General features: G+C 32.0%; 2 protein-coding genes across 2 annotated transcripts; both read right to left on the bottom strand.

The window, feature by feature from the left end:
* Positions 1-5,346: 5,346 nt before the first annotated feature.
* Positions 5,347-20,488, bottom strand: LOC142332253 (uncharacterized). The gene is made up of 3 exons (XM_075378568.1): positions 20,023-20,488; positions 11,851-12,078; positions 5,347-9,845 (listed from the first exon to the last, which is right to left on the bottom strand). The coding sequence occupies exons 1-3, from the start codon at positions 20,176-20,178 to the stop codon at positions 9,708-9,710; spliced, it is 522 nt and encodes a 173-aa protein (XP_075234683.1). The 5' UTR covers positions 20,179-20,488; the 3' UTR covers positions 5,347-9,707.
* A 14,609-nt stretch (positions 20,489-35,097) lies between these two features.
* bmm (brummer) lies at positions 35,098-92,659 on the bottom strand. The gene is made up of 12 exons (XM_075379105.1): positions 92,192-92,659; positions 72,422-72,534; positions 70,810-70,929; positions 68,110-68,298; positions 63,331-63,414; positions 61,014-61,190; positions 58,155-58,330; positions 46,642-46,799; positions 42,775-42,868; positions 42,202-42,403; positions 40,271-40,400; positions 35,098-37,934 (listed from the first exon to the last, which is right to left on the bottom strand). The coding sequence occupies exons 1-12, from the start codon at positions 92,349-92,351 to the stop codon at positions 37,720-37,722; spliced, it is 1,818 nt and encodes a 605-aa protein (XP_075235220.1). The 5' UTR covers positions 92,352-92,659; the 3' UTR covers positions 35,098-37,719.
* Positions 92,660-134,039: the final 41,380 nt, after the last annotated feature.

The following is a 134,039-nucleotide window of genomic DNA, read 5'->3' as shown; positions in this document are numbered from 1 at the left end:
AAACAAGGAGCGTTTCTTCTGTATACGCCAGTGAATGGCGGAAAGGAATATTTTTATTAATCCCTTAAAAACTGCGTGCCGAACACTTACAAAGTCGAAACGAAAAATGTCGATCTCAAAATATTTATGCAGTCCTGATATTACTAAAACTAAACGAAATTATTTTAACTTCTAATGTTTAGAGGAATCTTAACACGACATAAATTATCGGTAACAAAAACCGATGTTCAAAAAATAAAGAAATTCTTTCGCTTTTTGCCATCTGTTTCTTTAATTATTAAATAACCCTCGCACAAAAGTACGTACATAGTAATTTAAGAAGAAGCCTTTATTGCCCATGAACACCAAATTCCTTTCAGTTAAACATCCATCAAATTAGGCACTACTGTTTCCCGACCGCATTTGATAAAAATTAACTCTGTGATTTTATTTATAGATTTATACTTAATTTGAGTACAAGGTGAAAAGATAAAGATGATACGATTTGCTGATGATATAGTAACTCTAGCTGAGAGTAAAAAGGATTTAGAAGAAACAATGAACGGCATGGAAGAAGTTCTATGCAAGATCTACCGCATGAAAGTAAACAAGAACAAAAAGAAAGTAATGAAATGTAGTAGAAATAACGAAGATGGACCACTGAATGTGAAAATAGGAAGAGAAAAGATTATGGAGGTAGAAGAAGTTTGTTATTTGGGAAGTAGAATTACTAAAGATGGACGAAGCAGGAGCGATGTAAAATGCCGAATAGCACAGGCGAAACGAGCCTTCGGTAAGCAATATATATTGTTTACATTAAAAATTAATTTAAACGTTAAGAAAAGATTTTTGAAAGTATATGTTTGGAGCATAGCTTTATATGGAAGTGAAACTTAGATCTTAGTAGATCTAAGTAATAGTAGTACACCTAAGTGTACTACTATTTAATGAACTCAAAACAAAACACATCTTACAGAGTCTTAAGTAAGACTGAAAGGAGTTAACTAAACAAAGGAACTGAACTACCTACTTGTAGATGGTACGAGTTCAACACGAAACATAAAAATATTACACGGAACAATAACAGCAAATTAACATTGAAACAAAGTAAAACAAAGGACAAAAACAACATTTTGATAGGATCGTAAATATGAATTATATTACCTTCTTAAAATGGTAAAAATGACTTTGTAAAATATTAAGTTAGTATTTGTTGAAAATGTATAGCGGCCGGTCAGGAATAATTCGTTTTTTCATGCGGCACATTATTAACTAGGTGGGACTCGAAACGGTATCCCATGGCAGACAAGTAGTTAAACTCCTGTAATTTTGGTAACTGCAGAAGGAAGCGTATCTAAATATTTGAATTTCGTTTATTCAATGAAACATTTACGTTTCTCTGTCACTCTTTATATTTGTGTTTTATCATTGAATCCAGTATCGTAAATTATTACTTATAAAATATTTTACAATAAGTTAATCGGTTACTAAAAGTAAACTTAAAATATAAAATACTTAAAAGGTTAATTGAAATTATTTATAAATCTCTTATATTAAATTATCTATAACGATTAAAAAATTATATACACACAGCTACTTTTTTCAACAAAAGCCAAAATTATTTTTAATATTGGAAGTACTGTGTCGGTTAGTATACCTATAAAATATCAATTGTACAGCGTTCTGCAGTCTTTATGTTTCCTGTTAACTTGTGTACGATAAAACAGTCACTTGTCAAAATACAATAAGTAAAATGCATAATCGTATTTCAATAGAGGATTAATACATAAAATAATTATTAGACGCATTTTTTTTCAATCAACTTTTTTGCTTTCATCGGTTTGACTTTCAATGTGCCACATTTCTAGCAAGATGTACTACTGAAGTGTGCGAGGCTATAGAAATTGAAAGAATCACCGCATAATAAGCATACGAACGTATCTGGAGAGGATTGTATGTCATATATGAATAAGATATATATACATAGATATCATATACATTTGATATCATATATATTCGATATCATATACATAGATATCAAAGAGGTGCAGCTAAAATCCATCTGCAAAAATAAAAATACAAAATGTTTCTTTAATGTACATTGAAGTAACATTTATGAAAGAATAATTATTGCAAATTAATATACGGAAGGAAAAAATTTAGAGACCAAGAAGCACAATGTCAAACGCTCAGGTAATGTTGAAAAAGACAGTGGACATATTCATTTTTTTTGCATGGATGCTGCACGATAACCTACAAGCAGTGTAAATAGTGGATGTGCAGACCTGAATCAAACTGACGAGTCATTAGAAGTGTAAAATTAACCTACAAAAAGATCTCGCTTGGAATTCATCACATCCAATCTCAGTGTTCTTTATTCTGTTAAGTTCAGCCAAGCACAACTTAATTTTACTTTCATTTGGTGTATTTCTTATTAGGAAATCAATCTGGTAAGTATTTAGAATTAAATTAAATGAAAATCCTTGGCTTCAACTTCCGCTAAAAGACCAATTACCACCTGGAAATAGTTATAAAACAGTTTATGTAATCCAGTCAAAACAACTCCAACTTCTGAATTTCAAACTTAGCCGTTTTATATAAGAGAACTAATATGAAAGAAGAAATGGGTGTTCTCTCATGGCCCAGCAAACAACGCAAATTACAAGTGGTGCTATTTTGACACTTGGCACCACCTTTTAGAAATTAATATTTAAAACATAATCTTTGATTTCAGTTTCTAGCTTTTTCGATATTCAAATAGTACAATAAATTTAATAAAAAAAATCTATAAATAGTTCAATAATATCACGGTTTTATTATGTTTCAGAAATTATTTAACCTCCTCCAAAATATTTTCTGTAGCTGGACAATCATTGCTGAAGTCGACGGTTTTTAAATTTCAATAAATAATATATTAAACGTAAACGAAACCATTTTTACTGTTAAATAAGGCAAAAGGGGATTAGAAAACAGTATTGCACTTTTTGAAGTACAATTTAAGAAAAAATTCTAAGGTCTCAAGAATGAACAAAAATTTGATGAACTGAAAAAAACTAAAATCAAATTTATCAGTAGATCTCTTATTTCTCGGTTCCAGAGATCATGAAAAACACAAATGAAATAGTGTTGTATGTGAAAAATTCACATTACTTATTTAAAACACAAACACATGAAATAATACTAAGGTAAATAATGAAAATATTATATAAATATTAGCTATAACATAGTTCACAATTAGAAAGTATTAATACAACTTATTTAAATATACACATATCGAATGAGATACAGGTTTTTATTTTACTATTAAATCTAAGAAGAGTAATAAAATTGTTAATGTAAACAAAATTTTTAATTGCATTTTAAACCGATCGTGGGAATATATTTTAAACGGTTAAGTAATTTATTAAAAATGGTAACTGATGTGTAATAAGGTCTTTCCTCATAAACCAAAGTGGAGTGTAATTGTATGAAAACAGTCGAGTTGTCTGTTTGATAGAGGTGGCTACTGTTATTTTTTTAAAAGTAATTGACTATTCTTTTTCGGCAAAGTTTGTACATTCATAGATATAAATACAAAGATAAGTTAACATTTTCAATTTTATAAGCTTGAAGCTTACATGAGGAAATATGAAATGGAAATTTTGTAGCATATGAAATGTCGCGCTCGACCGGGATTGGACTGGAACCAAAGGGTGATATCATTTACAATAATTACAGAAAAGTTAGATTTGTCTGAAGATAAGTTCCTTCATTGTAAATTCATCTCATCATGAAAAATATGATCATTAAATATCTCTATGGGAGGTCAAGAAAATTTGCTCAGCCATTTGTAAAGAGAAGGAAGAACAAGGATTTCAAAAAAAAAAACTTGCGGTACAAAAGATTTACCAAAAAAGAAATCACAACAAATCTTTAAAACACTATTTGTAATTCAACATATTATATGCAACCAATTTATTAAAAACTGAACCGATTATAAGCTATAATATTATACCACACGTTTAACATTTACATAAGTGTATTGACTGATCGATTGAGTCAAAAGCTCTGCTTAAGTTGCATAACAAAGTAAAAACCAGCTCTTCAATCGACTGCCACAACAATTTGATTTGAAAGATTTGTATTCATAGTGAAGCAGTAAAAACTGACAGTCGGTTATTAAATAATAAGATTCTTAAATAATAAATTATCACTAATTTTTTCCAAAATTAGTGATAATTATTTTTATTACTCTGAAATACTCAGTGTATTTCCAACCAAGCAATAATCACTACATTTCAAATACAGATAAAAAAGACAATTTTTCATCAAAATTATAATTTTGATGATTAATTTTGTAATTATTTTACATAAAAAAGAAAATTTGCATAGAACATGATTGAGAAAGAAAAGAGAAGATATAGAAGAATCCTTTTCTTTTGTAGAAAGCCATCATGTTTGCATGTCAATTCAAAGGCAGTACTATGATAAAACAATTATCAATAGCCAGGATAATACTTATCAGAATAATTTTTGAAACGATTATGTTTTTTTAGTTTTCATCTTAAAAAGGATTGATCCTTTACAGGATTATTCAAATGAATTGAGTAGCTTGAATAAAAAAAAAGAAGCATTAAACAGAGACAATTCATTTACATTTCTCTCTTTTAACAGGTACTAGGTATGCTAGAGATTCCAAGTACTGACATATCAGCGACAAGGAAATAAGATACTTTTAAATCAATTGCCTACGAAACTCAAGATCACGATCGTGGCTTTTCAGGACCAAGATTATGGTCATAGAAGCAGTTACAAAATTACAATCTAAGTACACAGAGAAGCTATCTGAAAAAAACACATATAACTTTATTTTCTGACATCTATGGAGGCCAGAACAGAAAATTTAAATATATTCTGTTTTTAAATGCACAATCCAGGCGTTAACTATTAAAATTATAAAGCAAAAATTTTTGAATGCAGCCACTCTTTTGTGTAAGTAGACTCCATGAAAAAAAAGAGGTAGATTAAAAGAGGTAACAAAAAGCCGTCAAATCACAAATGTAAACATAAGTTTAATGATTTCATTTATTTAAAGAATCTGTCAGAGCATTTAATAAAAAATATCAATGAAGATGAAAAATTGATTGGCTTAAAGTATAATAATTCAAATGCAATTCAGTGTGCTTATCTGTTTGTCATTTGGTACAAATATTAAGATGATCACGAGCATATAAATACTTACAGAAACATGGCTATTGACTGAAACACATAAAAATAGAAAAACACCGGAACAAAATTAGAATAAAAAATTTTACACAAACCCAAGTATTAGCATTCAGAAGAAAGGGGATTGAACTCTGTAGCAGAGCTGTACCAGAAATGATTCAACTTATGATTCTCTACACATAACTGATGATGTAAATGATACATAACCAGTTTCAGAGACAAGAGACAGTGAGGAAAAACCATAAATAGTAATTTGACACAGTTTTTATTTTTAAATCATTTGCTCATTTTAATAATGAAGGTATTAATTTCTTACAAAATGTTACATTATTCTCATAATTATTAACTAAACTATTACTGTCTATCAGAATGTTTTAGTTTTGAAATTATTATTATTTTTTTCAATAATATTTGATTTTTTTTTCAGTAATAATAGTTTTTTTCAATAGCAGTTGATGTTAAAAATATTTTTATTTATAGGTTAGTGTGTGTGTATTTTGTAAATTTACAAATTTTGCAAAATTTGTCATACATGTTGTTACAAATCTGTACCAAATTATCTTTTTACTATTATACAAAATTATTCTAAAAAGTAATAAAATAGTAATAAATAAAAAAATGAAATTCATAATCAAAGTAGTAGTCAAACTAAAAATAAAGTTAAGTTTTTTGAACATTACACTGTTGGTAAAATAACTATTATTCATAATTTTAACAGCAGCTTACCAAAATTCTGTTTGACTTCCTTAAGCACTTTTGACAATTCTGCCATCTTCAGGAGGAATTTATAATTAAAATATATAAAAATGTAAAATTCACATAATAAAATTAAACAATTGTGATTTGTGATACTCTTATAAAACAAATGTAGTTACTATAACTTATGATTTTAACATTACAAAATGACGATCAGTTATGTAATTAATTTTTTAATTATAAATTTCTCCTGTAGATGGCAGAGTAGCTGAAAACAGTTGAGGAAGTTAAATGAAATTTTGGTAAGCTGTTCTTAAAATTATGTATAATAAAAATAGTGTAAGTAGCAATAAGAAAAATGTAACAAAAATATGAATTTTTTTAGTTTTTATTTTTGTAAAAAATTAAGAAAATTTTCCATTAATTGTCCCACCATAAAATCTTCTCCTACACAAGCTACGATGGTTAAAAATTGATTGATTTATTTATATTTCATTATTACAACGGTTACAAAAAAAGTTTGAATTACTCAGATGCATGAAATTATTTAGGAGACCAATATTAGGCAAGTAATGAATGTTTTATATTTACTCTATAAAATAACAAGATTTTCCAATTGTTTAACAAAAACAACAAATTTATAAGGCCTACTTTATTCAGTAAGTAAATTACATACTGTCCATAAGAGTTGTAATTTCATAGTTAATTAACAAGTATGGTAATGGATTTGCCATCAACTCTGTGATTAATGCTGTGACAATACCGATGCGATTGAATATCTGATGACATACACAAACCATAGAAAAATTGTAAAAGTCAGAGATATTATTTTTCATTTTGCACCACAAGTAAGAATCTAAGACAAGAGGAGGGGAGTACCAGGATCGATGACCCTGAGTCCCTCACAGAGACAAAAGCAGGGTAGCAAAGAAGATAAAGTAAATCTGAAAATTAAATCAAAGAACATAGAAGACAGATGGATAGAACGGGATGATGTATAAACCCAAAGAGAAAGATCCCTCTCACATGCATCAACCAGTCCTGCTCCAGGGATCTGATCGAGAATTCTGTCTCCTATATGTCAATGTCTGCCGATTGTTAAAGTTTGAGGAAGACCTCTGAAGCACTCTCATAGTGAGTCAGGTAAAGATGTTGTTAAGCCCACTGTAGCAAGGTTGGACACAAATGCCAGGTTTCCTCCAGGAGACAATCACAGTTGTTATGGTAAAAGATGCCACTCTGCACATTAGTTTAATTGCATTGATCAAAGACGAGTTATTGGTGTAGTAATTTCTCTTATCTGCATGGCTCCTTTCAGTCGATCTGGCTCCAGAGACAATCTGGACATCATGATAGTAGCCGACCTGCCCTTAGATGCCACAATGTCAGGTTTACAGAGACCCTCTTCTGTGTTGAAATGATGTTCACGGCTAACTCGGTAGTTAAGTTTTAATAAAGCATTTTATTAAGGTGCCTGACTATCACAGTAGAGATGGAGATCAGATGGAGTCTGATGGCTGACCAACACCCCCTTTCTAGTGGACGAAAACAGTTTTGCTACCCAGCATAGACACTGGGAAGCTACCAAGTAAAAGAATGAGTTTAAAGAGCGAGGTACTCAAAAATGTAGGGGTAACTCACCAAAGGAATGAGGTCACACTGTCAGGGCCAGGAGCCAAGCTAAGCAAAACACACTCAGCCACAACCTCCTCACACACGACAAGGCCCCACACACTTAACTTGACGTGAGAAAAGGATGCACCAGGAAACGGCACTTCCTATGCAGGGGCTAGGAAGAAGTGGAAGAACACTTCCACTTGGAGTGGAAGAAGCTAGGAAGAACATCTCATCGATGAGTGAACTGGAACATTGGCCAAATGGGAAGTCCTAGCAAGAATACTCCAAGCACATCTCAACATATTTGACCTGAACAGTCACTGCGTGTCGGTGTACTCCCATCGCCTATCCTGCTGTTGAGTCAGGTTATGTGGAGGCCTTGGTCTTGCAGGGCAAATAGAAGAAACTGGGTCAGGAAAGCCAGTGGAAAACCAGTCTACCACTGACATTAGGACTGGTGAGTCTGAGCAACAACCAAAACAGAATGGGCTATGACTACTCATACAAATTCTTGGGACTACCATCTACAAATATTAGAAACAATGGAAAAAAGGAAGCAAATGGCAGCCGAAATAAGACTCATGGAGCGACTGCCATTCAGTAGAAGAAAACAAAAAAGGACAAGAAGGTCTGAAGGCATGCAGAGAGACTAGCTATTGTGTGTTCAGTCAGTTGAAGAGCAGGTGTAGTAATTCCATTTGACTGAAGAGCAGGTGTAGAGACGGGAATCCGAATATAAGGAGAGGCACCACCAGCAGAAGTGCAGGATGGAACAGAACTCACTGCAGCTGATGTTGGAGAGCCTGGGGGACTATCAGATACATCAGAATCAGCAAAGCTGCCAAGCGACACATTCAGGTTAGGGATTGCTGCCTGTACAAATTGGCAATAATCTAGCCTTCTACATACCCCTTTTAACAGATTCCAGGGTACATCCAGGAACAAGCCCCAGCAGATGCTGGTTCATAAACCTGACATCACCTCTTGTTTTCCATAAGTTGCAATTCCTCTAGTAACCATCTTACTTTAACAGATGGAATGTCAATCTCAGTATCATGCTGGACAAGATGGGCACAGACAGCATTTATGTACCCCCAGGCCAGTGGCTGCAGGGAATGACCGCTGGCAACATGGGCATATATGCTGCCGAGGGGCAGAATGAGAAGAAGTGACAGAGTTAGAAGGTGCAGAAGAAAGAGCACGTTGGACAGTCGATGCAGACTAACCTTGTTCATCCAAGGCTATTTATGTTGAAACCAACTCTGGTACAACCTGTTGGGGCTGGCAACCACAACAGGAGTGTGAAGGCCTGAAGGCTCCCAAAGAAGCGCCCAGGTCTGGTTCACTAGTCCCACATACATCCTGCAAAGAACACTTGATGAGGCTGGGTAATAACAGTGTCACTAAGGTAAGGCACCTGAACCGCATATATGATGAATTTTTAACACAAACATAACCAAGCACAACAAATGCCAGGTCGGGTGTTGCTTATTCTCAACATCAAATCATCTGATCAAACTTTATACGATATTAGCAATTATTGCCACTCTCATTGACAGGTAAGATTACTCCTTTTTCAAAATTAAACTTGTTATGACCTGAAGAATAAAGATTTCATAGGAGGGGGGTCAATTAATAGAAAAATTCCAGAATGGATTATTTTGATGCCGATTCATTACTAAACATTTTTTTGGAAAAAATGTCTGATTTATTTATATTTTGTTATTATGGTGGTTACAATAAATGTTTTGATTACTTAGATGCAAGAAATTATATAGGGGACTGATATCAGACAAGTAATGAATGCTTTCGGTTTTAGTTAAGTTTTATTTTTCTTTATTAAAACGTTTTGCAGTTTATTAAATTTTCCAATACAAACATTAAAAAAATAAATAACATAACTTAAAATGTAACAGCTTCTTCTGTGGGCACTTAGATATGAGTTTTTTGCCAAAAAGAAAGCAGCACTAAATAATTATTTACTTTGTTGCTTTAATTTAAGTTTTATGATGTTTAAAGAGTATTTTTATATTATTGAAAAGTGGGTTAATCTTAAAAATATTAAAGGTAACCAAAAAATGATTAACATCATGGAATGTTTTCAGAGTGTTTTGTTTAAACTTTCAAAACTTAATTTTCAAAACTAGCATTTCTAATTTAACATGTGTTTCTTAGAAGCCATAAATTTGATTTTATGATTAACCTCTAATTTAGGAATCAAATTTTGTTTTAAGCAAATCAACGTAAGCCACAGATATAAGTTGTCCGCTATTTACACTAAGTTTTTCCATTAATTCATTTGCTATTTTTTGGCCATCTTCAATTGTTTGAGTTTTTGATAAAACAACCTGCAACATTAAAGAAATAGATTAATAATTTATGTTAGGTACTAAATTAGTTTTATGTGCATCAATCAGGTTGTAAGTGTGTATGCATATAACATTTAAAGAGAAAGTAACACACAGGGACATTATCAACCTGCCGAGTTGCTCTAGTAGTAAAACCTGATTTCAAAGTTACGAGTTCTCGGGTTTGAATCCTAATAGAAGTAGTTGCTTTATTCGGATTTGAATACTAGATTGTGAATACCAGTGTTCTTTAGTGAACACTGTTTTCAATTAACACACATCTCGGGTATGGTCACCCTGAGTCTGTATAAGACTTGCTTACACATCACAAACAAGGACGCAGCTGCTCATGCACCCTAAATCCAGAAAGCTGCATGGGATATCTGGAGACTTCTGGAGATTCATATGAGAACAATAATAATATTACTGTATGAGAACAAATTACAATGGGATTTTGTTTGTTGCATATCTTTTATTATCATTTTTAGCAACCACTGACTAATTTGTCCAAATTTTCTATAAAAAAATTAAAAAATCATGTCCCACTTCTGTGTATTCATTAGTGTTTGTATATAACATTACGGCTGTCTCAAAGCAATTTAAACACACTTTCATACACCTACCGAACAGACAGTTATATGCAAGCCTTGACCTGTCCCTTTTGTAGGTGAGAAGACCTTTAAACTGTTATATGATATGTATCTTTATTTTGCCAACCACTTGTCTATTTACAGTTTTATTTATAAACATTCTCCACTTAAAATTTACAGATTTATTTTTGAGTTTCAACAAGACATGTCTACAAAGTCATTGTTGCATTTCTGTAGGGATATATTTTGTCTTTATATTCTTTAATTACTTTTATTTTCTAGGTCCATAACTATCATTCTGGGTTGAAATTAGCTAGGAGTATGAGAGGAAAGCCTTGCCATGTAAAGCTGAAAACACATATATCAGCTGGAAAAGTCCTCAGAACTGTCTTTTGGGACTGCAATAGTATATTGCTCATTTTTCTCCACAAACGTTGTATTGTGAATACTGCATACTACTGCCAGCTCTTGGACAAAGTGAAAGCTGCCTACAGGAACAAAAGGTGCAATCAGCTGATTACAGATGTGATTCTCCTTCACACCAGGCTTCACACAGCTGCAAGAAAAATTGTACAAAATTTACTGAGAAACCTTAGAACAAGTCCTTTTTGGTTCAAATCTATCCCTCTTCCCTCTGCAATTACTTTTAGTTTCAGCTGTTGAAAGAGGGACTGGGAGGACATCCAGTCCAGAGAAACAACAAAGTAGCAGAGTTTGTGCTCAATTGGATTGTAACATATCCTCAAATTTTGTATACAGAAGCAAGCTTCTCACATGTTAGGAAGCTGCATAGAATTTCAGGGAGACTTCTTAGAAAAGCAATAAATATGTTTTGTGTTTTTATTCTATACTAATAGATTAAATACAAAAGTCCAGTTTATATTTGACTGACTCTTACATTACTGTCCACATCAATCGCACAAATTTATTTTTATCGTTATACATGTATCTCTGAAGTAAATTAAATTGTCCTGTTTATTATGCGCTGTAATAGTTAATGTATTAATGCGATATTCCCTATTATTTACTCAGGTTTAACATTAATTTAAATTGCATAACAAAATTTGAAATGTGAAACCAGCATACAAGCTACTGACTTCAATTAATTATCTTTTTCTTTATTCTTATTTTATCGTTATCTTCTTAATCTTGATTAACCACCATTTCTCCAAATTATAAAATATCTTTTCTGTTCTTTTCTTTTAAACAAAATACCCAACATTTCATAGACAAAACAAAAATCATCATCAAAAACTCTCAGTTGATACCATTTTCACCTTAAAAAAAAAAAGATACAAAATAAATGTTAGCAAATCACAAAAAAATTTTCAAAAATTTTTGAATCTGACCGACTAATTCTATTAAGTTTTACTGACCGACCGATCCTTATTTTATGGCTATAAACATGAAATTACCTCCAATTCCATAAATGAACCCAATCCAGTCACTTGATCAACATGTATTCTTGTTTGGCCGATTAGAAAAAGATGTCTAGTTTTCTTTACAACACCACACACACCAAGAGCTCTTGAAAGAACTTTATTGAGTTCATCGCTGTTATGAACATCACATTTATCGTATTCACTTAATTTCGGTTTATCATCATCCGGTCTTACATATGATATTAATTCTGACTTCCTACCCTATTTCATAAAACAAAAAAAAAGATAACGAAAAATAATAGCAAGTTAAAAAATAAATGAATCACTAGTACGCAGGTACACTAGTGAAAAAACAATACTACCGAAACAAGATAAAATATTGTGTACATGTAAAAAGTAACATCCTAACTGTGACCTGATATAAAGTTACAAATTACTCCCAGAAATGACAGCCATCCTTAAAAATAGTAAGCATCCTATAACAGTATTACCAGAGAAAGAGAGGAATCAAGCAGTTACCTATTGCCTACTTCATTGAGTCAAAAGTACACTAGAGTATCATTATGCCTTACTTATTGAAATGTAGCTAACTTAGCACTGACCCCATAGGAAGACACCCTCCATGTGACTGTTTTGGTTGCCACCCCACCCCTTCATACCTAGGCCTTATGGGCTTTACCAAGGTCATCTTCAGTACCTCGACAATGACATCTTTCAGTCAAGCCTCAGCCAGGATGCCACCGATGTGAATGCCACAAGCGACCATCGATGTATTACTAACATAAACTCCAAACAAAATACATCTAGCCAAGTCACAAACAAGACTGAATGACTTTCTAAGAATGAAGGAACTAAATTCTACCTACCGAAAGGTAAAAATGAGTTTGACACGCAACAAATCATAAAACAACACAGAAACACTAACAAAAGATAACAATAAATAATGTAACATAAAACATAACTAACAAAAAACCAAAAAAAATCTATAACCAAACAGAAACAAAAACAGCAACAAAATAAAAATAAAACCAAACATAAACACAAAGAAGGAAAGTCCAAGCGAACATCACACCCCTTCTGTGATCCTTTCTTTCGCCAAATATGCAATAAAACTTTCAAAAATCACCTATTCGGCCCAGCTTTTCCAATTAGAGATCAAGTGTTGACCTGATAATATCAAGCCGACAAATCTCTGTGCGCATTAGATCATATATCACATGATAAGCATCGTCCAAAATCTGCATTGCAGACACCAGAGTCTGCCAGGCCAAATTTCTGTAGTCTGACCTGAAAAGTGCCATGACTTGAAAAAAATTGTGTCACATACTTGTTCGGGTGTACCCAAGAGGTGTCCTGCAAAACAACATTAGAAAAAAGATCATACGTAAAACGCTCACACTCTGTCTCATCCCATCTGGCCTGCCACAGGGCAACACCATGCTGTTCTATCTCCTTTATTTTATCCAAAGTCAATTCACCTGACTTCTTAGTAACATAATGCTGTTCCCTCTCAGATGTAATCAAGTCTATCAGTTTCATGCCAGCAATCACCAAGATCACCTCCCATGAAACTGTATGGTAACCATCCGTTACCATTAGCAATATAAGGCAGGTGTTGAGCCCGTAATAAAATATTCCAATAGCTTTTAAATTTTAAACTATCCACCCAAACAGGCACTGCATATAGCATAATTGTCTCGCAGATGATCTTATACAAGATACTCATAGTCTTAAAATAAAGAACCCAATCAGGATTGACCAGCTGTCGAATTCCAAAGAAGGCATTATAGGCCTTCCCCATGACATATTAAAGGTGTTTCTTAACTTGCAATTTCTCATCAAGAAACACCCCAAGGTACTTTTGAACCTGAACATATCTAATACATTGCCCTGACACAGATATGTGGACTCGCCGCCTCACAGCCAAACGACCCTTGAGGAGCATCATTATGCTCTTCTCCGGGCTAAACATCATCTTATGTTGATAATCCCATAGCTCGAGTATTCTGCATGCTTGAGTGGCTTGGATTCAACCCTTCTTTGACCACCAGGAACCCATTGTCAGCATAAGCCACCATGTGGCATCCGCTGGGCAACCTCAGCCGCAGAAGTGAATCAATCTCCACCAACCACAATGAGGGACCCAACACACTGTCCTGTGAACAACCCTTGGACAGCGTCTTCCCCATTTCATGGCTGACCTCGTGGAGCACCACATCACGACGACTGAAGTAAATTTGCATAACCTGCAACTCACTCACAGTGCAATCTCTCTTCTGTAATTGGTATATAGCAGAAGGCCACACTACAGGTTATTAAATGCCCCAGAAATGTCCAGGAAAATTTCCAGGACATATTCCTTCTGACTGTAAGTTACTACACTCTTCACACGAAGTATGGCATCCTCAGTACCATTTCTGGGACGAAACCCGTACGAGGTCAACCTTTCACTTATATGACGGTTCAGAACGTTTTCAAAGATCTTACCAATAAATGGCATTAACATCAAGGGCCTATATGACGAACTAATAGTGGGATCCTTGCCGCCACTTTTAAACAATAATTTTGCAATCCCCTTCTTCCACCACACTGGGAAGTATCCTACAAACAAGAATTTATTAAAAACTCAAGTGATAATTCTCACATTTACCCCTACCGAGCGAACAAGGAGCATTATCCCATCAAAGCCAGGAATCTTACCTTTACCTACATTACAGATAGCTTGAGGCACCTCGACCTCAGTAATCTCCAAGAAGACTACACCCCCACAAAACTAAGCAACCTCATGCCTCACCTGCTGATGGTATGTGGTCTCATCAACTTCAGTATTATCAGGCAGTAAATCGTCAAGTAGTCTGTGAAAAATTTCAGACATATCTGAAATTACAGCGAGCCGGGTCAAGAGAGTGAACAGAAGAACGTCCTTTTGTCGTTTGTGTCCCAAGACCCTGTACACAATTCCCCAGAGATCCATGTTCCCCTGTTCATGCACAAAGTAATGCCAGGAATTTCTCTTCGCTGTCCGAACTTTGTAAAAATATCTAAGATCTGTATATTTGCCAACAAGGATTGCTCACCATTCCGGATAACTCTCACGTTGAGATGCCCTCTGTGAACGACAGACAGCCTGTTTTATAACGGTCAATACCCTGCTCCACCATACAGTGAGCCTCTCTCAACTGGAACTATGAAGAACTAAACACTCGAAGGTGTCAATGAAAGACACCGACAAACCTTCTGCCAGGTCTTCCAAGTCCAGAACACCAGACACTGATCCAAAATATCAATTCTGGCTAAAAGAAAATAACAAACGTTTTCCAGTCCACATGCCTGTGCAGGAAACGATACTGCTGAACCGGAACGTTACATCGGTAGCACTGACTCAAACCACCAGCAATCTCATACACAATCCATCGATGATCACTTGAGCTATCATCAACCACCTTCCAGTTATAAACAATGGCAGGAATAAACTACCAATGGTAACATCGATGTTCGTTCCACCAAAAAGCTGTTGGCCATCTACATTACCTGCATAGGTGGGCAACTCACCTGGTACATTATTTACCTGCAGACCATATTGGGCTAAAAAGTCCTCAATTAATTCACCGCCATCATCAGTAAAGCCAATATGCCACAAAAGTGACACCGTTCACATCTGCACTAATAAGGATTGACTGATACCAGAGAATCGTAGGATTTTATCCAACCTCAAGATGATGATCAGCAGGATCTCTATATTGAAAATACAAACTTGCAACATACAGATACAAGTTTTGAACATCTACATGGACAACAACATGATAATTGTAGAGAGTTGTCGAATGTAGACACAAATTCCCTTCTGCATAGTATATAGACATGCTATCAGTACCAAAATAAAATTTTTTCCAACAAGAAAAACTTGGCAGTTCACTGGACACAACATACAGATTCTGCAACAAGACAACATCCAACCTGCTATATATGGCAATCTCGCCAAGTTCAATTTGTACAATTTAAGCACCATGTGCATTTTATTGCCCAATTTTAACCATCTGATGTCATTGAACTGTATTACATTGTGACACTCTGACTTCTTAGGACACTTCTCTCGTTTGTGTCCTTCATCCCCGTAGTGGGAGCACATTATCACCAGATGTATAAATAACACCTTTACTCTGTTTACCAAAGGCATGTCTATATAATGAATGTCATTACTTTCAGTGAAAGCAACTCTGATTAGTGCCATTTATACGAATGTTTTACATTTTGCAGTTATAATTATATTGTAAAACAAAACATTATTATAAACATTTACTGTGGGAAAACACCCATTATACACAATGTTACCAATCAACATGGGAAGATTAATTAAAAACACAATGAAAACTATAACATATTTTTTATTTCAAATAATCAAACAGCAGTCACCTAATTCTGAGCAATTCTTAATCACCTTATGTTTCTTTCATTCTTCAATATACCATAGTAGATATGCTTAGAATCAGGGAAATAGAACGTTTAAATGTCAGAAAGCAGGTGGCCCGTGCAAGATCAAAGTCTGCACCATGTTACCAGTAATCTAGTCAATAAGCAATCAGTTTTGTGGCTTATGGTGAGCTGTTCAGATGCTAATCTGTTCTTTAGAGAGGGGTTAAAGTTCTGTGCAGAGAGGTTAGGGTTAAAGTTAAATTTAGAGTTTAGTGAAGAGGGGAATAAACTGTAAAATAACTTTAACAGTCATCAAAGTCAGACTTGTAGTCAGCCATTGAAGATCACTGGCAGCGCTTTTTGTAAGGTGATTATAAACTGTACAATGACTAAGAGATGAAACGATGTAGTCTCTCTCTCTCTGAGGCGACTAAATTTCTCTTTAAACATAAATTTGGTCAAGTGTCCTACAAGATGGTGTTAAGTATTGCCATACCTTGGTAATTTATTCCAAACCTCTCCACAAAAATATAACCTTAATTCTAACTATAACCTAAACCCTCTTCTCACAGAACAAATTATCATCTGATAAGACTAGAACTACAATGCAGATGAGCACAGACTTTGACCTTGCTTGGGTCACCTGCAGTCCAAACCTTCTTTCTGACATTTTAACAAATTTTTAAAAATTTTTTATTTTTATCAACTACATATTTATACCTTCTAGTCAAAACCTAGATTTACTTTTAAAAAACCTTTTATTATGACCAATATATAAATAATACTTTATTTACGAGTACATCGTATCATGAATGGGTAAATATGCTGCTCCACAAGATAAAAGCAACTGCCCCAGCATTCATCTCAACAGATCAATGAAAATCATGGTAAAATCTTGATCTCAGAGGATCGCAAAATATTTAATTAATCAAAAAATAAAAGAAATAGATGCATTTAAACCCACATAAATTATCTAAAATATAAACAAGTGAAATAATTTTAAGTAAATAGAATATGCCAAATATTAAAAAAAATAATAAAATAATTCGCAATTCAGAAGGCATTAATGAAATTATTTGAAAATTTATTTATTTTTATTAAGAAAATCATTTATTTTTACTTTTTAAATAAATTTGATATTTTTGATTAATGGTTCTGTCATTTATAAAAATGCCAATAGAAGCAAAGTCCTTCCTTGTAATTTCAATTGTTACACGAAAGCAGTTCAGCTGATTGGTTTGGTAAAAATATACACTGTTGTTTATAAATAAATAAATATACATACACTCAATTCACTTTAACAACTATCATGTTGTGAACAAACCATATATCATTATAATGACCGTCTCGAAAGTCACACTTACAAATTATATGTTTGTTTATGTTTTCATTAGATGTTCATTTGGTACCAACTGACTCAAGTTATTTATGAATTACTTACATGGCAGCTATATTTAAAATGATATCACTGTTGAAAAAACATGATAGATGATAAAAGTATTATATAAATACTGATGGGGACTAAAAGACTGAGTCACCCACCAGTACATTAATGCACTAACACAATCACACATGCTGCAGTAACAACAGCAAGGAGAGCTCTTACATTGAACACAGTATAATATGACTATTATTAAAGATTTATAAACATAAATATAAGGATAAGTTGACATTTTTAATTTCCTAAATATTGGTCTACACTACTCAACATTATGGGCACCAAACAATGATTTGACAGCCCGTTTCTGTACTGTGAAAAGTTTTTCTGATTTTTTGAGGGAGCTCCAAAATATGACATAATTTAGATGGGTATATATGTAAGCATAGTAAGTATTTAATAATGATAACAAGTTTAGAATTTTATTAAGTTGTGAAAAGCTTTATTATTAATATATTTTAGTAAATTACTATAAATACATTTCATATTATTCCAGAAGGAAATTAATTAAAAGCTAAAAATTCAGACATTAAAAGAAGTTAGTAAAACATAACTATTTTGTTGAAAATTTTTTAGGTTTCTTACTCCATTCACATATGTGTATGTAGTTTTCATTTTTTGATATTTATTAGTAAAATGTTTATGTCACTATAGATATTTATACTTCTGTAACTGGCTTCAATAAAGTGGTATGCAAAAATTAATTCCATGATGCTGTAAGATGCTCTTATATGTTCTATGTATTGTGAAAAGCTACACCTTGTTTGACCTGTGGAACTAATTACAATTAACAGTCAAGCCCGAAGACCTCAAATGATCAACAATATACATTAATTTTTTTGAACCCAAGGTAAACCAGATTTGTTTGACTAACTCTAAATCTTTGTCAAACAAATCCTATTTGTTTTATTAGTGATTCTTTACAAGATGTATTAAGTTTATTGGTATTCGCGGGCAAATTTTTTGGAGTGATTATTAAATGTAAGTGAGCAAAATTAGTTTTGTACTGAATATGTGAAAGAATTAATCTTATCGAATGCATTAGTATTAGCTGAGTTTTTTATTCTATTCAATTTGTCCTAATAATCTTTTTATGATGATGAAATATTGTCGTTTATATAATATGATCTGATTTTTAAAGTTTACATTGTACATAATTTGAGAAGGTATGTGGGTGAATTACAGTAGATTTTCTTACATTTTTTGCGATTATAAGATCTAAGAACTCCTGCCTTTTTCATATGTAGCAGTGAAGATTACATTTATGAGGTTTCTGAAGATATCCTAAGGAATTGTTTATGTTTTTCTGTAAGTTCCTTTTTAAAGAATATTATCATAGCATCTACATATTGTGTCGACAAACTCCCACATTTTGTAGGAATGTGTACTGTAAAAACAGATTTTTGTTCTTTAGGGGGGCTATAAAAATATTTTGACTAATAGGCCTGGTGATCAGATGAAGCCACGGGTTCTTACTCAAGCTAGGTATTCTCATATGCCTTGAATTTGTAGCAGAAAGTGAAGTAATTCTATTTAATGATTTTTTCGACAGTGTCTTTGGGTTATTACCTCTTTGGTTGGGTTATTTTACTGGCTATTTCAGAAATGGGAATGTTTTATACAAGGTTTCTTATAATGTCCATTAGTCTCTTTTTCGGCAAAAAAAAAATGTTTTAAGATTATTTTGGAATGTTATAAAATAAAAATTGTTCTAAAATTAAATTATCTTAGATTCCATCTGCAGAATTTCATCTACGTCTGATGAGTCAAGAAAATCAAGGTCCAAATGCAGAGTTGTTCAAACAAATCCTAATTTAATACTGTTAAATAATAGTGTAAGACATATTGAAAAGAATGTCATAGTACAATATACTTCTAACAAGCTTCTCATATGGTGTGTTTCAATATTCTGCTGGCTAACAGTTTTATTTTAATTTTACAGAACTATTCCTGTAATCCTCAAAGGGTCTGTAAACCATGTTGATTCTTGGCAAAGAATTTAACTAGACAGAAATATTTATAGATCTAGCAGCTATAGCCCAGATAACTGTCTCCTTTTTTTGATGATGAAATATGAATTTTAAGCTTGTGAAAATGCAAAGCCAGTTTAGGACTCGGTCCAAAATTTTTTAAAGAGAAGAGGCAAGAAATGCTAAAACTCTCCAGAAAGGTCAGCACCTTTATGTAAAGACTGATTTTACCTTTATTATAAAAATTATGTAAATGAATAACATTCACATATTGTTTATTTATAACAATAACATTATATGAAAATTAGTCATTAATTCTGTTGATATTTAAAAATAATAGTATATTGATACTTTTTTTTATCAATAAAACTAATTTTAACTAACCTCAATGTTTCTAAGTTTCAATCGACCATTTGATGAATTATAGAAATAATCTTCTTGCTTTATTATTTCACCTACAGACTGACTTAATTCTTCACATTTTACTAAAAATTCATTAAAGTTGTCAATTTTAGCTTTCACTTCAACATTTCTTGACATTTTCCCTGCAATAATTTACTGTTTTATTAATGAAATGCAAAAGTATTGTTTTTTTTTGTTGTAAAATCCAAAATATCGTTTTTTGTATTACAAAAATATTATTATTACTGGTAAGGAATTCAACATAAGAAAATAGTTATTAAACCAAACTTAATAAAACCTGAATAACAGGCACTTCCCGGTTACTCAATTGAAAACCAATCAAACGAACGCATTTCCAACGGTACCTTACGTTTTTTAGATTCAAAGTACACGTTTATCCCAACTATGTTTTGGCCACATATAAATTCAGCCCAAAAAGTGTTGAAAGCAAGAACTGTTCTATTATTGAACAAACACGAAGTGAGCAGCGAATCGAAGCTATTAAACGATCAGTACTCATTTCTTTGTCAGTTGATTCATAAATTGCTCGATCAAATTTAATCTTTTTATTATATTCATTTTTTCGCATCACATTTTTTTCATGTAATTATTATTTTTAGGTAGTAATATGAATTTTAACTTCTGTTTTATTTATTAATTTTGTGATGTTGATCTGATAAATTCTTTCTAGACAATGATGGAAAAGTTCCTTTTTATTATCCGCGAAATAGGATATCTACTATCGCTGAAGCGATCTGTAAAACTGCACATTTCGAACGATCAAAATAAAAGCTTAATTTCAAGAGGCAGACGGTCGCTGACAGCACTATCCTACTCTTTTCTCGTAACATTAGGCTCATTCAGAAACCGAGTATTCTGCAATACTATTTTCATAAACAGCAGAAATGCTTTCCACAAGTATTGCACAACTACTATTAGAAAAACAAGGCCATCAGGTTCTGCGACTTCCACCTTCCCATCCTGATTAAAATCTGATCGAGATGGTACGGTCGGCTCTGAAAAGATATGTTGGTAGTAACACAATATTTTTAATGTCACATATAGAAAAAATAGCTGAGGAAAGATTGAATAAAATGAATAAGGATCGTTGGAAACCATATTGCGAACATGTAAAAAAAGCTGAAACTGAATATAAGAAGATGGAATCACTAATCTGTGACTTACTTAGACGAGATTGTTAGTGAAACGGCATCGCAAGGCGTCATCGCATGTTGTTGATTGCATGTTGTATGATTGAACATGAGGAGGGATGGAGAATTAATATCCTCTTCTTCTCATGTCCTTACTTTTAATAATCCATCGTTGCCTGAAAAAATCAGAATCCATCGGTTGGATGTGCTCACTTATATCCCACCGCCGATGAGATGTTTCAAATGGCAACGTTTAGGTAATATCCCCGACAGATGCAACCATAAGGAGGTTTGTGCATGTGGCCAAGAAATCCATGAAGATGAACCCTGTAAGGAAATTCCTTTATGAGTTAATTGCAAAGAACAACATTCAGCAAGATCTAGAAATTGCCCTGCTTTCAAAAAATAAATCGCGATTCAAGTGACTAAAGTTCTCAGAAAACTTAGTTATCTTGAAGCAAAGAAAATAGTTAACACATGGATATGATGTAATACGTACAAATGTTGAACCTGATCAGTTAGCAAGTGGTGGTGTTGCCACTCTTGTACGTTCGCATCTGACTTTTCAACAAATACAACTAAATATTGTGTTACAAGCTGTCGCTATACGTTTATTATCTCCAGTTGAAGTCTCCGGAGAACTGGAACATTGATGATCTGCAAAACTTACATGACCAAATACCCTGGACCAATAATTCTGGTGGGAGATTTCAATGTACATAACCCACTTTGGGGTTCACAATGATTGGAACGCAGAGGGCACAACGTCAAAGAATTTATATTGAACATCGAGCTAATCCTGCTAAACAAAGGTACAGGAACGTTTTTCAACATATGAAACTGTGAAACTTCGGCAATAGATTTGTCATTCTGCAGTCCAGCATTGTCGATTTTCTTGGATTAGAACGTTGACGAACACCTTCGTGGAAGCGACCACTTTCCAATTATAATTACAAACAAATGTATGACAAAAAGCACTAAATTTTATTCGGCAATTGTGTCTTAAATGTGCTGATTGGACTGGCTACACAAACAATGTCGTTGCGACGAGTTATACTGGAAACATTGATGAAGACATAAAAGTAGCAATGCGGGCAATATTAAATTCAGCGGAGGAAAACATTCCTAAAACCACTGCAACTTCAACAAAACCCAGTCTACCATGGTGGAGCGTCAAAATAAATATAGCAATTAGTGAGAAAAAGAAAGCATTCAATTTATTCAAGAAACATCCTACCCCAGAGAATTTAATATCTTTTAAAAAACATCGTGCCTACACCAGACACAGATATTACCTGTGAAAAAAGTATCCTGGGAGGCATATGTATCCTTCATTGATAGCAAAACACCTGCTACGCAAGTATGGAAAATGGTTAAAGCTATAGAAACTTCACACAGGAACTAAAACGCCAACTAAATACTCAAAACACAAACTTCACATAGAAACTAAAACTTTACACATGAACTAAAGACCCTAATAAATTGACTAGGTCAATGTGCAACTCATTCAGTACATGTACTTTAAAATAAATATGTATAAAGGTAACTGAGTAAACTTTAAATAGGAGCAGAAGGCCAAACCAAGTTATTAACTTTAGTTGACTTTGCATAGGAACTAACTAAATGATAATATAAACTAACAGCTTGACATCCACTAAAAATTAAAGGATCAAAATAAACTCTCTTTTTGATAACAACACTTAAGAAGAAAACACAAATAATTTGAATTTAGGATAAGGCAAAAATCAGAAATATATTTTTTTGACACTGGAATACATTCAGTGTTCACTTAATGAATCTTTTAATTCAAACTTTTGAATTTTTAAGCCGATTGCCTCTTCTTCAATCTGCTGTTTAATTCTAGACACATTTCTTTCCTCTTGTAATTTTTTCAGCTGAATCCTCATCTTTTATTTATTAGGGACATTAGGGATCCTCTTCTTTGGTCTTTACCTTTATTTCGATCATCCCTCTGACAGCAGTCAATATTTTCCTAACTATTTTAACTCTCTTGGAACCTCCATAAAATTTCAGAGCATCATAAACAATCCTATGGTTCACAATAGTTTGTTATTTTTGGTTTTCAGAAAGTAGAGATTTGTTCACAGAAAATCCTGACTCCACACTAGCACTACCATATTTCTAGCTCCCCCGACGGGGAGTCTTATTCTTTAAGACTTTGGGGGTTGGCGTCCCCACGGGCCTAGCCTCCGCAGCTTTCCTTCCCACTATACAATGAGCTGCGGAACACTTTACATTATACACATATACTACACCAAGAACACTACATAAATTACAACATACACAATTACACAACAACAACCTACACTGATATTTCTTACATTTACACTCGGTGGTGTTGCGACATCTTACGAAACGCAACCGTAACCCAAGGTGGGAACAAATCGTGCCGATGGGTGAATGGCTCTACGTAGTGAGTCTCGAACGATGTCCTCTGGGCACCAGGGCGAACCCAGTTGTACTTAGCTCTAGCTCCAGTACGCGTGCGCTCTGCTGGAGTGGTCCATTTTTCGCCGGTACTCGTGGGACCAAAATTTCAGTTCCAACAATAAACACAATGATGGTTGGTGGTCCATCTGAAAAAACCACCAAATACAGTCTTGTGAAGAGACCTCGGTCAGCATTGTCTGACGAGGATAAAAGTCCTACTGAAGAGAACCACAACTTGTTAGAATCGAAATATAAAAATATTAGATTCGTTGTTCTCAGAAATGGTCAGGAAGGTGGCTCCCTACAAAAGGTTTCACCTTTCTTAATTAACAAAACGATAACAGGTGCAAGTGGCTCCCCGAAGAATATCAGGAAATTACGCGACGGATCGATTCTGGTTGAAACATTCAACGATGAACAGAGTTGATCTATCTTACGTCTCCGTAATATGGGTGGTATAAATATAAGTGCAGAATGCCACAAAACGTTAAATACGAGCCGGGGTGTAATTTTTTGTAGAGACCTTCTAGATATAGATATCTCGGAAATAGTTGACGAGCTTTGCCACCAAGACGTTGTTGAAGTGAAACGTATAATGAAACGGCAGAACGGAACAGAAGAACCGTCACCGTCTCTTATATTAACATTCAATCTCCCTGTTCCACCAGAAAAGATTAAAGTGGGTTACCTCTCGGTTCGGGTACGATCATTCATACCCAACCCACGGCGATGTTTCAGATGCCAAGGTTTTGGTCACACTACAACATCTTGCACGAAAACTGAGATCTGTGCTCGATGTGGTAAAGAAGGTCACAACGACACTAACTGCGAAGAAAGTGAAAAATGTGCAAACTGCAGTGGTCTACATACAGCCCACTCCCGAGATTGCCCAACTTTTAAAGAAGAAAAGGGAATTCTCAAAATCTGTACGGAGCAAAAACTATCTTTTCCGGCTGCACGTAGAGAATTATAAAAAGATAAACAATTCACGGAACCTCGTTAAACCAGACGTATCTTTTGCCACCGCTACATCTAAACAAATTCCTACAAATGTTAATAATCAGCAGTGCGGATCCTGCAATGAGCTTAAAGAACTTATTCAGATGCTATCTGATCAAGTAGCTTCACTTACAGCCACTATCTCAGAGCTGACAAAAATGAATAAAAAGCCCTCCGTTGCAGTTAGTGAATCAAACAGTATGATACATACGAAAGTTCCTATTCCCAAAGTCGTACCGGCACGAATAGCGACTATCACAGCTGGCAGTAAGCCACCTAATAAGCTCTCCATAAAGGGAACCCACATAATTATCTCCTCTGGGATGTCAACTACAGCATCCCAATGAAATAAATCTCCTCCACCATCACCTCATATACTGGAGGATATGGTTGAAGAACCACCCGACCCTAGGGCATCGGAGTTCTTTAAAATAAAAAATACAAAAAAGAAAAACCGAATCACGTACAACTAATTTTTATATAATTTCCGAAATTTATTTTTTTATTTATTTTTTACACTTATGAACATTATTCAGTGGAATGTTACAGGTATTCGGTCCCGCATTGAAGATATTAGAGTACTAGCGCACACACATGATCCACTAATCATGTGTTTCCAAGAAACTCACCTTCTACAACATGACCGAATTACACTCAGAGGATACTTCTGTGAGAGATACGACTGCCTAGTAGACAGTAGGGAGAGTGGTGGAGTAGCGATTTTCATGAAGAATGGGGTGTCAGCTACAAGAATTCAACTAACCACTGTCATTCCTGCTATTGCAGTAAAGGTCTCTATTCCCTTCAAATTGCATATCTGCAATCTGTATCTCTCACCGAACACTGAGTTCAGTGCTTTAGATGTCTCAAATCTCTTCACGCAAATACCATCTCCATCGTTAATAGTAGGAGACTTCAATGCCCATCATATTTCCTGGGGCTCAACCTTCTGCTCCACTCAAGAAATATGATAAACAGATTGAGACAAGATTTTGACCTTTGCCTACTGAATAATGGATCACACACATTCATGTCCTTATCAACTGGTACTGTATCTAACCTTGATCTTTCCATATGCTCACCGAATGTGCTCCCTCATTTTAATTGGTCTGTTTGTGATGACTTTCACGGCAGTGATCATAGACCAATTATTATTGGTTTCGGTGTAGACTGCGAGATTAAAAGAAGGCCACGGAGATGGATTGTTGAAAAGGCAGATTGGAACGGATACCATAAAGCATTCCAATCTCAGTATGACGATGGAGCGAACATCCTCGACCAATATTCTTCTTTTACGTCCATGATACTTGAGAATGCCAACAGATATATCCCACAAACATCGGGTAATCCTAGACGCCCTTTCGTTCCATGGTGGAACGATGATTGCAAAAATGCTATTAGGAATCGACGACAAGCACTACGTAAATTTAATCGTAGGCCTACAACAGAACATCTAAATTTATACCGCAAGACTAGAGCGGTGTGCCGTCGAGTATTCTTGGACGCGAAGAGGAATTCATGGACGAAATACGTGAGCACTATCTCACGCACTACTCCCACGTCTACTGTATGGACGAAAATTCGTGCAATTTTCGGATCACCGAAACAATCTATTCTCGGTCTTATTGATGAAGGAGAACTCCTTTCATCATCCTCGGAAGTGGCAAATAGTCTAGCAAAATCTTTCCGCTCGGTGTCTCTCACCTCATCATATAATAACGATTTTCAACGGTACAAGATACAAATAGAAGTATTATCGTTAAACATTGGTGATTCGGTTGGTGAATTAAACACTCCATTCGTATTTAAAGAATTGTTACATGCACTTAAAAATTCACGGGACACTTCCCCTGGACCGGACAATATTCGCCTTTCCATGCTTTCACACCTTCCTAATTCGGCACTACAACAACTTTTGAATATTTTCAACGGTTTATTCTCCGAACAAGTCTTCCCACCCGGCTGGTCAGAAGCATTTATTATACCAGCACTAAAACCTGGTAAAGACCAAACGAACCCCTCAAGCTACCGCCCTATTTCATTAACAAGCGTTTTGTGTAAAAAAATGGAGACAATAGTAAACCGCAGACTTGCATGGTACTTGGAGAAACATGGCTTTCTATCTCCAGAACAGTGTGGTTTTCGACAAGGACGATCTTCTATTGACCATTTAATGTCACTAGAAACAGCCATACAAAACGCTTTCCTAAATCGGCAGCACCTCGTCGCTATCTTCTTCGATATAAAAAAGGCGTATGACACAGCCTAGCGACGTGGTATTCTTAACACTCTCAAAGAATGGGGAATCAAGGGCAATATGCTTGCTTTTATCCGGGGATTCTTAAATCACCGAACGGCTCGTGTTCGTGTGGATGATTCGCTCTCAGATAGTGTCATCTTGGAGAATGGAGTGCCCCAAGGTAGTGTATTAAGTGCCACCTTATTTTCTGTAGCCATAAACGATATTACCAAATGTGTGCAGGCTCCTGTCTCATGCTTTCTATTTGCTGACGACTTTGCTATCTACATTGCAAGCCGTTCAGCACCTACAGCAGAGAGACTACTGCAGAACACTATATCTCACCTTGAAGCTTGGTCCAGGATTACTGGTTTCACATTTTCATCCGAAAAAACAAAATGTGTAGTTTTTTCTCGGCTACGAAACCAATCTATTCCGCAAATATTTCTGAACGGAGAGACTATTACTATCTCTACTTACGTCAAGTTTTTAGGTTTATTTTTTGATAGCCGTCTTACTTGGGTCAAACATTTAAAAGAATTGAAAACAAAATGTTCCAAACTTCTAGATATGATGCGAGTCCTTACTAACACCAACTGGGGAGCCGATAGATCATGTATGAACGTTTTTACTATTCCTTTGTTCGCTCCCGTTTAGATTATGGTTGTGTCGCCTACTCTTCAGCTCGTCAAACCGTGCTTAAAATGCTGGATAGTGTACATCATGCTTCCCTTCGGCTTGCCACAGGCGCGTTTAGATCAAGTCCTGTCGCAAGCTTACTTGTAGACTGTGGTGAACCATCACTTTGGGATAGACGAGACCAGCTCTTATTATTTTATTTTGCTCGTCTCAGAGGACAGCCAAATCACCCGGTTCTTGAGTCAGTCTTTAGAAATCCTAATCTAGGAAAGTATGAGGACCATCCACGTCGTACTGCACCTGTAGGTGTCCGTACCTGGCGTCTGCTGCAGCATATAAATGTTGACACACCGTCATTCTTTCCTATGTACCCTTGCTCATATCCTCCATGGAGAATAAACCTCATAAATTTTAATTTTGACCTGACTACATACAATAAACAATCAACACCATCTATTGTCTTTCAACAAATGTTTCAGTGTGTTCTCTCCAAGATGAAACCAGACGCGGTTGTATACACTGATGGATCGAAACAAAACGATACAGTTGGGTGTGCATTTGTTGTCAATGAGAGAACTTATATGTTTGGTCTCCCCGGTATTACGAGTGTGTTTACCGCTGAACTATACGCTATAAATAAGGCTCTAAACATCATTAACCCTAAATATAGAAAAATCCTTATTTGCAGTGACTCGTGTAGTGCTCTCCATGCCTTAAAAAACTTTTATTCTAAACATCCTATCGTCATTGAAATTTATAACGCAATCGCTGAGTTGAATAATCGCAACACAGAATTAAGTTTTTGCTGGGTCCTTAGCCACGTAGGGATTCCAGGTAATGCATCATGCAGATTCCGCTGCCAAAGAAGCATGTAACCAGCCTCCTTTCACCACCCGAGTTGCTACTTCTGATTTCATAAACTATGTAAAATAATTATTAAGAGCAAGGTGGCAAGGTGATTGGACGGCTACCATTGATAATAAACTCCGTCAGATTAAAGATTCTGTGTTACCATGGGACTCCTCATACAGAAAACCCCGGCGTGAGGAAGTAGTTCTCTGTCGATTGCGGATAGGACACACGAGTACCTGTTTACAAGAGGACAACCACCTCTATGCACACGATGCAACTGCCGCGTGACTGTGCACCACATACTCGTGGACTGCGTATGTTATGCGGCATTACGTCGTAAATTTAAACTACCCAGTAACATCCGTGGTATCTTGCGTAATGATAAAGAGGTTTTAAACCGGATGTTTCTGTTTTTACGTAGTATAGGGTTAATACAAAAAATTTAATTAGTATGTATTGTTTTGTAATTGTATGTATTGTCCTATGTATTGTTTTTGTTATCCGAGTAGCGAGCCTTTTACACTCCCTATCGGAATTTTGTTTTTTTTTCTTTTTAAACATATATATATATATATTCATATTTTTTTGTTTTTTAAATTCGTCTGTGATATTAGTTGTAAGATTTTTGTGATATTAGTTGTAAGACTTTAAACATAATAGTTAAGTTTTATTTCTTTTTAGTTTTAAGTTTTATTTATTTTTAATATGATAGTTTTTAACGTAGTTTTAAGTTACATGTTAGTGTTTTTGTTATCCGAGAATGGGCCTTTTACACCCATTCCGGATTTTGTTTCCTGTGATAGTAGTTTTAAGTTTTAATTTTATGTAACAATTTTAATTACTTTTATTTATTTTCCGGGCGATGATAACGTCCAACCGTTTTTCGCCCTAAAAAAAAAAAAAAAAAAAAAAAAAATATTTCTAGTTAGTTTCACAACTCAGAATATTTTTTGTTCTTATCTCCAACATGGAAACATAAAAATCATCTAGTCTTATATCTTCTTTCTCTGCACCATGAAGAGCATCTAAAAAAGTATTAAAATCTCCTTTGAGACCATTATTTGCCTCATTACAGAGGTAGTCATATTGAGTTTTAGTTTTTTCAGCTGCATCTTCTGAGATTCTATTTTTTTCATAGAAAACTTCAAGAAGATTGTTCATTTGTTGATTTCCAATCAGGTGTGAAATAATCACTTCAGAGTTTAAAGAAGACAGTCCAGCAACAGCTTTGAACTTCAGTGGGCTTTTCTGTTGAAGTTTTTGGATTGTCTTTACTAGAAAAATCTTGCACTGCTTTTTAAAGTTTAATAATCCCAACTCAGAGACATGTTTCACATTTTTTAGTATTTACTATTTGTTTAATCTGGACAATAATAATTCTTTATTACTCTTTTTATAATTTGTACAGTTTTTATAATTCTCTATCCAATTTTTTTCTGTCTTTCTTTATATTCATTGTGAAATTATGTACATGTGCCATACGATAAATGAATACATAGGTGTTTTACAGTTTGGAAACCAACAACATTTATAAGTAAGTTTTCACTATTTTCTAGGTTGATAGCCATTAGCTTGCTTCCAGAACTTGCAGATTTCAATCACATCTGGTTTCACACAGTGAGCAAAACCAAACTTAAACCAAAACATTAAACTTTTCATCAGATCCAACAAGCTAGTGTGAAGATAAAGTGAGAGAGGAGAATAGTTTTACAAGACTCACATTTCAGCAAATCCTAAAAAAAGGACAACTTGCACTTCAGAAACTTATCCGCACAATGGTTTTGTAATGACTTGTATGATTTACTATATACAGGTTTTGATTTGTTTATAAACTTTATTACGTCATCCAGTATTTCTAGAGCTCTATCAATATGAATGGCATTTTCAAGCCAAGTATCAGGCATTGTTTAACACCTTCAAAAGTGATCTGTAATAATAAATAACAACACTGGACACGATGGAGAGACATGCCACATTCTCTGTCTGCAGGAAGCTGCTATTTTTTTATCACACCACTTACTGTAGCTGTAACCACTTTGCATTCAAGATGCAATATTTGTGGAAAGTTATTTCAAAATAATTAAAACTTTAAAAAGTATTACTTACCTCAGTTCCATATAACATTTGATGATATCTGTGATTTTTAACAATTTACAGATGATATCGCAACATACCAACTTCTATGAATATTATCATGCTCTAAAGGGGTTTTATCAAAGTTTTCTGTGACTTTTCACAATTTTTTTGACCTTTCCCCCTGACTTTTGCCCTATTTTCAAAAACTTACCTGACTTTCCAGGTTTGTGGGACCCTGTTATAGGTTACCTATACTGCACTATGTATTTAAAACAAATTACCCATAAACCTAAGAGGAATTAATTAGCAATCTGTATCGATTTAAAAATGAGGTAAAAATTTGGTTATCATCTTGCAATGACATTAGTTTACTTTTCACTACAATAACATAATTATGCAACAAAATTTTTTTTTCGATCGTAGTTCGCAAGTATTCAATTATTTGAAAATTTTTTTGGGTTGTTAATTAGTTGGAGGCATAAATACGATAAATGCAACTGTTTACACATAATGAAAATATAATTTGAAAATTTGTTTTGTGAGATGCTCTTGCGCATTGATTCAAAAATTCAGAAAGGTAAACCCTAAACTGGTATGTCTTTGGGTTACTAAATTTTGTCACCAAATTTTTATTATTTTTATTTAAGTTTTTAAAATTATATAATTTTATTTTTATTTATACATTGTAGTAAAATTTCCTGTCATTTCTTCTTTGTTCTGGTGATGAAATAAATTTAATTTGATTTTTGAATTCTACAATTTTCATTTCGTGAAATTTTTTTATTAAAATACTAATAAGTCCTAAATGTTAAGTTAAGAAAATTTTATTAATAAAGGAACAAGATTAATTTTTTTTTTTACTTTATCCTAAAGCGCATCTTGAGTGTAAATTAAAAAAAAAATTAACTGTTTACCCAGAGAGCACAGCACTACTAAATATTTTAAGTTAACAAATAATAAATATTACGATTTCAATAGTCTAAATTTCTGTATCTAGTTAAACTAAGTTCATTTTTCAAGTTTTTAAAGGAGGATGTCATCTTGTAAAAACAGGATAGTAGAACAATCACGAATCTAAATAATGGACGTAAAAAAATGTAAGTCACAGAATCCTTTATAGCGAGTGGTGACCGTATACCATATATGTAAATAAAATGACATCTGAGAATAATTAAATTGTTAAGATAGGTTTTATTTTCATGTTACCTTATTTCTAATTTAATAAAAGATATATATCTGAATTCAGATTGGAGAAGAAAAAAGCTTGTAATGTGAGCTGTTTATAACAAAACCGACCATACAAAAGTAATTGATTACTTCAACACAGTAAGCATTTTACAACATCAATTTTACAAACGGTATAAACTCGCAAGCAAATTCAGTAAAGAAAAGAAGATTATATTATTCTGTTACAGAGAAAAAAATTAACTTTCAAATGGATGCAACATAAATGTTTTATATATACATTGTTACATACAAAGTATAAATAAACAGACTATGACAATCTTTGCATAACTTTTCAATCATTAAACGTAGAAAAATTAAATTTAGAGAATGCTCCTGCTTTGAGATCACCACCCTAAGCACCTAGTAGGCCTCTAGAGGATAAATTATTTTTAATCGAAACGGTAGGGTTGTGACATAATTTTAAACAGTGTAGAAAAAATATTTTCACATAAAAACATCCAGCTACAACTCTAACCAAAATGGCATTCATTTTGTATTTTTCACAGCTAATTTCAAGAAATGATTTACCGAGTAATGGTCTTATGTCGAAAAAAAAAAAAATAAATACATTGTTTTGAGGCAGGATAGATCATTTGCTAAATTATATTTTCTTAGTATTTCAGAGTCAAACTGTTATTAAGCAATAGCATAGACCTCCTTTGGAACTAGCTGTGAAAAAAATTAAATGGTGCTCTTGGCTATTGAAACTCAATGGTTTTTATGTGAAAAATTTGTTTGTTTTTTTCAATGTCATTTAAAATGATGTGTCACAACCCTACAATTTCCACCTATAGGTTTTTGTTTTTCTCCACATGTAGTAGCCTAATAACAAAAAGTAGGTAATTTCAAGGTATTAACATCTCCTAAATTCCATTTTTTTATGTTTAACTGTGAAAAGAAGTTAATTTAACACTTGTATATTTCAATGTCAATAATTTAATGGCTCTTTTAAAATGAATAGTCATTAATTATTTAAAATCTTTTTAAATAATAACATATAATTTGTACATTAAAAATATAAAATAAACGATGTTCTATTTATAAAACGATCTGCACAATAGGACTTATATTTAAAATACCTGATACAATGTATTTTTATCACTGGAATTTTTTAATTAAAATGTTACTAACTTTTGTATAAACTTATAAATTCTATTTCACAATATTTTAAGAAACAAAACATAAAAGTGGTATAATGCATTTGTTTTAATAATTTCTGAATCGTTTGTGTAGTAATACTTGCAGCACCTAAGGAAATCAAAACATTCTTAAAAAAATCTAACAGCAATTACGATTACAAACTGATGTAGGAAAAACGTTATTCTCTCATACATCCTAGTGGTATTAATAGAACAAATGCATTTGATACTAACTTTTACTATTAATGTTGGAAATTACAAATCTCAAACTATGGGGTGTATCAATAAAATTTCTAACAGAAAGTGATAACCAAAATTAATTTTAAACCAAACAATTTCTGTTATCTACTATTTAAAAAATCAGTTAATTTTCATAATTCAGTGAACGAGTTTAAATTCTATTTATAATATATGGTTGAAGAATTATTCAAAAGTTAGCTTGTTAGCAGATGCCTAAAACTTAAGCGATACCTAATAGCAAAATCAAATCATTCTGAATTAGTAAGCGATAAGTAATAAATTTTAATGCTTCTTCAGATCATTATTCATTTACTTTACAACATGCTGACTCTTTACAACTACAAACGAATAACAATGAATGTTTATAGTGTGTAAAAAATGACCATGCCTGAATGGCACTCAAACCTACAACCTCTGGGCGGTAGGCAATGATGTTACCAGCCTTCCATGGAGATCGGTAATGTTACAATAATAAATGTTTTTTTAAGATGTTAATTTTTTGTTTTTCTGTATAATAAAATAAAACTGTCCAATTATAATTTTGTTAAATATAATCAATTCAGTTGGCAACTCTGTGTCCATTACAAGTATAGGTAATTACATCATGAAATACTAATTCGCAGATCGATATTCTTCACATTCAATTTGTGTTTTATGTAAAAGAGGCAGCTGAGAAAAGTATCAAGCGATCATTATTTTAAAAATCTGATCAATACAGGCTTTCGCATCAAAATATCACCCTTTACACAGGAAGTCAAGAGCAACCATCTGTGCCCCGCTCAGATACCAATAATCATTTAATGAAATAAAGGTATTTTAACATAAATTTTTGTAGAAGAGTTGCTTACAATCAGGTAAGTCATACCTCACTGACCCTAAACAGATTGTTGAAATTTCATTTTTGATAACACATTAGGTCCTTACTTCAAGATGTCAGATGCAGAATGTCAAAGGGAAGTGTTCTAAGTCCCTTTTGCATTTTTTTTTTTGTTTATTAATGACCTACCTCAACCTCTTGAGCCATCGCAAACTACACAAATGTATCTATATCTGAAGATAATTATTTAAAAGAAACTGAAAAGTCTACACTAGCGACTCAAAAAATTATTCACCGGATGTATTGCAACCATCTTTAAATATGGATAAAACCAGTTATCAAACAGATTGAGTTTCTGTTAATGATAATATTCTGTTGCCCAAAAAGTTAAATTTCGGAATAATTTATTTGATAAGTTCTGGTGGGATGGTCAAATCTATTTCACTTGTAATAAAATCAAACCTTGTTGCTATGAAGGATCTTAATATGAAATGCTAACCTTTTTATTATTATTAAATATTCATTACACCTGTGTATATTCCCGTGTGAAATAAATCATACCATGGGCTCTCTCAAAAATACAGAATGAGTTTTTAAAATATAAAAATGAGCTGTCAAAATTATCTTGCACCCATCAATATGAATTGTGTAAACTGATATTTAGAAAATTAAATATGTTAACTTATCCTTGCGTATACATTTTTGAATGTACAATCTTTGCTAAAAATAATAAATTATTTACGATAATAACAATATTCACCTCTATCAAACCAGACAATGGAACATGTTTGTATAACTCCATACAATACTTCAGTTTACAAGAAAGGGCCTTATTACGTGTGAATTATTACTAATGTCGCCTTCTAAACTGTGAATTATTTTGTACTAATTTTTTATTTTTAACATATTAAATGATTAATCTGGATTTTAATTACAACTATTTTTTTATCTATGTATTTATATTTACAATTTATCTTGTAACTTACCTTTATAACGTATTATTATGTACCAATTACAATATAAGATAAATTTATTTATAGGAAAATTAACTTACTACAAAGGTACTAAAAATCTGTTCAGTGATTTAGCTAGCTAATGAATAATTAGTTTGAAAAAAAAAACAGTTTTATTGATTAGTAATGGTTATTTTTGATATTAGTTTTAAATGTCTTTAACATTAGACTTTGGATGATCATGTGATATTAATGAAAGAAAATGACAAATAAATATTATAAAAACTTTTATTTATCAAACACGGTATAAATAAATAAACAATAATAAATAAATTCGTTTGCTAATTTATACATGTATAAACCATATAGTGATTAAATAAATAATATTATATTATGAATTATGATTTTATAAAATTAAGATTAAAAAATAACTAAAACACTAAATAAATGATTTTTAATAATAACAACATAAAAATAAATAACAATAAAAGATGTGTCATCTTATTACTATTATTATTATCTTGTATTATTTTTAATTTATTAAAATAAATGTTAATGTTCTTTACACAAATTTTACTTAATTTAAAAATAATACAATAATTAATTTAAATGAAGCTGAACTGACAGACCTCATTTATTTATAACAAAATCACTTATTTTAAATTATCACAAAGCGCAAACAACATAACTAAATTAATAACATCAGTAAATATACCTAGAGTTTATTAAAGAAAATAGAAAAAGGAAAATACTGATTATGTCAGTATATTTTATTGATATTAACTGATTATTCTTAAAATAAATGGTAACTCCATGTTTTGACAAAGGTTTTTTTTATATAATTTCATGCGGCCTTTAATTAGTGAATACAATCTTGATAAATCTGATGTATAGTTATTAAATAGTTGTTGTCATAATACATAATTAAGTTATATGATATGTTAGATAAGTAACCCTACAAAAAAACTTTTCATTAAGTGCAAAGAAGTAATTTAATTTAAAAAAAAATTACTTAGGTCAACCAAAAATACAAGTACCGTATTAATAATAATGAAATAATGTGCAAGTATATTACAGGTAATTTAAATATATAAATCAAGCAAAGAGACCTGAAGAACCCGAAACAAATCTATATTATTTAAGCTCGACTTGGGTTTTTTGAATTTTTTAATGTTATTATTTAAACATTTTTTTTACTAACTCGATCCATTTTTAACCCGATGAGAAAATCAAGCGTACCTGAAGACTTCAGCACTCCTCTAAAGAGCCAGGGAAATGAAGTCTACTAACCCGTAAACCCAAATTAGACGAAGAAAGAAAATCTGTGACTTAAGAATCGGCTTAAAAATTAATAATGACATATTAAAGACTAAGTTCGGAAAGATAAAAGTCATGGACTACTTCTAATACCTAGGAGAGAAATAGATAAATAGAAGCAGGATAGAAATAGATAAAAAATCAACTAAAGATAGAACATCAAAACCACAGAAGCTTTGATTTATTACCAAAGATATCTACAATAAGAAGAATCTCTCAAAGGCTGCGAAACTGAGAGATTATACAACTGTATTAAGACCAGTAATCCTGATGGGACTGAAACATTACACCTAACCAATCTTGAAAAATTGCTCAGGATTGAAAGAAACATATTAAGATGTATCCATGGACCGAGAGTAACAGAGGAAGGATACAGACAAATCCTAACAAGGAGATCTACCAAAATCAAGAAGACAGAAACAGCGGTAAGGAAGAGAAGGTAAAATTTCTTTGGACAAATGATCAGGATGAATCCAGACTAACTAAATAGACAAATTTTGACAAGCTGTAGAACATGAAAAGACCTTAAACGGATGAAAGAGGGTCTTCTAAGGATCGGCTTGAGAGAAGAGGACTGTTACGATAGAAATAACTTCTGAAGAATAATTTACAACGCAAAGGTTCTTGGAACAGGAAAAAGGAAAACGGGAAGAAAGCAGACAAATAAACAAAGGCAAAGCCATGCCGAAAAAATGAGAAATGCATAGAAAAAAAGAAAAGAGGCTAGAAAAGTGATATTTGCACAGTCCTAAGTTGGCCTATTCGCAAAATAAATAAAGTTATGTTCGGAAAATGAAAGGGGAAATTCATTTTATGTATAACTTTAATGATTTAGAAATATTACATTAAAATTTTATTTAATTTTAAGATAGATTTAAATCACTGTTGACAAACAAACATTTTTTAAAAGAATTATTTTGCTCTTTTCAAAACTAACATTAAATTAAAAGTTTAAGTATTTAAAAATGTAGTTTAAATAAAAAGTTGTTTTTCTAGAATCCAAAATTTTCCTGTAACCAAAACATGTCTCATATGCACTATTTATACTGTATATTTTTATCGATAAAACCAACAATACGATTATTAGTAAATAACGATTTTTACTTTACTTATTTTTTACATATCTTAAATCATAATGCATATATAAATAAATCGATATATAAACATACTGTAAACACGGTTTAACAAAATTTTAAATCATTAAAGACAGAAAAAAATCAAGATATATATAATTTTTTCAAGGGCAATTAATAAAAAAAATAACAATATGGAATGAAAGTATGACTTCTTTAACCGACTTATTAAAGTATGTGATGACTGATTTTTCATAATATTTAAATTCTATAATACTCTTACCAGTTATAACGGTCTGAATTGAACGGCAGTAACACTCGTTTCACATTTAAAACATCAATAAATAGAATGCAGATTAGTATTAATTTATAAAAAAATTATAATAAATATAACTTTATTATTGTAGATGTATGTAAAATTTTTTGGTTTCTAAACAATAACAATCAACCACACTCTCATTACAAAAAAAAGTCTGTCGGTACAGAAATATTTTTTGAATAAAAGATTACTGGCACCTCGACAAAGATGAATGACTTTGATCAGATTCGGGTCGACAGTCTATCGGTAAATTTAAATTTGTTTCATCATTACAACATAACGTGTTCGATTTCGACTCCGGCATCCATTCAGATTCGGGATCAGAGAATAGAGCCGTATTTTCCAAACAGTCGGATCTATCCGATAAACTTTTGTCATCTTCTGCGTCGTACACGTCCAAATCTGTAACAAAAAAATGAAAATGAGAAATTTGTTGAAACGCAATACATTTTTGACGAAAAAATGTTTAAATATTTTTCTGCTCATTAATAATAATAAAAAAGAAAATATAATCAAAGTAACCAGAAACACGACCGCTACTTTAATTTTTAGTAAATATACAACCGGCATTGCCAGTCTTCGAACTGCATATCTACAGGTAGATCGATCTTGTCGATACAAAATATCAGTAATGATATAACCGCCGCTTTCGATATTCTTTTTTTGTCAAAAAAAACTTTACTTGTACAATTTATTATTTTGACATTCATATATTTTACGAACTGTAAAATAAAAAAAATTGTTAAGCGATAAAATCGTTCAATATATATCGTGCAAAATTATGTCCTCTGGGACGAACGAAAAAGTTATCATTTATCGTGACAGTAAACTAAGATACAAGAACTATTCGCGCAAATTAAAATAAAGACCTAATTCAAATTTAAATTTTATTGTTAAAAGATCATAAGTTACAATGGAAATACTAAAAATACAAAATTTCGTTTACCGTGTAATTTTATCACCTTTTAACTTATCTCCAATATATTTTCCATTTATTTTCTTATGTTATATAGGCTATTTCCATAGCGTCTGCAAATAACGATGATTTAACGGTCGAAACGACCGTATAGTTCCATCGCTCGAATTGAAATTCTACCGCGACAAGTCGAGCGATTCCTCATACAAAGTCCCGAACATTTTAATTAAAACTTTTAAGGTAAACCATCTCGCTCTCTATATGCGGTCTCACTGTTGTTTTTTTTATACCAATCATGACGAAGAACGCATACATGTCACTTAAAACAAAACTATTTTAGAAAGAGAACATCGTGACAAACGATAGCCGAATCCCGTTCGTTAACGACTTTCATTAATATTTTGATGAAAAGGAAGATTACGCTTTAAGCATGTCGAGCGACAAGGATTATAATTTGAAAGAGGTAAGAGTCAGAATCAAATAAGCAAGATATTTTCGTTTCGATGCTCGGCCAAATACTTTTTAAACGTAACTCGTAGAACATTAAAACATTAATTTCTGAAAAATATCTTCGTAGGACTAACAAAACCAACAAGCGTCGTTTAAAGTACATCAGAATATCACTACTATTTATAGAACTACGATCGACGGCCGACGCGACGTGCAACTTACCAACAAAAAGCTTACCCGTGTATAAACATTGACGATCGTCAAACCTAAAGTACTAAATCGACAAATTCGATAAGTTAGTCTTTTTTAAGGACCAAGGTAGCCGATTCCGTAAATACAGCGGGATGCCGGTCGTCCAAACATCGATTTTCCAGATATCGGACTATCTGTACCGCTTACATCCACACTAGGAAAAACAAGTAGCGTTAATAAAAAATCTATACTATTAAAAAATACCGCAGTACTATTACTATAGTACTGAACTGTTACTGTATAGTACTATAAAACGTATAATATTCAAATAAAGTTTTTGCTTCGGTAGAAAATATTTTTTTGGTAATTTGTTTTTAGCGGGGCTTAAAAGTGATATTTTTCAATTCATACGGCACAAAAAATAACTTGTTTTAGACTATTATAAATGACAATTATAATTACAATTATAAATGACTTAGTGACTTGTTTTTAGACGGCTTGTTTTATACTAATTGTAAAATTAACCTCTGAAAGATCGATCGAAACCCGTTAATCGGTCGAGCATTAACTGTGATGTTTAATGACTTGAATCCGGCGCCGTCACGCGAAAAAAGTCATCGAATGTAATTCTACAAGGATTCTCTGCTTAAAACGACTACAAGATCAACAATAAAGCGAGTATTACAAATTTTTTTAAGAAAAAAATGTACGTTCTGATTAGCGACTGTCGCTAAGTTTTACGCTGCTACACGATTTATATTTTTTATAACGCGTAATAACATACCTCAATTTCTGTTAAATATATTTTTTGTTAATTTTTTATACAGCAAGGTAGTAAATTTTAATTCGTTTCAGATAATTTTTGTAAATCCAGGCTCTTTTAGTAGAAAAATTTATACTCGATGGATTATTTGTCGCATATTATTGTATCATTTTTTTTTTTTAATACATTGTACATATGTTCTGAATATCTTTTAAATTTTACTGAAATACATTTTATATTTTCTTCATTTTATTAAACGCGATACCTGTTAAAAATCAGAATGAACATTAGAATTTTTAATTTTCCAATTAACCAGATTTCTGATTATCCGGTCGCAAAAGTCGATCCAGATAAACGGTGTTCCGATGTAAAACGTTTACCTTTATATAAACTAAAATAATAAAAAATAACAATCACCTTTATCGCTACTGGACGTCTCCCAGCAGTTATCGTTGCCCCAATATCTACTTTTTTGATCGCTTTTACAATCGTTAACCATCTTTTTAACTTCTTCTTCAGTTATATCAAATATCTCAGTCACTTTAACCTGAAACAAATTTTAAATTTGGTTATAACAAAATATCATTCACATGTAAAAATAAAAAAGTAACGATATCTCATCGGTTTATATTCTACAATTTAAATTTTACAGAAATTCTAGTAAATCTTCATATATCAAATTAGTTTCACTAGCTCTGAATATAATGCCGTTTGTATATCGCTTCCTAATATGGAAAAACCAGATAATTTAGCAAACGAACAGCTATTAAAAATGGGTAAAAGACGTGATAATTAATCGAGATAAAAGTTCAGAGGTCTGATATACTTGTAGGGCAGATCACCCGTTTAAAGACCGTGTAACAGTAATGAAATGAATGTTAACTCGACAGGAACTATTATCTCCATCTATTTTCAGACGATCTTGGATTTCTCGGGGGGTAATGTTTGGAGGTACGATCTCGAGTCGAAAAGAAAATGAGGATGCTGCTAAAATACGTTTAGAAGCATATTTTAACGATAAAAGTATTATTTAAAAAATAAAATGAAGCCCTCCAAACAAACGGATTCGGCATATTGCACTGAAATCGGTCACTTGTAAGGCGCGTAATTAATTTTTTGAATTTTGAAGACGCCTTCAAAATTCACGTAAACCTCACAAACCCCACGAAACACATTACAAGTGAGAAAACCGTCCAACTCCTAGTAAGATATATAAATTCTTTATTTTACCTAGAAAAAAAAACAATTTTTCGAAATTTTTTAAAAAGTTATTCATCTTTTTTTTATTATAAACCGGCTAAAATGATTTCTATTAATTCTACAGTTATAAGAAAACAGCACTATCTTATAACTTTAAAATACCGTAAACCTTTGGAAATAGAATTTAATAATCGTGTAGATATATATAGGCTATACAAAATGTTATAGGACCGAGGCTACAAAAAAAAAGTAAAAAAATTTAATCGTATTTAAGCTTGCATACCACACGATATAATGTTAATAATTAGTCAAAAGCCGAGAAGTCCTCTATCGGAATCCCATTAAGAATGTTTGTAACATTTTTTAATACATCTATCTATCGACTCCTACATCTCCCCCTTGATCCGTATCTTGACTTCAGGAAATAAAAAAACAGTATGGAGAGCTACATCCGATGAGTATATCCGATGAGGTCTGAAGGGGAATCACGCCGGGAGCACCACGCTCAAAAAGCTTAATCTCACACGGTCAGACCCAGTAATAAATTGAAAATGCTGGTCTAGGCGGATGAGAACGCAAATCACCAAATACGTCCATAAATAAAACTTAAAACATATAACCGACATTAAAAGAAAACCCTTGAAACACGCCCGATTACAGGAGCAAGGGACATTGTCCAGGCTCTGCGATTCGTAGGGAGAAATGGTGATACTCCCGCCACTTTTACGCTCCGCTCCGCGTCTCGTTTTATATTTCAAACGTTCCCGTTGCACTTTTTCCGAGTAAAAATGAAATTTTTACGTTTGCATGTCGTTAAAACTCTGACCTTAGGCGTAAAATTACCTTCACAAAAACGGATATACAACACGATGCGTTAACTCAAACCGTTTATGAACTTCGGTTATGTCGTTCAGAAGGCTTCTCTCGACAAGTTACAACCTAGCGCGCTAGATCTGTTTTTAAAGCATCGGCCCTGGAACCATTTGTACAGAATGTGTAGTTAATAATGTACTCTTGTCTGAAAAGTTTGTCGATCCCCGAAAACCATGATGAGCAAAGTAAACAACAAAACACTTAGATCTAATTAAAAATAGCTACATTCAATCCGGGTTGTATTAATAAACAGCTATCTTAAGTTTCAGAAATACCTTGTTGTTATCATCCATGTAGTAAAAAGCCATTAACGCTTCGTGCCGAGAGGTTACTTGTAATATGTTTTCGAAGGTATCATCATCTAAGGTTTCAGGTTCTTTGATGATCGACTGCGGTTGCTGCTGGTGTTGTAAAACATAACTGGACCTCCTCGACAGCACTTTGTTTGCCGATAATTTGCCGCTTTTGTCTATATCGCTGAAAACAAACAAAATAAAATAGTTTTATTATCTACCGGCAGAGCAAACATTTAGATTTACAATATTAAAATGTTTTAATTAGTTTCATAAAAAAAATCTATTTTGAAGATGTACAAATCTCTGTAAAAGGACTGAACCGATTCAGGTACCTAAAAGATACCATCCTGCTCTTTCAAAATTTCAGAACCAATGACAGGAATCGTGAATACAAAAGTAATCAATAAGAACTTACTAATCATAATATATGTTGTTTTTCAATTTTAACATAAAAAGCTATCCAGAGTGCTTCCGTTAGAATATTACTAACTGGTTAATCTTAGTTGTGTAAAAGTATAACATTAGTCATAATAGAAAATTAAGTTATCTTACCTGTCCTCTAAGTTTAACGTGAAATTGAAATTCATTTTATTTTTAAGATGAACTGGTTTTGTTTGCTTCACATTCATATTGTCCTCATCACCGACTACAAATAAAAACAAACAATCAAATAAAACTTTTATTCTGATTGGTACATAATAATACATTATATTATGGCAGGAACAAGAAAATCCCATGAAAAAAGGAACTGCCCCAACATTTCCCTGGATGGGTCGGCGGAGACTATCATAAAACTTAAATCACAGCATCATCACAAAATACACAATTAATTGTAAAATAAATAATAAATTTATAAAAATCCATATAAATTATTTAAAATGTAAACATGCTAAATAATGTTAAGGTAGATGTGCTAAATATAAAATAAAACTACAGAATAAATCACAGTTGAGAAAATGCGTTAATGAAAATTATTCCAAACACATTTTAAAAATATTTAAAAAATTTATTGACTAATATTATTTCAATAAAAGAAAATTTTTTAAATGTATCGTAAATAATTTAATGGGAAGAATCTTTTTAGACAATTTGGTAATTTATTAAAAATAGCAGTAGAAGCATAAAAAGGTCCTTTATTGTAAGCTTAAGTACTGTGTTAATTACACGAAAACAATCCTGTTGTACACTACAATCAAGGAAAATATTTTTATTAAATTATTTATTTTTTATTTTTTAATTTAAGTAACTATTTTTTTTTAACAAAGATAACACATCCATAATATAAACATATGAATAAGTTAAAATTTAGTCTTCTAAATATTTGGCTATACAATTCAACAAATTTATGTTTGTCAAACAACTTGTTAACCGATTTTCGTATATTGAAAACTTGTTTCGACTTTTTGAGGGAGCTCAAAGAGATGATACCACATTTCAGACACCAAATAACACTAATAGACAAAAAAAAAATTTTAATGTTTCTCTAAATGTGATATCATTTCTTGAATTGATTTTTTGGGTACATTACAGATGTGTGAATACAATTTTTCTATCACCCTTGTTTTAAGTAAATTACGCTTCAAAAAAAATTAAGGAAAAATATAGTTAAAATCTGTAAAATTTATCATTTGTATAGCCATATCTATGTTAGAATGATTTCACTGATGCTTTTCTTTTATAAATAGTCTCAGACACATCACAAATTAATTTCCAACAGTAATCGGCTAGCATGTAAGTATTCCATTTCCCTTTATAGGGGCTTTCCATCATTGGTAGAAACACAGTTTCCACCAAGCGGCATTCACTGTATTTGTCACTTATGTCTCCGAGGTTGTCTGTGAAAAAATCCAGATGTGGATTTTTGTAAAATTTTTGAGAAATGTATTTTCAAAGACATATCCCACAGCTCTGTATATAGTAAGAAGTTGATTAACAATATCGTGGTAATTGTAAAATAGTAAAAATATTTTTTTGGGTTCAACTAAGAGCTCATGAATAATATTTTTCCCATTTGGAGTTAAGTTGTCTTGTTTCTTCCACTCTGGAAACATGATGTTTATCCCTAGCGGCTGTCCTGTTCGCAAAGAAAGCACATGTACGTAGTATAGCCTAACTGCATGCCTAACAAAATAGCTATAACTTTCAAATCACCATATATGTTACAGCTATGTTTTTTATAATTTATTTTTTCTAAAACTTCTTTCATCACATTGTATGTCTATTTCAAATTAATACCATAAGTGATTGGTATTGAAGGATATTTGTTACCGTTGTGTAGTAGAAACACTTTAAATTATACTTGGACAATTCTATGAAAAGGTGCCAGTCCTCAGGTTTTTGAACTTGTCCTAAGTGCAACATAAATTCATCATTATTTGTACAGTAAACCAAATTATTTTCATCAATAAAGTACTAAGAAAGTTCTTTTTGTTGGCTTCAAAAGCCTGCAATTTTTGTATTTTTTTAAAGTAAATTCCACCCTTGCAGTCTTGATCCTAACAATTCAGCTTGATTTTTTTAATAAATTTAAATCCCTAACCATGTCCTTTAATTCACCTCGTAATATAAGATGCGACTTATTGGAAGATAATTCAAAATCAAAATCATTGTTGTCTTCTTCAATACTGCCTGATTCTTCATCACTGCTTTCGAAAAATACATTCACAGGTGGCTCAGGAACTGAAACAATTTCACTGTGAGGTACAAACCTGATTGCAGATTGCAATAAAGAATATTTTACAGTATGTTTAAATTTTTTAGAAATTCCAAACACACTTGTTAAACAAAAGTATCAATCGGTTACATGATCCTTTGGTTCTCGCCAAACCATAGGTACACCAAATGTCAAAGCCTTCCGTGTGCCTTTTAGCCATCCTCTCAAATACACAGAACAATTAGTGCATACTATATGAGGAACAACGTCTTATCCTGATCACCAATTTTACACTGGAAGTACAAATGATATGTTTTTTCTATTTGATTTTACGATAAACTCACCACATACATAACAAGGCATCCATATAATTTACACAATTTTGAAGCATTATGATACTCCACTGTCAACAAACTTAAGACAGCAATAAGACTGAACAAAATTAATTCATTCCTAAATCCAGTGCTTAATATAAACAACACAGCTCTGTTTTCAACTACATGTCTTGAGCTGCACAGACATGATTAATCTTGTCCATGAAGGCATACTCTTCAGCATTAGATATGATGTCATAATATGTGACTATATTATTTAATTCTTTGTCTAATATTGTTTATTTATAGCTTACAAATTATGTTCACAAAGTTAAACAATAAAAAATGAGCTAACAAAATACCATATACAAAATACAATATAGGAGCTTAAAATGCTAACCATATGTTGAAAAATGAAAAAAATCCTTTAATTAAAATGTAATAATTTAATTAGAAATGGTGGGTGATAGAAAGATTCTGAGTTCATATTCGTTTTCAGCATCAAAAAACATATTAAAATCATGTACTGCATGTTAGGAAACAAAAATTATGTTTATCAGTGTAATTAATAAACCTGAAATTGAAACTAATAGTAATAAAAACTTTGGATATTATACTTATTTTATAAAGTAATGGACTGACCTGTTATACTTTTATCATTAATAATATCATACATAACAAGACCGGTATACATAACAGGACCTGAATAATGGATTCACTTTTTGATATTAACAGTCTTCCAAAGCGTGAATCAACCGCTCTGGAAAATGCTTTAAACCACCTAAAAACTTGGCTCACGACAGAGCGTCATCTACATATGCCCATTTCAATTTTTTAAACAGTTTTAGTAGCATTCTCACTGTGTTTTAACACAAAACTTGATTGTACAACGTTGCTCATAATTAGTATCACTCATTTTGTAACACACAACAAAAACTTGTTTTATGAAAAGTTTTTTTACGTCTCACGTGGCAACAATAGACTAAAAATATTAATATCTAATATAAATCATCTGTTCATATAACCATATGTTTACTAGTAACTTTACAGTGTTGCCATTTTGGCTGCCAAAAAAAAAAAAAATAGTCTCATTACTTTATTTGCAGACCTAGTATATATATGAATTCTTTAATAGGTTTCCTCACATTGAATTCCTGAATTTTGTTTTGAATTCAGAGCGAGGATCTCCAAATTCTCAAAGATTTGCAAGCTTCATCACTAGCTACAAGATATCATCATGTTTGAGAAAGGAATGATTAATATTACCTATGAATAAAACAAGTTAATTGAAGAAAACTTATTACTAGTACAAAGAAGCTAAGACTGTATTTCAAAATGTCCAGCTCAACACTAATAATAAATATCTTACAATAAAGCCATGCAGACTTTAAACAAACAATACAAATAAAAAAAAAGAGAGAGTATAATACTATATGTTGTTTTATTACTCACTGTTTGCGTAATTTGTAACAGCTAACTGGCAAGTAACATTAGCGGCTAGCTGTTGTCGTTTATTGTTCCATCTACTCAATAATCTATTCAACTGTGACATTAAGAATTTGCACATTATTACAAGATTATGTCCTACATGAGGTGCTAGTACCAGGAACCTACAACAAAATGCATATTAATTTAAACAAAATAATAACAATAACCGACAATTAACTAAATTCTATAGATCATAATTTAACATATAATAAACTATTTGTCTTTTGATCCAAGATACACACAAAATGAATTTTTATTTAATAGAAATTAGAATTAATAGAACAGTTTTTCTTAAGTCTTTTCTACACCTTTATTTTTTTAAATAAATGACTATGTTGTATATTTCCCAATCAATAACTTTTTAAAAGTTTAAATAAGAACAACTTTAAAAATACTTAATAAAATATTCTTCAAAAGAAACTGATAACGTAGGCATTTAGTAAAAATGAATTCACATATGAAGGAATGTTGTACAGAATATAGTAAATATATTACTGTGATTAGATGAGGTAATAATGTCACAGAGATTAGTTTTTAAATAGAGAATATTGTCTATTTAAAAATAATTAAAAGTTCATGAGGAATTAAATATTAAAGCTATTTTATTTAATCTGTGAAAAAAAATGATTTTTCTCTACTTAAAGTGTATTATAAAACTTTCTTTAAAGAGCTTCCTTCCTATCTATATAATATTTTTAAATTTATGAATAATGAGTTAATTCGTTAAATTAATTAGTGAAAAACTAAAACCTTTAATGGAAAAACCAAAATCCCCTTTTTACAAAGCCATTTTAAATAAAATGGAAAACTTGAAAGCATAGTTTCACTGAATCACTTCTTGATTATATAAGCCTTTAATAAGGTAGAAACAGTAACAAAATGTAAGTAGAATGCTTTTTTACTGTTACTTAACCAAACTGGATATAATAGAAAATAGTTATCACATAATTTTACAGAATAGTGAAATTGTATGTTATGAGGGTTGCTGGTTAAAATGTAATGCACACTGGAATGTATGGGAGAACAAAATATCACACAAAGCAATAGGTGCTGGCATTTGTAATTTCATTCCCCAACAACTAACATTCCAAAATTCGCAGACTCACATCCTCTCATTTTCTGTCATTCACAATTGTTATGGAGTAGAGTACGTCTGCTCTGTCTATGCTTCTAAAACAAAATGTGCAATGATTGAATATTTAATAGTGGAAAAAGTGAACACCAGTAACATTCACCATCACCTAACAGCCATTTATGATGATGAAACTGTTGTTCAAAGAACTGTGAATAGGTGAGCAATAAAATTTTGTGAATCAGAAACTGGTAAAGCAAATATGAGGATAAACCCCGTGATGGCCGACCAGTTTCTGTGACTAATAAGAAGCACCAAAAGAAAGTGGATGAATCGAATCAAAATGACCATTGCATCACACAACAATGCATTGCCACCCGAATAGGCATGTTAAAAGAACCAATAAGGACATATTACTGCTTGACCGGGCTGCTGTAAAATGTATTCAGAATGCTATGCAAACTCACAGAAAAGAACAAACAATAACAAAGTAGTGTTGTGAACAGCTTCTGAGATGTTATCATGATGAGGGATATGACTTCATTTTCAATATTATGACAGGAGACAAAAATAAGGTATATCATTAGTGCTGGAATACCATCACTATGATTCATCACAATAAAAAATTTCAAAACACAATCTTCTGTTGTAAAATAAAATTTTCTTAAATTAAAATTTTCTTTCATGGATTCCAAACTCATTTCGTGACTGACCACCTAGAAGGCGAGTCATCAGTAAATTCTGTGCGATACATAAACATTAAAAATATCTTACAGAGACATGCGTATTGTGTTCAATATCTATATGGCTGATACTTCTTCAACATGATAATGCTCCACATGTCATGTGCAACCTTTGTTTATTGATGGAATCAGAAAACTGCTTCAGAAATGTCGCAGCTGTTAACATGTAGGAGAAATGTTAAATGTTAACATGTTCGGTTGTAAATGATGATTGTGTGTAAAAATAAATATAAGTTTTAGTAACAAATAAAATATACTTTCATGCCAAATTTGAAAGGCATTTTAATCACTTAATTATCTCTTTTAATTTGCAAGTTAAGATCAACTGTGCATTACATTTCAGCCACCCATGTACATTGATTGACTGGCAATAATTCTTTCACAGCCACATTAAACTCAACTTGATGACAGTTCATTGAGGACTTAATTTCAGAACTGTGTGTATTCTATAAAAGGGTGTTTGAGAATATATAATGCTGTATGCCGCACCTATCTGGGCTCAACGAACGAGATACAAATGTTATAGCAATATTTTGTTGAAAATCTCAGTGTTTCCTATTGTTATCTATGATTGGTGTCTATAGGACTGTCTGGAGAGAGGTGATTCTTGTTAATTCTAGTATTAAGCCCATTGATATCCTTGTGACTTTGCACCAATTAGACTGTGATGCTGAGAAGGTAAGCCAACTTACCTCCTTACATGCCTGGTATTTTTCCTGAAATGAGAAGTATGCAGGTAGTTAAGTGGATATCCTTCAATTGGCATATTACACAGTTTCTTTCTGGACATGGTGCTTTTCAAAACAGGCTGGGCAGATTTGATTTGATTAATTAAGGCATATGTCCGGAGTGTAGGGCCATTAATAATGTGCACCATGTCTTATATGTCTACCCCAGGTATGAAGTTGAATGTACCAAAGTAGCTAGAGAGCTTGTGAGGATCAATTGTGATTTTGATCAGCAAGTTAATTGGAAAACCAAAAAGGAATGGAACATAGTTGCTGGCTTCCTTAGATTCTTAGCCCTGCAAAGGATGGCTGAAGGCGGTCTGATGCGTTTATAGATGTATATAGAATAGCAACCCGACTAGCTAGGGGTCCAGCTGGGTGCACATTTCACCAGGATAAGACATTTTGGCACCGAGTCCCAGTTAACTGAGATATTCACTATTAGGATGAGATGGATGTGTGGAGAACTCTGGGATGGAGCTGCAGTGTGAAAAGTGTAGGCATTGACCTTGCTCCCAAAACTGAACCAGAGCAGAGAGATAGGGTATGCATTGATTAGAGGCTTATTAAATTTGTGAATCCGTTTCTTGAGTAAATCAAAATGGCTTTGAGTAAATTTAATTATAGGACAAAATTGTCATTGTGATCAACACTTGTTTTATTGGTATGAGAGTAGTATTTTTGCTGATTAAGACTGAATCAAGTAATGATCTGAGTGCATAGTCTAATTGAAGTTAAATATAGGAAGAAGTTTTGTGTGAAACCTTCAGTGTTGGAGGAAGGTGCGGGAATTGAGCTTCCATTAACTGGTCAATTTGATGGTTAAAGGTTATAAGTTACAATTCTTATGTGGTCATGGTTAGAAGAGGCAAGAGGAAAGTGATGATAGTAGGTTGTGTAAATACACCGATGGAAATGTCTGCCAAAGCATTTACATCAGTGGCATGCTGACAAAGGCCAAACTGATGACTGTACTGTTATCAAGTTTAGAGGGTTTAAAAGACGACTCCAGTAAAGCCCATCAGGGCTAGGAACAGAGGGGGTGGTATGGTGACCGGGATTGTCACAATGCGCATATCCTCCCCTACAAAGGTCAGGATGGATACACAATTATAACAGTAGAAAGTAAGTTATTCCCAGCCTATAACCTGTTACTGAAATGTCCATAAAAGTAAATAATGTGATAGAATCTTTTGGAAAGAGATGAAACTCATAATAAATTAAAATGCACCCATATTATAAATAAAATGCAATGTTTTTAATAATGTTCCTTTAGTAATCTATTGTTGGTGAATGTAGTTTTATGTTAGTGTGCAAATTCTGCTGATTTAAAAAAAAAAAATTAATACTATATTTAACAATAGATTATTCTAAAATACTTTATATCTTATTTAGATTCTACTACAACTACTTAATTAAATATGTTATTGCTCACAATTTGTAGAAGTGGTGAACTTTTTAGGGATTCATTAAATAAAAAATGTTTTTATATTATCTTAACATAATGGTTTTGTTTATTACATTTTATTTTTAGTATTTTGGTTTTTCATTTCCAATTAAATTCCTGGAAATAAGTATAAAATATTAACCATTAGTGTTAAGTAATATTACAAAATTACATTAAATATAAATTAAAAATTTAGTAATAAAATATCATTGTAGTTTGATAAATGCAAACATACAAGTAATAAAATATAACGATACAATAATTTGTGAACAGTTGAATGGAATACCACAAAAAATAAACATGATTTGTAATAATTATGCAATTAACTATACTATTTAGGAGTTGTTTATAAGAATATAAGTGAAAAGAGCACCTACTTCAGGACCAACGTTCAAGCATATGCTCTAAAAGTGATCAGAATGGAGAGAGGTAACGAAGATCTTGAAAGTATCAAATTACTGTATGAAATGCTTAAAAAACATGTTATCTGAAATCAAGTTTGTCATGAGGCCTGTAATACTAGTGCAATGACTATGATAGAATGGATGAGAAAATAATCATTATCATTTCATAAAATAATTATTTCTATTTATTAATATGAACTAACTTTACAGAATCATAACATGAAGTGATCAACCAAATTTGAAAGAAGTAGCTGAAAAACAGGCTTGCAGATCTCCTTTTCAAAGACAGAAATGATAAATGTCAGTAAATATCCAAAAAAGACAGTAGAAACAAATTGTGACAAAATTAAGATCACAGACCATTTTAAATATTTTGGAGAAATAATAAGTAGAAATGTCACAGATACACCAGCGATCGAGACAAAATATTAGAATGACTAAACTTTTACACAAAAAATATTTACAATAAAAAAGAATCTTTCTATAAATGCATGATTAAGGCATTACTACATAGTTGTAAGACCAACCATCTTGAATTGCATGGAAATTACAACTATAATATGAGCAGAAAATCTACTCAAGATAAAGAGAAGAATTTTAAGTAAGATTTATGTCCAAGAACAACAAAAGAAGCCGAAAAAAACAGCATCAAAAAGCTGATGTAAAAATGCAAGAAGCACGTGAATATGGATAACAACTGTGCACAGATGTAATGAAAATATCCAGGTAATCTGTGTGTATAATAAATTTTAATTTTTTATTAATTATGAGTTTTCATATCAGTCTTGTATAAAGCACAGTTAAACTTACGAATCTCTTTAAAAGTTACAATAAAACAAGAAAATACGATTAATATAGGGTAAACAGATAGAATTTTTACAATGAGGTCTATTTCTATCCAGCTGGATTAAGAAAGTGATTTAACAAATCTACCACTACATAGTATACCTACTAGTAGATCCACAGACATAAGCTCTCTCTCACTCTCTCTCTGTACTTTGTGCGTGTGTGCGAGCTAATTACAATTTATCGGGGAGACATACATATTACATCAATAACGCCAAAGAATTATGTTAATTATACCCACAAACTAAAACCCTAACAATTATTACAACAGTAAAAAGTTATCTTTTTAGATAACTGCCCAAAAAAGAGGGTAATGTATTTACGGTGTATGTTTGTTCCACTATAACAGCTCAATGGCTGAACCGATTTAGTTGTATGACCCCATGTCGGAATCCTTACATTACCAGGACTGTCAGAGACTGTATAAATATGTATATATATAAATATATATATATGTAGTAGTGGAGATTTGCTGGTCGAAGCACCAACTTCACTGAATTGTGAGACTCTATCACTATGTTAGTCGGGTTTGAACTCAATGATTCAAATCAATTAAATGAATAATATAATTAAATTTATATTAAATAATATTAAATAAACATTAAATAAACATTAAATAATATTATAGATAATAAGTAAATAATATTAAATATTAAAAAATGTCTGTTTACTTTTTAATAATAATGGACTTCCCATGGAGGACTGTGTGGTGTGAGGTAAAACGGTGTGATGATGCGAGGTTAGACCGATCATCACCATCAACTAGTAAAAAATGCAGTGTCCCTGGGATGCTGTTTTGGGAGGTTCAATGGTGTGCTCTTATAATGTCTCTGCAAACAATCGTCTGATTTTCAAAATTCAAACGGAGTATTTGCTAGTTGGTTGAAGGATAACTTTTGCATGTATCTGGTGCACTCTCAAGCTAACAGACCACGAATATTCGAAAACATTATATCACCGCAACTGACCTTCTGATTTTCAAAATTTTAACGGTGTATTTTCTAGTATAATACAAAATCACAATGGAACCGAACCGAAACAAAAAGACCAATGACTGTCAGCAATGTTTTTTTTTTCAGTAGTCATGTTTTTTAATATTTATATCTTGTTTTTCCATATCATATAATGCCTACTTTACTCTGTGATTTTTACAGTCTGAGTATTGTGTATTGCATTATTTCAAATAAGCAAGACTCTATGGTGTTTTGCAACATTAATTTTTTTGTTTGTTTACGGGTTGTGCATTTTATCAGCAGAATATCAAAAACAATCAAAAGTAAACTTAAATGAAGTGAAAATAAATAAATAAATTTAAAAGAATCGTTTACATAATCCTCATAATTACCTAATAGAAATAACACAAATATACATATTTACATACAAGCAACTAACATTAATCAGAAAATAAATACCCTATAATAAAAATTATACTTTTAACAAATATTATTCATTTGTTCATAATCTATTTACAAACAGTAATAAAATTTATCTATTATTTAAATAGAAATAAAAGAAAGAATAATAAGAAATGCAAATAACACAGGGAGGATGATTTATCATAAAAAGATAAACTAATCATTATAAACAATACAAACACAACACTAATATATTTATATATATAGGTATATTGCACAGCATGTTATCTAAAAAATTAAACACTAAATGATAAGTGAAACAATAAATAAGAATTAAGTGCCACAGTGTTTAGTAATACAATATTATTTTACTATTATGTACTGATTTTGGTATTGAAAATTAAAATTTTAGGCTTACGAATGACAATGGAATATTTTTATTTATTTTCATTATAATCTAAATATTTTTTTGAATAAATACATTCACACATATATAAATGCAAGAGCATATATCTAAACAACAAAGTAGTACTTTTATTTGTTCTCATTGTAATACAAAAATTTCTGATTAAATACACTACACGTACATAAAAATACTAACATTATCAGTTTTATCCATATATTAAAAAAATACAATGCATGATAACACCTTAAAAAAAATTTAAAGACATAATTACACTAACAAATTTTACAGGGGATTGCAGATTATCCGGCCGGATTGACCTTTGCAGGACTGAATCCAAATAATAAGAATTCTGGATAACTATAACATTAAAAACGGTTTATCATATGCAATGGCCATAATCTAATGTTTAATGGTTGTCACAATCAAAAAATGATGAAAATATATAAAAAAAATAAATGTACTAATGTAGAATTAAAAAGATATAATTCTTCGCTACTAAAGGGCATTTGTATGTGTGTGTTCGTCCCCCTTAGCTTATCACCAGAACGTACCGATCACTAGCAGAAAATCTTGACTCTTTAGTATCAATTTCTAATTTAACTTTCGTTATATAAATTTTCATCATTCAAAAAAAAAAATATTTTTCACAAGAGGTAATCAATTTTGGACACCAAATAATCCCAGTCTGAGACGCCGCCTGCCAGGGCAACCCACTCAGAAGGCGTGCCTACAGCATGTCATTGAAGCTAGTATAATAAAAAACTGATACAGTAATACATTAAAAAAATCTGATGACTATAAATTTGTTATTAAAGAATCAAAATTTACAAAAATTATCACTATTATTATACGATCTCATCGTCGTTAAAAATTCGAGGGATAATTGTCTATTACTGATGATCCATTCATTGACACTCAAAGTCGCAGTCAGTTAAGTCTGGGACCTCATCTGTGAACTTCCTCATATTTTTGAAATCTGCACGATTCATTTCATCAGTCTCATTGGACTTTGTTTTATTTAAAATTTTATTCCACTCTTATAATAAAATTCCATGCATCCGCCCCCACATAAAAGCAATCTTTCAAATTAATGTTTTTTTTTATTGTCTTAATCATGCTGTTAACATCTTCATTATCATTTAAAAACTTTTTTCATTAATTCTTTGCAGTAAAGGCATGTCAGGGAAACAATAATCCCTCGATCCATTGATTGTAAAATGGTTATAACATTAGATGTAGAAACAAAATTCTGAATTTTCCATTCTCTTTTTCTATGCAGCATGCTGAGGGATAAGTAAATCCATTATCTAATATCAAAAGAACATTCTCATGATGTCACAAGTGATCTATGATTTCTTTACTTTTTGTAAATAATTGGAAGACTTCAGATACCTTTCAAAGCATGTGATTTTTTTATCATTTGTATTACAACCATCACCAAACAATATCACAATTCTTTAGAGATTTTTTCCTGGACCTGATTCTTCCTTGTGAAAAACTAAACTCTTCTTAAAAAGTGCTTTCCATTCAACACTTGTTTTGTCATTGTTATAAATAAAATGTTAATCATAATTTAAAAAAAACCATCAAAATGTTGAATAAGTTCATTTATGGTAGGATGTTTCCTGATAATTTTTCAACACCGATTTAAAATTACTGAATTCCACGACGCTGTTTAAAATTTAAAAGCCACTCGCATTAAAATTTTCTTCTCTATTTAGCTTCTCATTAAAAATTATGGCTTTCTATACCAGAATTGGTCTACAAAGACCAAACATTTATGAACAAACCACCAGAAAAGAGCACAGTCCATCTCTTTGTTTGAAAACGTTCATTGCATTCCTGGAAAAAATTCATTCTTTTCAAGTTGACACATAATTCATAATTGTGTCTTTATTTTTCATAATGTCTGAAATAGTTGATGTTCCTATGGCATACTTATCTTCCAATGATCTACCCAATACACCATCTTGCAATTTAAAAAAAAAAACTTTTTTCCACTTTTTCTTTTTTCTTTCGTCAATAAAACAACTTGTTTATGGTTTTTTTTTTTGTTGTTATAGACACAATGTTAACAAATCCTGACAATATCGAAATATATGTTAACAGCACTAAAATTAATTAAATTAATTATTTAAAAAGAATAATTTTAAGACCAGTGAATTTATAAAGGTTTAAAGCTATAGGCTTAAAATATTCCAGTGAGTAAAACTGTGCGATTTCATCATGACATCACAAAAATTACACAGCCTACCCTGCATAACATTAAGAAACTTAGATAAGGCAAAGAATATAGTAATGCTGTCATTTGTTTTGACCTACTGTTTTCACACAGCAGAATAAAAACAAATATCATTACATCATAGTTCATGCTGAACCAATTAATGTGTTTCAATCAATCTTTTCAGAAATTAATTTTAACACAGGCCTAAATATATAATGCTTTATGCTATACGAATTCCAAAAAGTTTAATTAAAAAACCCAGTAAAAACAGATTGATAAAAGATACATTTTCTGTTAAAGCAAAGTTCTATTAAAATAGTAGTTCAGATTTTTTAAATAGTATATTCAGTTTTTTGAATTGTTGATTTAAAGTGTGAATATAAGCAGTCTGGGTGACCACCAAAAATATAAAATAGATCCTGATATCACTTCACTGATCTCTATGGCAAAGTATTGTACCCGTCTTTCATTCATCCCGGTTTCAAATCCTGCTCAGACATAACAATTTTCATATGCTACAAAAATCAATTACCATATTCTTATGTAAAAGCTTCAAAGCTTCTGTGGTGAATTATTTCATCAACCAAAAAAAAAATTATATTTATTTTTAAAAAAAACAGTTGAAAAATATACATAAAATATATTTAAAAAGCAGTTGAAAAAAATTATATATATTTAAATTAAAAGTTATAATTCCAGGTTTTTAGCTTGTGGAATATTTTAAACTATTCGGCCATGTGTATATGTAATAATAAAATTATAGGATACATAAATAAAATTATCATGTACAACTGATGTATATTTTTAATATCAAATGAAAAATTATAATCCTGATGCTATGGATATAAGATTTTGAAATTCACAGAATTTCACAATACCCAGAATTCTACTAGTTACCTAATCTTTAATTATTACTTCGACCAAAATTCCAAATAAAGTTTCATACAAAAATTATTCTAAATTTGAATCACTTTTTTTCTTGCACCCAGAAATTTTTTATTAAATTCAATTTATAGTTAGTAAATTATAAAAAAATTGTCTCTATACAATGGGAAAAGGAACACTTGTCTAATCTTTGTAAAATACCACTTTATTAAAATTGACAATTTAAAATAAGACATCCTCTTAAGCTTTACTGCTTACTCAGTAAGCAGTTGAACAGTTATGATATTGAAATGAAAATCCAGTCGTCCTGACGGTAGCTTTTGAAGAACCAAGACTGAAAAAACATCCAGACTTCCATCAAACGTTAAGGTTCTCTTACTGTATATTTTTATTACAATGGTATTGTCCAATAAGAATTATTACAAAACTATTTGGTCAACAGATAGTATTATTTTGCAGTTTCATACAAGGTAATCTAAAAAAACCACCGTAAATGCGGGCAAACAATTCTTGGATATTGCATGACAATAATACTCTAACTCACACGTCGATATTAATCCACGATTAATTAGTCAAAAATAATATCATACTGAAGCCATAGTCTCTGTACACCACAATCATGATACCTTCAATTATTTCATGTTCTGAATGATTAAGAAAATATTAACAGAACACTAATTTGCAATTATAGATGAAGTAAACAAACAAATTACTAAGCGAACTTAAGTCTACACCAAAAATGGTTTCTATAGATATTTGAAGGATTGGAAGAAATGTTGGCATAAGTGTATCACCATCTTTAGGGGGGACTAATTTGTAGTAGACAATATCAACACAAAATAAGTAAATTATTTTTAATAAAAGTAAAGTTCTACTTATTTTATGATCACACCTTGAATATATATATATATATATATATAGTGTTGTAATTAACAATTAATAATTAATCATCTATGAACACACCAAAATAGCAGGTTTAATATAATTATATATATGTTACCAATTATAATATGATTAGTACCAATTAAAACAATATGATTTTAAAATTCATCATTAGTTAGAAAATACTTATATTATGTAATTCATTATCATCATTATACAAAATTAATTCAGTCAGTCATAACTATGATCTTTTACGTATTACAACAGTAATGGATTAATCGATACTATAATACTTGTATCTTATAAATGATGAAGAATCCACAGATTTGAAAAGCTTTTACATATGTTTGCTATTTTGGTGTGTATGTATAACAGTTGAATCAAAATTAGCTTTAATCAAATATTTCTGTAAAATACATATGTACATACAAAAAATGAAAATGAGGCAAACTTAAGTAAAATGAAAATAAAACACTAACACTTACTTTCTAAAAACTGCATAAATAATATCAGCAGGAAGAGTGTATGGCAATGTTAAAACGGATAATAGTTTCATTCCTTTATGTCTAAATATCCAATTTACAAGACCTTTATTCGCCGAATCAATAGCATCCTGAAATACTGACATTACTGTGTCCGGTAGATTTGCAACTAGAGCTTCCTGCAAAATGAATAATAAAAATCAATAGTTTAATTCTATTGAAAGTGTAAAGAGACTTTTTTTTACAACAATTTTAACTCTGTAAGTGAACAAACAAATATATAATTATTTACTCCTACAACAGTAACAATAGACTGATAAAATTTACTATGTTAGATGATAATGAATTTGGTTGCAAGTGAAAAATCCCATGCTTGACCAGGACTTGATCTCGGAACCTCTGAATGAAAGGCAGAGATGCTACTACTATGCTGTAGAGATAATTATGAGTAATTATTTATATACTTTAACCGTATACCCGTTAAAGTATATTAATTAATTATGAATATATTAATAATAGTATACCCGTTATATATTAACTCAAGTATGAATAGTTTGTATATGTAAACAGAATATTAATCCTCGACTGTCAATAATTAAAACAAACAATAATTTGATCCAATAACTACAATTACATTTAAATCAAAAAAACAGTTAAAAATGTAAAAATACTAAAGATGGAAAAAATAATTTTAGCGCAGATTTAGGTTTGTAATTAAAATTTAATTCCTAAATTATTTTGTTTACTCAACAGTAAACTCTAGGAAAATAATGAATAGATTAAACATGAAATTCTGAGAGAGCCAATTCGAAAAATTTCAGATATTTTGATTAAAAGGCAACATTTTATAGCCCTGAGAGTGTAGTGAGCTTTTAGTCGTAATTATAAAGTTTGTATTAAGTTCAACAGTACAATCCCTGACTCAAGTGATTAATTTTTATTATTTATTCTCTTTCTTTATTTCATCTTTATTACATCTAAATTTTTTTATTTCAATTTACTATTATTTTCACGATCATTTTACTTAAGGAAAACACTACATTTTATTGTAATTGAACATTATTTTATAACTAATACTAAACATATGAAAAAATTCAATGAAAAGGCAAAATCTTATGATATTTTGTAATTTTTTTTTTGTCAAAAAGAACACATTATTTTGTCAATAAACTTTAAGTATATTTAAGTATTAATTACTATCACCGCATAAATTTAATGGACATAATCAAAAATTTGTCAGTATTTATTCCTAGAAGTGATATTTTATATTTGCCCAAACAATTTCTACATTTTGTGAAAACTTGCATTATAGGATCAACAAATTACAACCTTGATCTATCACAAGGAGAGTCAATAGAAGCAGACTATGTAAGTTCTCCATTCATCTAATAAAACAATCATGTTTGGAGCAATACATCCATTTATTATAAGCGATACAGTTTCAGTAGATCTGTAAGGCATATTTAAAGAGATCAACAAATTATTTGCCCATCTCCGAGCTGTTGTAGCCATCTCTGAGTGGTAGTCTCTCAGCCTTTCATTTAGGTTTGAATCCTCCTGTTTAGGAAGGACATCTTTCATATACTACAAAATTCCATTTCCATACTCCCATGCACGTGCTTTTAAGTTTCTGCGGTGAATTAATTCATCATGAAAAAAGATTCTGATTCACATAATATGCCAGTAAAAATTCATCAGTTGGGTATTATGTTGTTCGATTTTACTTTCATCTTATAAAGTAAGAAGCTTCACTGGAATTTAGCAATTACACAACATTTTTAAAAAATCTGAATATTTTTTTTTTTCTGTTGATGGCTCTAAAAAAAAAAAATAATTGAAAATAGACTTACTAAGTAAACAATTTACTTTCTGCTTTGATGGTTCATAAATATAAGATATTAAACGCCACCAAATTTAGAAAAAGTGCTTAAAGACCGATTTGTCAAATTTAAAGTGCATATAACATGGTAGTGAATAGATATACTTGTGATCAAAACATAGAGATAAGACTGATATAACCATCTGATAATTCAGTTGACACAGGTTATTAAAAAATTGTACATCACTGTAACTAACTTGTCATGCTCAATCTAAATTGAGTGAAAAAATGTATTTCATAAAGTTTATTATATATATTTCTATTTTTATTTATTAAGTTTTATCTTCATTGACGCATTTTAATACATCAATGTAACTAATAAGAAGTAGATATAGCAGATAATGGGAACTTGTAATTGGAGCATGTCGTTAGAAACAAAGAGCAAAGTAGAAAGACAAGTTAATACGTTTTATAATATTAAACTCATTAATTATGTAATAAAAACAACATAATTATTTTTCCTGAGAAAATAAATGTTATATATTTTTTAAGTCGTTAAGTGTACATTAAGTTTTTGTATCTATCATTAAAATAACATTAATGATAATAAGTTTTTCAATTAATGACCTCTTCCTGTATATAACGAACGCACTGTAAATCAGTGAAAAAGTTATCTACAAAAAATAAAAATTGTAATTAATTACCATTGTCGGGAAAGAAAATAAATATAATAAAATTCAAATGAACATAGCCGATTGGAAATGGGACTACAACATGTGTAATATCACCTTATTTATCATATGCAAGTTTACAGATCAATAATAAAGACTGGCTAACTCCCAAAAGAAGGCATCCGTGCATGAGTTGTTTTTTTATGTTATTTTTTATTTGATATATATATATATATATATATATGTTAGATTAAAGCCTATTTGCCTTTTAATTTTTAATTTGCGGTACTATTTACATAACTACCAAAAACCTTAATTTTCAGATTTATTATTAAACTGTTATAATAGGTTTTACAAAACCTTTCAACAAACCTGTCTGTGTTGTTTACATTCTTGACATTGTGGATCATACTCAAAACTTTCGTCTAGTATTTCAGAAACAACAAATGTTGATTGTACAGCAAGGCATCTTGTACAATTAATTAAATTGTTCCTGTGTAAAAACCTTAAAGCATCATCAAATCCTTGCTTGCACATATTTGACAATACCTTGAAAAAAATAAGGAAAATATAATAAATTATAAAATACTAAATATATTTACAAAAGTAGTTCTAATTATAAATCGCTGCTTAAATTTCATATTTATTTTATTATTACAATTGTTTTTCTTCTAATTTTAATAAGTTAAATTCAATCACTAAGGTCATCAGTATTTATGACTTACGCATTTATAAATACTTTGTACATTGTATTTTACACTTTTTATGATCGGTTGTTAATAATAATTTTATAGATTTATATATATTATACCTTCACACAGCCAATGACTTGTCAAGTTACATTTTTAATGTATTACTTATCAAGGTTTCTTACCTATTTTTTATTACCTATACTTGTAAATGACTTTTTTAAAAAGAGAATGTCTGTAGACCCAACAAAATATACATGAAAATACAGCTAAAAATTCCAAAATAGAATAAAACTACCCAAAAAAGTAAAACCTACTAAAGTTTAATTCTTGTTTAAAGCCAAACTAAGAGTTACCAAGTTGTCGATAATTATCTTCTTTTTTTTAATTAAACCTCTTTTCTGATTCTTGACTTAATATTATTACATTGTTGAGGTTAGGAATTTCATTTCATTTTCTATCAAATACTGTGACATGCTAAGCACTGTAGTTCCTTGATCAGTTACTGTTTGTTTAGAAGCAGACTATATTAGTCCAATTTTCACGAGATTTAGTTTCAACCAAATAAATTTCATATTGTAATAGCCACTTTGTCTGTATATCATAAGGTTTTATATACAAGCTTGCGTAATTTTCATTGCCACTTATGACATTTAGCTCTTTACTTAATTACAAATTACTTTGAGTTCTTATTTTAGTGATTCAACATTATTATTGTATATCATCCAAACAAACTCTTACACACTAAAATTCCAAGAAATTGTTTTTTTTTTATCTAACTGAAAAAATATGGTTAGATTCATTTAAATAATGATAATATATACTCATTACTGATTAGTCTAAAAAAATAATTTTTAAAAATAAGCTGGGGATAAATTAATAATTTTTATGAAGGAAAACGGACGAGGAAACAATTAAAGATGAATATAATAGTAATCAAATAATGAAATAATAAAATATTCTACAATATTTTCTGTCTCTCTCTCTCTCTCTCTAACAGGGATAAAACATTTCAAGGTAAATTAAATTAAAAAAGAATTAAGTACATCTAATAAAAATGTATAATTAAAATAAGCAGTATACAAGTAAAAACTAATCTAGTTTACCACTGACAAAAACAAGAAAAAAACCAATGAAAGGTCAGATCAAATGAAAAAGCCTTTTAAATGATGTAGAAGTTTTAAAAAAATTATTATTTTGACTCCCATTAATGAAGAAATAAGGAAATGTAAGTAAACAAACAAATAAATCAAAAAAAAAAAAAAAAAAAATCAATTTTTATTTTATTATTTATTCATAACTTTAAAGCAACTATTACAACAAAAAAAATCCAGAATATTTTATCTTACTCGTATTTATAACATTAATTACATTAACAATATTAATTTTATCATATATTATTTATTAATATCTGGATGCATGGAAATTATTATACCATTATACCACAATAATACTGATAAGAATAATACGCTATGCTCATAACAACAGCAGTCAATCTAAATTACTTTCTTCAGAAAGCTGAAATGTATAAATTAAATGACCGATAAGAGCCAAAATTAAATTTTTATATTAATATAACATTAAAATGGGAAAGACGCAGTTACTTTCTTTTAGCCATTTCAGCTTGAATATCTGAACATATAGGTAACTTACTAAATAGTTAACAGATGTTCATGCACATTAAGAAAGAGATAGAGAGAGAGAGAGAGAAACATAATGATTCTTCTGCTATTTATCAAGGCTTCAGGTTTCCTATAGACGAACCTTTCTTACACATGTGCATAAACTTGAAGGTACAAAGAAATATAACTTTTGCTACAAGGTAATAAACTACAGGATTTTAGGTGTACACACACACACACACACACAGAGAGAGAGAGAGAGAGAGAGAGAGAGAGAGAGAGATAACATAAGTCAGAAAGAGGTGGAGTGGGATGAGTGAATGACAGACTTACAGAAAAAAGTAATGAAAATGAAAGAAATATTTACGATAAAAATACCTCTGGTTTAGGAGGCCACAGAATTCTAGCAAACCTGTGAATATTCTGTCTTGATAATTCAATACTGGTATTTGCAACATTTACCTGTGAACAAAAATTTGAGATAAATTATTTTTACTAATGTTGGCGACATTTCTTTCATAATTTAGTATTTTTTATATATTAAATATTTATTTAGTAGTTAAAACTACCAAATTTTCCAATAGAGCTACAGCGTAAACATACCTAAATACTTTTAATTATATTTTGTATATATATATCTCACAAGAAAACTGCCAATACTTCCATCATATAGTTATTTATATTTTAATGTTTTTATATCAGTTAAGTTTCAGCTACCAGCTTGAGGCTGGTACATTTTTGGAAAAATCTTTAAGAGACAATTAAAATGGGTTTTATCGATACGTTTACCTTATTACCATGATTAATCTGTATCTGTATTCTAATCCATTTCTTACTTATATTAAATACAAATTCATTACTGTATTGATTTTTTTAATCTCAGAGCTAATAATGTCATGGGATAAACCAGACTGACACATTATTGTAATCACAAAAGGTGAAACTTCTAATTTCACCAGATCAACAAAAAAGTAGGTTAGATGACACAATTCCACAAGGAAAAGCTTGTTTTATTTTCTTTATGAAATAAAAGGAAATAATATTTTTTTTTTATAATTATTCATTCATTTATACAAATAAATTAATACAAAATTATAATTACTGTTATTGATAAAGGCTTAGAAGCTAACTGAAGGGGTTTTCCAAATTGATAAGACAATTAAAGTTAACATAAAAAACAGTATAATGCAAACAAAACAAAAACTCAATAAAATATTTTAAATATTGTTAATAGCTTATAAATAAAGTAATTTTACAGAAAAAATAATAAATTGATATTTTATAAACAATAAAATAAAGATATAAGTTAAAAAACAAAGAAAATTATTTTTCATTTGAAAAATAAACATTAAGTATAAAATCAAAATGTTCAATCACAAATAAAACATTATACTAATTGTAACAAACTTTACATACTGTGCCTACAAAACAACTGCAAACCACACTACACAAAGAAAGAATGTTAAAAAAACAAAGAATAATAATAATTGGATTTTTTTTGAGGCAAGAGAGTATACCCTTACAATTTGTTAGAGCCACAACATCTATAAGATATCAGGAAATACATTGCTAAAATTTTATGATCTCGAGAAAACGTAAATGTTGTTTACCGAATGGCATTAAATAAAATTTCTTGATAATTAGAAAGGATAATAATCTCTGTTTGATGAAGTTTCATTTCTGTGCATTCTGCTACAGTCATTAGTGACTCATGACAATAGCAAGCTATGTCACTTTATATTTTAAATATTGACCTCTTTAAGAGATCACAGTTCAAGACTGACCATGATCAATTATACATGTGCTTTTAAAAACCTTTTGATAAAATAGAAATATGTATTACAAGCAAACTATAAGACATTTAGACAACAACATTTTGAGAATTAATAGATATTAAATGCGTCAAAACTGTCATTATAAATAATAATGTGAAATTCAAAACATCTTCAAAATTCAATAAAGGAATAAAAAAACAACAAAATAAACATAATTTTGTAAGGAATAAAAAAATATGGAAAATTATTCATTAGTATTTATGAATACAGTATCCAAACGGACTATTCTTTAATGCAATAAAATCTTCAATACAATTTTCAACCCACCATTTTATTAAAGAAATTTACTTAAACAATTCATTCATTAAATAAGTCATAATTTATTTTATACTAGTTAAATATAAACTATAACAATGATGAACAAAATTAATGAAAGTTTAACTATAAAAATCTTCTTACATAGCGACTGTCAGACGAGGTAAAACATATCTGTACATTTCAAGTTTATATCCGCACAGCAGCCAGACCGGCAAAGCCACTGATACAGAAAAAGTGTTGCAAGTCATTGTACACCAAAACAGAAGCGATAAAGTAGTTATTGAAACAGTAAAAAATTTTTGACTCTAAACATAGTTACTGCAGTACTTAACCTAGCAAAAATCAAATGCAACATTATCAAACCATAAACTGATAGAGTTGATATGTGTCTCGTATAAGATATCAAAAAAGATCTATTTTCAATAGGATAAAAAATGCAATCTATACCGATTTATGCAGTCTATACATTGAAGAATCAGGTATTGAATTAATGAAAACCAAAGAGAATGGCTTCATATTACAGTAACTCTTGATTTACCAACCGCTTATGATGAGTTTGGAAAAGAAGCTTCTATAAAAACTACCAGAAGCTAAATGATGTAGCCATAACATAACTAGTTCTCAAAAGTTTTCTGAAGCTCATTAGAACACTTGTCAGGCACCCTGCGGTAAATTTGTCATTCCTGATCATCTTGTACGGTTGACCTTCCGATCAGATTTTAAAAAATTTATTTGTTAACATCATATGTAAAACTTCTGATTGGATAGAAATCTTAGCACGAGTTAAAAAAAGAAGTTAAACATTGATTTGGCTTTCCTCAAGGAATAATTTAAATAATAAAAAATTTGTTAGTAGTTAAATTTAAATTATTATTTTACTGAATATTAGTTTATTTACTTGCATCAGATGCATTTTTATTTTGTCAAAATCTTGTAACAACTATATAAATACATCTATCAAAATATTATTGTAACTTTGATTAACCATTATAATTTGTTAATCAATTAAAATATTTTACAATTGATGACAGAATGAGTAAAAATGACGCAATAATGAATTTATAAAAATGTTTTCATTCAGATTACTTTTTTTTTAAAAAGATGGAATTATCCAATTCTACTATATGCCTTCTATTTTTCCATTTCCTTAATACAGAATGAGTTTTTCAATGGAAATCATTTTGAATTTTGTGTCAATATAATATTTTTATTTTTATGTATTCTATTTTATCAAGCTATTGCACTTTCTCATTGTTTGACTACAAAATATTCACCTACTTTTTTATGTTCAGTAGTTGTTAATATTCTTGCCTTTAGTAGATTCATTCTGTTGACCTTTCTGACCTAAATTGTATTATTATCTTCAGGAAATAGAAATCGTGTCGTGTAATTCTTTACACAAAGAATATTTAAATAAGAATAGAAAACAGTCATATTCAAATAAAAACAAGATTCATAATTACTATCTTATATTTTAAAATAAGTATGTTAAGTTATATCTTAGACCATAAATAATACTCACTGAAACGACAAACACATTTTTACATATAATAACAAAATTTTGAAAGGCTTTTTTTACAACGGTATAAAATTAAAAATTTTTAAATTCAAGATTTATAAAATATCCAGTTCTGGAAAACACTTCAGAAGAGGGTGTATAAATTTACAAACTGCTTAGCAAAAAACAAATAAAGTCTGAATAAGCTACAGAAACGATTATCAGTTTTCTGTGAAAATTACAAAAGTAATTTTGGCAGAAAACTAATAATCAGAATTAAAAATGTAAATATTAAAAAAATGAAAAGGCTTTAGGTAAAAAAGAGACATATGCAACAAAAATATCTTTAATGAATGACCAAAGAAAGGATACGTATGAAGATATTATTGGCTAATCATGAGAAATTGTAACAAGTATTAAGAAATAAAGTAAACGGAGGGTATAAATGTTTAACCATAATCATAGTAAAGAAGAAAAGAAACTAAATAAAAAGAGAAAATATATAACATATAAGTAACAGAAAATTCTGGAAAAATGAAACTTAACAGCGCCAGTATTAAATGATTAAAATGAAGAACCACTGTAAAAGAAAAAACTTTAGAAGAATAAGAAAACAATTATAATTCACTAGAGAGGTCACATTACAAAAAGAAAACTTGATGCACCTCTGAAAAATTAAAGAAATGAACAAAAAATAAATAAAAATAAAAGTACCGATGGCAATATGTAAGCAGAATTGTTATGCTGATTAGGTGAAATATAATTAAGCAGAATGTGTAGTATGCCAAATGAATGAATCTGGAGTAGTGTCCATAAAAAAATTAAAATATTTATATAATTGAAATTTCCCAAAAATTAAAATTGGTAAATGTGAAAACATTAATGCACTTAATACATCTCATGCGACCACAGTACTACAAGGAATAACATATAGATGACTCAAACGCATGATAAAAGGTATCCTAGAAAAAGATTAATTTGGTTTCAGAAAAAGCATGAGTAACAGAGAGAAAATGTTAGATTTAACCTTGATAGAAACAATAACAAAAGAAGGCCTACTTATATGATGTTTGTAAATTTTGTATACGTCTTTGATAGTGTACTTAGAAAAGAAAACAACATTAAACAATTTTAATAAAAAAAACGATTGAAATATAGAGAAAACAAAGTTGTTTTATAATCTTTATGAAAGATGTGACGGTTGCAATAATAGTAGAGAAAAGTAAAGTTCAACAAGAAATAAATTAAACAAGGCTGTAGTCCATCTACATTATTTTTCAAGTTGTACATAAAAGAAATGATTGTCAACCTGAAGAAACAACAGTATAAGATCTCTTTCACCCGTCATGTTCTGCAGCACCACATCATCATAATTACTATAACCTTTATTACTGACCGAAAAATAAAAATTAAGTCCAGAAATTTAATTCTACAGAAATGCAGTAAATTCTTAAATACTTTTACTATATAATAAAAATTACACTAATATTCTATTATTCCGTACCTCAGCACAGATCTAATTTCACCATAATTTATAAGTAATTGTAATAGAAAATCAATACATACGTGGAAAAGCTGGGAGGATAAATCTCTTGGACATATATCGCTTTCACCGCAAAACGGGCTAACTGTAATAGTATTCTCATCCAATGTTGGTAAATTATCACTGAAACCACCATCAATATATCGAACACCGTGGAATTTCGGTGGTATAAGACCAGAAAATATTGGTACAAACGCACTGGCGAGAAGTGCCTGAAATAAAATAATAATATACATATATTACACACATACAGAAACGTTTCTCAATAGCTTGAATATTTTTTTTGTTGATATGTGTTAAATGTGAATCTTATCAGGAATCATTCAGTTTTTTACCCGTCAATGCTTAAATGGATATCTATAATCTACTTATACTATTATATAAAGAAGAAGATGGTTTTTGATTGTTAGGAATAAACAAAAAACTACCTAATTAAAAAATAAATAATATATATATATATATATATATATAATGGTGGAGATTTTCCACTTAAAGTACAAAGTTTAATGAATTGTGAACTGTGAATCTCTATCAATATGCGAGTTGGATTTGAACTGAATGATTATGAATATCTAAAAACCAATTTCTAGATTTTTTGAAATTCCGAGTTTCAACAGTTAAAATGGATTTTTGAAATTTTTTTGAAACCCTGTTTTTTTTTTTAATTCTCAGTAACAAATGAAGAAATTAACCTGATTTTTGGTGAGCATAATCTTCATCTCAATATACAGATTTTTGAAATTTGACCTTAAAAGGTGATGAAGAAAGGGTAAAAGAAATGTTGAACAATGATTGTAAATTTTCCCGATCGTGACTATAGTAAACAAGATTTTCAGTAGATTTGGGCTTGCAAATACTCTTCAGATTGATATTTAAAAACCATTTTTGGGATTTTTTAACGGGTGCGAAGGTATACAGCACGTGGCTCAACCAACACAGCTATTGCTACCATTACTGTGCGTGTGACTGGCTGCAGCTGCCTCCGGTTAGTCGACTAAAAAACATAAAATAAAAAGATTGACCGCTGTGAGAAACGCAAGTAACCACATAGCGCGGGAGAAGCTGCGACGGGGAGCTAGTATTATTATATAACAGAATTAAAGTGTTTTGTTTGTTCCAGGTAACCTCAGGGTAACTGAAATAATCTAAAAAAATTCCTTAAATATTTAAAAACACACTTCTTCCTGAATATCACAGAATATATGATAACCCACTTTGAAATTGTGTGAGTACTTTTGTTGTATATTCTGGTCTATCTTCGGAGTTTGTAGATTTTATTACTCTATTTGCAAGATTCTTGACTACTGAATTTTTATTTGATATTGATTGTGTTGATAGGAAATTTAGGTATCTACCTGAAGGTGTTGGTTTTATATATCATTTTGTTGATATTTTCTTTTCGAAATGAGTTATTGTTAAATCCAAAAAGTTTATACTATTGTTTATCTCAAAACAAAACGAAAGCAAAAGATTTATTAATAAATAATATTTATCCAGAAAATATCAGAAATAAAATTCTTAAAAATACAATTTATATATACTGTAATAATATATCAGACAACCATCCTAATAAAAATAATAAGAGTGAGAATTATGTTGCATTACCATATGTCGCAGGTTTGTCTGAAAAGACTAAAAAATTGCTACAAAAGGATTTCACAATAGCCCATTAGAATTACAACAATCTGAATAGTATGTTTTCTAAATTAAAATCGCCGATGGAAAAAAATCAACAAGCCAACTTAGTATACAACATTCCTTGTAAAGATTGTAACGCTGTGTACATTGGACAAACATCTGAATACCTTTAAAAAGATATAGAAGCTCATAAATATAGAAAAGAGGCAGACAGACCTCACAAAAATGATATAGTGACCGCTCCACAAATGATATACATCTAGAAAAATACAAACGCTGTCAAGAATAAAACAGACATACCCGGATTTCAACGTATGTTAATTTAATTTAAAAAAATCATATATTTATATTATGAAATTAGTTTTAAGGAATATAATGTTTAATGTTTGAAATTTTTTAGAAAAATATGTGTACTGTAAAAGTTTCAGAAAAAATAGCAATCAGGTTATATAACGAGATGCATATAAATATCTAAAGATAAGATGAGTCAAGGGTGAGTAGGGGAATCATTGTAATAAGGGTGGAGACAAAATAGATTATCTGCGATGGGTAGATCAGGTAATTTCTGAGTATGCAAGGGAATTCTGTACGATATGTGTATTTTCACCTGAGGAAGCTCAGAGAATTCTATGTAAATTTAATTTATAAGTTTGAATCATTTATCGGTTAATCCAAGACATTAATAAAGATAATATTTTCAAGAAAAATATTTCTTGTTATTATATTTAATTTTATCCAATCAAGAGGAAAATAAATTTAAATAAACTAAATTTAAAAGTTAATATTTCATACATACAAATATTATTATAAAAATAAGATCAACCGTGTCACACGATCGCAAAACTTTAGGATCTCATTTTTAAGGTCCAGGAGCCTTACCACCAGATGTTAAGGAACCAGAATTTAAAATGCCTTAAACATGAATTTGCTGAAAATTACACACATGCGCGTGCACACAAACAAACAAACAAACAAACACACACACACACACACACGGTACACAATGATATTTACGTAAACATTTAAATTAAAACGTTTTAAAACGCTTAAATAAATGCTAATGAAAATTAAGATCAAAGATTTACCTGCAGAAGATCATCTTTGCTGCTAAATTCTGAGACTAGAACATTTTTACCGTCGTAAACTCTCGTTAAGGATATGTGTAACTTTCCGTTTACTCTTAAGTGAGCATCTTCAGGAAGAACCTAAAAAAACCACACAGATTAAAATATTTTGTTAAAATAAAGAAGTTAAACGTAAAATCTGTCTATCGGCTGAATTCTACGGACAACAGACAACACATGCATCGGATACAATAAATACTGAGAGTTACAATATACAAATAATTAAAAAATTCTCATCGATGAGAACCCTTAACCATCAGTTTTCTGGCGATACATTTTTCAGGTTTTTCAAACCTGAAAAATGTATCGATTTCGTTGTTGAAATTTTTCACAAAATGAATGAAAACGAATCATTTTTAGACGATATAATTTTTACGGATGTAGCTACATTATAAATTAACGGGTGTGCGCTATTCCCATATATATATTTATTTATTCGTATTCGTGAATCGTTAATTAGTAAATTAACGGATGGAATCGAAAGCGTACAGCGAATTCATTTCCAACAAGACGGCGCACCCCCGCACTTTAATGCATTCGTCAGTCAGGGTCCTGTATTCAAGGACACTGTATCCTGGCCTCCAAGGAGTCCAGACCTGATCTTGCGGCTTTTTTCTTGTGAGGGTATATAAAAAAAACATCGTTTATTCGCAAAAAATACGCGACCTGTGTCACTTAAAGAAAACTATAAATGAAGCGATTGTAACCTTAACAGAAGATACGTTAATTCGAGTACAGGCAAAAACCGAGTACCGATTGGACATTTACCGAGCGACTAATTGTGTACATACTGAAATTATTAGTTACGTAAAAACACTTTTGAGATGAGAAATTCGATAAATAAATATCAACTGTAATTAATACATGTTCCAAACCCCATCGTTCTTCAATGAAGATCCTCTATAGTACGGTGATATAACTATACAGAAATACCGGTAACTGAACCGTATTACTTATCTTATTTTTATGCAATTCCAAGTACGTTTCAAATTAAAGATATTAAGAAAAACGAAGAAGAATGAAAAATATACCTCGAGCGGGAGTAACTTCTTCGATGTTTTGAAAGGGATACATTTTTTTAACGCTTATTAAAACCTGTAATAAAACTTTCCTTTATTATTTACTACCGTATGAAAGCGGCTGCAGTATCGCAGTAGAAATATACACATAACCCACCGGGTTGGTCTTGTGGTGAACGCGGTTTCCCAAATCAGCTGATTTGGAAGTTGAGAGTTCCAGCGTTCAAGTCCTAGTAAAGCCAGTTATTTTTACACGGATTTGAATACTAGATCGTGGACACCGGTGTTCTTTGGTGGATGGGTTTCAATTAACCATACATCTCAGGAATGGCCGAACTGAGAATGTACAAGACTACACTTCATTTACAGTCATACATATCATCCTCTGAAGTATTATCTGAACGGTAGTTACCGTTGGCTAAACAGGAAAAAGAAAAGAAATATACACATCCTGTTACTAAAAAAAAAACCCGATATCCACAGCGATCAGAACAATTTATTCACTTTATAGAAAGAAAAAAACGTGAAAATTTTATATTTTATTAACATATTACCTTTTTTAAACCTTCTAGTAGAACGGCTTGAACGTTAAACGACGGACTGAATGGACCTAGCGTTCTTGCACGAGCTTCACGTATTAAATTTAATACATCTGTTGTAATATCACCTGAAACATAAAACGATCACGCGCCGATCACTAATTTTGTTTAAAAAAAATACAAAGCTATATAAATTTATAATCACAAGCCCATATGCAGTCTGTAAAAGAAAAAATTAAGAATAACGACGAAGGTTACCCAGAAGTTATTTTTATTGAAAAATTTAGAGGTACAAAAATAAGTACAGTATTAATAAAAGTTAATTTCCTATGAATTTAAATGAAAACGGTAACGACTTACAAATCTATTTATTAAACAAGCGCTCTTGTGTTTTTATTGTTTTGTGCATCGATCGTACAAATGTTATCTAACATTTGCAAATAATCAACGGTAGTGTTCTTAATCGACTATATTATTCAAGATAATTTATTAAATGTAAATCAATTACGTTATTGGGCTTTAATATTTTTTTTTGGAATAACAGTACTTCATTCTACATCAGGTAGAATGTACCTCATGACACATGTACATCATGAGGATCATAATGTATCCGATTTTAAACAAATAAATCTGTCGATATATATAAATATATTAACCTTTATGTTTGATGTACTCACAATTTTTTTCTTATCTATGTGGAATGTTATCAGAGTAGCTCAGCGTTTTATGGCTTTATAAAGAAAAATTATGGATTGCATAATAATCGCATACCGTGAAATTTGATTACAGTGTGAAAATATTAACCAGGAACAAAGTTTAATAAAATTAAAATATTACAATTAGGTAATACATACATATATTACGAATAATATATGTTTCGATTACAAAAATAAGAAACATATTTAAATTGTTCACGCATTAAAAGATCAAAAACCAAACTCCAATCTTATTTTAAACAGAAGAATCTTAAGTAAACAGAAGAATTTTTCAAGTTATAATTAAAAAAAAAAAAAATAATAAAATGACATCTCTACGAAACTATAATTTTTTACTTACGGTAAAATTTCCGGTCACTTGGTGATAGTGGCGGTAAAAATAATTTTTCTTAACGTTAAGAGGTATGATGAGTAGGAAAATACCATTCACTTAAATTCAACGCACGCACGCGCGCGCGCACACACACACACACACACATATATATATATCTGTACTACTATACAAAGAAGAGAGTTTTTGTTAATTTTGGATAAGCAGAAAACCAACTCGATCGCAACCAAATTTTTACCAATAACTGAGAAGATTTTTATGTATATTTCATCTCGAAGAACCAACCGATCAATAGCTTTCAAATTTTACCATAGAAGATTTTAAGCCACATACCGAGGCCCTAGTTCCCTTGCAAATTAAAATATTAAAAAATATTCATTATTTTTTCACCCCCAAGAAGGGTGAAGTTGTAAATTAAACATATTCATTAAAGAGAAAAAGATTAATCCTTTTACTTCATTATTATATTTTTGTCTCCACGACAAAGAAATAAGTTACGAATTTTTCGTCTTTACAAAGGTGTATGTACTTCAGTTACCGTAATTACTATTATTCTGTCTTTTGTAATTTAGTTTCTTTTTCAGGTTTCTATAAAACCATTATTATTTATCAGTATTATTCTCACAACCGTTAGGGTAACGAACGGTGCAAGGATCCAGGGGGCGGAGCCCTTCGGGTAGACGAGAATGGCGACCGAAGCGAGCTCTGCGGGTGTCAAGACGCAGCCCTCTGCAAATAAAAATTACAGGATAGAATCGATGAATTTCTAGAGGATGATGCTAAATGGGGAAAAATCGGTGGCATATAAGAGTGTAGATCAGTAGTACATACAACCGGTAGTTATCGGCGATGGGGAAGCAAGATAAAGATTAAATTCGTTGTCGCAAGGGGATATTCGACCGAACGCCGCCAATAGAACCATTCAAAAACAAACTGGAAACGAAGACGGATGAGCGAGTGCGCATTTATAAACCAGAACTTTTGAACGAACGGCCTCGAAAAATTCAGTCGGTTTATCACGATATTAATTTGTACCCGATTTTTCGAACGACTAATTTTTAGAACCGTCGTTTCGCAAGACTTTAGTCATCCGTAGAGCGAAATTTCAAGGTGTTTTGTGAAAAAAAAATTGTGTTTATGAAAAATTCAAACTTTACCGATTTGCTTTAATGCGTTTTATTTAATAAGTCATTGTCTTATCTCTCGGAGCTCCATCAAAACGAGTTTTAAAGTTACAAAAATCGGATATCAGATCGTCGTTCGGCGCTTCTAATACGAATCGTATAGACAGATATTTAGGAAATTTTTCCTTAACAAACAACACAACAGAATTGTTTTCACGTTCGAGTCGATACTTTGACGTACGAGAAATGGTTTCGTTGCAATTGTATTGATTTGAGTATTACAATTCGAGCGTATCGATTTGAGATACCCATTTAATTAAAAAATAAATGGCAAAGATTGAAACGGCCAATGTTTTAAATAAGTTTCTGACTCGCCTAAAAGCTCTTACCGCTAATACATTTTAAAATAAAATTAAAAGATCTTCTTATACGGAAACAGTACGTACGTATTACGATGCGGATGGATTTTTAAATAATACTAATTAAAACAATTTTTAGTGACCTCAATTTTCTAAACGTCCGTTCAACTTATACATAAAATTTGCGCTCAAATATAATTTTCATTAACGGCTGAATTATGATATGTTTTGTATTAACTCTGTTTGCTTAGCATCTTCATCACGTGAAAATAAGGACTTTAATCGCATCTATCTGTTATTTTATAATTAATTGTGCACTCTATGACGCCGCACGAATAAGTTTTTATTTTAGTACCGTTATCTCTCGATACACTCGGCCGAATACATAGGGCATTTCCTTTTTTTCATACGCGGAGCGGCACAACCGAATACATGTCGTACATAAAGTATTATTATGTACCGATCAAGATAAAAGATTTATTTGATAGATAAATAACGTAACCGACTCGCAAATATTTCCTGTTCCGAGGTCGTATTTTAGCCCGGTCTCTTCGCATCGAAGCGGAAAGATCAAACGTCTGAAGATGATCACGTGTCGCACGTTATACCGCATGCGATTCATCGACCCGACCTGTCAGCGCACGTGACGTAAAGAAACATTAAAGAAAGATACGTTAGGTCTTCGCCGTCGTTGCAACGATTTAATTTTTTAACTGCACCCCAAGGTCGATATAGCATCTCCTGATGTAATGTTGTAAAAATAAACCTGACCTCACGGTAGAAAAAAAACGCAACGGCGAACCTCGTTTATTCGTAATACGCATCTCGCTTCCATCGCGAGCGGTCTGTGAGAATTTAAAATCAGACAACCGAATCCCGACTTACTATCGAGACGAGCCTGATTCGAACCCCGTAAGTAAAAGCACAGGCAGAATAAAGATCGAAAAGTTACGGCCATCAATCGTCGATGACCGTCACACAAGATAGCCCGATACCGTACGTAACCGTCTGCGAAAAATTAACGGAAAAATTTTCATTTAAACCGCCCTTAATTTCCTTTCATTTATCTCAAAATAAATTACTATATATTCTATAACGGTTATTTATTTTCTCAACAGGTTTTTTTTTTCTAACACGATTAAATATCTACAGCCGTTCCCTCGAAACGACGAATACACCAGTCGAACGTCTAAAATTAATTCGAAGGAGAAATTAACCCGTCGGTAATTAACTCCTCGATTCCGTTTTATTCCGGTCGGCACCCTGCAACCAGCCATAATATAAAGAAAATAAATTTTTTTGTAGCGTACGAGAAACGCCATTCTCGACCGGGACCAGAATCTGGAACCTGCAGATGAAAGCGATACGCTACCGCTCCACCGCGTAAATCAGCTGGCATCAAATTTTTTTTTTCCTTCTTTCACGCAGAAATATTAGAAGAAGTAACCGATATTTACATAACTCGACCGATTCGATAACGGTTAATTAAATTCGACATCTTAATTAACATTTTTAAGTTTAAAACTTGAAAAATTAAGTTTATTTCAAATAATTTTACACAACATTTCGTAGTTTAATGAAATTATATATACGCTGTACATTTATAAACGTTTGTATATACACGATAACAACCGCAATCGGTAATTTAATAAAAGCTCTCGATCAACCTTCTAATTGTAACTGTACATTATAAAAATGTAACGGAACCTGTCTTAAGCTAGCGACATATCGTTTAAAAATTAATTGTTAATACTTTTTATAATAAAATTATCAGTTTTGAGTAGTTTTGAGTAGAACCCTATACTCAATCTACTCAATACTCAATCAGAATTCAAAATATTTTCTAAAGAACGATAATCATTATTACCGTAATAATTAAATTTTCGATTTATTATAACGGAATAAAACGTTTAAGATTTTAAGAAAAATTCCTACTCTCGTGTACGTAATCAAAAGAAGAGAATTATTTATAATTCGTAAAAGAATCGGGTAGTATCACTTATCGGAATATAAGACGAAGAAATGTGAACTCAGACGCCGAATTTGCACGCACAAGAAGCGGTATATAAATCGAATGAAACATTTGAAAGGTGGATTAGCTATCCCAGGAGAAAATGTATAAATATCAAGATTCGCCAATAACATTGGGCTTTTGGCTAAAACCAATAATAAGTTGTAAAGATACTGAACGATATGAATCTGCTGCTAGAAGAGAAAAACTTTAGTCTAAAATTAAAGCAAAGGAGGATAATGTTGAGGTGAAATTCCCGTCGATACGAACATATTCAAAATCTACCGATTTTTAGTGACCTTCGGGAAGAAATACCAATATATTTAATTTCCATATCGCGTGCAATCACGAAAACTTTTAACGTTTTTAAATCCTAAATTTGAAAATATCACTCCAAGAGTCTCCATTAAATAATAAAATATTATTAAAAAATTGTAAGATGCAAGTGATTTATCGACATTTATACGAAACAGGTCCTTCAAATACGTATATCAAAATTAATGTAGAACAGATCCTTGCGGAAGCCAAAACTCACTAAATTCCTTCGGTTTTTCCTACGAGATTTTTTTCGATTATAAGAATTCGCGATTTATTTTACTTATTTGTGTTTTAATACTTTTATTTACAGTCGCATATCAATTGAAATCATTTGCGACTTATCAGTGTAATTTAACTGTACCGGTAAATGTGTAGTCTTGAATAAACTCAGGCCGACCGTTACCGAGACGTGCGGTTAATTGAACCCGACCGACAAAAAACACTGTTGTGTTACTGGATAAACACCTCAAATACTCCAGTCATGAGGCCATGATCTGCGACAGAGTGGAAACAGCAATCTGTGCCAAGAGGTCTCTTTGCGGGAATTTCACGTGCGTCGAAGAGACGACATCACCTCGGTGATAACGTCGTCTCTGTTGTACGCCGCCCCGGTATGGGCCGATGCGGTTAATGTCCAGCGCAACAGAAAAAAACTAACTAGCAGTCATAGGAAGTCGCTTCTGGGGGTAGTTTCGGGGTACCGAACGTTATCGTATGATGCACTGTGCGTGCTTTCTTCGGTGCCAACGATAGAATTGCAGATTAAAGGACGAAAACTAAGGGCGTCCGGTGTAGCCAAAGATGAGGCCAGTTCTATTATACGAGAGCAATGGAAGGTGGCATGGGCGGGTTCAGCGGTGGCCGCATGGACAAGAAGAATTATCCCGGACCTGGATGCTTGGCTAGATCGCTCTCATGGTGAATTAGATTACCACACAACGCAACTCATATCAGGACATGGTGCGTTTGAAAAATACCTGCATAGGTTTGGCAGGAGAGAGTCACCAATCTGTTGTTACTGCGATGCGGTTGACGATGCCGAACACACTATTTTTGAGTGCAGACGATGGGAGGAACAACGTATAAATGCAGGACTGATGCATACCCGACCCGAGCAGCTCTCGGAGTGGCTCTTGGCTATGTCCGGAAACTGAAATAATTTTGCAGTATTTGCAAGAACAGTTATCAGGATAAAAGAAGATGAAGCAAGACGACTGGGATACTGAGGGGTGTAGTTTATAGTAGGGCTGGGCGGACAGCCCCGTTCCTGAGGGCTCACATGCCTTGGTGTGTGGGTTCCCGTGATGAAGCGGGGACTTCTGGGGTCCGTTAGGTGCGAATGAATGAAAAGACCGAGACCCGACCGGCGGTGTGGGTTCCCGGATACGCTTTGGCGGCTTCGGCTCCTGCGCCGTCGGTTTGAGGCTGGCAAAAGGAAAGACCGAGACCCGGTCTCCGGCGGGGGGGGGGGGCTGGAAACGGCATAGCCGGGCCTGGTTCTTACGTTGGAGATTAGTGGCAGGCAATTAAAAGATCCGAAAAGGACACGTCCCCGAGTCGAGTATACTTAATTGGATGTCCGGCTCGGGGATGTAGGGCAAAAAAAAAAGACCGACAAAAAATCCACGATCTACTATCCAAATCCGAATAAAAGTAATAGGCTTTGAACCTGATAACTCTCGACTTTGAAATCAGTCGATTTACGTTGACTAGTTACCAGGTGGGTATCTTACGATGTACAAACCGACGTCCGATAATATGAAGCACTATTGTTTTGTTAAACTGAAAATGTTTCTCCGATGGTCATCCAGAATTTACAGGGTGTATCATCGGCAAAATAAGTGATTAATTATCGACATTTTTACGTATCCTAATTATAAAACGATTGAAAAAAAAAACATATTTGTTAATATTTCAAGAATTTCATATTTTTAATGATTAAACGGTTATTTACGGACAGAGTTATTTTTACGGAATCCGTAAAAATGACATTCCTTACGTAAAACGATCTCCACAAATGAAGACCGTTAATAAAATATTACTACTATTAAAATCTTAGTTAATTTTTTCAACATCTTGAAGGATTATATGTTACCTATCGGAATTAAACCCTCGACCGATTCGATAACCGTTAATTAAATTCGATATCTTAATAATATTAATATTTTTAAGTTTAAAACTTGAAAAACTGAGTTTATTTCAAATAATTTTACACAACATTTCGTAGTCTAATGAAATTTTATACTCTGTACATTCGGGTTTTTTTTTTTTTTTTTTTTTTTTTTTTTTTTTAATATATAAACGTTTGTATATACACGATAACAACCGCAATCGGTAATTTAATAAAAGTTCTCGATCACCTTCTAATCGTAACTGTACATTACAAAAATGTAACGGAACCCGTCTTAAGCTAGCGACATATCGTTTAAAAATTCAAGTTCACTTTTTATAATAAAATCAATCAGGGTAATAAACAGCTATATTATTTAAAACGTTTTAATTTTAATTAATAAAACCTTGTCGTTGCATACTTATATTTACATATACTCCCGTGTATAATACAATCTTCCGCAAAAAGCCAGAACGGGATTTTAAGACACAAAAACCGGCTGTCAGATCATTATCTGGCGCCTTAAGAATAAATCGTGCGGACTTACATTTATAAAATTAAAAAAGTTAACTATTCTTAAATTTATACTTACGAATGTGCAATTTTTCTAAAAATATATAAAAATAGTCGTATATTTATAAACAATATCTAACTAGACGAGAGAACTGTTTCGTATAATTCAAAAAAATATTTTGGGGACCTCATTATGCTTCTTTATATTAACATTTTCAATAAATTACTAAACCGTTAAAAATATTTGTCCGTCAATTTATTTAAAATATAAATAATTATTTTCTTTTACAGCAACAATATTATCGCTTGACAAATTGTTAAATACAATTTTTTTTTTTTTTAACTTGTAATTTAATTTTCCGTCAAGATAGCACTATAGCAGAGTTACAAATCTAGAAGGTAAAGTATTATAATCGGTTCGATTCGGGCATATGAGGTTTTCATCGGATCTTTACGTTTTAACACTTAAGGAACTCAAAAAAACGGATGGAAATTTTTCGGACGTTACTGTACGTATGTACCTGTGTGTGAACGTATTCGGTGTCGGCCTTTAAATCGCCTTATCTTTAGAATTACTCGACCGATTTTGACCAAACTCGGTCACATTACATATGGGCATTGATGCCGTTAACTTAAAAAGTCAAGGGGGATGACGCCGTAAAGTAAGGTCGCCCTCAGTATCTCGATATATCGCCTAATTAAGGCCATATTTTTCTTAGGCGCATTTGTTAACGATTAAAAAATAACAATCGCACCCCTACTCTAAAAAATGCTGTTGTAGTCCGCTATGTCGTGATGTCACAGGTGAGCGGCAGAATTAAATAAATTAATAATATTTAAAGTGTAAAAAACTAACTCGGACCGGCTGTCTCGAACTCGATCTACCGGTCGGTTCGGTACCCGATGCGTTAAGCCTCGAGATTACGCCAATTTGCCGACGGTAAACGCGAAATTTGTTTTATGTAAGTTGTGAAATAGCAATAGTTTAGTTAGTGCCGACCGTCGTCGCAAGAACTGCCACGACCGCGTAAATTAAATACGGTATGTACGCGCGCATTAGTTAGAATTATTGAATTAAATAAATTAAAAATTATATTTAAATAAAATAATAAATTCTTTAAATTGTGCGTGTACATGTGTGTAAGCCGTGCATCAGAACAAACCAAAGTTGTAGGCTCTTTTTATTCTAAAGCTAATAGTGCAATTTGTGACGCAGCTCTGGGATTAAGGTTCTACGGTTTCGCTAGATCCGTCCGTGGAGTCTGATATCTATCCCCTACTCGATACGATGTATATAGTAGTACCTACACAAGAATTACTGAACACGTCTGTACTATTCTGGTGTACCTTTTCAAAATATTTATTTTATTATAATTTCGAACGGCTTCAACATACGATCGTTTAAGTTATAAATTCCAAACACGGAATTATTTGTTAAGCTACTCTAAATAATTAATTCTGTTAATTATTAGGAACAAAGTCGGTTTAAAAAAAAAAAAAATAGTTACGTATATATTAAGGATTATTTACAAACATTAATAAATTCTGTATAGTAAATTAATTCGAGTGAAAAAAAGAAAGGTTAAAGCCAAATGAACCCGAAAGCGACCGGGTTCTTTACAATATTGACGTCACTGGATGTCATAGCGCTTATCTAACACGTTTTATAGGTTAAATCGGTTTATAAATAAACAATTTTCGATCGTTAAATAATTTTTATCGTGACAATTATTAGACCTATCGAATCGAATCTTACTAATAATAATATAAGTTACGCTATTAATTTATTTATTTATAAATAAAGTTTACATTTTTTTTCATTTATGAAGGTCGTACGTGTCAACAAGGATACTTTTTATTTTATATCGAAAATACGTCAGCGAGCGCGCACATATAATTCAATGTATAACTATACGTACGAAGCCTATCGTTTTTTTCATCCGCTGAGGTCAAAGGAGTTGTTTCAGATAACTATATTTCGTTAAGAGCGTAAATAAGTAACAAAGGACAAATAAATACCTTGAATTCACAAATTGGAACTACCATCCGAGTAGATAATAATTGCCCGATCCGATAACGATTACATCTCGTTAATTTTTGTTTTTTTATAGTCTAAAGACGGCGAAAGAATTATAGATGAAACAATTTGACGGGCCGACCGTGCCATATTAATCGATATTAATTGGCCTAATTTAAACGGTTTCGCTGAAAAATTATTTCGAAATAATTTAAACCGTAACGACTTCAACTAAAAAGACATTAACAAAGTATTAATTGAATTTTTATCTTAAAAGTTCGGATCTGTTCCTCTTCATTACCATTATTATATCGTACGAATACAAGCAAATTAACTCCCGGAAACGATACGTATTGAGGCGAGGTTAAATCGATATAGAGTAAATTATTCTTTACCGATTAATAGGTCGACGAGTTATTCGTAATAAAAATTTATTATTACAATTTCTTACTATAGAATGATTCGTTTATGCACCGCATCTCATAATAAAATAGAACAATATGATGATATGCGTAAAGTATTCACGTTCTATCTTTTCGATCTGAACTTATTTAAAATCAATTAATAATGCTTCTCGAGAATATAATTTAAATCAGAAAGAGTCGGCAACAACGGACCGTCGGTAGCGATACAGATTAAAAGAAAGGTCTGTTTCACGTACGCCGTTTCGGATTGTAAGTCACAAACACTTGTTTTCAAACCGATTAACTGTGAATGTATAAAACGATATAGAATTAGCCGGCATATATTTCAGCGAACGGAATCGTTTTTATAAAATCTCAACCGATAACGGTAGTACATATACAATCAAAACCGCCTTAGCAAACATCTGTAGTGCTGCAACAGAAACGAACACGCTACGGAAAACCTTCTAGAACTCCTATGTCTAGAAGTTTTTTGAAGCAAACTTAACAACGACAGTAATTTATTTAAAGGAAATTGAAAAATGCATATCGCTTCCGGCCACCGAATTCATTAGTAACTTAGCCCACTGGGTGCCTGAAAAAGAACAGCCCGTTTCAAAAAAGAATTCTTAACCCTCCCCAGTACTCTTAAACTTGTACGACTTTTTTTTTAAAAAAGAAAAAGTAAAACGAATTTATTAATTCGTTTAATGCGGCAAAAACAAGACAGCCTATTAGTATTTTTATTAGGAAGAATAAAAGTTACTAGTTTAAAATTAAACAAAAATTAGACGTATAATTAAAAAAACAAGTTTAAACAACAACATAAACAGGAAACGGAAATTACGACAACGTATAAGAATCGCTATCGTTTTCAAGGATAACATGAAAGAAGTATGCGCGAATTAAATTAATTCAAAAGCTTATAAAGCCGCAACAACTGTCAGGCGGTCATAGTTAAAACGACATTGTATAGTATGTATGAGTGTTCATAAAAATTATAATCGGACTCTCCGGTAACGCCATTTCTGGAATCGTCTTATCGATATGTTCGACTCTTTAACATCGACCTTCCGCCCGTCCTAATCAAAAATATAATAACGTTAATACCATATTCAATAGGAGGATAGAAAACACTGGTAAACGTTAATTAGACGTTACCAAAAATAAAACTAGTACAGAAAATACTACAAAAAAATGGAGCTAAGCGATTATATAGAAATAAGAAAGAAAGTCTTATTTCTATAACAAAATTTTCTAATTAAAATCAAAAACTAAATTGGCATTTTAATCTAAAAAAAAAACATCACTATCATCATCAAAATGAAAACCTTACGCTAAATAAACTACATATATATATATAGTATATATGTATTGTAACAAGACCGGTATAACGGAACTGAGTAACGGATTCCTGTCAATAAAGAAATAGTAGAAAATATAATAATAGAAGGAATTCAGAAAGGAGCTAAAAGGTCCATCAGTGGTCCATTTTCGTTATTTCTACATTTCATTACTTCCGTTTTGTTCTTGTTTAATTTCATGCGGTAGTTCTTGCGTAGGGACTTCATCCGTGCCGTTCATTGTTTATTCTAAATCTTATTTACTCTCGGCTGTTATTACTATATCATCGACAAATCGTAGCATCTTTATCTTTTCACCTTGTACTGTTACTCCGGATCTAAATTGTTATTTAATATCGTTAACTGCTAGTTCTATGTAAAGTTTAAAAAGTAACGGGGATAGGGAACATCCTTGTCGGACTCCCTTTCTTATTACGGTTTCTTTCTTATGTTTTTCAATTATTACTGTTGCTGTTTGGTTCCTGTAAATGTTAGCAATCGTTCTTCTATTTGAACCTTAATTTTTTTTAAAATCTGAACTTTTTATTCCAGTCTACATTATCGAATGCCTTTTCTAGGTCTATAAATGCTAAGTATGTTGGTTTGTTTTTCTTTAATCTTCCTTCTAATATTAATTTAAGCCCTGTAATGAAGTGAACGAATAAAAATTAATCGATGTAAATTAATTTTTTTTTTTAAGTACCGAATATTATTACTTGAACGGGGGGGGGGCAAACGAACCGCTTATTACAGTTCCACCTGCTGCAAGATTCCGAGAACGGATAAATATGAGCAAACTTTTAGGAATCCTATATACCTATTCTCCAGTAGTTGTTTAGTTTCTAGAAAACTAATTTACAGCACGTGCCGTAAAGTATGACTGTAAATCGAAATTTTGAAAATTCAAAATACAATTTAAAAAAATAAAGGATCGACTTAAATTACAAGTTTAGTTTTAATTTGAAAACTAACATTTTATTTAGATTTTTCTAAAGAAATTAAAATAAATCTATTGCGATCTGATCACAATAATACACAGTATACAGAACACGTCATTATAAGATAAATTATACATGTAAAAACAAATAAGATTAAAGGTCATAAAAATTAAACGGTTTATTTAAATATAAAAAATTCCTATAAAATAATTTAGAATTATTGAAAATTATTTTCAGAGCACAATTACATACGCGTTGAACGTGCAGATGTTTTATCGTTGAATTGGTATCGTTTAAAAATTCATGAACGGTAATATTGTTTCCATAAAATAAATTTTTAAATTCTTATTTTAAATAAATCGATGGGAAGATTTTTAACGCGGTTCAATAATTTATTAAGAGAATGTCAAAGGATGCATAATAGGGTCCTTTCTCGTAAGCAGAAATATCGTGTCGAGTTACATGAAAACGGTTACGTCGTCCGGTTCAGTAAAGGTGGATAATATTTTTGGTTTGACCGTTCTTTTTAGCGAAGACTGGACATTCATTTGATATAAATTCAAGTGTAAGTCGACATATTTAATTTTCTAAATACAAGTCTACACAATCCGATAGCTTTTTTGTACGTTAGTAATAGACCGATCAAGAGAGCTCTAAATGGACTGAGTTTGTGACAAAATTGTTACTCGGAAACCGATTACGGGATATTTTAAAGTACGTTTTGTAGATGAAAATGTATATTTTTTAAACTCGCAACTCGGAGTAAGAATTATTTAAACACTGCTTTTGTTCAAAAAATAATTTTTTTATCGTTTTTTGCTTGTAAAATAAAAACCGTCGGAGCAATGACAATACATTCGATACAAAAGTTGTAGAAAATTGCAAAACCTGTAAAATGAGATCTCATGCGCCTTAATCGATGCATTTCCCGCCGTGAAAATCCAAAAAAACTACTAAAGATAGTTATTTTTGCGAAAATTTCCTACTCGGTTGTTTTTGCGTTTGAAGCATCAGCCTTTGGAAAAAGTATAGGTAATGTCTTATTCACATGCGTGCAAAAACTGGATTCTATCGGATGCAAACTGTGCGCAACAAACATTCTAATTTTTTCATGCCTTTTCTTGCAACATTCATTCTATCTCGTACGACGACTTAAATGATAATTTAAAGACGGATTCGGAAACTAGAAAAGCTAAACGATTCATTAATTTATTTGTATTCGTTTAAATGCCGCTGAATTAGTTTAAAATGCACCCAAGTACTACGTGGGAGCGCGCCGGTGGTAATGGGGGTAAATGTTTGGGGTATATGTTTGATGCGAGCTCCGTGCTGTACCCGAACCGCTACCGTATATCCCCACTACCAGTGCTTTTTTTAATAAGCGCAAAAAAAGCATTTTTTGAACAAAAACATCGTTTAAACGATTGTTACATGGAGTTGCGAGTTTAAAACATACGTTTCCATTTACCAAAAGTTCTTATAAATATCCCGCAATCGGCTTCCGAGTAACAATTCTGTCACGATAAAAAACCCTGTTGACCGATCTAAAACTGATACCGACATCTTGAAGGAGCCACAAGAGATGAAATTATATTTTGTAAGACAATAAATGGAGGAATAATAAATATTTAATAACGATGAAAAGCTCAGCGATTTATTACGACACGATTTAGTTACAAACGAATCGATTCCATCATCCCTCGAGAACTTATCGTTTAATGAAACATCCAGAAATTTCGCTTTTCGGGCAACAGAAATACTATCGTTATCGTTAATGGGAAATCTAATGTGAATATGATCGGTAACGATTCGTCTACGTGAAAAGCAAAATTCAACAGTTTTATCCTTATTTAAAGTTAGGCGGTTACAGTCGATCAGGTGAATAATGTTTTGAGCCGATACCGTACAATTTTCAATCCCTTTTAAATAAGAAATAATTGAGGCATTAGTTAACGCGTTACAAAAAAACTTCGTAAAAACAAGGCGGGTCGATAAGATTCCAAACAGAGATCTTAAAATGAACAGAGGAGAGAAATTAGCGGCAGAAATTAAGGGGTCGGGCGGGCCGTTAATGAAGATATCCCAATTTAGTAACGAAAGGTCGTGTAGACGTATAAACCGTACAGGAAGACAACGATCAGACCACACGACTAGTATGTCAAGGTTAAAAAGGTTAAAAGATTAACCTAGAACAAAAAGGAATGAAAGGCAGCGAACCGGCCGACTAGACTGACGACAGAAGACTAAACAAACAAAAAATAAGTATGAAAAATTTCTCCTACAAGAATAGGCAATTTTTAAAAGATTTGAAGTCGATATTTAAATTGAATTTCGAATAAAATAAATCAATAACGCGTAATATATGTAAATAATTAAAAAACACTTGAATAAAATTTTCAGTAATTAATATTCAAATAGATGACAAATAAAAAATTACATTATGATAAAAGAAAACAACAACATGTTTACAAAAGCCGCAAACGATTTAAAAACAACGTAAAGTTTTTTATCTGTATCAATTAAAAAGAAAAAATTGTAAATAATATGTAAACAATATGGCAGCCTGTTTCATAACAAATGACAACACCACATTGTAAACCACATTGTATCGTCCACATTAAAGTAACACAGCGTAATGACAGTATAACATGCGCAAAATTTCAAACCGTCAAATTAATTTAAATGAACGTACCCCGTTAGATGTTTGTACACCGCTACACTAGAGTAACATAATCGTCTGTTAAATTTTAAATTCACGGGCATATGATTGTGTGACCTTGACGCGCAAAATCTAACCCATTAATTTATTATTATAATTATTAAAAAATCATAGTCATTCAATTCATTTAAAATGCAATCCGATAACAATAACACACCTGTATCAACAGAAACGTCATCAAAGCGCTGCGTATTAGAAGTTTAATTGTAGTTGTACGAACGCCCGCAAATAATACGGCCGACAACGTATCTCCAACAAAAGACACTACGTCATTGTCTATCGGTAGCCCATTAAAATAAAATTGTAATTTAATCAGAACTCGATATTTGGAATCCGATCGTAAAGTAAAATGATAACGCATAAATTTAAGAGAATAAGAGGAAAAATATTAAAATCTTTAAATAAAATATGCGGGTACGCTATTGTAATCGAAACTATATATGTGCGATTCGATCCAATAACAATAAAGATTTAAGGATAATGAAGGTTGAAATACGTACAGAACATAATTTTGAAAGATAAGACGTAATAATTGCAAACGACAGTTTTAATGTATAAAAATAATTCATCCGGTGAAGCGGGCCCCTGAATTAAACCGGAATCGAAAATCAAACCCCGTGTTCATTCATTCTGAATATATTTTTATCGAGGGCGAATTTAATACTTAAGTTAAAAGATTACATTTAAATTTGTTGTATAATTCCGGTATAGGTCTATTACTGTAGCATAGCGATAAAAAGGAAAGCACACCGATCGGCAAGCTCTTTTGGTACCGGAGGTTTTTGCCAATGTCCATGTTCCAAGACGTCCTTAATAAATAAAAAAAACACACAAAAACTAAACGCTATTTGCCAATCGCCAAACAGAAACCGTATAAGTAAAAATATCGAAAATAACCTACAAATTTAACACAAATAATAATAATAACTTTAAAAAATTTATACCATCATTTGATATAATTTAATTTATAAAATTACGTTTTTATAAACAAAATTAAAAAAAAAACAGCATATCAAAAGAACAAACACGACAGAAATAAACATATCTACCGCATACTGGATTTGATTTTGTATGCTACGTTTCATAAACGCTTCAAAACTAGCACCATATGTCCCACCGCACAAGAAACCGGGAAAATTTTAAAAGTTAATAATAACTGCTTTAAAATAGGTTTCTGAAACGTTTAAATCACATCTCGCCATGCGATCGACGAAGTTTTTGCAAAACAAAAAAAATCACTAGAGACATAATAGAAGCAAAGGAGGAAAAATTCGAGTTTTAATTTTGATGTCATTTAAACCCAATAGTAATATATATTTTTAATCCATTATAAATGGAACCACAACCATCGACAGCAGATACAAAATACATAGCATACAAAAAAATTAATAAAAATCTAAAAGTAAAGAAAAAATAATAAATATTAATCGGTAGTGAACAACAATTACAAAATACTAAAAAAACTAGTTTCCCATCAGTTTTTACAGAACAGAATTAAAAATTACACACTGTTGTCATTTCAATGAATCTAAGTCGAATCATAAAAGCATTCGAACAGAAACTTTCAATCCGATCCGCTCCTCTCATTGAAAAAAAAATAAATATATATATATATATACACTAGCATTGCCGTCCGGCTTCATCCACAGTATATGATTACTTTTGTTTCCCATCGCGGTTAGGATATATTTAGTAGGTCAAGGCTCGCTTCGCTCGCCCTTCCCGTTTAGCCAGAGGGCTCTGCCTCTTGGACCACACTCCTTTCAATAAACTCATGCTTACGAGAATAATAATGATAAATAAAAATTAAAACCCATTCAATCTATAAAAAATTTTACTTTATAGTAATTTCTTCCCAGCAACTGTTTGGTCAGTACAGGTCCCGAAACTTCGAGCGATCTAAGAATGTGGATTTCAAAACTATTTTAAACAATCGTTACGCGTACGAAGTACAGGAAAAAATTTATTTTGACCGGTTCTTAGAATTATCCCACAAACATCATTCGGAGGTGACCGTACTTCGTTTCTCATTTTTAAATAAATTTATTTAGTATATTTTAGTGAAGTAACCGGAAGCAGATGCAGCCAGTCGCGTCACACATACAGTAACGGTAGCTGTGTCGGTTCAGCCGTTGCGCCATACACTATCGCACCTTTTAAAAAATCGGAATTAAAAAAAACAACCGAAAATCGCTTTTAGACGTTTATACAAAGAGTATTTGCAAGCCCCAATCTAATGAATATCACGCTTAGTATAGTTGGAAATACAAAATATTTGAATCTTTTGTTTATATTTTTTTACCTTTTTTCACCCCTTTCTAGGTAGAATTTCGAAAAATCTAAATTTTTTTTGATATTTATATGAAAACTACACACACCAAAAATCAAGATGATATCTTCATTTGTTACCGAGAAATTAAAAAAAAAAATTGTAAATTTCATTATTACTCCATTTTAACCCTTTATATTCCGAATTAAAAAAAAAAACTTTCTTATTGTTTACTTACACCGTAAGAATATATACACAAATTTTCATCTGTTTATCTTCAGTAGTTTTTGCTGGTACACAGATACACAGTAACCCTACGCCTGTTTTGTAACTAGTTTACTGAGGATACCCCTATACATAGACATTCTATCATGGAGTAAGCTTTTTGTTTAGAATAAATAAACACCTTAGCCAATTAATTTGTGAAATACTTAAATGAAACCTCCACTCATGCATATTTCCACAAAAAAAAAAAGAATAGATCCAAAAATACACCACAGAAGAATAGGATAATTTACCGAAAATGAAAAAAGGAAACAAAATGTGTGTCAAGAAACAAGTATGTAACTAATGTAAATAGTAATGATTAATTTTTCATAAAATTATTTTTTTTTAAAACTATTTATCACCGGGCTGATAATTCTAGCAAAGTTATTGTTGGTGATTAAACATGTTATAATTCAAAATGCAATTAAAAAGTTTACTAAGTATAAATTCATTATCTATAGTAGAGTAAATCTAGTTACTCGACAGAATTAAACCTCCATTTTTCTGAAATTTATACAGTTTTGTGTACACATAATCGATACTTCTTCATACCTACAATGTACAATTCCAAGGTTATTGTAATTCAGTAAAAGTAGAAAATAAAAAGATAATAGGGCTACAAAAATTGATCTAACACTGAACCCACAGGAAAGTCAAAACAGCCAGTAATGCTCATGAAGAGGTTGTAGCTTTTTTTACTAACATCTCAAAAAATAAAGGTTTTTTTTTTAAAATTAAACCATTTTTATTATTTAATTTGTAATAATCTACAAAAGTTAGTGATATCACACATTTTTCGGTTTATCAAAAATTTAATATTTGAAGAGGTCATTAGAGTAATACTGATAATACTAATGTAAGAACAATATTATTATTGTCGAGAAATGATATCATATTTTAATATGATATTATATTAAAATATAATTTTATTTAAAATTTGATATGTATTTTAATTACAATTATTGTTTGTAATTATTATAAATTAAAACAATAATTGCAAATTGTAATTAAAATACATATCAATTTTTTTTTTAAATGTGAACAAAACTGTAAGGTCCTTTCTCATATTTTGTGAAATCTTGTGCCGTTTCACAGAACTTTTATTAAAGTTAATGAATACTGCTACTTTATAAGAACAAATTACTCCTCTTTTTCAAAGCTACACATTACACAATAATTTATAATTTTTTTGGTATTTTCTAAATAATATATCCATCACAAATAGACTACTGTGTAATTCATAAATATTAGATTAAAAGGTTACAAATCATTTAAATATCAATTGCACATTAACACAAGCAATTTTAAAACAATGTGATCTCCTAAACACTGCCTAAACAGCTCCATATTTTTTCAAGAAAAAAATACATCCACAAAGATGTCTAATATGAAAATTTTATTTAATAAAAAATATTATACATAATATAATTATGTGTACACTTATTTTTAAGTGTATATTTAAAAAATTAAAATAATTTGAAATATTAACAAATATCTCCTCAAATAAGATTCATAATTAAATCTAAATTGTTACACAGATAAAAGAAATAGATTTAAAACAGCTTTATCTTCTTTTTTTTAATAAAGCTGAATTTTATTGCTGTTTGTTTATTACTTCACATCAACTTAAATGTAATAATTGTTATAATTTTTAATTTCTTTTATTATAATAAAATTGTAATTCCAAATGTCTTTTATAAAAAAAAAGAAAAGAAATGTAACTGAGAAAGACTAGAAAAAGTCAATAAGTCAATTAAGAAAATAAAAGAAAGACCAATCGTTAAAATAATAAGAATACTACATTTGTCAAATTTTATTCTGGAATGAATAAAACAAAAAATTACTATCAAATCTGGGGACAAATTATTCATTTGAAAAATTTTACATCATTAAAATTTTTATTAAATGGATAAGAATTGTAGTAATTAAAAAAAAAAAAAAATTAATCATCTAGATGTACTACTACTAGTTCATTAGTTAAAAAGCATTAATAACTTGAGCAGATATAATTTTTTTATTGTTTAAAATACATAAATTACAAACACAAAATATAAAAAATTCAATTCTTGATTATATGTATGGTGTGATAACTTCTGGTATCAATTTGACACCGGGAGAAAACATTAATAATAATAATAATATTAAAACGTGAAATAACTGCACAGAGGCGATGAGTCTGGTAAGATTAGACATCCACGGGATTATTTTACAATTTTTCTATAAATTCCAAAAATTTAGTTTCACTTTCAGTCTCTAATATGATAAAAATATCTGGGTAACGTCGTTCGTGAACAAGAAAATGTAAACAAAAAAAATTAGGTTAATAAATAAAAGTGCAGTCCTTACCTATTGGAAGATCACACAATAAGCAACAAGCAGCGATACCACCGGCTGACGCACCAGAAATTTTGTCTAATAATAAGTGCGGGGCATATTTTTTAAAACAAACAGCTACACCGACGTGATATATACCTAAGAAACCACAACCTGCAAACGAGAGATTCATTTTAATCTTTCAAATTGCAGATTGAAGTGTAACCGCTAAATATCCGAGGAATTTTACAAAATTCTTTAACTTATAAAAAGTACAACACAAAACTTTTCGAAATTTGTAACGGAACACAACTTTCTTTTAATTACCGTAAACCAATATAACAAAATAATTGAGACAGCCTCGATACCCTTTTAGTACGATGAACGACTGCTGCCAGAACTGTTCTACTGACTGATGAGGTTAAAACTCGCTACTTAATTTTGTTAACTACTCTTATCTCGCATAATACACGGTCATAGCCGTGAGATAACGAACATGTCGTACTTGACTCGACACAAAGCAAATAAATTACGTAAACTATGACGTGACTATCAGAATACTGCACGCTATTGGTTAACTTAGGTGGTGTGGTATCCGTCGAAAATAATAATGTTGTATTATTTTCACGCTTGGAGCGCTACTGTACAGTGTATAGTTCTGCTATCTATGGTTACTACCAACAATTATTTACAGTTTCGAAGTTACTACTGCGCTAAGGACAAAATTAAGAATTAAATTAAGTTGAAATTTCCTTATTGGATTTATCAGTTGTTTTTATTAACCCTTAATTTAAGGATACTACTACCGTCCTTCATTACTAGGATGGGTGAAATTTCACCCAAAAATCTTTTTTCTGTATAATGTCTCTTTATAATGTTATTCATATTTATTATCAATATATATATATATATATATATATATATATATATATATATATATATATATATATATATATATATTTATGTCCGCCTAAAAAAGAATCTTTCAGTGGTATTTAATATTTAACAAAATATTATCATTATATTCAGTATTATCAAAATATTATATTTTTTCGTAAAAAACAAAAAGTATAATTTTACCATATTCTGATTGGCATTTTTTGGAGGGGAAAAATAGAAAATGTACTTTTATTTAATTTTTTGTTAAATAATTTTATTCTATATATAGTTAACTATAAAATGTAGAATATTAACATATTATTAAGAATAATAAGTCCTTAACAATCAGGTACTATTAAACTATACAAAGGATTTTTATATTAATCTTTTGTAACTTAGTACCATTTACAAATTGTCTTCCTGTGTTCAGAACAAATGATGTTACGAGGTTTATTTTTTTTCAAGGTCCGATCGGTCACGAAATTAAAACCACAGTGAAAATTAAATTTTTTTTATTTGTAACAAGTACTTACATAGTTACGCTATTTCTCTACATAGTCGCTACTCCGATTTAGAAATTTGTCGTAGCGTGATACCAACTTTCCAATATCCTCGTCATAGAACGGAGCCGCCTGTGTTTTCAGCCATGTTTCTACGCTGGTCTGCAGCTCGATGTCTGTGCCAAATTGTTGTCCTCCTAGCCAATGTTTCATGTGAGCAAAGAGGTGAAAATCGGATGGAGCCAAGTCCGGGCTGTGTGGTGGTGATCAAACACTTCCCAACGAAAACGCTGCAGCATTTGACACTCGCTTCCTTCCCTGACCGCCTGCATCATGAACATCTGCACGTCCTGCTTTAAAGTTCCTGCACCATTGTCGCACTTTGCTGTCACTCATTGAGGTTTCACCGTACACATTACTCATTCGTCGATGAATTTCAGCTGCATTACACCCCTCAGCCTGAAGAAATCGAATTACCGCACGCACTTCTCACTTGGCGGGAGATGCTATTGTTGTAGACATGTTTAAGTACGTGTTCAGAACTAAACGAAGTGACGCGGCGTAATTGAATGCGATAATAGAGACGCTGCGCAACACATATGCGAAAAGGTTCATCCGATTTTTGCGCGGGTTTTTATTTCGCGACCAATCAGACCTTGAAAAAAAAGTAACCCTCGTATAACATTTTGAGCATCGAACTGCATACCTTTTGTCCAATTTAGCAGTGCACAGTTTGCAGCGGCCTTGTCTGGCACTAGATGCAATAGTTGATGAAAATCTTGTGGTGCTCTCAGATGTATTGGTACTGGAAACTGCAGCTGATTCCTCTTCATTTGGTTTCAGGACTTCTATTTTGTATCTAAAGTGAGTTTGAAGGTGTCTCCATTGTAGTCTTCTCAAAATATGCGTTCAAACAAGTTTCTCCCCAAGGTTGTACAGGAACTGAAGGTGATTGACTGCTATTTGATTTCTAGCAGCCTTGTTGTATGCATATACAATGTAGGCATTTATTCCACTAGCTTTCAGTAGGTTATAAAAAACATATAGTGGCCATCACTGAGTTCTGCTACAAGAATGTGTCTTACATACGAGGGTTATTTTTTTTGACAATTTGGCACAGACATTGAGCTGCAGACCAGCATAGAAACATGGCTGAAAACACAGGCGGCTCCATTCTATGACGAGGGTATTGGAAGGTTGGTACCAAGCTATGACAAATGTCTAAATCGGAGTGGCAACTATGTAGAGAAATAGCGTAACTATGTAAGTACTTGTTACAAACAAAAATTTTTTTAATTTCGTGACTGATCGAACCTTGAAAAAAAATAACCCTCGTAATTTGTCAAAAACATCCACACCTCCTTTAGTATGGTTGTAGTATTCAATTGAGAGGGTTTTTTTTTGTTTCACCTAAAGCTGCTCTATCATCTGTGGATGACACCACCAGAACAATTTTACCCTTTTTTGGTAAGACACAAGCTGCAATTTATTTTGATTATTAAAGATAAAAATTGAAGTCTCTGGTTCACGATTTTTAGTAACACACAAAACTAAGAATATTATGTTGTTACTAGGATGAGTGAAAATTCACCGAGAGAGTCTCTGTACAGAGTAACGGACAAACAACTGATAACCGTTCTCTACACTGCCATGCAAGGCACTGCCAATTTGGAGAATACCTAGAAGAAGAAAGTTATATAAAATGTTGCAAACGTATGGCAGCCAAATTTCCATCAGCGTGGGTGACTTTTCACCCATTCTAGTAATTAAGAGTTAAAAATAAATTAAATTTGCACTAAATAACATTATTTTTTGAGCAAATACTTTTATTAAAATAAACTGGAACAATGTTTATTTTTTAAAATTATCTTTTATAATTCACAGAAACATTTTTAAATTTCTCATTTTTTTAGTATTACTACCATGTATAAACTACTTAGTTTTAAACAAAATGCGATGAATGATATGATAACATGAAAAAAATTACAAATCCTTGCCAGTTACTGGCAAGAGTTTGTAATGAATTATATTCCAGTTGTTTTACAATTCAGCATGATGATCTTTACCTCAATTACATGTTTAAAGAACCTATTTTTTACTGCTGCTGTGAAAGTCCTTCATCCTGCAGTATTAACGTTATTTTCTTTTGAATATTATCAGTTTAGATTACTTCATTGTGTATTTAATTGCATATTCTGAGTTACATTTTTTTTAATATACTCATTTTAGTGTTTCTGTAAATATAATATCATTTGAGTGTAAAAGTTTGTATAATTTTTATATAATATTTTGTATGTGCTTATTGTTTTTATTACATGATTTGAAAAAACGTTTTGGTATACAGTGGCTAAATGTGTTTGGATTGTTCAATGGAAATTTAATATACCAGAGGTTGCAAAAGTATACAGTTTTAGAGTTCTAGAGTTTTCTTTATCAGTAGTTTTAATGTTTTATACATAATAATAACAGTACCTTATGAGTATCATTCCTTTTGATTTTGTTTTTTAGCCTCCAGGAGTACCAGAGGCTAAATTTACACATTCCTGCAGTCTAGTTTGTACACTCAAACACACTTTTGCACAGAGGTTTTTATCATTATTGACTTCTTGGCATGCATCTGTTATGAAGTTTTTGGCACATTACAAATGGAGCCAGTTGTAATTTTATGATACTAGTGGGTTGCTTTTTTTTTTTGGTTTTGCTTTCAGTTAGTTATATTATTTTGTTTGTGGTTCAGAAAGTAACCTTCTAATTTTCTTTCTCAAAAATATTGATAATTCTTTTTATGAACATTGCTTGAAGTGTCTGTGTATTTATTTATGTAATCCAATGTACTGCATGAATTTTATGAAATATTTATATTATACTGTTCAATATGTTAAGAGCAAACCTTTCTATTTTTGTATATATTTAGTTAGAATATCTAAGTTGTTGATAATGTCAGTGCATTTATGTTTTTTGTCTGTGATTCTACTGTTTTTAGTTCCATGAACGAATAATTAACTGTGCATTACTTATAGAAATAACTAAAATTATAGAAAAAGCTTTTGGTAAATTAAATATCACAACCCTGGCCTTGAATTTCTCAATAAATTAAATATATCCACAAACGTAACTTGTTTAGAAAAAAAAAGGAATATTTATCAAACAAAGAACTTAAATACTAAAGAACCATCTAGATTTTATGTAAATAGCTCCCTCATTGAAACAGATATATAGATAATAAGTGTGTAAACATATACTATATTCACAAATACTGTGATATCAGTTTTGTTTTATACAAAGATATTAATTATGTAATACACTTGCAGTTATCTTCATGGTAATGATTATTTTCATTGTACATAGTCATTGTTTTTGTGTTTCTATTGTATTTATTGTTTCTTTGTTTTTATTATAATATTTGTACCGTTGTCTCTGGTTTGGCTCTGAGGTTTTAAAGTGTAAGATACAGAAAAAATACAAAAAAATAAATAAAATAAAAGACTGCATTAATTTACAGCTGAATGCTAAATTGCATTCATTGTAACTTTGTTTGATTCTATATTCTGTTGGTCTAATGTATAACTTCAGTAGCAGTTTAGTTTATATACTCTAAAGATATAATATTTGTTTGAAATGTTTAAAAAATGTCGTAAAAATCTTGAATAAAATCACAAGATTTCTGTCCAAAATGATCTGTTTTGATCTTTGTTCTGAAATAAATACATTTTTTAATCAGATCGATACATCATATACAGATCATTATACAGATCACATCAAGGATGGATAAGGATACTTTTCCATGTATATAAAAAGGAATATCCCAACCATTTAACTTGGACCAAGGAAAACTGTTGTAAAACCTTGATCAGAATAGTGTGACAAAATTCAAAATTTTTTTTATAATAGAGCATACATTAAAAAAAAGGAGCAGAAATTTCAGTATTTTTATTAATCAATCGCATTGACAACAAATTCATCAAAAAAATAATATTTGTTTTTAAGCAACAACAGTACAGAATGAAAATAAATGTAGGAAATCCTAAAGTAATGTAAATAAACAATAAAAAGGACTTAGTGATGGGAACAAAGTGAAGGAAGAATAGAAAAAGTAGAAAATTACAGATATTTGGGGACTATGGTGGCAGAGGACTGGAAGAGCGCAATGAAAATAAAAGTTAGGATGGTAAAGGAAACTTCAATAAGAAGAGCAAATTATTGTATGGCAAAGGTCTGGTTAGAGGTAGAGAAGAGGTTAGCTGAATGCTATGTTTGAAATGTGTTAATAATTAAAAAACCCACTAATTTATAATAAGATTATAAATTAAAAAATTTTTTAGTTCTTGATGATGGAATTTTATTCTGAAAGCGCTTGAATGTATTTATAAAAGAATTGTTGGTAAGTGGATTTATTAATTATTAATTATATAATCATACCAACAGGCCACGTTTGATAAAATTATTGAAATGTCTTGCCGTGCGGAAGTGAAGTAAGGACAATAAAGAAGAGGGAGAGGAATCGGATCATGGCTTTTGAGATATGGATATAGAGAAGGATGGAGAAGATAACATGGATAGATAAAATGAGAAATGAGAAGTAATGAACAAGATCAAAGAAGAAAGAGAACTTATGCGGGAAGTACACAAAAGAAAAGAAAACCGGTTAGGACATGTGATTAGAGGAACTACGATTTTGACAACTGCATCAGAAGGGTGAGTAGAAGGAGAAAGGAAGCAAGGAAGAAGAAGAATGAAGTTAACAATTGAAGTGAAGATTGGAAAGTACAAGAAAAGGAAGAAGATTTAGGATATAAGTAACGGAGACACCATAATGAACTTGCCACTAGGCAAACAGCAGATGATGGTGATGATGATGAAGCAACAGACTTATACCCGAACCCACCGGGTTGGTCTAGTGGTTAAAGCGTCTTCCCAAATCAGCTGATTTGGAAGTCGAGAGTTACAGTGTTCAAGTCCTAGTAAAGCCAGTGATTTTTACACGGATTTGAATACTAGATCGTGGATACCGGTGTTCTTTGGTGGTTGGGTTTCAATTAACCACACATCTCAGGAATGGTCGAACTGAGAATGTACAAGACTACACTTCATTTACACTCATACATATCATCCTCATTCATCCTCTGAAGTATTATCTAAACGGTAGTTACCGGAGGCTAAACAGGAAAAAGAAAGAAAAAAGGCTTATACCCGATTACAGATACTTTATGAAAGATGAATTTTGTAGCATATGAGCAATGCCAAGCTTGACTTGGATTCATACATAGAAAATCAGGATGAAAGGCAGAGATGCTACCACTCTACCATGGAGGATGGCATACTAAAAATGGCATGGAAGTATATTAAGCCTCTTTCTTGTGCACTGAAGTGTATGATAGTTTGTCAAAATTTCTAAATGATATGTGATTTATTTATGTAATATACAGTATTTGTTTCTGCATAAAATTTTCAAATAACTTAAAAAAGTTACTGAAATATGTTTATTTTATAAGTTCATAAAAATCATTTAAACAATTTTCCAAACTTATACTATCCTTTGAAGAGCTCCTTTCACTTTTTACTTTTGCTTGGCCAATTTTCCTGATATTCATAAAGTTTTTGGAAACATTCTAGTAACCAGTTCTTAAAATTTCCTTCAGCTGCTTCATCTTGCTGGTTGTTGTATAATAAGTGGGATGTCCTTGCATCACTTTACTTAGTAAATCAATTTCAGATAAAACATCTGAGTTGGTTCAACCCACTTCTCCACTCTTGTTATTCTATTCTGATTGTTTAATCATATTTTGCTATGAAATATCAATCAACATTCTGAATGCATTTATTATGTTGATAAATATAATTGGTTTTTACATTAATTTTTCCCCAATTATTTTAGGTTGTGAGGAAGTGATTTTAAGGTTGAACGCACAAGATAATGAATTTTTTTAACTAAATGGTTAGCTACCAATTAAAATTGTTTAAACGCTAAGTGTACTAAACAAATAAGATTTTATGAACATAATTTTTATTTTAATAGTCAGAGTACATCTACACATTCTTGATGTGATAACAATTAAAAGCTATGGATACTAAAGATTAAATAATTTTTAAAAAATCTGAATTTTCTGTATATAAACAAATCTTTTACTGTGACTAAATAATAATACAATTAATAGATCATATCAGGAATCGATAGGTATGCTACCTCACAGAACATAAAAGGAACTTCCCCAGCATTTAAATGGATGGATCACAACAGTCAACATTAATTATAAAACAGAATATAGAAGTGGTTAAAGACCATATGAATAATAATAATTATTATTATTTCTGATTATTTCTCTTTAGGAGAGCACGTGAACTTGAGCCAATCATGGCTTTACTTCCTTCTTCTCTTTTCTTCCCAAAACATCTTCATCTGTTCATTCTGTTTCTTCATCCTCTCCTTCATCCATCTTCTTCCTGTAATTTCTCTTTTTTGCTCTTGTTCAATAATCTTATTTCTAATTTCATTCCTCAATTTTTTCTGTCTTTGATTTCTTCTTCCGAGATATCCAGTCGTTCCAGGTCATCTTGTGTTTTTTTCATCCAAATGGACTTTACTTGCCTTGACAACATTGAAAATTTTCTTAGTGAGTCTATCATCACCCATCCTGGATAAGTGTCGTTAGAACTGTAGACTTCTTTTCCTAAACTTGTCGGTGATGGTGTCTGTGTCTTCATATAATACCTTTGTGGGTCGTTACATCCACGTTCCGTCTCTGAGGACCACACTGTGGATTTTCCTGAGGATTTTCTGTTCTTGCTTCTCAGTCTCATGAATTTTGATCATTCCTCTAATTACTGTGGTTTCTGCTACATACAAGGCCTCTGGCAAGATAACAGTGTTGTAATGTCATAATTTTGCATAGCGAGACACTGCCCTTTTCTTATAATGATTCCATGTAAACTTGTACGCCTTTTGCAGTTTGAGTATTCTTTCTATGTTTGATATTGTATTCAGTCCCGTGAGTTGGATTGTTTCTCCCAAGTACTTGAAATGGGGAGCTTGTGAGATTTTGTCATACTGTATTTGCAGCGGGAATTTTCTAATTTATTTGCTGTCCATATACTGTGTCTTTTTATAAGAAATTTGGAGTCCAGTTTTACAGGTTATTTCATGCAGTTTCTTCGATGTGAAAATGGCTTCATCTTTGTTGTTTGCTAAGTTGCCAGGTCATCTGCAAAGGCCAAGCATTTCACAGTAATTCTATTTCCTGATTTGGATGCCTATGACTAACTTCTCCCATTCTCTGATTACCTTCTCAAAGATGATGCTGAACAAAAGCGGTGATAAGCCATCCCCTTGTTGGATTCCTGTGTGAACTTCAAATGGGTTTGAGATTTCTCCTGTGAATTTGATTTTTGAGGTGGTTGTATAAATTAAATTTCCACTTACCAACAATTTAAAAAGTATAAATCCTAGTACTTTCAGAGCTGTTACTCCATCTGCAGGGATGTTAATTTAAATTTAAATCAATAACCGTTTTTAAAATTACACTGTTATGTTTGTAATAGTCGGTCGTCAAGAATAAAATTAATTCGTACGTTAATAAGACAGTAACGACATGTTTGTAAGATGTTTGCGACTATTATCTATATTGAGGTGGTTTCTGATAATGTTTCCTGGATGATGGATCTGGTCTTCTATCGACTCCAAATTCTTGAAGGGTATTAAACAAGGTTTGTCTGTCAACAGAGTCGTAGGCTTTTTTAAAGTTTACAAATGTGACTGGTGTTCCGAGATCGTCTGATGTGCAGTATGGTCTTTGAAGTTCCAGATTTGTTCGATACAAGACCTTCCTTTTCTGAATTGTGCCTGATAATCGCCAATTTCCGGGTCCGCTTGAGAGTTCGAGTCGGTTCAGCAAAGCTCAAGAGAGTATCTTATAGGAGGCTGGGAGAAGTGAGATCCCTTTGTAATGGTTCGGATCTGTCTTGTCTCCTTTCTTATGGAATAGTGTATAAAGGCACTCTCCAATTCTTTCTTGATTTCCTTCTTCTCCAGACTTCCAATATTGTTCTGTGAGTTTTAGGTTTTATTTTATTTCCAGAATTCCACGATAATTCCGTCTTCACCAGGAGCCTTGTTGTTTTTCACTGATTTGATTATGTACACAATTTCTTCGTGTGTGGGTGGAAATGAGTCAGAATTTGGTTTAGGTTTTACAAACCTAAGTTGAGCAGAAGATGCTTCGCAGTTGAAATATTGAAGATGCTTCGCAGTGTATTGAAATATTTGGCTAGAATTTTATACTTATTTTTCGTGTTAGTTTCCAGGGACCCGTCGGGTCACCGGAAGATCAGGCTAGGAGGCTGGTAGCCGGCAAGATTTTCTCTGAAACTCTTGTAGAAATTCCGAGTGTTGTTCTTGTTAAAGTCCCATTCTATTTCTTTCAGCGAAATTTCTCAAAATTCCTTCGCTTATTTGTATCGAAATGTAGATTTATTTCCTTTGCGTTTTTTTATAAAATGCGTTTTTTGTTCGGCCAGAATTTTTATAGGTCTACACAAATTTTAAATAAAAATAAAACTGAAAAAATCAAATCAAATTGTAAAATAAAATATTAGCGTTAAATAAATAGTAAAGTAAGAAATAATATAAAAAACAACGCTTTTTAAATTTTCATTTTTTGACGTATGCGTGTTGGTAAATTGACGGTAACAACTTAGGAACAGAGTTTTAAAAGTCAGTTTAATGTTTAAGAAGAGTGGAAACGAATGAAAAAGTTCTTTTACAGTTTTTAACAGTTTATTTTTGAAGTCGGTTTTATTTTTGGAGTAGCGTAATTTTTAATGTTCTGAGGCGTTTATGAAACATATCGCAGAACATTACACGTAATAATAATTGGTGTGACGTATGATTCCGTATCGATAAACAAAACTTCTGTTGTTAGTACCTGTTAAAAACGCCATCATACCGTGTTTATCAAAATGTTTGGTTAAAGGGTACAAATTATTAACGACTTCCTTGCTCTGTGAACCCGGTTCGTTATTTTACAAAACTATTTTTTTTTCTGTTTAGCCTCCGGAATCCTGGTAAGGTATTACTTTAAAGGATGATTGAGAACGATATGTATGAATACAAATGAAGTGTAGTCTTGTACGATCTCAGGCCGACCGTTCCTGAGATGTGCGATTAATTGAAACCCGACCACCAAAGAACACCGGTATCCACGATCTAGTATTCAAATCCCTATAAAATTTCACAAAACTAAGACTTGTCAGCTGTCTCCGATTAAAAACATGTTTGTTCCTATTTAAGGTTTATACATTTTGTACTAAAATCAGTATACATTGGACATTTAATTTATAATACGATAAATTTCACCGTTCACTTAATTTTAAAATTTTGAATGAAATTTTCCGTTCATCCCTTGTTTTACAGGAGGTCGCTCGCCATTCCCGGGCTGGTGTAACTCGTCATCGCAAATCAGCTGATTTCTAAGTTTTAAATCCTAGTAAAAGGTAGTTCTTTTTATACGGATTTGAATACCAGATCGTGGATACCGGTGTTCTTTGGTGGTTGGGTTTCAATTAACCGCACACCTCAGGAATGGTCGACCTTAGACTGTACAAAATTGCACTTCATTTACATGCATACATATCATTCTCATTCATCCTCTGAAGTAATACCTTATGATGGTTTCGGAGGCTAAACAGAAAAAGAAAAATGGGCTCTCATCTACCCCTGTTCTAGCATCGTATAATCGATCTTTCTCCTCTCTTGATTTGTCCTAGCCGCTTCTTTTTTTTTTTTTTGTTAACTTTCCTCGTTAGTCGTTCATTTTTCGTTTAATCGTTTCATTTAATCTCCTTTTATCCTAATTTCAAACGCCTCCGGCCTTTAGTTATCCTTTTTTCTTAGCATCCATATTTCACATCTATACAAAGGTAAGTAGGTTTCAAAGTAAGGCTTCACGAGACGCCTTTTTAACTCTTAATTCCATCTAACTGTATAATAACTGTCTCTTTCGTTAAAATACTTCCTATTCTTGATTTTATTTTGTTTTCACTTTTGTAGTCCTCCGTTAACACAATTATCTGTGCATTCTATTTCTTTAATTCTTTCTTCTTTCGGACAGATATTCATCGGCATATTTTCTCTTATCCTTATCGTTTAGTTTTTCTAACTTTCATTTTCATTTTATATTTTGTGGTATGTTTTCTAATTCTAAAACGATCTGTTGCAAATGTTGAGCGTCGTTTCCTAAAAAAGAAAATATATAATATGTGAATCATGTAGCGCTTATTTGTCTTCCTCCGATTCAAATTCCTTTATCTTCTAGAGCATGTTCGACCGCACTTGCTTCATATAAATATATATCAACAAATGTTGATGTCAGACAACTTTTCTAATACGTACATCTTTTCCTAATCTATTCGATATAAAATGTTTTTGGATCGACATTTTTACACGATTTGATTCTATATTCTTAATTCTATAATATTTTATTATAATATTTGTGTTACTTCATCGTTCGTTATGTACGATCACACCGTAATAAATCTTTAAACTAATAAAGAAATAATTTATTTAATTTACTTTATTTCGGCAATAATAATGGCAAATGTTGAAATCATAATAAATAAATTTAAATTGATTTCTTTTTTTATATGTACATGCTAAAGAGCGAAGCTTGTAATGCGAAATGGTAGTCTCAAAAGACCTTGATGAACCCCCTCTTTAGTTATAGGTTTGTGTGTCATTCAGTGATAAAATAATCTACAAACGTCATTAAGATTTAATGCAATTTAAAATCTATATCGGGTAATAATAATTTTTTAACCCTCTATTTTAATCATAAATTTATCAATTAGGTCTTGAGTAACAAGGTCAAATTTATAATACACATATTTTTTTTGAACAGATATATTTTAATAATAATAATTAAAAAAAACAATACTTAGACGTAAATTGAATAGTTGTATCTTTTAGGTGGAGGTCCTGGTAAGTGGTCAGTGGATAACGTATATCATTTTATATTGACTGTATTTCAATTAAAATGGTTTTTTTACTGTTTATATGTTACTGATTTTTTTTTTCATTAAATTAATAAAATAATTTTCATCTCTATTCATGTTCGGTCGGTTATCAGCGTAATGGCCGTTTTGACTTCCAGCGATATTCATCGGCTGCTAAAAAAATGTACTAGAGAAGTGTACTCGGCCGTACAAGAATATGTAAATAGTGAAATCATATAATATTGACATGTTATGTTAATACGCGTATCCAGAAAGTACCGGAATGGTTAAAAAAAGAAAACATTTTACACCGATTAAGCGTTTTTAGGTTTAGCGTTTAGCCGTTTAGGATTAGGTTTAGCGTTTTATAGATCTATATCGATGTAAAAAGATTAATTTTAATCCCTAAATTCATCCCTCGTACATTTTTGTGGCAGATACTTAGCGCAATATTTTTAATATAAACCCGTTTCGGCGATACCTCATCTTAAAGGTTTTATTTAGTAAAGGAAAAAATCTAAAATTGAAATCGCTTTTAATCTGGACACAAAACGGCAACCGATTAAATGCCCGACACCGATTACATATATATTTTTTTTTAATCGGGTAAAAATAATAATAACGAAACAAAATGTTCTGCAATTGTTTTTCTTTTCAAAAGTATACGACAGAAATAATTATGTTGTAACAGGACCTGTAAAATGGACCGTAGTAACGGATTTCTTCCGATTAAGAAGAAAATAAAAATGAAAAGAAGAATCCAGAAGGGATTTTTTTCTCAGATTAACAGGTCTGTTTAACGATTTGTTATTTGTAATAATGAAAATGGCGCCTCCAAAATCCGGTTACCGAACCGGAATAAGAATCTATGGGAAATTCTAAGGGGTTGGATGATGAAATTTATTACGGTTCAACGAGTACGAGGCGGATATCGGTTCTGCAGGTCAGGGGATATAAATACTGCCAGGGACCTGTGGAGACAGCCAGTAGTTCAGCGAAGTCGTGTTAACAAATGGAGTTGCAAGGTTGAGTTTGACGCGATTATTGTGACTGCAATATCAGTAAGCATCTCCAAACAACGAGCAAAGAGAACATCGCGAGCATTCCATTTTGGACAGCAAGTGAACGCAGGAAGTTTTTTGGTGAGTTATCTATAAACAGTAGTGAATGCTACAGTATTATATTCATTTATAAATTTACCACAAAGTCAAAATGTAAAAATTATGTGTGCTGCGTATACGATGGAAAGTGGTGGTTAGGCGAAGTCATTGAAGTCAAAATACATGAAAATGAAGAGTAATATCGAATACACTTTTTACATCCTGGGTCCTGGCACTTCATTCAAGAAATCGTTGAGTAATAATCAAATACGGATTGAACTGGAAAATATTTTTAAGATTCTAACGTCTTCAGAGCTTTCACAACATTACATCAAAAAGGAATAAGGAGTTATCAGTTCTACTCAATACGTAAATGGTAAGAGTTCTAAGTTATGTTAGTTAAGTTTATTATTAAAAAGTGTAAGATTTATTCATAACTTCCATTACCAAGAGTAAATTAAAGTAAAAGTGAATTGAACAACTTGTTAATGTATTTGAATTGTTTATTATTTTTGACTGTTTATTAATTATCAATATATTCATTCTAATGAGTTTAGTTTTAATCTTTATAATCTGAAAAAAACATAACATCAGTATTTTTGGATACCTTATTTACAATTGGCAAGACGGTTTTTATAGCGAAATTGATGGCTTCATTGCTCGTCAAGCCCTTTGAGTAACAAAATAAATTTTATAACCATTTAAAGTATATAAAAATTACTTACTGCTGTAAAAATTTCAGATTTTAGCCACCTGACCCAGATGTGGTTTTTAGATCCCAAAAATGAGACATTTTCAAAATATTACGATTTAGCGGCCATTTTTTTTGAACGAAGGACACTCGGTAACAGACCAATTTTTTTTTTATAAGTACTACTGGTACGTAAGAGCTAAAAGGAAAAAACAGGCCTGTTACCCTAGCCCTTCGTTATTTATTTATTTTAGCCCAAAATTTGAAAAACAACATGTAAACGTAACTTCAGTAAACATTAAAAGATTTAGTTACATAACAAAATGAATTTTGAGTACATTAAGATGAAGTTCCATTTTTAACTCTTTCCAAAAAGCCCTTATGGACCATCTGTAAGATGTAAAATAAGAATGCTGAAATTCATGGGAAAAGTGCCAAAAAGGGCTGTTTTGACCTGTTGGCGAGTTATAAAATAGTCTATTACTCAAGAAAAATGTTTTTAAAAATTATACTACACGGCCACTACAAGGTAGGTAATTATTCTATACCAAATATAATAAAAATAAAAATTAATGATGCACTGATCATTTGTTGAATTAAAATGGAATACCCTGTGTTGTCATAGGTTTATTTTCCTATTCCGATTAGATAGTAACGGAAATAATCGGTGAATGTTAAGAGTAATCTGCGGTACTGAAAAGTGAATGTGTGCTGTCATTGGTTTCTTCCTAACCTAAAGAGATAGTAACGGACGTAATCTGTGAGGGCGATTATGGGTATGCCATTTTAATTCAACAAATTTTCAAAAGTTTTGTTGCATCACTAGTTTTGAATTTGATGATATTTGGTATATAACTACCCACTTGCTAACGGCCAAAAATATTTTTTTATAATTCTAAAAAAAAAATTTCTTGAGTAATAATCTGTTTTCTTACTTGGCAACAGGTAAAGACAGTCATTTTCGTCACTTTTTACTTGAGCTGTACCATTGTTATTTTACATCATGTAGAGGTTAAAAAGGGCTTTCTGGAAAGAGTATAGACGGTACTTCATCTTAGTGTACTCAAAATTCATTTTGTTACATAACCAAATTTTGTGTTGTTTAGTGAAATTACGTTTGCAAATTGTTGTTATTTCAAGTTTTGGGCCCAAAATATATGATGAAGGGCTTGGGGTAATTTTGGCGGCCATTATTTTAATGAAGGACACAGTCCAATTTTTTTTTATATGTATTACTAGCACCTAAGTGTTAAAAGGTAAAAAACAGGCCTGTTACCAAAAATCATCAAAATCAAAAATAGTGATGCACTTATCATTTGTTGAATTAAAATTAAATACCCCAAAATCTCTGTTATTGCTTATTTTTGTCGTTGGGGAACATTCAATCACTAATTTTTTGTTTCGACCAGTACAAGTATTGGTTGAATTCCAGTTTCTGTGAGTCGTTTGTAAGTTACTCCAATCACTTTTGTAGTCTTAACATAATGCGGTTTAATCAAACTTCTCAATCTCTCAAGTGCTTTTTTGTCATTACAGTATAAAAGTGTTTTAAAGTAATTTTTTAAAAGTAAGTTTTTAAGTAAAGGTGTTTTAAAAACACCTTTATTCACTTAAAATAAAAATTTTACTTAAAAATGACGTAAAAAGTAACAAACGTTAAGGGATCTCAAAATGACGTCACCTCACCGTGTGTCGGTAAAATGTCACCTCACCAACTGAAGGTTAAACGGTATCTCATTTTTTATAAAATGTTATCCAATCATCGATTACAGTCGACTCAAAAATACCACACTAATTTTTTTATGATAGATCGGTCCTCGGTTCATGAATTTCCAGGCCAAATCGTTGAGTCTACGCTATACGAACGCGAATTACAGTTTCGATAATCTTGGAATCTACATTAATGCGAGTAAAAACTGATAAATTATGGTCGATTAAAACGGAAGGCTTTGTTTTGTTACTAGTTGCGGTACTGATTACAAAACTTAATAATTAATAGATATAAATAACAAAATATTTTATTCTAATCGGTAATACGGAGTGTCCGGCCAAAGGGAACCGAAAGTAATGGTCTATATTTATAAAACCAGTCGTCATAATATCTTAAACGTAGGCTTAATCGACTAAAAATGTCTCCAAGATTTGTTCTGTATACATTCAAGTTCAGCGGAATACCCGTAATCAGGCAAGCCGATTCGTTGTGCAATTGTAGTCGATCGAGATGTGGACCCCGCAATAGAAGGTTCAGTGCGCGCTTTGGTTAGCGAAGTTTCAATCGGTTACGCATGTTAAACTGCCTCTACGAACTGAATTGAATATCGATTCTACATCCAAGTCTATTCGACTATAAGAGAGACCGGAAGCTTGGTTTCACAAAGTGTAAATCATCCAAAAGTTTGGGTTAGTGACGAGACTGTGGATCTTGTACTCGATGCGGACTGTAAATTCTCGTACCACTGTTCACGACATTGTTCATAAGCGGCTCCGTTTGGGAACGTACAAATTACAACTCCATCGCATTAAAGCAAATGATCGCCGCCTACGATATGAGTTTGCTGCAGAGGAAATGCACCGTGTCGAAAACAATTATTATTATCTTGATACGTTGTTATTTAGAGTTGAGGCGACCTTTCATAAGAACGGGAAAGTTAACAGACACGATTGTCGAATTTGGGGGCACTGAAAACCCATAAACAGTAATCGTAAATGAAAGGGGCACATCGAAAGTCAATGGCTGGTTAAGACTGCACAAAACTGGCGTCATCGGTGTTATTTTTTCATGGAGCCTATTGCGACAGGACACGCGTACCTCGACGCGCTTGAGAACTCTGTTGTTCGTCAGGCTTTAGTTTCGATTCTTGCAGGCTTTAATTTCCCACAAGATGGTACTCCACCACACTTTCATGGAGATGTTACCAGATTCTTGAACAAACCTTTTTCCAGACGTTAGATCGGATGAGAGGTCTAATCGCATGGCCACATACATCTCCACATGAAACTTCTTTGGATTTCTTTGCTTAGTGACTTAATAAAAGTTGCGTATTGCAAAGAAAATTTCAATATTTGGACGGACGATTTAAAAGAGAAAATTGTTGAAGTTTTTAGTCTAATAGTGCCGTAGATTATCATATACGAGGGATATATCTAAAGAAAATACCGCTGGAAAATTTCTCTCCTTAAGGTTGGCGAACCTGTGTCGTTCATGGCCACACTAGTAATGTACACATTGCATTGTTATCTGTAAGTTGTCGCATTGTAGTATCTTTGATTACGTGTGAGTTATTACGTTATAAAATGAATAGGAAAATCGATGTTAACACCGACTGTGAAATACGTGGAGTTACGTTTTTAAACCATCAAAACGTTAAGCCGGCTGAAATTCATAGGCAGTTATGAATTTTTTAGTTGTGTACGGTGACATGTAATGAATGAAAGAAACGTCCGAAAGTGGTGTGAAAGGTTTAGAAATAAAAGAATTAATGTGCATGATGAAGAACGTTCGGGGAGGCCCTCGATAATCACCGAGGACTTGTTGAAACGCGTCGACGATGAAATCAGAAAAGATCGTCGCTCATTTCCGACCTGGCCCTTCTTTTTTCTGATGTTTCAAGAGCTTATCGGTCGCATTTTTCATGACTATTTAGGCTTCGGATAGGTTTGTGCACGTTGAGTGCCGCACATCTTAACGGAACGTTCCAAAAAATCTAAATGAATCTGCTTTGGAATTTTTGATACGCTACACAGAAAAAGGTGATGAGTTCCTTAATTCAATTGACCGGCGATGAAACATATATTTCGTATTACATACCAGAGAGAAAACGGCAGTCAAGTGATTGGCGTCATCCTAAATCACCAACCAGTGCAACAAAGGTCATGCGACATTTATATGAACGCAAACTGATGGCCAAGGTCTTCTGGGGTCGGTTTGGCGTACAGTTGATTGATCTCATGCAACGTGGAACGACTATAAATGCAGAAGTCTACTGCAAAACTACGTAAATTACGGCGCGCCATTCAAAATCGGCGACGTGGACGGCTGACCGACGGCGTCGTCCTGCTGCACGATAATGCAGCAGGAGCAGCTCTCTGCTCTGTCCGCTTTCGGAAGCGAGGTCGATCCCTACATGTTCGCTTTCGAGCGAAGTCGGGATGGCCTACATCCTCCCGCATCGCAGCTTCATCACAGAGTTTTCAACACAGTAAATGTACATTTTCTTTTCTGTTTAGCCTCCGGAACCACCGTAAGGTATTACTTAAGAGGATGAATGAGGAAGATATGTATGAACGTAATTGAAATATACTCAGTTTACAGTCTCAGGTAGACCGTTCCTGAGATGTTTGGTTAGTAGTAACCCGATCACCAAAGAACACCGGTATCCACCATCTAGTATTCAAATCTGTATGAAAGCAACCGCCTTTACTAGAATACTCTCGACTTCGAAACCAGCTGATATGCGGTGACGAGTTCACCGCTATACCGAACCGGTGGTTCAGTAAATGTACAAGATCTAGTCGAAAGGATTGATGATATTAAATTAGCCTTTGTTTTAAAGAATACAGTCTAAGTTTACGTGTTTTTCTAAAAATCAGCAGACAGAAAACACGTATACAGAGGGATCACTTTTAGTAGTAATATAACAGCTGGTACTTTAAGTAGGAACACTAAAGAAAAACAACGTATATTCTCGGAAAACCAATAAAGCGATAGTATTATAACGGGTAGAGAAGATTCAGGAAAAGAATCTATTAGGAGCAAAAGGAATTCTTTCTGAAAAAGAAGTATAGAAAAGCGTAGAAGACGCGGACAATAAAAATTATTACGCTTGAAGAATCAAAAGGTCGGGTCGAGTATCAGTTCTGCGGCCAGGAAGTATAAATCCTCCCGGGTACTAGCGAAGAGACAGTAGTTTTTCAAGTTCGAGTTTGGCGCAGACTGTGATAAAGGGATAACAGTAAGAGTTTGGTAACGAGTGAAAAGTTTGAGTATTCCGTTTTGACACGGTTGAAAATAATAAGCCGTTCGGTGAGTTATTTGTGAACATAGTGAAAATGGCAGTATTCTATTCATTCATAAAATGTAAGCTAGTCCTTTTGTAAACTGAAAAATCTGATGCGGACACCACATGACTTCCTTGTGAGCCTATTAAATTACATATACACATTTTTTACTGCACTTCATTTAAATATATCGCATTTGAAAGCAAGATACGATCCTCCAATTCTTTAATAAAATGGATAGTTACACAATTGCATTGTGGTGGACATCACATTCTTTTAACGGTGTCCTTATTAAAATATACGAACGTCGTGCTACCTATTCCAGACCAGCCGGAATTAGGTACCACGAATTAAGAAATAAATATGAAATTGCCATTCCAGATACATTGGCAATTTCTACTAGAGAAATACCGCCATGGCTCTTGCCAGCGGTTAATACAAGTTTGGATCTCTATCAAGGAAAAATAAAAAAGAAACCAGCAGTGATCATCCAGCAGGAATTTTTGGCAACCGTCAGTAGTTACGAAGAACATATTAGAATTTATACTGACAGTTCTAAAACCGAACATGGTGTTGGATGCTCCATATATGTAATTGAAGAAGCCCACTTTTGGAGACTGCCAGATGTGGCCAGTGTCTACACGGCAGAACTCACTGCAATTCAGCAAGCTCTTCGCTACACTGAACACTATTGAGAAGAGAGAGTGCTAATATGTTCTGATTCATTAAGTGCACTCGTCGCAATTCGGAACAAGAACATTAAGGATGTCCTAATTGCAAACATCCTGTCCATTTTATACGTACTAAAACAACGAGGACAGCGATGCGAATTTGTATGGACTCCGGGGCATGCTGGTATTACAGGTAATGAAATCGCAGACGAAGCTGCCAGAAAGGCAACAGTCTGCGATGACTTGGATGCATTTCCTGTAAGAGTGGCAGATGTTAAAAACCGTCTAACAAACATAGTAAGAAACAAGTGGAACGCTGAATGGAGGAGTTTAAATACAAAATTAAACTCGGTTAAAACTTCTCCTTATAAATGGAAAAGCGACTTTAAGTTGACTCGCCGTGAACAAGTAGCGGTGACCAGACTTAGAATCGGTCACACGCGATTAACAAATTTATATTTGTTAACGGGCGAAGTGAGACCAATGTGCGGTGTTTGTAATAAAACACTGACAATCAAGCATCTAATAGAAGAGTGTACCATATATGAGGGCCTCAGAAAGAGGTTCCGTCTTACAAATAATATTAGTGCTGATCTGGATAATGGAAATGAAGAAAATATAGTTGCATTTTTACACGCCAGTGGACTTCTTAAAAGTCTATAAAATGTCTAGTATAAATGGATTCAGAGATGGTCAAAATGGATATTTTCATTGAAATCTGAAAACCAAAATTATTCGCGATTACAATACTTATTTTATTTTGTACAAGGAAGTAAAAAGTGAATAATATTTGAACAAAGTGAATTATTGATTTTTTCTATTTTATCATGTTAATTCAACATTGGTTTCTATCAGTCATTATAAAGTTTTCTGCGAATCAGACTGTATTTATATAATCTAATTGTTATTAAATCAATTTTGTTTTAATCTGAATTACTATCTTATATATTTGAACGTAACAAATTGCATTTATAAAAATATTTTACGCGTATTAACTTCTCAATATTCTTGTCGAACCGCGAACACGTGACTGTATGTAACAGTACTCGAATATAACGGTTATCGAAAGCATACTTAAAAAATTAGAAGCGGTTTATTTTCGACTAATATACTCACGAGCTTTACGTTCGATATTACACTAAGATGTTACCACTGATGTTAGAAAACCGCCATATTACTCTTGTAACCTTTTTAGAATTTTCTTAGAACGTTACGATAACCGAATATTTTACATATTTGGAATGTTCTAGACTTAATGAAACAATTCATATTAATAGCGAAAGCATTAAACATTAATTTATAATAGACTTTTGTTGATTTTTTCTCAAATAAATATTTTGTGTCACCCCCTCTTCTTATACTAACCAAAAAATGTAATCAAAGCGTAAACCTAAAACCTCCCTCTTTCTAAGATGTACGTCATAATAATAATTATAAAATTTTAATATTTGTTTATTATATATCCATTTATGCTGGAGCATTTGCGATTTAAGAATGCAATTTTTTCAATAATCTTTAGTTTACTTCTAAAATTCAAGAATTATTAATTATCTTATTTCAGCTATAAATTAAGAGAAATATCTTTTTTTTTAAAAATAGCGATTTCAATATACGAATAAATTGAACGATAGGTAAGAAAATTAATTAATTAAAATTAAGAACAAGTTACGTTTTTCAAAACAGACTAGAGCGGCTACACGGGAAAAGTTGTTAAATCCTCAACTCTTATCGATAACGATAATATTTACTGATACGTAAATATAGTAGGCGCACCTACTCAGCATGGTAGGTGCGCCTATTTCCTGTATAAATGGGGTAAAACACCGACGCCCCTTTATGAGTGTGGTGAAAATCAAACACATCACAGAAGTTTGCCCTAGGACAGCTTATGAAGGGAATCCTGAAGATTTCCTGATGGCGGCTCCACAATCAGTAGCATATATTAGTTTGTTAAATCTTTTTTATAATTTTGACTGTCATTGTTTTAGTGCCATACGCTAAATAAATTACTGATACGATAAACTATTATAATTTATTGATGTATTTAGCAACGAGTGAGCTGTAAATGTTTATTCTATACATTTATTCTTATTATCTCATTTTTAACCGTATGTGATAGAGGAAATAAACGAAGGTTGAATTAAAAATATTGTGTTTTTACGTCGTTGTATGAAGTAAAGGAAGTATTGTGATCGCGAAAAATTTCGGTTTTCAAATTTCAGCAGAAATATCAATTTTGACCATCTCTGAATCCATTTTGACTAGTTTCGGCGTGACGTCTGTATGTATGTATGTCGCATAACTCAAACACGATTGTCATAGGATGTTGAAATGTTTGATTTAGGACTGTTGTAACATTTAGTTGTACACCTCCCCTTTTGATTTCAATCGACTGGACCAAAAGTGTCCAAAAATCCAAAGAAATTTGGATATTGGACTTTTTCTTAACTGGAATAATCAGCCCTCGTTGAGAGCTTTTCAACGATATATCATGTGGTACTTATTTTTATCGGTCCCAGAGTTATGGCCAAATAAAACTTTAATTATTGAAATATTTGGATCGTACAAGTGGAAGGCATATCGTAGTTTAATCAAGTTCAATGTGTGCACATTTGAACGTCGTTATACATCTAGACTATAATCTATTCTTGCCAGGTGTTTAGAATCATCTGTGGCGTTATTGGACCAACAGGTTCAACAATTCTCTGTTTTAAATCATCCAAATCTCGAACTTTTCTTTGATATGCAAAACCTTCAATAAATCCCCAAGGAAAAAAGTCCAAAGGAGTGATATCTGGTGATCTAAGTGGCCGTGCGAATGGACCTGTTCGTCCGATCGAACATCCGGGGAAAGCCTTGTTCAAGAACCCGGTAACATATCCGTGAGAGTGTGATGGAGACACCACCACCTTGTTGGAAACTGAACTGAAGCCTTCAGGAATTTGAAGAACAGTAAAATTCTCAAGCGCGTCGAGGTACGCGTGTCTTGTCACAGTGGGCTCCATGAAAAAAAAACGGTTCGATGACGCCATTTTTGTCCGTCCAGTCTTAAATAGCCATTGACTTTCGGTTTGTTCCTTTCATTTTCGATTATTGTATGGGGGTTTTCAGTAACCCAAAATCGTGTCTGTTGTTTCCCGTTCTTATGAAAGGTCTCCTCAACTCTAAATAACAACGTATCAAGATAATAAGGATTGTTTTCGACACGGTCCATTTCCTCTGCAGCAAACTCATACCGTAGGGGTTTAATGCGATAGAGTTATAACTTGTATGCTCGCAAACGGAGACGTTTATGAACAAGTCGTACACAGCGGAACGAGAATTTACAGTCCGCATCGAGTACAAGATCCACAGTCTCGTCACTAACCCAAACTTTTGGACGAATTTATGAAACCAAGCTTCCAGTTTCTCTTACAGTCGAATAGACTTGGATGTAGAATCGATACTCAATTCAGTTCGTACACGCGTAACCGATTGAAACTCCGCTAACCAAAGAACGCCTTGAACCTTCTTTTGAGGGGTCCACATCTCGACCGACTGCAATATTGTTGTGAGTCGATTTGCCGGCGCATGTTTATTCTGCTTACTTAGAAAGTATACAGAACATATCTTTCAGATATTTCCTGTCGATTGACTGTAATTTTAAAAATTTTCGACGACTGGTTTTATAAATATAGACCATTATGTTTGGATATCTTTAGTCCGGAGCATCCATAGCATATTTTTTGTGACATCTATAGCCCACTTACGGACTAGAAGATCCACCAATACGATCATAAATCAGAATGTGATTATAATAAAAATAATTTATTTATTAATCGTTAATATTAATTAAAAACCATTTCTTACTGCAGTGCATAATAAAAATCTCACTTTTATAAAAGTGTGAAAGTATTTTCATCTATTAATGCGATCATCAGTATTTTACTGGATACTTAAAATTATTAAAAAAACACAATGTCTTAGTATATGTTTATGTCGGAATGTTGTTTTAAGTGTTATTTTCAAACTGAATAAACAGAACGTTAACTGTGACATTGAATTTTTAACTAATTAAGTTACGAGTGTTATTTTACTGATGAAATTTTTTTTAATTATACTTTGTTGGTGAGAGGTGGTTTTTAATTATTATTTATTATGCTTGTATTAATTTTACCGACTGACTGTAGATACGTTTCGTAAAATCAATCGTTCGTTTACTCTTTAAATTAATAAAAATCGTTTGTAATGTGATTTTTTTGTAATCGGTATTTCTTCTTTATAAGGCTTCTTTGATAGTAAATCAAAATTATGATCGTTAAAACTCATATTTAATTTTATATATCGACTTAATTTTACTTTCCCACCTATATAGCGCTGCAGATCTAGAAGGTAAAATATTGTAATCGGTCAAATTTGGGCGTAGGCCGTTTTCACCGGATTTTCACGTTTTCACACCTAAAGAACTCAAAAAACCGGATGGAAATTTTCCGGATGTATAAATTTATATGTACGTGTGTGTTTTCGATGTTGACCTCTAAATCACTTTATATCTCCAGAACCGCTGGACAAATTACAATTATTCGTATTTCTATATATAGAGAATTGATGCCTTTAAATTTTCTACTTCGAGGGATCGAGGGGATGAGGCTGTAGAGCAAGGTCACCCTCAGTATCTCGAGATTTCGTCTAATTAAGGCCATATTTTTCTTAACCGTACTGAGGTATACTGAGTCAATAGTACCCCCTGTCATCACTAGGATCGCTAGTGCCGTAGTCAGCCGCCTTGGAATTTCCACTTTTCCTGTGGGAATTTCACCTTTTCCCTGCGGGAAATTTCCCTTTTCGCTCGTCCTCTTGGACCGGAAATTTGAAATTCCACAAGGTTGTCGACCCAATTAGTTTTTACACTTTAAATAATAATTATTTATTTTATATTATTTAGTTAATATGCCTCTGACGTACAGCTGCTGTAGTCGTCTGGTATGTTGTAACGTCTCAGGTGAGGTGGTAGAATATATAAATGAATAATATTTAAAGTGTAAAAAAGTAACTCGGTCTGGCCGGGTCTCAAACTCGCCCGGTCGACTAGCGGTGCGTTAAAGCTCGCCGCTACACCGGTTTGGTACGAACGAAATCTATTCTATGTAAGTTGTGAAATTACATCAGTTTATTTAGTGTCGACCGTCGCCACCAGTACCGCCACTCCCGCGCGAATTAAATTCGGTATGCGCGCGCGGGCTTTAGTTAGAATCGTTGAACGAAAAAGTATTATATTTAAATAAAATGATAAATATTTTAAATTAAGTTGTGCGTGTAAGCCGTGCCATCAAAAACAACTGTGTTGTCAGATTTTTTTTAATCGAGTGAAATAAAACTAAAATAAAAACAGAAATCAGGAAGTTTTGAGCGTTTGACGCTTACACGCGCGCGTGTGTGTTATTCATTTCTAGATAAAATATTTTCTTTGTAAAATCAAAAAACAGGAAAATTGAAATTTTAACGTAATTTAAAAAAAAACGAGTACGTTATCGAATAATCAAAATTTCAAACGATTTGAAAAATTAATTGGCTATTGTTAAATAATTGAAAGAAACATACGAAATTTAGAAGTAGAATGAACAATTATTTGTTTTACTTTATTGCAGGCAATAAAAATTTATGTACGTATCTCAAACGTTATAACGATCAGCGATATTTATGTATTACCACGAACACAAAGGAAAAAAAACGAATTAGATTTTTAAAGAGACTGTGTTTTATGAATTGACGTCAATGGATACTAACTAGTTTTGAGATGACCTCTCAATATAACCTTAAAGTCAATAATGTGTGTCTACCTCCTCTGGTTTGTGGGAACTGAACCTAGATAATCTTTGCCACACATGGAAAACATTATTATGAAATCTAATTAATCTATTATTGTGTGTGTGTGTGTGTGTGTGTGTGTTATATTATTCTGGCAGTTGATTAGTATGATGTCATTGAATTATGCCGATTGTTTTTTCCGTCGGTTAGTCGGATACATATGTAGTACTCGTTATGTTATTATTTGGATATTAAATGGTAATTATCCTAAAACAGATACAATTTTTTTTTTTACAATAATAAAGTGGTTTTTTTTTAATTTGAAAAACCAAAAAAGGTTTGGTTTGGAAATAATTTGTTATTCCTATAAATTTTGTCTTTATAAACGTTAAATTTGTAGTTGAATCGTTATATTGAGCAAATCATTTTCTTAAATGAGATCATAATTTTTTTATTAAAACGTAAGTTAGTTTACTACCATGTTATATAATACACGAGTAGATATTATATTGCTCGATAGTATAAATATTTAAATATATCGAATTCAGTAACAGAACAGAGCAACATCAACATTTTAGCGGCTCTTATGACCCTTGAATTATTTTCAGTCTTCATTTCTTATTTATAATTTTCATACGCTTCTGTATATCATTTCAGTATTGAAAAAACCTCTGTATCGCATCATTTATGATCGGTGTCCGTAGATACAAAAATGTTAATTTTTTAACTTCTTAAAAAGAGCCAGGCAACAACAGCCAATTACTAGGTGAGTCACGTAATAGAATCACTTAATCGTATTGGTTATAAGTATGATTTACACGAAAAAAATTGAGAAATTAAATACGTTAGGTCAAAAAAATTAAATTTAAATAAAATTAATATATATAAAATACTATTTTGAATAGCTTTTATCTCTTTTCATTAACTCAAAAGAGATTTTTTTTTTGTCTTCAATCATTTGACTGGTTTGATACAGCTCTCCAAGATTCCCTATCTAGTGCTAGTCGTTTCATTTCGGTATACCCCCTACAACCTACATCCCTAACAATTTGCTTAACATATTCCAAACGTGGCCTTCCTACACAATTTTTTCCTTCTACCTGTCCCTCCAATATTAAAGCGACTATTCCAGGATGCCTTAGTATGTGGCCTATAAATCTGTCTCTTCTTTTAAGTATATTTTTCCAAATGCTTCTTTCTTCATCTATTTGCCGCAACACCTCTTCATTTGTCACTTTATCCACCCATCTGATTTTTAACATTCTCCTGTAGCACCACATTTCAAAAGCTTCTAATCTTTTCTTCTCAGATACTCCGATCGTCCAAGTTTCATTTCCATATAAAGCGACACTCCAAACATATACTTTCAAAAATCTTTTTCTGACCTTTAAATTAATTTTTGATGTAAACAAATTATATTTCTGACTGAAGGCTCGTTTCGGTTGTGCTATTCGGCATTTTATATCGCTCCTGCTTCGTCCATCTTTAGTAATTCTACTTCCAAAAAAAAAATTCTTCTACCTCCATAATATTTTCTTCTATTTTCACATTCAGTGGTCCATCTTTGTTATTTCTACTACATTTTATTACTTTTGTTTTGTTCTTGTTTATTTTCATGCGATAGTTCTTGCGTAGGACTTCATCCATGCCGTTCATTGTTTCTTCTAAATCCATTTTATTCTCGGCTAGAATTACTATATCATCAGCAAATCGTAGCATCTTTATCTTACCTTGTACTGTTACTCCGAATTTAAATTGTTCTTTAACATCATTAACTGCTAGTTCTATGTAAAGATTAAAGAGCAACGGGGATAGGGAACATCCTTGTCGGACTCCCTTTCTTATTCAAAAGAGATCTCATTGTAAAAATATTTAAAAGGAACTTTTTCTATATATTTTGTCAATTAATTTTGCTTTGCTTGTATTACTTTCCCATCTAGATAGCGCTATAGCTCTAGAAGAGAAAGTATTGTAATCGGTCCAATTTGGGAAAATGAGGTTTTCACCAAATCTTTACGGTTTGATAGTTAACGAACCCCAAAAACCAAAAAAACTGGATGGAAATTTTCCCGATGTTAATAGTCGCATGTACGTGTGTGCGTTTGTTCGGTGTTGGCCTCTAAATCACCTTACATCTCCAGAACTACCGAACGGATTTTGACCAAACGCGGTTAGACGACTTCTATAAATGTGGCATTGATGCCATTAAATTTTCAACTTAAATGGTCGAGGGGGTGAGGCTGTAGAGAAATATCACCTCAGTATCTCTCAGGCTGAGAGATACCTCAGTATCTCGAATTAAGCTTAATTAAGGTCGTATTTTTGTTGGTAGATTTGTTAACGATTAAAAAATAACAATATTTGCAAAAATGTTTTGCAAAATCGCACCCCCACCCCAAAAAAATGCTGTTATAGTCGTTTGATATGTTTTAACCTCTCAGGTCAGCGGTAAAATTAAATAAATGAATAATATTTAAAGTGTAAAAAAGTAACTCGGTCTGGCCGGGTCCGAACTCGATCTCACGGTCGACTCGGTACTAGGTGCGTTAAGCCTCGCGGCTATACCGGTCTGCCGACCGTACAAGTGAAATTTATGAAATTACATTAGTTTAGTTAGCGCCCACTGACGCCACTAGCACTGCCACAACCGCGCGAATTATATACGGTATGCGCGCGCACTTTAGTTAGAATCATTGAAGTAAATAAACGAAAAAATATTACATTTAAATAAGAATATAAATATTTTTAATTCACTTGTTTGTATAAGCCGTGCATCAGAAACAACCTACAGTTATATTAATACTTTCCCGTCACGTCCTATATAAATTCCTATCCTGTGTTGGGAGTAAATCACAAAAGAAAAGTTTCACTAGATCGGTGAAGAACCTCATTTGAAGTCCAAAGAATATTATATTAACGTTACAGACTTAGTTTATATAATTTTTTTTTTTTGGTTTCGAAGAGTAGGTACAAATTTTTAAAAAAAATGTTAAACGCGACTGTCTACCTCTAAATATTTTTGTTAAAAGACAAAATTAATTTTAATCTGAAGATTAACTCTTGAAATTTTCCTCGAAATAACTCGATCATTTATGCATGACGGTAAAGAAAATGAATTAAAAACTAAAAATAACTGGTTTTAAGATATCAAAAAATTCTAAAAAAAAATATGTATTAAAGAAAAAGAAATTATGAATTGAAATCCTTTCAGAAATAAAACAAAAATTTTAAGAGTTTTCAGGAAAGCTAAAAGGAAAAACAAGGAAGAAAGTTTTCCTAAAAACATAAACATGAAGTCAGTCAAAGAATGAAAGAGTACTGGCAGAAAAGAAAAATTGTAAAGTAATGCTATCCATAGATGTTGCACCAAAAAAAGGAGATAATTCAATTTTTTTAAATCCTTCCAAGTAAATTACATGTAAAACCATTAAAAAAAACCCTGTAATTAGCATTCACTAGGGTATTATTTTTAATTTATCGTAGAAATGTACAGAAAATTTATCTACTGCTACGATTGTAAAACAAAACGTTTTCTGATTTATATTTGTACTAATTAGGTAGATTTCATAAGAAAGCTACCGATTGTAATGGGTACCATGATTCGGAAAATTTCGAAATATCTTCGCGTTTCACATCCCCCAGACCCCAAAACCACCGTCATCTCAAAAGTTTATATATATATCATGATTCGACTTCCGGAAAATTTCGACATATCTTCGCGTTTCACATCCCCCAGACCCCAAAACCACCGTCAGCTTAAACATTTATATAGATATATTTCACTTTCTTGTGGACACGATAACTGCCGTAATTTTGCGCCAATCATTTTCAAGTTGTTCCTTAAAAATAACTCGTCCAAAAATCTCGGTCGAGTACGTTAACGGTCAAAATCAGACCATGGGAGTGGAAATTGGGGGGGCTTTTTCGAAAAAAAACAAAATATCGGTCTAAGTTTCTTATTAAGTAAAATATCGAATTCGTTTAATGTTCCTATTATTCTTTGGATAAGGGCCTAAAACTTATCTAAGAAAAGTTTTTTTATATCACCAACCATTGGTCCAGGGGGTGGAAAAATGGGGTTTTGAAGACAAAAAAAGTCATATCTCCCTTAATAGGCACATTATCGAATCGGTTTAAAGTGGCCGTTAGCCCTCTAAACATTACCTAAAACTTTTGTCTGAAACAACATTTGATATGACCATCCCTTACGGCAAGGAATAACCAAAATATTGCTGGAATTGTAAGAAGATGCGGCTTGTCGTATGCTAAACATGTGAAACTTTTTTCACATGCAACCATTGTCGTATTGAGTAAATTTGAAGTTTTTCTTAACTTTAAGGTGGAAATCTTTTTTATCCCCTACCTAGCACCGGTGAAATCTACCTCCGCCTTCCGGCGGGCCGAAAGGGATTTTTTTTTCGTTTATTGTGATACATAAAATATATTACTGAAATATAGCCTTTCTACAGGTGATTCAAAGAAACGGAAAATTAAAAAAATTAAATAACGTTAATGAAAAATTTTTTTTAGAAAATGAATTTTATTTCATGTAATTGTATAAATGTTGCCATTTTAGGATACATACATTTTAGTTTAATTTTTAAAGATGACATCTTGCAGGTGACCTCCTCTTCTACGTAAACACTCACGAAGTCTCTTCGTTAAATTGTTCATGGTTTGACGTAACATCCCAACTGGAATTTCCGCAATTGCTTCTCGGATCTTTGCCTTCAGTTCTTCCGTTGTAGCAGGTCTACTGTGGAACACTTTGCTTTTAAGGCGACCCCACAAAAAGTAATCGAAAGCTGAGATCAGGCGATCTGGGAGGCCATCTAATGTCACCATTTCGTGAAATGACACGTTTTCCAAACAATCGGCGTACAGCTGCCATCGATATTCGTGCAGTATGTGACGTTGCTCCGTCTTGTTGAAACCAGGCTGTGTTAAGAATTGGTGAAAATCTCTTTTGTTGTTCCACAACAAAGGTTTCACGGATGGCTACGTAACGAGCTGACGTCACTGTAATCGCAAGACCGTTGTTATCCTCAAAAAAATAAGGGCCTATAACACCGTAAGATGACATAGCACACCACACGGTCACTTTCTGGTTCTGCAACGGACGCTGGTTTAGCTGCGTAGGATTTTCTTATGCCCGGTATCTGTAATTTTGCTTGTTAACAAATCCACTGAGGTGGAAATGCGCTTCGTCTGACATCCACAGTTCGTGAACAAACTCTTCGTTATCATTTATCTTCTGAAGCATTACATTACAGAATTGTGCTCGCACAACTGCATCGTTCTGTTTCAGTTCCTGGACGATCTGCAACTTGTACGGATGGAATTGCAAGTCCTTCACTTACATTCTTCGAACACTTCAACAATGCGATTGTAAAGATGCTGAGAGACGACGGATTGACCGATGTAGACTTCGTGTGACAGCATCTTGTAAAGCTTGAACATTCTGTGGTGTACGGACGGTTCGCTCACGGTCTGGAGGTTTCTTTTTCACTGCCGAACCGGTTTCCTCAAAATTAGATATCTATGTTTTAATTGCATGTGCTGATGGAACACAGTCGTGCCGTCCCAGATTAAAATGACGGCGAAATTCTCTACGCGCTCCCTTCACACTGTCATTGTTTTTGTAAAACGCTTTTAATAGCAAATGCACGTTGCGCACCACTCCAAGGATCCATGACAACTAAATGGCAGGTTAGGTTAGAGAGGCTGGCGCCACTTATCAAGTGGTACCAATCGCCCACGGCTATCAACACAACTTTCAAAATTTCCTGTTTCTTTGAATCATCTTGTACTTCCTCACGAGACATTCTGTAAACTTAACACCGGGTACCGTTTCAAATATAATACTAAAATCTTCACTAATACAGATAAAATTAAAAAAAGCTTAAATTCATTAAAATACCTAAGTGGGAAAATCCATTAATAAAGGAAAGGCTGGAGTCATACGAGTCGCATTACAGATGCTTATACTATGATTTACAAATCGTCTTTCTTTTTCTGTTTAGCCTCCAGAACCACCCTAAGGAGGCTAAACCGATCATCACCATCAACTGGAACAAACGGGATGCATCTGGGGTGCTGTTTTGGGCGCTTATTTTGAGCAATGTGGTGTTCTTATAATAGCTCTGCTAGAATCGTCCGATTTTCAAAATTCGAACGGGATATTTGTTAGTAAGTTGAAGGCTAACTTTTGCATGCATCACGTACACTCGATCTAACAGATCACGGTTATTCGGAAATGTTATCTAAAAATAAAAAAATATTTATTAAAACGTGTAAATAATAAATAATCCGTTACAGTGCTGCACTTCTCATTCGGCCCACTAAATTCTCATGCTCCTTTCTTACAGCGAGCCGCTCCCAAGATATTTTTCAGTAGAAATATTTTCAATTTTATGTCTTAACTGAAATCAAGACATGTCGTGAGTGATTCATAATCAACGCCACGCAAAAACTACTGGAGATAAATCAATGAAAAATTGTATACATGTTCTTATTACGATGTAACTGCACACTAAGAAAGGATTTTTTGAAATCCCGAGTTTGAAAGGGTAAAATGAAGTGAATGAAATTTACTATTTTTTTATTAATTTCTCGGTAAGAAATGAAGATATCAGCTTCATTTTTTTTTGTCTGTGTAATCGACCTGAGACTATCTAAATAAATATTTTTAGATTTTTTGGAATTCCAAATTTCAAGGGTTAAAATGGATTTTTGAATTTTTTTGAAATCCTGCTATTTTTTTTTCTCTGTAACAAATGAAGAAATCATCCTAATTTTTTGTGAGTGTAATCTTCATGTGAATTATCTAAAAACGAATTTCTAGATTTTTGAAATTCGATCTTGAAAGATGGTGAAGCAAGGTAAAATAAAATTTGTACAATAATTATCAATTTTCCCAATCCCGCTGTAATAGAAGAGATATACAGTAGATTTGAGCTTCAAATACATTTCAGATAAATATTTCGGGTTATTTTTAATTCCGATTTTTTTAAGGGGTACGAAATTATACGGCGCAGTGACTCAAACAACAAAGTCACTGCCACCATTATTGTATGTGTGACTGGCTGCACCTGCCCCCGGTTACCTGACTAAAAAATATAAAGTAAAAAGATTGACCGCTACGGGAAACGCAAATAATCATATAGTCCTTGGTTCGAATCCCGGACAGGCATGGCATTTTCACACACGCTACAAATCATTCATCTTCATCGTCTGAAGAATGCCTAACGGTGGAGTCAAAGGTTAAAAAAAAAGTAACCATATAGTGCAGACGAAGCTGCGACGGAGAAACTAGTGCATATATATATGTATATATATATATATACATTCTAAATTATTTATTTTTTTACCGTGACACGATTTGTCTTCGAATCATGAAAACTATAACACAGCAAGAATTAGAATTAGCAAACGAAAGAATAGAGCAGAGAATTTGACCACAAAATATTCAAGGACAACCACATTCACGTGCGTCAATATATTTAAAAAAAATTCTTTTTATTCTTGCAAGAAAGTTAAGACAAAATAAACTTTTTGACCCGTACGGATTTGTTCCCATCGTAACCCATCAGCATCAAAAGACGGGCACATCAGTCAAACGTTATTCTATATAATATCGTCGATATACGTAACTATATATATATATATATATATATATATATATATATATATATATATATACCTTTTTTGTCCAGATTTGACTGGTTTACTGCAACTCTCCAAGATTCCCTCTGTAGTGCTAGTCGTTTCATTTCTGTATACCTCCTACATCCTACATCCCTAACAATTTGTTTAGCATACTCCAAACGTTGCCTACCTGCAAAATGTTTTCCTTCTATCTGTCCCTCCAATATTAAAGCGACTATTCTAGGATGTCTTAATATGTAGCCTATATGTCTGTCTTCTTTTAAGTATATTTTTTCCAAATGCTTCTTTCTTCATCAATTTGCCGTAACACCTCTTCATTTGACACGTTATCCGTCTGATTTTTTACATTCTTCTATAGCATTACATTTCAAATCTTCTAATCTTTTCTTTTCAGGTAGTCCGATCGTCCAAGCTTCAATTTCATATAAAGCTACCCTCCAAACATAATACTTTCAAAAATGTTTTCCTGACTTTTAAATCAATTTTTGACGTAAACAAATTATATATTTGTTATAACAAATTATATATTTGACTTAAGGCTCGTTTCGCCTGTGCTATTCGGCATTTTATATCGCTCCTGCTTCATCCATCTTTAGTGATTCTACTTCCCAAATAACAAAATTCTTCTACCTCTGTAATCTTTTCTCTTCCTATATTTATATTCAGTGGTCCATCTTCATTATTTCATTAGTTTCGTTATGTTCTTCTTTATTTTCATTCGGTAGTTCTTGCGTAGCACTTCATCCATGCCATTCATTGTTTTTTCTAAATCTTTTTTACTCTCGGCTAGAATTACTATATCATCAGCAAATCGTAGCATCTTTATCTTTTCACCTTGTACTGTTACTCCGAATCTAAATTGTTCTTTAACATCATTACTGCTAGTTCTATGTAAAGATTAAAAGTAACGGGGATAGGGAACATCCTTGTCGGACTCCCTTTCTTATTCAAAAGAGAATAATATTTTCTTCTATTTTCACATTCAGCGGTCCATCTTTGTTATTTCTACTACATTTCATTACTTTTGTTTTGTTCTTGTTTATTTTCATGCGATAGTTCTTGCGTAGGACTTCATCCATGCCGTTCATTGTTTCTTCTAAATCCATTTTATTCTCGGCTAGAATTACTATATCATCAGCAAATCGTAGCATCTTTATCTTACCTTGCACTGTTACTCCGAATCTAAATTGTTGTTTAAGCTCATTAACTGCTAGTTCTATGTAAAGATTAAAAAGTAACGGGGATAAGGAACATCCTTGTCGGACTCCCTTTTTTTACTACAGCTTCTTTCTTATGTTATTTAATTATTAATGTTGCTGTTTGGTTCCTATAAATGTCAGCAATTGTTCTACCTCTCTACTTGAATCCTAAATTTTTAAAAATGCTGAACGTTTTATTCCAGTTTACGTTACCAAAAGACTTTTCAGGGTTTATAAATGCTATGTACTCGTATGTTGGTTTTATTTTCTTTAATCTTCCTTCTACTATTAATCTGAGCGCTAAAATTGCTTCCCTTGTCCCTATACTTTTCATGAAACCAAATTGGTATTTTTTCTAATACTTCTTCAACTCTCCTCTCAATTCTTTTGTACAGAATTCTAGTTAAGATTTTTGATGCGCGAGTAGTCAAGCTAATTGTTCTGTATTCTTCACATTTATCTGCTCCTGCTTTCCTTGGCGTCATGACAATAATACTCTTTTTGAAGTCTGACGGAACTTCCCCTTTTTCGTAAATATTACATAGCAGTTTGTATAATCTAACAATCGCTTCCTCACCTGCACTGCGCAGTAACTCTGCAGGTATCCCTTTCTGTTCCAGGAGCCTTTCTGCCGCTCAAATCGCTGCAGTATGCAGTGATTGTGAAAAGGCGATAACAGGAAAGGACTGCGGATTTCTGAAAAAATTAAAAGTTCGTCTTATTCCAAGGGCGGAGTGGATGCACCGCTTCCTTCACAGGCATGTTCTTGCCACAAAAAAATTCTTTGTAAATATGTAAAAATGGTTAATGTTATTGAAAATCGACCGTTACAGAATAGGCTGTTTTCTAAACTGTGCGGATTAAATGGGCGAAAAGAAAAAAAATTTTCTTTTCCACACAGGAGTTATCGTGAAAGAAAGTGTTAACCCAATTTTTGGAATTCCGAGATGAATTATTATTTTCCACGATAAACAAAGGTCATTTTCAATGTTTTTTTTTCACAGAATAACGAGTATATGTTGCTGTCAGCTTACTTATCTTGAATGTGAATTTACAATGACGTTATAAAAACATTTTATCAATGACATGAAAAGTTGACGCTTTCATTAAGAAGCTTGATATTCGCCTTCAAAACAAAACTTTTGACGTTTCCACTCGATTCCTATTACATTGAGAAAAATTTGAATAAAGAAGACGCTTTTATTCACAACATTTTAGGTAGCGTGAAGATGCATTTGCGCGAGCTAAAAATTCAGTCGGCGGGGAATTTCCCGGAAGTAAAAATGATTTCTGGAAGAAACTGGTATCGAATCCATTTAATGAAAACTTTGATCCAGCTGCTAAGTTACCGAATGAGATTCACGACCGACTCATAGAAATATCTCCCGATAAAACGTTACGACTACAATTAACATCTGAAGATTTAGATACGTTTTGCTCGTCCAAGTTAATATGGAAATTTAATCGCAGAAGCGTTGATAATATTAATCCCTTTCGCCACGTCTTACCTCTGTTGTGAAATGAGTTTTTCGTCCACGATTACGTTAAAAACTAAACATAAGAATCGTCTTTTATCATCGTTTGAAAACAATTTGCTTTTATGCGTTTCAAACAAAGATCCACGTGTGGAGAAATATTTAAATGAAAAACAAACGCGACGACCTCATTAATTTGTTTTCTTTACGTGTGCTTTGATAAACGTAAGTAAAATTCTTTTAATGAATGATTTTTTTCTCATAAAATGATTTCATTAAAGTTGTAGGCTAATTTTGTGATCCCCATTCATATCACTGCCACCCCCAATTTAAAAAACGCTGTTCTAGAAGTTTGAAATCAGAAAGGACATATCAGCTGTAAAAATGTAATAAATTCACCTGTCCAAAAAAGGTTATGTTTAAAGACTGTTTAATCAACAGTTAATTTTTCCTAAACCGATTCTAAAGTCGCATACCTAATATAACATAAATACCGCTTGTAAAATAATATAATAATCACGATTAATACAATAAATCAGTAAACAGGAATAACATTAAAATTTTAGGGGTGAATTGCTGTTATACTTTATTTTGTACTAATTGATGAATCGTAAAAATAAATTATTATTTACTGTGTTCCGTATATGCGCAGAAAAACTTATTTACATGAAGAAATATTTTTATCATTATTATTATTTACAGATAGAAATTTCTGAAGATCTCTTTATAATAATGACCACACATTGTTTGCAGGAATTAATACTACACAGAGTTCAATCACATACATAGTCGTAATTTATCTTCTTCGATTAAATTAAACATCGTTTATTTATTATCATCATTGTTATGTTGATAATAAATAACACAAACACACAAATGTGTGTGTGTGTGTCAGAGATAACACAAATGATATAATAAACAAAAGAATATGAAAGTTATTTTCCATATTATGTGAACAAACAATAAAACCAACAAAGAGATAGTAATATTGTACAAAGAGGATTTAAATTAAAATTAATTTTACATAGAATAGAAAAAGGCTACAGTGATACGGGAGACCACCAGACCCAATGATTATGCAAGTGTGTGAAATAGAAGTAGAAAGATACAAACTGTTCTCCGGTCTGCTAAAATCGACTTTATTTCTCGGAAATGCAATTAATAAGAGATCGATTACACTTGTCGACAAAAATATTTTTTTTTGTGTATTCTAAAATCGTTCCTGGTGATTTTAACTAATTTTGGGGAGCTGAGTTCAAAATTGTTATAAGAATTTGTGTCACGTTTTTTTTTTTTATTTATTTACCGATAAACTTGTGATATTAATATTTTACCCATTCCAGAATCCCATCTTCCTTGGTACCGATGCTCCACGATTAAAATATCCTGGTGCAAACGCTCTCCTTGCTCGTCGCCGACAGAGCCAAAATTTTTTGGGAAAAAATCTAGGCGGGAATGTACGAAATGAATTTTTAATGACATTCACATCCTAAACCTTTGTAGTTTTCTAACATCTTAACAAAAAAAAGTTTTTATCTTTTCTGTTGCCTAAAAATCTACCGACGACGTCATTGAAGGACTTCCATGCAGGTATTTAACATAAATTTCATATATTTACACCTAAGTTTATCGTCAAAAGTTGAGTCATTAAACGGTTTCTTGATTTGTGGACCGATAAATATACCTCCTTTAGCTTACAGTCACTTAATTTAGAAAAACTTATTTTTATGTGATTAAGTATCGATTCATCTTTGTCTAGTGCCTGTAAAATATTTTTCACGAGTCCGAATTTTATGTGAACTGGCGGCAGTATGATTTTACCGCTCTCGATTAATGATAAATGCTTTACATTTCTTTCACCTGCCACAAAGTTCTGACGCGTTGGCCAGTTCTTTACTTGGTAATGACTTAATGTATCACGACTATTCCAAAGACAAAGAAAACAACAATATTTCGTAAACTCACTTTGTATACCGAGAATTAACCCGCCAACTTTCAGATCGCTGCAAACTTGCCATATATGCTCTTTGTATTTTATAGCTTCTAATACTGATGCCGTAATTCTATACGTTACTTTTAATATTGACTGCATGAACTAGTGGAATGGATAGCTGTTTGTTATCGTTATGCAATAAAGCTGCTTTCATGCTAAATTAGAAGAGTCAATAAAAGGACGCTTCTGGAATATGCTGAATTTTAAGCTCTTTCATCAGGCCATCGACATCAGTAAAAACGCAGAATGAATTTTTCGTAGTATAATAAATCGAAAGGTTTTGTTTTTTCCGCTAAAAGATTTCAATGTTGCAGCAGTCTAGACTCCAGAAGTTCAGCTTGTTGCTTTAATAACTTTAAATCGCGAACTAAATTATTAAGTTTGTGTTGCCGAATTAAACGTATTATCAGTAACGTAACGGACGATGATAATGGAAGACAGGTGCGATGGCTAAAGATAAAAGTTTTAAAGTTTGAGATAAAAACGAGATATTATTTTGTTTATATATAGGCTTCAAATTTATGACAACGATAATTCTCCAGATATTAAACATTAAAAACTTTATACGACAGACGCATATCCATTTCCTTAGCAAAGAAAAAGGATCTACTGAAATCATGCACCAAAAAACCCAAACCTCAAGAATTTTATGGATGGTAAATTCTCTACTGACAGACAAAAATGTAAAAGATAAAGCTCCTAAATCTGCTATTGAATCAGAAGACTGATTTGTGTCTTGAGTGATTTAAAACAAAAAATATTAGCCGTGTCATGTTAATCGAAAAGCTAAAATAATTTTTATAAAAATGAATGTAGTGTCATTACTGCCTACTGTATATCATTATTAGCAATTAAAATTACTGACAATTTTTAGAATTTATTGGAAAATATTAATTTATAATTATAATAATTATTTCAAAACGTATTTGTAATTTCATTTGATAAAATTTTTAATTAAACATGAAAGATGATTATTCTGTTTATTAGGAAAAAATGACTGTCATATAAAGTAATACTTTGCTAGTGACAAAGTAATTTCATACTCAAAATTCAAGAAACCTGTAGACTTCAAAAAAATATTTTGTATTAGAATTAAAAATGACGGTATAACAAATAAAAAAAAAAAAACCAGTAAATGAAAAACCTGAATTTTTAACAATATGATAAATTATGAAATTTTCACTCAATTTCTCAGAAAACATAAAAAGGACTCGATCACTTTTTGAAATAACTCTATGAAAGAAGCTTCTTGAAGAATGGAACTTTTAATAAAGCTGCTGCTCTGATCAAGACATAAAAACAGTTTCCCTATATCCATCCAGGCAAGCTGGCGCAATTCCTTTGTTAGCTGTGAAGTAGTGTATTTATATGACCTATATAATGTATTATCTTATATCAATACAAAAAAATTTATTTATTTTAACTGTGACACTCATTGTATCTTACTAAATTGTAAAAGCGATGAAGATTGGCTTTACCCATTTTGTTTCTGTCTTCAGTCATTTGACTGGTTTACTGCAGCTCTCCGAGATTCTCTATCTAGTGCTAGTCGTTTCATTTTGGTATACCTCCTACAACCTACATCCCTAACAATTTGTTTTGCATACTTCAAACGTTGCCTGCCTGCAAAATTTTTTCCTTCTACCTGTCCCTCAAATATTACAGAAACTATTCTATGATTCCTTAATATGTGGCCTATAAGTCTGTCTCTTCTTGTAACAAATATTTTTCCAAATGCTTCTTTCTTTATCAGTTTGCCACAACACCTCTTCATTTGACACTTCCTGACTGAAGGCTCGTTTCGCCTGTGCTATTCAGCATTTTATATCGCTCCTGCTTCATCCAACTTTAGTGAGTCTACAGAGTGATTTTTTAGTCCTGTTACCCAATTTTAAATGTAATTTAAGAAAGGGAAATTTAGGTGGAATAAAAAGATCTATTTATTACTTACAAAAGAGATTTAATAAAAAGCTATTACTTACAAAATGCCCAACCCTTGCGGTTACACACGCATGGACTCTTTTCAGCATATTAGCAGAAACCTTTTTAAGATTTGCATTGGAAATATTCGTGATTAAGACTGTATTATTGACTTTAAGTTCATCAATAGTGTGAGGATTGTTTTTGAAGGCCTCAGGCTTAATATAGCCCCACAAAAAGTAGCCGGGAGATGTGAGGTCTGGGGATCTTGGAGGCCATAAGCCCTTGCTTATTATTCGATCATCAAAGAACTCTTGCAGATAATCCACGGTCTCTCGAGGCGAGTGGCATATAGCGCCGTCCTGCTGAAACCAGCAATACCGTTCTTGAGGTTCCAGGAGGGACACAAATTGGCGCACAATATTCCTGTATACTTCACCGTTTACTGTCTGTTCGAAGAATATAGGTCCGACTATACGATTATGAGATATCGCACACCACATACCAATTTTTTCAGGATTCCTTTTATGTGTTTAATTGCTTCGTCAATTTCTTCATATACACACTTTACCTCATCATCATCATGGGCGCTTATAAGCAAATACACGTTAACAATCATTGTCAGTTTAGGTATCATTTTATCCTTATTACAATGATTCTATCGCTATGCATTTTGAAATACTCTAATCTCTTCCCTATCTTCTTGTTCATTATAAAACCTACTCCTGCTTGTCCATTATTTGAAGCAGAGTTAATTATTCTAAAATCACCTGACCAAAAGTAGTTTTCCTCTTTCCACCGAACCTCGCTAATTCCTACTACATCTACATTTATCCTATCCATTTCCCTCTTTAAATTTTCTAACCGACCAACCTTTTTTAAACTTCTAACATTCCACCCTCTGACTCGTAGAATGTTATTTTTTAATTTTCTGGTGACCCTTATTAGTCCCTATCCAGAGATCCGAATGGGGGACTAGTTTATCTCTGGAATATTTTACCAAGGAAGGCACCTCGATCATTTTTATATGAAAATGCAGAGCTACATTTTTTTGGAAAAAAAGCAGCTGTAGTTTTCCATTGCTTTCAGCTGCGCAGTACTCAGAGGATTGAGTGATGATATGGCCATTTAAGTCGTCTTGACCTATGCCCTTAACAACTACTGAAAGAGCTGCTACCGTCTTTCAGGAATCATTCCTTAGTCTGGCTCTCAACAGATACCTCTCTGATAAAGTTGCACCTTCGGTCCAGCTATTCTTTATCACTGAGCACTCAAGCCCCCTCACCAACGGCAAGGTCTCATGATTCATAGAGGGAGGCTTTACCCATAAGACACTTAAATCAACAGGCTTATTCTGTAACCACAGACATAATCATCTAATAGGATCATGATGGCCAGCCTCATCGAATCTTGCTGACACTACACCAAAAGCTGGTGGACGTAATGAATTCTCTGGTGAATTAATGAATTCATAGTACCCAAAAAAAAGAAAGTATCAAAGATAAGGAAAAAATGGATGATGAGAAAGAATAATGTAATATATATAGAACTACAGCATAACAAACAAAAAACACCAAGAGGTAGCTTCAAAGTCTAATCAAGAGAGGACTAATTATAGCTATATTTTAATCAATAGCAATAGCAGTAATAATAAAGGTCGTCATTTATAAAAGTACAATTTTTTTCTGCACTGACTATAAAATAATTTTCCATAGATTTAAGTTATGTGTGACCATCATCTTCCTCCATAATTGTTGATATTATTTAATATTACTATAGTTTGAATAACTTTATAATATAAGATTTCAGAAAGTTTAACCATATATAAATATATTCTTCATGTCTCCAGACTATTTGATGCAGCTTTATAGACTGAAAAGTTGTGTATTATATGGAAGAATACACAAAAATTTCAAATTTGCAAAAACTAAATACAGATTTTGTTTTCTAAGCAACAATGACAGTTACAATCAAATTACCCAAATATCAGAATGAAGTGTGGTCTTTTTGTTAAATA

The sequence above is a fragment of the Lycorma delicatula genome, chromosome 11, assembly GCF_047948215.1.
Source record: "Lycorma delicatula isolate Av1 chromosome 11, ASM4794821v1, whole genome shotgun sequence".
Lineage (NCBI taxonomy): Eukaryota > Metazoa > Arthropoda > Insecta > Hemiptera > Fulgoridae > Lycorma > Lycorma delicatula.
Note: the sequence above shows the minus strand (reverse complement) of the source record. Positions and strands in the feature narration are given on the sequence as shown.

Bases quoted from the DNA above. Each gene is read 5' to 3' on its own strand.
- LOC142332253 (XM_075378568.1), bottom strand. From the start codon at position 20,178: ATGTCAAGAAATGTTGAAGTGAAAGCTAAAATTGACAACTTTAATGAA. The intron at 12,079-20,022 runs GTTAGTTAAAAT...TTTATGAAATAG, and splicing joins TGAAACTTAGAAACATTGAG to GGTAGGAAGTCAGAATTAAT. The intron at 9,846-11,850 runs GTAATTTCATGT...TTAATGTTGCAG, and splicing joins GTTCATTTATGGAATTGGAG to GTTGTTTTATCAAAAACTCA.
- bmm (XM_075379105.1), bottom strand. From the start codon at position 92,351: ATGAATCTCTCGTTTGCAGGTTGTGGTTTCTTAGGTATATATCACGTC. The intron at 70,930-72,421 runs GTAATATGTTAA...TGGTTTTTTTAG, and splicing joins TACTAGAAGGTTTAAAAAAG to GTTCTTCCTGAAGATGCTCA. The intron at 46,800-58,154 runs GTAAGTGTTAGT...ATTTTGTTGTAG, and splicing joins ATTTATGCAGTTTTTAGAAA to GTTCCTGGTACTAGCACCTC.